At 46.5% G+C, this 144,179-nt stretch overlaps 1 protein-coding gene across 1 annotated transcript; it reads right to left on the bottom strand.

Moving 5' to 3' along the window:
- Positions 1-31,573: 31,573 nt before the first annotated feature.
- Positions 31,574-134,704, bottom strand: LOC119394137 (uncharacterized). Its single transcript, XM_037661392.2, has 2 exons — positions 128,280-134,704; positions 31,574-32,651 (listed from the first exon to the last, which is right to left on the bottom strand). Exons 1-2 carry the CDS (start codon positions 129,076-129,078, stop codon positions 32,524-32,526), a joined length of 927 nt encoding a protein of 308 aa, XP_037517320.1. The 5' UTR covers positions 129,079-134,704; the 3' UTR covers positions 31,574-32,523.
- Positions 134,705-144,179: the final 9,475 nt, after the last annotated feature.

Below are 144,179 nucleotides of genomic sequence, written 5' to 3'. Positions count from 1 at the left end.
AAACACACAAGCACCTTTTCACACACACCGTGTCGATAAACTGCCACACTAACACGTTCGCTACCGCCGCCGTCGGCCTGTAACCGATTGTCTCGGCCATCTGTACCCGACGAAAAATACGCCACTGTTGCCATGGTAACCGTCGACGACTCGTCGACTATCGCTCGTCGTGGGAGCATATATGCTGCGTCATTATAGCGCTTGGCCAGTCGTTACAATTGATAGCACGCCCAGATATTCGGGGACCGTATATTGTAGAACTTCTGTTCACCATTGGCTCCTAGGCAGAAGCCATATGAGGGACCGGCTGAAGGACGTTAAGGATGATACACTGACAAAACTGCGAGGAAAAGAAATACAGCGCCTAATACGCGAGCTTTTGGATTACAACATTAGCTCATCAAACACAACCTTTATTTTATGTGTATAATACTACTCTATGCTACTATCTAGCGTAGATTAGATCGTCCCTTGTCCATGCGTAAAGTAGCGCTGTTTTTACTTTCAAGGGCAAATGGGAACTGTCGCCAGAAGATCGGCATCAACTTCATTTAGTTTTCTCTCAATGAGGGAATAGCCATGCCTTAAAACGCGACACAGTTGCGATAGAATCTCCCTTCTTTGTCATCTATCTCAGTAATGACGGTGGCATTGGTGGTTGCTAGGTGAACTTAGAGCTTGACTTGCTTCACCAGCATTTGTTTCACCTTAGCGTCTCCAATAGCTTTAAGGCACGGCTGCGTTTACAAGCGCCCACCAACTCGATATCCAGGGGCTATTCGATCAAGCTACGTAGAAGACCGATGACATTAGCATAGTAGCTGTGACAAGGCGTTACTAGGCATGTCGTTTTTTGTGCACAAAGATTTAGGTGCTCGTTAAAGGACGTCAGGTGGTCAGAACCTGACGTGCCGTCTCCACTGTTTGCATTCCAAACAATCATATTGTGCTAGTGCTGCGTAAATCTCCTGATTTTTGTCAGATGTAGAGCTCCATGTTTTAACAATAAGGCTCCTCCGGAAGCAGATTGCCTTCAAAATTTCGCTTGTCTAAGAATTATTTTTTGTAGATCATGAAGTAACGACATTCTTTTCGCTTTCAACTGCAGGCACAACGAGTTACCCCGTCTCTTCAAACAAGCCTCATCTCGAATTTCATCCTTCACTTGACCGAGTTGAGCACAACACCGCTGCTCGACCGAAAATGACGCCGCGCTTCTCAAGAATCGCTGCAGATTATCGCTGATGTACCGTGACTTGTTCTGCCTAGAGACGGCGCTCCCATCAACTTTCTTAAGCCAAGGTGGAGCGTTGAGTGAAGGGACGTTCGCACCATAGATCGCACCATAGTGGTGCGATCTTGTACGCATTCCAAATAAACACGGAGGCGTGGCGTTACATCCAGTCGCACGCGAATGGCCCATGTGAACCGCGACAGACGTCACGGCCCTGCATTGACCAATCGCGTGCGGTCACGTGCGGCTGGATGTAATGCCACGCCTCCGTGTTTATTTTAGTACGCGTACAAGATCGCACCACTAGAATACGGCGATTGGAATGTTCCACATCCAAAGCCGCGGCTCAAGAATTATCTGGCTTAGGGCTTCAAGGTTGGGTCCAAAATGCCAAATCTTAACTGATGCAACTGCGCTGATTGGTATTCTGTTATCTACACATAAACTTCGCAAACATTATTGGTTTGGAGAAGCCCCCCCCCTCGTCCCCCCTCTTCCCCCCCTCCGTCACCTCCTTTCTCCCAGAACTGTATGTGATTATACACATGCAATTCGTCAGCAATGTTTCAACGCTGTGTTCTAAACGAATTGTGAGTTTCAGATTCGAATTTCGTACCCTTGCAATCATTTTAAAGGACACAAAACCGCATAATGCTTCGCACCGCTTATATATATATATATATATATATATATATATATATATATATATATATATATATATATATATATATATATATATATATATATATATATATATATATATATATATATATATATATTGTAGTGAAGAGAGGACGACGAAGAAACACACGAGCAAGCTAGCAAGCAAGCAAGCCGCAGTGTCAAGAGTAGCAGGGGACTCCAGCTCGCGCTTGCCCGGATTTTGGCTGCTTGACGCCCGCCGCTCTCCGACGCCCTACTCTAGACGCTTGTTGACATTCCCTGAAGACGCGTCAATAAACCACGTCACATTTGGTGGAGGTACGTAGATTCCCAGTACCAACCTGGACCTTCGCTCCCGGAAACTCCCGCCGGTTCGTGACCACATCGCCACCATGGCCGAGGAGACCCCTCTCCAGTCGGGACCTTCGGCAGTCCACGTCACCTGCGGCGCCGTGTTCGGCCAGCGAGATCCACCCATCTTTACCGGCTCAGGTGACTCGGACGTGGAAGAATGGCTCTCGAAATACGAACGTGTGAGTGCCAGCAACAAATGGGACGACCAAATGAAGCTTGGTTACGTCCAGTTCTACCTTGCGGACATCGCCCAGCTGTGGTATAACAACCACGAGAGCGACATTCCCACTTGGTCCGTCTTTAAGACTTCCATTACGGACGTTTTCGGTCGGCCATCGGCTCGCAAGCTTCGGGCAGAGCAGCGCTTGCGTCAACGCGCGCAGCAACCCGGCGAGAACTTCACGGGCTACATTGAGGATGTGCTGAACCTCTGCAACCGCGTGAACTCTACCATGACCGAAGAGGATAAGATCAAGCACATCCTGAAGGGCATCGAGGACGATGCTTTTCAGATGCTCCTCGCAAGGAATCCCACCACAGTCGCTGCACTCGTCTCCTTGTGTCAGAGCTTTGACGAGTTGCGTCGGCAGCGCTTGATCGCGCGCCAAGCCCTCACGACGACCGACACGCTATCGAGCTTGCACGTTACTGCTCGCCCTGCCGATCAGCAGCCGCTGCTATCCACCATCAAGGAGTTTATCCGCGAAGAGGTAGCGCGTCAGCTTTTACTACTACCTCTCACGAACGAGCCGGTGCAGACTTTGGCCCCTGACCTTCAACACGTCATTCGGACCCAAATTGCTGAGCACCTACCACCATCTATACCCCAACAACCACTCGTCACTTCGCTGCTCACGCAGCTGTCGCTGCTCGGCCCCCTCAGCAGCCTATGCCGTATAGCCGACCTGCGATGCCAACCCCTGCGATGCCAACTCCTGCGATGCCGACCCCTGCCTCGCCGCTGACCACGACTTCGTCGCCGCTTCACTACGCGGGGCCCTCGCCTTCGTCTTTCCGCCGTCAAGACGTGTGGCGAACGCCGGACAACAATATATATATATATATATATATATATATATATATATATATATATATATATATATATATATATATATATATATATATATATATATATATATATATATATATATATATATATATATATTATTATTTATTTATTTATTTATTTATTTATTTAAGGCGTGCCTCGATACATAGCATAACTGTAACATTTGGCTGGATTACTGACAGAGGGAGACATTACTTCTGCGAGAGATCGAATTGCCTAATTGTGCAATAACAAGAATTTACTTATTAATCGGGTAAATAATCACTTTGCGGCACACATCACTGCTCGTTAACTGTAGCCGTTGAGATGAACAGGCGTGACCACTTCGAAAAAAATTTTCCCTGAGATGCCATCCTCGACATACAAGCATCCCCAAAATAGAGAGAAATGGATGAAAAGGAAAGGCAGCGAGGTTAGCCTGATGCTAGTAGCCGGTTTGCTACACTGCACAGGGGTGGGGAAATAGGGGTCGGAAGGAGGGCAGAGAGAGGTGAAATAAAAACTAAAAAAAAAGCACTCATGCACACACACGCAGGGCGTTCCAATCAGAGCCGTTCCAATAGGCCGGTTGAACGCAGAAAGCACAGTAGCGCTGTCTCTGTGAACTCTGCAAAGCGACTGTCTCTGTGAACAGTACACACAAATGTTGTACTGTTCTGGCAAGTCACACAGAATATGTCTAATCATTTCTTCACTGCCTCTGTGGTCACAGGTAGCAGTGTAGGCCATTCCTATGCGAAGCGCGTGCGCAGAGGTAAATGCGACGCCATTCCATAACCTACACAGAAGGGCAGCGTCACCTCGGCGAAGTCTTGGAGGAATTCGAAGGCTGAGAGTTCGGTCTAGGGAACAAAGTGTACAGTGTAACATATAGGCTTTCTACTGCTTGCGCGCAAAACACATCGGCTTTATTTTAAAGACAAGGGAACCACAGTGCATTCTTGCCGCAGGTTTTATGGTGCGCATCTCAATATCGGCGCCAACGTGAGATGTCTTTACGAACGGATACATTTCACCAGCTCACAGGCAATTATTCGTCAACTGCAATATGAACCGCAAACAATTCTTTAACGCGGAAGTTTAGGGGGAGATGGCGGCTGGAAGTGGCGAGAAATCGTTGAACAGGCAAAGTTCGCTGGAGCCAATATTTCAAGTGGAAAAGTGACGAAGACAACTACACTTGTCGAAACTGTCGCTTCAGCGACATACCCAGCTCAATTATTTCTTGTCAACAAGCTAATTAAAAAGTTACGAAGTGAATTTCAGTTAATTAATCGACTATGTACTTCGAGTTCTTATGGAAGTTAACCGATCCTTTTATATAACCCAGCTCGAGTACTTCAGTAATGCTATGTGTTGCCAACGGCTTTCAAAATTTCTGAGTTTTGTAAAAAAACTTATATACTATGCAACTTCCTGTTACGAAGGGGAGGGGGAGGGGGGATCCTCTCGCTCCACTTATCTGTTTCAATGGCGCCCTTAAGCCCAGCTCTCAGGGCATCGTCGCTCTGCAGACCATAGGCAAGTCTAATTAGAGGCTAGGTTTTGTTCAGAAGGTATTGTAAACTCCTGGGACGGACCAAGCGTAAATAATACACGCATAAGGAATCAACCATGCGTAAAATTCTAAAATTTAATCGATTTTGGTTTCGATGTTCTCACCGCGGAGACCGCTTTATCAATTATTGATTCTTGATGAAGGACGCCCTCCGGCCGGAACTTCGAAATAGACTTCTCATTGCAGCGTGGATTTACCCTATTGCAGAACCCAGCGCCACTGGGTACCAGCGTCCAGTGCCATGCCTGATTATGGGCCCAGCGTCGCGCTGGATACTAGGCCGCTGGAGCGGCGTTTTACTGGGAGGCGCTGGGTATTCAAGCGCAAAACGGCTCTACAGCGTTAAAACGGCGGTGCCTACGTGCCCTACATCAATATATTAGTAAAGAAGTCATATAGAAAGCATTAATGCAATAAAAAACGAAAAAAAAACGTGTGAAAAAAAAAACTCCGCCACGAGGATTCGAACTAGCCACTTCTCAATCTCCAAGCGATTACTCTACCACTGAGCCACGCTGAACAAGTTGACATGGCTGTAAAAGGGCTAGTCAATGCAGTAAGATGGCGTTTTGTTTTATATTTTGATGTCGCGTACTCAAGGAAGACGCGATCTTCGTTTCCAAATCACGCTTGCTTCTTTATTCGACACAAACAAAGGGTGGCCGGCAACGAATGAAATGCCCAAGATGGGTATTTCAGCGCTAAGTTTATTTAAGAATTCCCGTCTTAACTCCGAAAAATATTAAATGGATCAAGGAGCAGGGTACAGTTTGACGGCTGTTACTGCCGATTTTTAATAGCTGTTTCTCGCCCTTGCTAATGATGAACATGTGCAGAAGCTTTATGATGACTCGTTCGATAAACACGCGCCTATATGAATTCATACTGAGTAGTTTTCTCGCGCGAGCGACGATATTACTGCGGGGCGGGCGTGCCTGTATTTTCACTTGCAGTTCTATCAATACGTACAACTATAAAACCGCTCAGCAAAAACAAATACAATTAGCTGAAAAAAGATGTCGGTGTGTTAGTTCACTAACGCGTACCGGTTGACAGGTATGTGTTCTGACGTATGAGTTAGTGAAGTACCGGCGAGTGCGGCCGGCTGCTTTCGGTGAGCCTGCGTTCGTTGCTGAAAGCGCGTCGCATCGATAGTCATCGCTCCTTGTGCGGACACCATACACAAGAAAAAATGGTTAATTTAGGTTAACGGATGTCCAGACTATACTTTACAGTAAATCTTACACGTTGGAATTGCGTGTGCTTAAATCAAGAAGCGCCGGTGGCATGTAGACGGACTCGGCCGGTACGCTAGGCCTAACGCTCGCTGGGAGTCGCACTGGGTAGGACCGATCTCGGCGCATATGAGTTGCGATGGTTGAAGTTTCTGCATTTTGGCCTCGGAACCTTTTTAACTGTTACCTAAGGTATAGCTGAAGTAAGTGGAAGTGCAAGAATTGCCCGAGATGCGTTTCCGGTGTGGCGATATCGAACGACGGCTGTTTTTCTGGCCTCCGTTGGGAGGGGTGGCGAAGCCAGAGCTCATTTACTTCTTGCCAACTGCACGGCGATCTAACGATTTGCTCTGTATGTTCAGACCGACGCCTCCAGATTTATAAACATTACAATATAAAGTCATTACCACAACACATCACGGATGCAAAACTGGTATATATGCGCGGACAAAAGGTGTATTCATTGCGGCTACGTGCTCCGCAAACATTAACGACGTTATTGACACTGCATGAATAAAAAAAAAAGCGTGCTAGAAAGCAAAATGATCAGTGTTGGCTGCTTTTGGTTATTAACATATTTTTCTCCACATTCGACAGGGAAACATTAACAGTGACCGTGATTTATCGTATCACGTATATTATGAAAATAGCGCGCATATCTCATCGTCTTTCTATGGCAAGCTAGAATTTGTGACACATGTTTGGGACCCGTTAGGATAGCATCTATCGGTATCATCGAATCAAACATTCGATATTCAACGATACCAAAGCATTCCTCCGCGCACGATCTGAAAGCAGCGCGCTGCACTGGCAGGAACAGTGCAGGCTCCAGTATGTGCCAGCGCACGCCAGTGAAAATTCCAGCGTCTCCAGCGCTTCCCAGTGGGCGCCAGCGTCACAGCGGCCAAGCCAGTGGCTCTACCAGTGCGACCCAGCTCTCTCCCAGTGCTTTCACCGGAGTGCCAGTGAATTCTAGCGTATACCAGTGTTCCCAGTGCGATCCAGTGCCAAAAAACGTACTGGTATCACGCTGGGGGTACTGGAACGGCGCTGGTTTTTGCAATAGGGTACTCAAATATATAGACACCCGCCGTGGTAGCTTATTGGCTGCGGAGTTGCGCAGCTGAACTGGAGCACGCGGGTTTTATTACTGGCTGTAGGACGGACACATTTTGTGAAGAGTTCAATGTAAAAACCGCCGCTTGTTTAAATTAGTTGCACATTAAAGAAAACCAGGTAGCCACAAATGAATTAAAATGAATCTGGTGTGCCCAGCTAAGGCGTTCTTCATAACCATACAGTGGTTTTCGCCCCAGAAGTAAAGTGAATGGTTACCTGACGAAGCTCTGGCTACAAGCAATAAATACATTGCTGTATTCTTCAAATATAGATTTACTCAAACGTGAATAAAGATACCGACGGCGTATATATTTCAGACATATTTGCAGCATATGCAGAGGTTAAGTGCATCCTATATTTGGCATTTGCCATGTTTGAAGCTTGACATTTTTACCTCTCCCTCTTTTTATCACTTGGCTGGCACTAGCTACTTGTAAGCGCGCCGTAGCATTCGAGCTACTTCGCGCAGAAGCGAATATGCTTTTGCGAAGGTGTGCCCATTTTGGTTCAAGTAGTTTTTCTAGTAGAGTTTTCGAAATGTAGCTTTCTGTTTGGGAGGAAAGTTCAACGTGGCTTTGAACGGAGACGCGGTTAACTGCATCACGAGAAAGAGGATCTCTGTCTATGACCACTGTGCGAAGGCATCGCTGACATGGTTTGGCAGAAACGAGCCTTTACACAAATTTCTTTGCTAACGCTTCTTTCTTTTGGATGATGTTTTTACGAAGTTTAATGAGAACAAAGAAAAAAATTTCACAATGGCAATTTTTTTAGGACGCCTTTACTATATGTCTGATTACGCAATTGCAACGTCGTATCTCCTGCAACGTTATACTGGCCTTTTACATCTGATTGTGAACGCAAGGGAGGTTGAAGTCGATAAAATCCAAGTGCAGCAAAGAGCGCGGAAAGATTAGTTCGTCCCTTACGAAATCCCTGCGGCCGCCGAGTTGCTTGGAATGCAGAGTGCCTACGCAACATTCTTTAATCACCGTCTTCGTTTTCTCTCTTCTTCTCTGTCTCTCAAGGACATGGGAACAAGACCCTGTGCCTCGAAATCAATTTCCGCTGCCGAGGAACTTACTTTCGGAAGCCTATGTTTCCCGAACTCGAGTCGATCTTGCTAATTGCGATCGCATCTGGCTTCTTTCTCATGGTCTTCGATCGCTGTCTACCGGGAGCCTCGGTCTTAATTGCAATGCACCTTTGTTACTATCCGCGCCACTTGGAAATCTCCTTGACTATTTTTTACCCAACGAGGGATTAGGGCACGCGCCTCCTTTTTTTTTTGTTCTTGAGAGGAAACACGTCCGCTTAACTATGCAAGGACGCGTAATGAGAAAACTAATGATCAAAAAAACGCGGACTTGGGTATAATATTTATCACTCATTTAGCAGCCCCGTTCGCTGGAACAACTGTTCGCTGTACCACACACGCGAAAAGTTCGCATTGCTTTGTCATTCTACAGAGGTGTAAATAAGTATGTTTGCACCAACTGTAGAAAATTTTCTTCACCATTTATGCTGCCATAGAATCCACACCACCAGCATCGCGGTCTGAGCACTCGTCGCGTTAATGAGGGAGCATCTATTTTTAGATAGAGCTTATGTATATTAAGAATGCATACCGTTCAACTCATTAGTGCTTAAAACTGTGAGTCGGCAATTTTGAAGGGAAAATATGGAAACCTAAGCTTTTTGAACACCGATGTTAGGAAACGTTGTGCAGGCAGAAATTTGTTCGTGGCTCTACTTTTTTTTTACAGAAAAAAAAAGTCACAACAATTATTCCGCAAGGCCGCAGCAGTGAATGTTATAGCAACAAACTAGAATGAAAAATTGGAATGTAAGGCATGTGTCCGTACCCTAAAAAGTGCAGCAGGAAAACTCCCTGGTGCTTTCATATGTGGGAGAGTCAAGTGACCTAAGCACATACGTCCTGTAAGACGTCACACCACCCACAAAATTTCAACGGAAGGGAAAAGATCTGCCTGACATTGCCACTGGTTGACCCGTGTGACTGGATGACCAGTAATCTACCCTGTGCCGCTTTGCTGTTGTCACTCTTTTGCCAGCACTACTACTGCCAGAACCAGAGTCGAAAGCGACGTGCCGTTCTAGGAGTGACGTCATATGCCACGTTCCTGCTCAAGTCAAGTGACTCTCCCGCATGTGACGGTGACCGAAAGTTCCGCTGCTGCGCTTTTTAAGGTATTGAAACACGCCACGAAACGATGTAGATCGATGGTTGATCGCTACCTTATTCTGGACGTCCCTGTATAGGTATGCAATCGGTGCCAAGGTCCGCAGAACTCGACAAAGTTCCTTCTTTTGCCATTGTCAAACAAACGTCTCCTCACGGAGAGGAACACTCACCGGAAAACAGCGCTTTGCTTAGCGACTTTAGCGCTTCGTCAAAACGTCAGCACCACACCGCTGTCGTTCGTCACGTCTGCAGCAGCTCATTAGGCAGCAGCAAGGGCAGGCAAACGCTAATGAGGCACTGTGGCGATGCGAGCGGCGCCGCATTTGACGCTAGCTGCATCGGGACTTTTCACTTCCTGACCATGCGGCTAATGAGCTGCGCAAGCAGAACTGTAAGCGGTATAGTGTGCGCGTTGTTTCTTTAAGTTCTTTAAAGTTACAAAATGAGGGACATAGTTTAGTTTTCATTATGATGTGAAGTTTATGTTGTATTCATTGTAGTACGCTGCAGAGTGCTGGTGACGGGCTGTTCTTGTTGCTTTCAGCGTATAAGTGCTTAAGAAATTTGAAGTGTGGGAGTTAACACCTTGTTATTTCAATGGGCGACTCATATAAGTGGACTCTAAACGAGTGAAGAGCATTTCCAAGACAGCAAAAAAGAACTCTGCGATAAAATAAAGGCAAGGAGATTTAAATAATGGGCTAGGTTAGAGCTACCGCACACTTTTAGCAGAGTCTTGGTTAGAACATACAAAATTCAATACTTGCACGTTTGGACATAAAAAGGTACGATGTTTCCTTTAGACAGCAATCGTTATATAAAGACTACGAAGATGCCGTATGTTATAAGTTAAGCTAACTATGGGTGCAAATGGGCTTGATGTGGTGGAGGCGCGCCACAATGTAAATGGAGCGCGTAAACTCTGGCTGATACTGCATCTCCCAGCGCTATAGCAGCGGTATCAAGAGCTACGTAACATGCGCGAAGAAAATCTGCGCCGCCTTTCGATATGCCTTTTCATTCTGCCTTACTGACGGCTCAGGCGAATGAGCGTTTGTGCCAGCAATCGACGCAAGGGGAACTTGTGCGCGCTTGCTGCAACTATTTATTTTCGTGTCGTTTATGGAAGCAACGTTGTTGCAGGTTGTTGCTGTGTCATGATGCGATGATGTCATGATGCGATGATATTAAAGGAAAGAAATGGACCTGAGTAGGTCACGTCATGAGGACAGATAACCGACGGTTAATTAAAGCGACAGAATGGATACCAAGGGACGGGAAACGTAGTCTAGCCAGGCAGAGGGTTACATGGGGGATGAAGTTTAAAAATCTGCCGTCATAAAATGGAACAGGACAGGACAAATTAAGGTTCGTTGGGAGAGGCGTTCATCCTGCAGTGAACATAACATAGGCCGATAAAACATAGGCTGATAATGATGAATTTATCGCACAAAATTGAAATCTATCTCACCATCACGGCAATCATCGTGTTCCCGAGGAAACAAACGTCTGACCGTGACAGGCGCCGCAAGTGTATCTAGCAAACGCTTCTGGAAAGACCTGCTAGCCGCTGATAACTAGTTGCAGCAGCCTAAGAAACCTCCCCTGTAACGTCGATAGTTGGAAGAAGCGCTCCTTCGCGAGTGCCGCCGTTGAGGCATTCGTCAGAAACATATCGCATGACCACCGCAAATTGCGTTTGCGCATGTCATGTAGTATACGCACCGTTGCCGCTAGCACACGGAGATGTTGTTACGCCACCATTGGTGTGCTCTGTTTACTTTCTGTGGCGCCTGTATGGTTTCACAGTACGATTGGTGCACGTTCACATTGTAAAGGTTTCATATGCGTTCAGTGCTAAGCGAAGCAGCTTTGATAAGACAGTCTCTACGTTCACACTAGTTATGACTGCACTGACACCGAGCCACACCAATTTCGCACTTATTGACCTTCGCTGCCCTCTCGGCGTGGAAAATGCGAGGCAGGGTCCTAACGTTTCATTACAGCATACTTGCAAGAGACGTGCATTTTCTCTTGCGCGTCCTGCTAAGTTCATGTTGAAATACAACAGGACACACACACACACACACACGCACACGCACACACACACACACACACACACACACACACACACACACACACACACACACAGACACACGGGTTCCGCCGCTGTTATTCTTAACGCCCACCGATGCTTTGGTTTTCCGGTGCACCATTATCAAAAGTTATTAATGTGAGTAGCGTTTGTGAATTGCTGAAACCGGGTCCTTTTGGGCCCGCCTCTCCCTCGTTTCCTCCCATCAACCATTCATCAGAGAAGAGAGGGCACTTGACGTTCCAGGTAAAAAAACTAACAAGGAAGGATTGTTATGCCAAGGCTCCCAACCCAAATTTCCTTGCTTCGACAAGGCATTCAAGCTGGTAAAACGTCTGACGCAACCAGCGTCAACACCCGCTGATGCAACGAGGCGGGAGTCTTAGGGCCCGCTCACGCTAGCGGCACGGCAGCTCGCCGTTTGCCGTTTGCCGTTCTCAGGCTGCCGTGCGCAAGCGATTTCGTTCGCGCACGTCAGCCGTTCTTTGCCGTCCGAAGAATAGGTCCGAGACCCATTTTCTTGCCGTTCTTCGTTTGCCGGAGAGCGACGTGGCCAATCAGCGACGGAGGAGCGGTTGTCATGGCTACGGCGCGCCGCGTCGTCTGCTTTCGGCTTTCCCGGTCGTCTGCGTCTGCCGCGGGACGCTTCGAGCTGCTTGCTTTCTGCTCCGCGTTTTTCACGCTAGAAGTGCGTATGTCGTCCGTGTCGTTGCCAAGCATGGTTCCAGCAGTCAATAAAGCGTTTTAGTCTGTCCGGCATTGAAGAAGGCGTCGCGTAAAACCAAATAAAGTGTCCCCAAGCTGGCGCCAGGTCAAGTGGCGCCAGCTATGGAGGATTAGAAACAACTAACAAACGCGTAATCCTTGTCCTCCGAGCATTCGGAAGCGCCCATCTCGACTCGCTAAGCCTACAGCATTGATTATTTGAGCACGGCTCTCAAAAACGGGGCTGAATCGGCACGAATACTTTGCTGTCGAAGCTTAAGGACATGAATCTAAAGCAAATGGAAGCATCAGTTCAGAGCTTACACGCTACAGAGCGCACGGTGGCCACTTGATAGATTCGAGGTGGAGGACAACCGATTTTAGCAGCGCGGCCATGTTCTTCGGAGGCTTGCCGGCGAAGCTTGCCGTGCAAGTTGGACAGCTCTCGCGCGCGCGGCGACGGCGGACGTTCTGCGGCGCCGTGCCGTTGCGGCGAGCTTGCCGCTAGCGTGAGCGGGCCCTTACGCAATCCCCGGTAACTCCGGCGCTGCGTCTGACGCAACCGAAGGAAATCTCTCGCAACGTGCGGCAAGCCCTCTCATCCGCGGATCCGGTTCGAGCCAGCGACCAACGGCGGTTCCTGATTGGAGGCTTCGCGCTCCTGGCTGATGCAAGCGATCGGTGGGGGGGAGTGATTCTTAAAAGGAAGAAGGAAATGAAAATGGAAATTGGGTGTGGAGTGCACGATAACTGTATCTCAAGTGAGGACACCTCAACCGATACACTCACGGGGGAAATGGGGATTAAACGGACAGTGCGCGTGAAAAGAGTATGGTAAAAGAAGAAAAAGAAAGGGCTATAAAAGAACCAAGCTGCGCGGAGAGAGAGAGACAGCGAGACAGCGAACGAAGAAATCCCGGGTCGTCGTCGCACCGCTGTGCGAGACCAATAAGCTGTCGGCCCCAGCGCCGAATATCTAAAGCATCTGTATATATGTATATAAATTTTCCTTAACTCACCGTCGCCTTGATCGCTCCGTCTATCAGCTCTGCGCAGAAGCAGTCGCAAGCTGAGACACCCGTTTCCCAACAGGATACTGCGCCATTTGACGGAAGGTGCGATTTGAAAATATATGACACCCTTAAACGCCTTTAAACGACTACGAGTTCGAGGTCGAAAGAATGATATCTTTCTCGCCTTCACTTGCCTTCCTCCCAGCGCCATCTTCTCCTTGCCGCTTACTTCTTCATAAGATGCGCGAACAATGTAGGCAGCGCGGTTTGCGCGATTCAGGACTTTGCGATTGTCGTCTACACGCTGTTATCTCACCCATAGGTAGGAAACACTGTGCACGAATTGTAATCCACTGACCGCGCGTTCGTCGACGAGCAAAGACGGACGAGAGACGGCATGGCAGAGCATTATAGCGGATAAAGCGTAACTGATGCCCCTCGTATATGATCTACTCAAAAGCGTGCATGTATGTCACGTCGCAAGAGTAATCATGTCGCCTTAACGAAAGAATTAGAAATAACGAAAGAAAGGGAAATAAGGTTGCAGGTTCGGTCCCTGCCCGCTGCAAGGTTTCTTCTCGTCTGCTTTAATTTCTTCAGGTTTTTATCATAACTACTACCAATAACGTCCCCTATACTTTCCTTAGCTTGATTGTCGGTTGGTTCTCATTAACGGTGTGTCTAACAAAGAACAAACGAGCTCTTAAAATTCCTCTTCTTTCGTTCATTCATGGCGAGGGTCTTGTGGCAGACTGGATGCCTTAAGGTTATATGCGAGGAATTCTGAGGGCGGGAGTCTGAGCCTGAGTGAATCGGGTTGAGTAATATTTTGGTGAGTCTGAGTCTCAGTGAGTCCTGTTGAGAACAAGTGCGGTGAGTCTGAGTCCAAGTGAGACTAAGCGCAAGATATATTTCTTGAGTGAGTCTGAGTGAGCTCCATATTTCGCCGAGCTAGGGTCCTATCTACTCAACTTCAGCATTATATCCTCCTTATGTTTACTCCCGTTTATGCTCACGTCTACTCACACATACTTAAACGCGTCCACGCGCTACCTCCATTAGTTATGAAGGGAGGGGAGGATGCCTTGACCTCCTATGCAAACTCTTTCACGGGAAGTTCTTCAAAAATATCTTGCGTGAGTCATCTCTTTCAATGAAAATGTTCTTACTGGATTGGAACCCCTGGAACCTCGTATATGAATGTACGAGATCGAATGGTATCAAGTAAAGCACCGATTATGCGAGATATTGATGTTAAAGAGCCGTGACACCATGGTTGAGAAGCCTAATTATACGCTAACGGACTCGTAAGTCCACTCATTAGGACTCCCTCAGACTCAGCTCGTGCTGTGAGTCTGAGTCCGAGTGAATACGAGCGATTAATGTTTTGGTGAGTTTGAGTTCCTCATTCCGGTTTAGAAAATATTTAGTTAGTCTGAGTCCGAGTGAGTCCGGTTAAGGAACATTTTGGTGACTCTGAGTCCGAGTGAGCCTGAAGGGCCAAATATATTTCGTGAGTGAGTCTGAGTGAGCTCCAGGTTTCTTGCCGACCTATGGCACCGCCTCCTCTTATAGTACGGCAATGACGCGAGGAACCAGTGATGTCTCATTTTTGTTCATTAACTCGTCGTTGCTCCCTGCAACAGCGTCACCACGTGATGCCACAAACTGCTTTTTATTATTATTATTATTACCGACTAGTCAATAATAAGACAGATTTGAATAAGACAAATACGCGCAAACTGAAACGTCGGCCAGCCTCCAGTCTGAACCGCCTTACATCCGTTCATGCGGCTATTATACCACAGTGTTTTGTCATGTCCTTGCCTTCATCTTTGCTTTGTGATGTGACTGAAAAAGAAGCCAGTTGTCAAGCCCGAGGTAGTTTTGCTATGATGTATTTTTCCTAATAGTGCACCAACCAGTAGGGGCGAACTCAGCCGCTATTCACCCTGGCGGCGAACAATGTAAACGTTCGTGCTGCTGCTTCAGCGTGCTCTCACTAGCTGCCCCTAGTTGCTTCCTTCCTCTGTGATAATGTTGGTAAGCAATATCGCTTATATTAACCTTACCAAGACGGTTTATCGAGCGTAGCGTTGTGGTGCAGAGCACGACGTCATCATTTCGATTCCCGACAGCAGTTGCTGCATTCATTACGATGAGAAATGCAAGAACCCTCCGTTCCGGCGTCCGATAAGAAAACTTAACCTTGTCAAAATTATCCCGGTTGCCTTCGCTGCGGCGCCTCCCGTAACCCATTTGAACTTACGGTACATGTCTTAAGCATGTACCCAATGTCATAGGAAATAAAGAAGAAATGTAGACAATCGTGAATGCACTTACATGTAGATTTATTTATTAGTGAGAGCTTGCTGGGTGGAGAAGAAGTATAAGAGGAAGCCGGGAACGTCAATCAGGGCTGAGCTCTATTGGCTGCCCTATACTGGGGAAGGAGAAGAGAAGTTAGGAGAGAAATGTCAATGTTGTTGCCACCGACGTAATAAGCAGAAACGCTGCTGCAAAAAGTGAAAAGGTCGGCGATTAGACGTCCAGAACCAATTGATTCCCAGCGGAAGATTGTTGTAGTGATGCCTTACATATATAAGGTTACCCACAATGTAAAAAAGTCGCTCTGAGACAGGGCGTAGATGTTGCAAGGTAAATGTAAATGGTAGCGAAGCTTCCATAGAAACCCATACCTTCAGAAAATGGCTGCTCATCAGCTGCTCATGGGGCTTAGCGCCATCTGTGTGAGGAGGGAACACTTCCGGCGGAACAAAAAATAAAGCGGATGTGACGCAATATCCGGTAAAAAAGTGACGTCATTTTGTTGGCCCTAGCGCGAAATTTGACCTCAAAATATTCTTCTTAGGCCCCTGATCGCTAAGGGGTCGTGCTACGGCGAGCCGGCAAGCCCTTGGCGAATGCGCTTGAAGTCAACGCTAGCTAAACTAATATCGACCCGTGACTAAACAGCGGTGTTTAAGTGTACCGTCATGCAATTCGCCTTGGTTTTACCAGGAAACCTTATTCTTTGAGCTTTTATTCTGCGTTCGTGTCATCTTCCGCAGCGTGAATAATGTAGGCAACAGCGTACCTCTCATGTCTGCAGCGTTGCTTATTTGCTTCGCACATGCGCAGGGGACTTAAAGAGCGCATTGCATGTGTGCTTCAGTTCCAACGAGAAGAAATGACGCCTGGTCACGCCAAAATAATGATATTTCAGTTTTATTCAATGGCCACAATAACGCAATTACACACTCTACACAATGAGCAAGGAATGTCATAATATGTACAAAAAGTGCGTAGACTACGCGCACTATGTTTTGCCTTTTGTTCCGATAAATTAACCTTACGTGTAACATATCAAGACATGCGAATTATAGTGATTGTAGCGCGACAAATAACTTAGCGATCTGCTCACCGATAACAGGAAATATAATACGCACGGCGTGTTCACGAAGGAAACCGGGCAGCAGAAATACTGATTCATGAAAGTCCAGCAAGCGCACTACTCCGAACCGTTGCCCCGGTGTCTTATCTAGAAGCGAGGGCTCGCCAGGCGTACGCGTGTTGCTATTGCATCCTTGGAATACCACATCGTTTCGTCGTTTTCGCGAGTACCGAGGAAAGCGCTCGGCGTGAAATGTTAGCCGCCTCGTGCCGTTGTCCGTTGAACACCGTAGCCAACACGTTCACCAACTTTGAAACGCACCTCGCAACTTCGCGCACACCAAAATAAAGTTCTCACCAAATAATTGACAGAACGCATGCAAGTGCGAAACACCAGAACACCTGAGGGGGCGTGTTGCCGCAGACGAACTTTACGCGCGCCTTTCCGAACACTACAAGGACTGCGTCGCAGAGCAATGGCATGTGTCATTCTTTAGAGGGCGCTAATAAGAAGATTTTTGATAATGCATATACATTTTCATGAATTCTTTGTACACTGGATCTAAATAAATGTTATTCTGAAATAAATCTCGGTCATAAAATATAAATATTATTTTGTTGTTGAATGAAATTAGGTTTTTTGTTATTAGTGTTTGTTCCCACCACACCTAGTCGCGCTTCAATCGCTACTCCCGTAACTCCCCATGCTGATGTCGCTGACAATAGGATCTGAACCGCTTTTCGCCCGAAGCTTCGCGACCTATTTGGATAGACCTTGGATGTTGTCTTTTCGGCGCCTTGCAAACTTTCTGCGCTGTGTGCACGTGTTGCTCGCGGAAACACTAGCACTCCGGTGTGTTCTATTCGGCATAAAACCAAGTACACTACCTGCGCGAAACATGTTGTGTATGCGATTCCGCTAACATGCGAAAAAGTATACATCGGCCAAACTGGCCGATGCTTGAATGAACGACTGCGCGAGCACCACAATTCGTTGAACACGTCAGACGGGGCTAATCTTCCCCGCCACTGCCAGATCTGTGGTTGTGTGCCGCTGTTTTCCAATGTTAAGATTTTAGGTAGAGGTGGGGGCAAGGAGGAGCGCGAAATCCTTGAGGCTTATCATATAAACACGCACCGCGATGATTGTGTAAGCAGTACGTCTATTTCATTACTGCAGAAGGAATGCGAGTTCCTGTCACTCTGGCGGTAGATTCTTGGCCGTTATGTAGGCCAATTTCTGCTTTTGCTTTTTCTTGTTTTGGGTTTTGACTTGATGGTTTTACGTGATTAGCGCATGCGCCGTGGTTCTTCTGGTAGGTGCTGTCAGCTAATAAAGCACAGTTGCTAGTCCAGTCCTTGTGTGTGTCACTTCTTCCCCTTGTCCGGCGTCTTTTTGACTGGTTTTTGCCTCAGCATAATAAAAGTCCCGTGCTTGACATCACTGACGGTCACTCAGTCCGCTATTCTTAAATCGTAGCAGCGCTTTCGTAGCTTTCCGCAAATGTGAGACAGATTCCCATGGTCCCAAAATTTTGCCAACTCTGAAGGCGTTTCCGTTTAGTCGATGTAGAGTTGTACTGAGGTGAAGCCTTTCATTCGCAAAAGGCAGACAGTAGCACAGAAGGTGCTCTATAGTTTTCTAGTTTGACAACGTGCAAATTAGCTACAGCAGTTATGCTGGAAGAAGGAATTTCTAAATGAAGCATTTCCGAGTCACTTGATGTCTGAATCCGTGTTATTCAGGAGCTCACATTCAGGAGCGAGGCCAGCGTTCATGCTTCCTGGCGGCCGACAACATAAACGTCCACACTATTCATTCAGCGCATTATCACCAGGCGACGCTAGTTGCCTCATGCCAGGGTTGTAACGCGCGTGGTTTCAAGCTCTATAGGAAAGCACATCGCGGCTAGCAGCGCCGTCCACGGATCTTCTTTGCAAAAATCGATACACTCCACTCACTCGACCACGCGCGCTGTTGACGTCACGGCGGCGTAAGCTCTCGACTTGAGTGTATTTTTTCTCTGAATACTCTTTCTGAATTAAGAGCTCATTTGCTCATTCTCTCTTGAGCCTCTCTTTATTCATGAAGCTCTCACCTTTCGTTCTCGCTCTTATTATACGCCCCAGTTGTGGCAAACAATCGCAGGCGATCTTCAACTCTCATTTCATGAGTGAGCCTTTAGGTGTCGCTAGCTGTGCGGTGGCGAGCAAATGCGCTTCCTAGTCACTGGATGTCTAAAGCCGTGTTCTTTAGGAGCTCCCTAAATAGCAGGAGCGAGGCGCATTCAGGCGAAGCAGGAGGCACCATCCTATCTACGAAGTGTGACGTAGATAGGAGGCCGTAGTGAAGGGAGTGACGTAGTTGGGAGCACGCGCAGTGACGTAGTTTGGAGACACCTTCCTGGCTATTTCACTACCTGCTACTCTACAAACAGAAACGACGGTGTAAACAGAGTGTTTCGAAAGTGTCGCGTAGGTGTCGAGACCTCTTTACAGAGAAATTTTTTTTTGTAATTTGGAAAACGGTGCTTTCTCAAAATTTGGAGTTGACCTAATTATGACTTTTTTTCCACACTTCCGCTCATTTTCAACTATTTGTGAACAAAAACGCTTAGAGATCACGCGTGGTATGGAGAAAAAATGTTTGATGCCGAAGACCGAACCCATGTAAAAAAATCAGGAAAAAACCACCGAACATGATTGAATAAGAAATCGGATTATCCGGAGTGCAGAAATCAAATGATCCTGAAGTCGCTAGCCGTGTTTGACTATGGCGGCACAGTTAGTCTCTAATGGGTCTATCGTATGATACTTCAGGAGTAAATGGTTGTGTCAGGGCAGTTACTCTCAAATAATAGAAACCCTCTACCTTTGTTTAGTCTTTTCTTGTCTTAGAGGAAAACGCGTGGCCAACGCAGCACTTCAGGGAATGACATTCGTTGCAATATGGAATATTTACTTACTCACAGAATACTTGCACCACTCGCAAGCATTGCGTGGGTGGAAATATATATGATGTGTGCTGTATATGCGTCCTGCCTTCCATTTATCTTGCTGCACTGACACACACCGAAGCGTAGAGTAACAAAACAGACGGCACAATAGACTATGTGCACGCTGAACTTCTGTCGCAACGTCGTTTCTGATACACTGGTCTCATAAATAATGCGCTTGCCGTCGTACTTTCTTTCCGCCTCGTGTCGCTAAAGCATCCATTCGTTTAGCTCCAAGTAGTCTTAGGGGGTACACGCGAAGTTTATTTTTTCTTATTCTGTATGACAGTCACCATGCTTTAAAACAAATCCGCTTACTGCACAGTATAATTTAAGTGCGAGCCAAGGGCATGTCTCAGGGTGGACAATCGTATCACTCAAAACAGGTAACCTACAGCGAGTCGATAATGCATTGGCATAAGAGCAAAACCTATGGATGAAAACCACACTATCGCAATGCTAGAGACGGTTATCGCTTTGTACAGTCCCGAGCAAAAGTCTGGTAGCCATAAGGCACCACCAAAAAAATTAAAATTCTTTCAACACAGCTGCGCGGCTGCGGTGGAACTTCGCACCACTATGCTTACAACCGCAAGCCAAGAGTCAGAGCTACAGGTCTATTGAATCACCTTAAAGCCGGACTGAACGGCACATTGGGACTGTGCATCGAGAATATTTCGGTATGCCTGTTCATCATTGCCATGGTAATAATAACTTTGTGTCGCCTTCACTGCCTCTTCTCCTAATTTATTTCATTCTTTCGTACCCCTTTAACCTTACCGAGCATAAGTTAGTCAATCCAAAAACTCCTCTTGTTAACCTCCACCCCCCCCCCCCACGCCCTTATACCGCAGCTCAGTTCTGCGGTATCCCGAGAGGTGGCGGGAGGGTTGTGAGAGGAAAAATGGACATTCGCCCGTTTGTAGCACAATAATCCCAGAAAATCCATACACATTCCTTAGAAAGAAAAGCTTCTTAGCTTATGAAAAACTTCACCTGTCGTTCCCTTGATCCTTTTCTCTCTCTAGATGTTGGTCCAATAAAGAGCGAGAAGCATTTTGGCACATGATCAGTTTACTAGGAGTCTTACTTGAATTGATGAATTGTTTGATGCGTTGCATTCAGGTAAGAATGTCCAACTAGTAGCGGTCCAGTGCGTGAAGAAAATAGGACACATAAAACGAAAACAAAAAGAGAGGGAAGACATACAACTCTCCTGCAGAAAGCTACCCTTCGTTCTTGGTTATGCAATCACCCAACAATTACGTTGCACATGGCAGGAAGGCCGGTAATTAAATATTTGTATCAACAAATGCGACATTCCTGACTGCCCATTAAGTCCAAGTTAAACTGCATTTCATTTAGGAGGAATGAGATATCTTTGCTGGAGCAGAGATGACACCGAAACGGTATTACCTCTGCTCCAGCAAAGTCGGCAGCTCCGTAGAAAAACACATTAAAAAAAGCTGCGCGTTTATGGACTGGTGCATCGTAATTCGTGAATAAAGTTTGCCAATGCAAAACAACTTTGCAATTTCGTGGCCAAAGCTAACGCGCTGGTCCGCCGCGGTGGTGTAGCGGTTACGGCGCTCGGTTGCTGACCCGAAGGTCGCGGATTCGATCCCAGCCGCGCGGGTCGCATTTCGATGTAGGCGAAATGCTAGAGGCCCGTGTACTGTGTCATGTCAGTGCACGTTCAAGAACACCCTATGGTCATAATTTCCGGAGCCCTATGCTACGGCGTCCCCCGTAATCATATCGTGGTTTCGCACGTAAAACCCTAGATATTATGAAAGCTAACGCGCTAGTTTAGCAAAATACGATGTTTGGCTTGCAGCGCGATACTATTAATGTTTAAACGTGACATGAAAGTGCGGGTGGCAAGAGACAGACACAATAATTAAGGGCGGTCGTTCTGTATACGACTATGCTTTCTTAGACTTAACTCTTATGCTGCAGAGATTGACAACGTAATCCCACTTGCAATATTTCAGTATTCACCAACACACCATTGCAATCTTGCCGTAATTTGTGAGTTGGAAACCGAAATAGTCATCATCATGAACCGGTACGCGCTTTCTACATCCTCTTCTTCACATTCGTCCTCTTCTGCTGCGCTGCCAGATCACGTGCATCGATTTCTCTGGCATGGAGTGTACTAACCCTGATGAGTGAGAGAACGAGCACAGAGAGAGAGAGAGAGAGAGAGAAAGAAAGAAACAGGGATATATAAAGATAAAGAAAGAGAGAGACCCTTGGCGGAAAAAATTTCCTCGCGAGGCGGGATTCAAACCCGCATACCCTCGATCCGGAAACGAGCGTCTTAAACACTCGGCTATTTTTTTTTTCTTTTTTACCGGCTTCTTAACGCGCCACAAGCATCAATAGCGGACACTTCTTACAATAACAAAGACAACTGCAGCAGTGTCATGACAGTCGACAAACCTATGAGTAGTTACATTCCCAAAATTCCTTCAAGTAAGCCAGGGGCTCAACCCTGGAAAGCCAGTGATGAACAAAGTCTTGCTGTTTGAGTACATCCTTATAGACCAGAACACAGCGAATTCCATGCGCAGCGACATATTTGCATCGCGCGTCGCGCCATCTATCGCACCGCGACGAAACAACATGCGCGGGCTTCCATGCCAGCAGACGCTACACAGAGCAAAGGTGAAACTCGCGAAACTCAGCCCGTCGGAGAGCGTGTTTCGCGTCTTTTCTAGCCCGGACACTTTCGCTGTTTTTATTGGAACATCAAGAACACCTTGCTCATGCAAGTCCACAATGTATAAACAGTACGTGCTGAGCAGGCTACGGAAGCAGCCTCGTCAGGTACAGTACGTACGCCGTTACATTTGTAAAAAAAAAAACGCCCGAAAAAGTGAAACGATGTTTGGGTGCCCCATATTACAAGTTGTGCACAAAGTTTTGTGAAAGCTCATCATTTCAACATGCATCGTGTCATAATTAGGGCACGCTTTACGGGTAGTTTCGCGGAACGTAACTTCTGCTTCACGAGCGCTCTTACAATAATGCGTCTTGCTCACAAACGCGTGCTATCAGAGAGTATCACCTGCAGTTTCGTTCATCGAACCCTTTTGGAAGCTATCTGCGCGATTTTGATCTTGTAACGATGATGCTTTACAAGCGAAACTGTGCTACTCTTAGTTAAGCCGATATTGAAATGTGCGGAATCCAGCTGCCTTTTATTAAATGTGTGCTGTGTAAATACGCTAAAATTTAGCTGCTTGAGTAGCGCTACGCCTGCGCCGTAAAGGACACTGGCGCGAGTACTATGTCTTGAGTCCAAATAAATTTGCGGACATCAAACACTGAAATGAAAGCACGAAATTCTGACCAGCAGTCGAGGAACACCGTACCATTTATAACCTTTTGAAGACGACATCTTGAAGGCGTGGATGTTATCAAAAGCACTAAAGCTTAATACTACGTTGAAAGTGGCAAAGCATGCTGATTGCTTGTGCTTGAAAGCGCTACCTTGAACTACATTTTCGTCAAAGGAAACGCTCAAAGGTATGAAGTGCACCCCCACACAAAGCTCGCACCTGCCTTCAACCCAGCTGCGTGTCACGCAAATTAGGTTCGTAAAATGAAACAGGTGGGCATCACACTGCAGAATACACGCTGTTAGTGTACTTACTCGCGCATTTTCACTCGGTTCCTTGTTTTTCTGCTTGAATCACAGTTATCCATTCGCGGCGAAGCTGAAAACACCACACCGGCACTATACCCGTGGCGCGTCGTGATCGTTGCAGACAACGCTAAGTAATATCCTCCTGTTGCACAGCTTGTTTTGGCATCCAAAGACGACGAGTAGTGTCCAGACGAGCTCTTATACGCTGAAGCGGCGCGAACGGGTACTTTTTCGGACTTTAAAGCTTCAGAACTGCAGCTTACCCTGTTTACTTTGTGCAACCCGCGCGCGCCTTGGCAGTCCGGCCAGTCCGGCGTCTGGGTGCGAGAGTATCCGCTCGGCTCGCCAGCAGCCTGGGTGCGAGACAGGCGTGCTCTGGTGTATACTGAACAATACTTTCGCGTGCAGGCCGCCTGTCAGGTTCGCGGTGGAAACGGCTAAACAGGCACGCTAGCGGAGCATAGCATGGCCCTGTATAGTATTGCCACGCCCACTTCTTGTTTTATTTTGATGTTTTTTGGGTTTGACCAGCAAGGACGGTTATCAACGCTCGAGGCTGTCCGCGAAGCAGTGTTCGAGAAACTTCTCGATTGTAGTAGATCGTTTTGTTAAGATTTCGCGCCGCACGCGAATGTTCCAGCTTTATCGAGAGATAACGCCGCCACCAGTGATATCGCTGGAAAGTTCGATAGCACCTGTATAAAAGCCGACGCACTTGACCGCTTGTCAGTTGATCGACGGTCGACGCTCTGTTCGCCGCTATCAGTATATTGCTGTAGTTTGACTTTCAGTTTCTCGGCCACAAGTTCGGCCAAATAAAGAGTATCATCTCAGACGTGCTGACTGCTGCCTTCTTCGACGTCACGACCACGTGACATCTGGTGGAGGTGCGGGGTACGTTCATGTTCCGGACGCCCCCGTCGAGCCGTGAACCCAGCCCCGCTCGTGAAGAAGACACCGACACCATCAGGGACAGTCGAGCAAGCCGGAGACTCAAAAGACTACCCCCTCAATTCGGACTCCTACCGGACAAGCCAAGAACCACGGCGACGAAGACAACGGGCACGATGGCAGCCGCAGTGTCCCCTGCAGCTGTCGTGATGCAGCAGCCCAGAGAGCCGCCTACCTTCCATGGATCGCCAAGCGATGACACCGAAACCTGGCTGGACACGTTCGAAAGGGTCTCAGCATTCAACAACTGGAACACCGAGGACAAGCTGCGCCACGTGTACCTTTACCTCGAAGACGCGGCAAGGACTTGGTTCGAGAATCGGAAATCCAATCTTCGAACCTGGGACATCTTTCGCAGCGCTTTCCTGGAAACGTTCGCAAGCGTCGTGCGAAAGGAACGGGCCGCCGCATTACTGGAAACTCGGGTGCAGCTCCCGAATGAAAAGGTGACAATCTTCGCGGAAGAGATGAACCGACTGTTCCGCCATGCTGACCTTGACATGCCCGAAGAGAAGAAGGTTCGTTTCCTCATGCGAGGAGTAAAGGAACAGCTCTTCGCTTATGAGGAATCCACCGAATCACAGTCCAGGAATTCGTCTCAGAAGCCACGACCATCGAGAAGACGCTGGAGATGCGCACCCGGCAGTACAATCGCCGCGCATTTCAATACAGCGCAGCTGTTCATGCGCTCGGATCTGACGACTTGCGCGAAACGATCCGAGCCATCGTGCGAGAGGCTCGCACCTTTTGCACAGCCCGAAGTGACATCGATTGCTGACGTTGTACGCGAGGAAATCCAACAGTCACTGGGTGTTCCTCAGCCGACACCGCAGCAGATGCAAGCAATAAGCTATGCTGCTGCAGCCCGAAGCAACGGGCTGCAGCCCGACGCAACAGTGATCATCACGCCTTATGTTGGCTAGCTAACTTGAAGGGCCCTTCAGGTCATCTCGCACGATGGAGTCTGAGGCTTCAAGAATTCGACATTACCGTCGTGTACAAGTCCGGACGAAAACACTCTGACGCCGACTGCCTGTCCCGAGCCCCCGTCGACGCGCCGCCGCAAGAGGACGACGACGAGTGCTTCCTCGGAACTATAAGTGCCGACAACTTCGCCGAAAGGCAATGAGCCGCCGCGGAACTGGGGGCCCTTATGGAGTACCTCGAGTGCAAGATCGCCGTGTTTCCGAAGGTATTCAAGCGAGCACTGCCGTCGTTTTTCTTACGGAACGGCGTTCTCATGCAGAAGAACTTTTCGCCACTTCGAACCGACTACCTTCTTGTCGTGCCCTCAGCATTGCGACCAGAGGTCCTCCAGGCCCTACACGACGACCCGACGGCTGGGCACATCGGTGTTTCCCGCACGCTCGCCAGAATACAGGAAAAATACTACTGGCCACGCCTTGCTGCCGACGTCGCCCACTACGTTAAGACTTGCCGAGATTGCCAGCGACGGAAGACACCACCGATTAGGCCCGCGGGACTTCTGCAGCCAATCGAACCGCTTCACCGGCCGTTCCAGCAAATCGGCATGGACCTACTGGGGCCGTTCCCGACGTCGACTTCCGGCAACAAGTGGATCGTCGTAGCAACTGACTACCTCACCCGCTACGCCGAGACAAAGGCCTTGCCCAAAGGCAGTGCCGCCGAGGTAGCCAAGTTCTTCGTGGAGAACATCGTCTTGCGTCATGGCGCCCCAGAGGTCCTCATTACAGACAGAGGTAGGGCCTTTACTAAGGACCTAACTCAGGCGATCTTAAAATACAGCGACACGAGCCACCGCCGCACCACCGCCTACCACCCGCAGACCAATGGCCTCACCGAGCGTCTAAATAAGGCCATCGCCGACATGCTGGCCATGTACGTCGACGTTGAGCACAAGACGGGGGACGCCGTCCTTCCGTACGTGACCTTCGCTTACAACACGGCCGTCCAAGAAACGACGCAGATGACGCCGTACAAGTTGGTCTGCGGAAGGAGCCCGGCGACGACGCTCGACGCCATGCTACCGAATGTAACCGACGAAGAAAACCTCGACGCCGCCGCTTACTTACAACGTGCCGAGGAAGCTCGACAGCTCGCCTGCCTGCGCATCAAGACCCAGCAGCACACCGACAGCCGTCGCTACAATCTTCGACGACGCTTCGTGGAATACCAGCCCGGCAACCGTGTCTGGGTCTGGACGCCGATACGCCGACGTGGGCTTAGCGAAAAACTCCTTCGGCGATACTTCGGACCATACAAGGTTCTTCGACGTCTCGGCGCTCTTGACTACAAGGTCATCCCGGACGGCATTACGAATTCTCAGCGACGCCGCGCACGACCTGAAGTCGTCTATTTCGTGCGCCTTAAGCCGTTTTTTGCACGTTAGCGAACCTGGGGACTCTACTTTTACCTTTGTTATTGTAATTTATTTATGTATGCACTTGTTTTTTTTTCTCTTTCTTTGTTCTTTCACAAGCATAGGGACGAGGCTTTTTCAGAGGGAGGCAATGCCACGCCCACTTCTTGTTTTATTTTGATGTTTTTTGGGTTTGACCAGCAAGGACGGTTATCAACGCTCGAGGCTGTCCGCGAAGCAGTGTTCGAGAAACTTCTCGATTGTAGTACAGTCGAAACCCGCGATAACGAAATCCCGAGGGAACGAAATTCTCACCGCAACGAAATATTTTCGGAACAACAGCGATCGCCCATAGGAGTCAATGCATTTCGTAACTCGCGACTACGAAAGATATTCATACCGCAGTCCCTCATTAACGAAATTTTTGAAACATGAGTGCGCAAATAATCTGCTCTCGCAACATTAACTATATTCGAAAACTGCTGAAATGCATTAATGTTACACTTAATTTCTGCAAAACTATCGCAGCAGCGTACTTGAGAAGCAGCCGCCATCATTGTTTACAAAAAATATAAAACTGCGACAATGATGATGATGATGGATTATCCAAATCCACTGTCGCGTGTGTGGAGCCATTTGTGGAGCGTCTCATTGGTCGCTTGGTGCAACGTGAGCTGTGTGTTGCGATTGCTTCGTCCGATTTCGCTGCCTGCAGAGATGCCGCCTCCAACGAAAAACCGGAAGTTCATCACGCTGGAAGATAAGGCTGCAATCACCAGTGAGGTGGAAAGTGTGTGGTAAAGGGCAGGAAAAAAATGGACATCGCCGAAGAATTCGGCGTTGCGTGCATATCGCTGTCCACGATTCTGCGTTGACCCGCGCTGATCCAGTGGAGCCGGAAGAAAATTCGCCTTTAGGCGCACTTGATGACGGTACTGGTGACAGCGCAGTGCCGCCGTCAGTGACCAGTGCATGGGGCAAACTTTGTGCCGTTGCAAACGAGATTCCCGATCGAGAGGCATGAAATTGCTGCATGGTAAGGCCCGCCAAAGCAAACTTACTGACTTTTGGAAATAATATGTGTTTTTTTTTTAAATTCCATGTCTTTTCTGCCGCATTCTCGCACCAACGAAATTCCCGCAAGAGCGAAATTTTGTACTTTCCCCGCCGATTTCGTTATTGCGGGTTTCAACTGTAGATCGTTTTGTTAAGATTTCGCGCCGCACGCGAATGTTCCAGCTTTATCGAGAGATAACGCCGCCACCAGCGATATCGCTGGAAAGTTCGATAGCACCTGTATAAAAGCCGACGCACTTGACCGCTTGTCAGTTGATCGACGGTCGACGCTCTGTTCGACGCTATCAGTGTATTGCTGTAGTTTGAGTTTCAGTTTCCCGACCACAAGTTCGGCCAAATAAAGAATTTCATCTCAGACGTGCTGACTGCTGCCTTCTTCGACGTCATGACCACGTGACAGTATCGTGTAGCAAGGGGGTGCTAAGGGAAGTAAGCGTGAGGAGGAAATATGTGATGGCAAGGAGGAGGGGACAGAGTAAAGCACAGCACAAAACGAATGAGAAAGAGAGAAATACAAAGAAATGCTGAAAGAGATACAAGAGAGAAAGAGAGAGAATCAAAGAAAGACAGAGAAAGAAATAGAGTGAGAGATAGAGAGAGAAAAGGATAGAAAGGAGGAGGAAATAAACGTGAAATAGAGAGAGAGAGGGTTGGAAGAGGAAGAAAGATAGGAAGAGCAAGAAAGAGAAATAAACAAATCAAACTAAATAGAGAAAGAAAGACAGAAAAAAGACAAAGAGAAGAAGAAAGAAATATAGTGTCACGTGGTCGTGACGTCGACGAAGACAGCAGCCGGCGTGTTCAAGATGAAAGTGTTTATTTGGCCGAACTTGTGGCCGGGAATTTAAAACTCAAGCTACAGCAATACACGCTGAACACTGATAGCGGCGAACAGGGCGTCTGGCCGTCGATAAACTGCTCATGGCTGGGACGCGCGCCGTCTTTTATACATCACGCATCGAAATTTCCAGTCTTATCACTGGCGGTCGCGCAACCTCTGGAATAATCGAGGCTGTTCGCGGCCTGCGCGCAATCTTAACAAAGTGATCTACTACAATCGCGAAGCTTCTCGAACACTGCCGCGCGGTCAGCGCCGAGCGTTGCTAACCGTCCTTGCGGGTCGAACCCGAATACATCAAAATAAAACAAGTGGGCGTGGCAATGGAAAGAAATAAATTGAAAATTTGGAAAACTTAGCAAAACAATAGAAGCCAGGACTGCATAGGTGCCCATCAGCTCCGCTGTCGCTTTAGCATTGCGCCTCCAATGCAAGCTACACAAATTTTTATTTGCCAGTACCTCAATGAAACAGTACTAGGGTCCGTTAAAAATTCAGTCCAACCATTTTGAGTGCTCATGTTTCCCAGAAATTGAGCACAGAAAATGAAGCTCTGTCGTCCGTCATTCCTTTCGGTGGCGCTCTTAGGGTCCTTCCTTTTGCTTAAGGTCGTCGGGGAAAGAGCATAGTGACAAGCAGTGTGTGCGTGTTGGCACGCACTCACAGAACAGCATGCAGTCTGAACGCGAACACACGTGGAAAACATCAGCAGCGGTTTCGGTTGGAGGTGCCTCTGCGAGCGTTTTTCCTGCTTTGCTTCGTGCGGGTACTCGACTCATGATGACTTGACCGTACAGGTAAGCAAGTTGGTTACCCTTTCGCGTGTCACTAACTGATCACGTCACGTTTTTGGACGCGGCATTCAGTCTACATCAGCCAGATCAAGCCACAGATTAACGATGCTCCCCTCGTTAGCCTTTTGTTTCGTCGGTATGCTTCTTCCTTAGCAATTCACATTACCTTTAAAACAGCGGTCGACGAGGCATCAGCGTCATAGCAGCAGCGACTGCGATCAGAGGCGCGACTATGAGAACTCTGTCTGCTTTCAACAGATTTTTCGAATGTACACGTTTGTTTATTTGCTTTGCGTGCAATAATATTACCGCAACTGCTGCTGCTTTGCGCTCAGTTTCTGCCTGCTCTGTATTCATTTATCTGTTGTTCATCATGCCTACAAAAGCTCCAGGAAGCACGTGTGCACGTCGGTGTGCTGAACGTGGAAGTTTCAAAATTTCAAGAATTTATGACAGCATGGAGTTGCTGAGTGACCTCGCTGAAAGTTAGATCTAAGCAGATCCAGTCGACTTCACCTACAATGCTAATAATAATAATAATTGGGGTTTTGCGTACCAGAACGAAGATACGATTGTGAGGGACGCCGCCGTGGAGGGCTCCGCAAATTTCGACCATCAGGGGGTTGTTTAACGTGCACTTCAATCTAAGTGCACGGGCCTCAAGCATTTTCGCCTCCATCGAGGTGCGGCCGCCGCTGCCAGGATTCGATCCCGTGACTTTCGTTTCTGCAGTCGAGCACCGTAACCACTAGACTACCATGGCGAGGTCGCCTTCACATATAAGGTCTTTATACAGAAAGTTTTGACATTCATAGCTATAGAAAACGTGCCCACTGCGACACGATAAACATCAGCAAACGTGCTTGACGAAGGACTCGGTGACGATGGTGCGTGTAATCGCCGTATGGAAATAAATATAGACAAACCTGTATTCACGATGGTTCGATTTCCTTTATTGCTTGTCAGCGTCCACAAGCCGATTTTCACGACGTAGAAAAACAGCACTGAGTAACAACAAACGTTGAGATCACATCGAGTCGTTATGCCTTAGTGAATCGAGACAATAAACTTTTCGCTGTTCCATAAATCGTGTGGTCATTACTAACTCACTAAAACATTTCAGTATCATTTCGATTACGCCAGAATTGTGTCTACACGCAAAATATTCAGGTAAATATTTCACACCAACATAAAAAAGAAAATTAGAACATGAGCACCTGTTAAAATCGGAAGCACAAACTGAATTCTAGTTTTCCACAACTCACATTGCTCAGACCTAACGAGAACAAAACCGCAACCGAAGACAAGTTACGCTAACAGAGCAAGCGTCGCAGACTTCATTAAACTCTGATAGTTTCGCAACTACAAAATACCAAGCTGCCTAACATTGTTTGCTACTTAAATACAGCTTCAGCGATAGCTTTAAGTGCGAATACAATGTGTGTTTCGTAATCTTAATAGCGCCACGATTGCATTTTACACGGCAAAACAAAGGCGCCCGGGTGTTCACTCATTTTCTGTTTGTCAATCCTCCAGATAAGACGGATGAGTCACACACAAGTGACAGTAAACCTGCGTGCAATAAAAGACGCTCGCGCGTACTGAGACAAAACATCATTAGTTTCAGACAGCAATTCGTTATTGCTTTGGCGTGCGTTTCTTGAAACAGCCCTGAAAACATGATGCCGATTACGGAAAGCACTTACTTTTCGAATACAGTTACGATGTGCGCTACGGGCAGCGTATATTCCGGCAATAACGGATACTAATCAACACTTTGCTTGTCCCTCAAATATGCCCTGTAAGGCAATGTCATTGTTTTGCCGTGAAAATGCAGATTACTGTTATAATAGATTAGAGTGAAGCAGTCAATAGATTTGAGTAAACACTTGCTTGAGCAGTTTTTTTGTTATATAATTCTCTTAAGCCCTAATTGGCAGCACATCAAACGCGTGTATTTGTGTATTATGTTCTTGCTTGGGAGGATGTTATGCCTACTATACTGGGCAACGAAAGCTAGTGCAGTAAGTACGAATCAATCCATAATACTGTACTTCACAATGCCGCCAATCATATAGCGAGTTCCACTAAAGATATCGAAACAAACAAGGACCAAATTTCAGACATCGTTTTTCAGACATCACACGAATTTACAGTGAGTCGTGCATGACATTCAGCGTTTTTTTATGTATTTATATATTCTGCTTCTTCAGCATGAAACCTAAGCCATAACTGTAACGACAAGCGAGCAGCAATCGATATCACAAATAAATATGCACAAGACTGCGGCCATTTCTTTTCCTAACAAGCATGCCTTTGCAACTCAGCCACTAACGGCTGGCTACATTGTTACTACGGCAAAGTGAAAGCCGAACGCTCAAGCGACATATTCTAGATCGTGACCTTGACAATTCACGGCTCTTGGCACCCTTATCGCTGCTGCAGGTAAAAGCGCAGCAGCCCATCTACTAAGCTGATCAATATTCGTTACTAGAAACGAGATATTGTTACATGCTCTAACTCTAAACGTGAAGAGACCGTTCTTACAACATGGTTTAAATAACAACAACAAAACACTCGTTTCATCAACACAGGCCACATTTTGTTCGCACGAAGACAACAAAGCGCGCTCTGAGGAGTATATAGCGCGCAGATAGTGCTCGCAAAGTGGCTGACAACAATGACTTTCAGTAACGCTCCGTCTCATAGGCTAAATGTGATTGCCATCGAGGACATGTGCCTCCTACGAATATCTCAGCGGTTCTTCGGAGTGCCCAGATCGTGTGGCTGGACAGCAAGAGTACGAATGCACGACATGTACGCTAAGGAATGGCAATACTGTCCCTGAAACACGTGCCACGTATCGCTAGCAGTGTCTCGACGATGTTCCCTAGCACCGCGCAAAAAAAAAAAAAAAAGAAACAAACAGACGTACAATCTTGCTGTGCTGGAACCGTGATTCTTTACTGAGCATTACCTCCTGTGATTTGCCGTAGATGAGCAGAGCAAATAGACAAGGAGGCCGTGTGGCCACAATGAAACGGCGATACTACGCCACCGCGTTCTCAGTGTGAGCAAAGCCACCTGCCGCAGCTGATGGCATTGAACGCCCATCCTGGACGGCACCAAGACATGCCCGGCTGGTGAAGCCAAGGTCCACGGCTCTCCCGAGCCTGCCAGCCCTGAAGATAAGTGAGATTCCCAGCGAGACAATGCCAGGGTTGACTTCAGCCGGCGGCCGTGAGGCTGGCCATCGTTGTGTTCTCTTGCAGCACTGTGACCACTGACCCCGTGGAAGACAGCAACCCAGGCGGTGGTGTCGGAATCCGGAACATCACCTCGTTCTCCTTGCGTACTGCAAGAATGGAGTACAAAAAAAAGCAGGGGACATGTTAAGCGCGATGTTCGCAAAGCTAGCGGTCTTTTTTATTTCATTGCCCCCAAATAATGCATACTGATAATGCATAAAGCAGCCGCTGCATAGGCAGCGAGATCAAGCGCCTGGACAATACCATCAAGTAGCGCAGTTTCTAAAAACATTACGAGCCCTTCCAGCATCGGGGAAATAGGAACAAGCATGGTGTGCGGGTGCCTGACCTACTGATTGTCTTTCTTTCTTTCTTTCTTTCTTTCTTTCTTTCTTTCTTTCTTTCTTTCTTTCTTTCTTTCTTTCTTTCTTTCTTTCTTTCTTTCTTTCTTTCTTTCTTTCTTTCTTTTTTCTCTTCTTCCTTTGTTTCTTTCTTATTATGCAATGCTTCCTCTTAACGTAAACGTTCACTTTATTAAAGGTAGCTGCCGTCCCCGGAACGCTGTTTTCGGGCTGAATCGGCGTGGCGTCTTTCATGTTCTTTCGAGAGTTCGTCGGCCTCTAGAACGGCCCACCGAAAGGGCCATCACGCGATCACGGAAACGCGTCTGAGGATTTTAATTTTCTCGAAGGCGGAAGTCTCCTGAAATTTCAAATTCCTATAAGGACCTTACGCGTTGTCCAGCAGATCGCTTTCAGTCCGCCAACACGAAATATTTCAATGAAGCGCCTGCAGAAAGTGTACTGCTTCCTAATTTTATTTTTTATATTTTTGGCATCGTCGGAAGAACGCATTCGTACGCTTCAGTTCAGTTCTCATTTGGCCCTTCTTGCATTGGGCAAGCATGGCTGCGTGGCTTAGTGGTCAACACTCGCTTTAGGACCGGGGAAACCCGCGTTCAAACACCAGAATCATTTAGCCTTATTTATTATTTCTTTGGTGTACGCCAGCTGTGGTAGAGCAGGGTTTTTCGAAACACCATCACCAGCTACACAGGTAAGTTAACACCTTGAATATATCGTAAAATGAAAACACTTGTGAAGATGCACTGAAATTTTTCATTAGGGAGTATTGTAACATTCGGTACTTTCTTTAGAGTACGAGACGAAACCAGCTCTTCCTAACGCACCTATACCGTGCAGCCCTTCTACTGCTGATGGAGCCAGCCGTATAACGACACGTCAACGTGCGTAACCTTCAAAAGCCTGCGTGGTTGCTCTGCCTCTGCTTGCTGATCTCGTCTGCATGCCTGATCGGCATTATGGACAACCTCGACGAAACAATTCAAGTACGATATTCTTTAAGATTTGCTTCCATCTCTTAAATTACCATATGTTTGAGGCCAAAAGTTACACTGAATACAGAGTTACGCATTCGGACCGGAGGTAGCCGGATTCAAACTCCAGCCACGGAAAGAAAGTTTGTTTAGTTTTATTTATTATTTATTTGTTGCGCGCCAGCTGAGGGTGAGAAGGGTTTTTTTTTTATTGATGAGGCGTTCTTTTTTTTTTTGAACACCATTCCAGCTTCACAGATCAATCAATGCAAGCTTCGCTTGAAAGTAAAAAAAAAACGAAAAAAAAAACGCGGGAAAAGGTCTAACTGCATATTTCGAATCGAATTTACTGGGTTTAACACCAGAAAGAACGACAGTAGGTGTAACAGACACGGTAAAGCAGGTGGCCAGGTGTACTTTGGCCACCTGGAATATTGCTAATGTGCACGCAAAACTTGTCACGCGAGCGGTACAATCCCCTTTCGGAGTCCGACCACGTACTTAATGGCCCATTATACGGGAATTGTTTCGCACGGTGGTGTTACGATAGCGGTATCTTGTATCTTAAAATACACAATACATTATTGAATGTATCGGAAATACAGATACAGATACCCGTTTTGCGAGACGTATCGCGATACAGATACAAGATAACCAAAGAGTATCTAAGATAGTGTCTAAGATACATGTATCTTCGATACTACCCAGCACTGCCCAGCACTGGCCACAAGCAGGGGCGTAGGCACAAAGTTTTTTCGGGGAGGGGCACCTCCTTGATTAGAAGTGGGGGCCGGGCAGGCAGATGTGGTCAAGTGTCATTTTGGGCTCTATTAATGAGAACTAACAGACATTCTTGTCTGTTAGTTCTCATTAATCTTGTGTCTAACAAAGAAAAACAAGCCCTTAAAAGTTATCTTCTTTCCTTCATTTTGGGCTCTGTATGCCATAGTAAAAAAAAATTTTCGGGGGGTGGGGGGCAGGGGCCCGGTGTGCCCCCCCCTCTGGCTACGCCACTGGCCACAAGTCATACTGAGATGGTATCTTAACATTCACCTGACCTATTAACATTCACCTGCCTTACAAAAAGACGCTATACAGGCTTCATGTTCGGAAGGAACCACACTACTCTATGTATTATAGCGTGATAGAAGAGTGAAATAACAAACAGGCGTCACACGGCGCGAATTCTGTAACCCGGCCTCACACAATGCGAATTGCTCAACGAGTAGGTTGTTGAATGCTTCTAACCCATTACAGAGGGCTCTGCCATTATTCTTCATCGTCATCAGGCACAACATCAACAAAGTGCGCATAATGCCTTATATGTTTTTAGCGGGTACCACGGCTCTCCGTTGAATGACGAAAAATGGCATAGTGGCTGCTTCCCTACTTCACAGAAATTATGATGAGTTATAGCGTAGTGGGTTCCTCGCAAGTGCACTTGTATTGGTTGCCAAGGAAGCCCATAAGCCCATGATCCATTTCCTCAGGGTCTCAATAAAGTTCTTCCCCCCCCCCCCCTCTCTCTCTCTCTCCCTTTTCCTCACGTTAACGTATGTTATATTGCATGGTGGGAGAGCGAAATAGCGACCGGGCGTCACACAATGCGAATTACGTAACTGGTGAGCCGTTTAAAGCTTCCGACCCGTTACATAGGGCTGAGCGACAATTCTTCATCGTCATCAGTCGTCACATCAGCAAAGTGCACATAATACCTTACATATGTGTAGCTGGTACCTCGTTTCTGTGCAGAATGACGAATAATGGCGTTGTAGGTGCTTCCCAACTTCACAAATGATGTGATTTATGGCGTAGTGGGTACCTTGCTAGTGTACTTGTATTAGTAGCCTCAAGAGAGTTTACAATGAGCTCTAGAAATGCCGCTCGTCCAGCTTTCGCTGTGTCTGTGCTGCGCTTTCCGCGCAGGCCTGGCGTTTTTTTTTTTTGTAAGTGCAGTAGCTGTGTGCACATCGTGGGCTTACCAGGCAAGTCGACATCACGGGAGCTTAAAGGGTAACTTATGGTCTGACGTAACGTCAGAGCTCACGTTAGAGCACAGACGTCTGTGTCATCGAAACGAAGTGCACGCTATAGGTGATGTGAATATCATACGTAACTTTCGTTAGTGTATTCCTCCGGGGTACAGCAACGCTGAGATGTAGCTTGCTCAATCATAGGAACACAAATGTAATGTTTCTTAGACTGCTATAAAAGCGCATAATAATAATAATTATTGGGGTTTAACGTCCCAAAACGCTATAAAAGCGGAGCCAACACTGGAACCACAACTGAAGTTAACGCGACATGACGCCTGTATCATACCAGTCAATATGTAGTGTTTATTGCTTTGTTATAAAACTAGATAGCCAGCACCACAACCACAATTGACGTTGAACCGACATTACGTTTGCATAGGGCGTTTTTCCAAATCAGTTTCTAGACCGGGCGTGGCTCTGTGGTAGAATACCTGACTGCCACGCAGAATGCTTGGGTTCGATTGCTGCTGGAATCCTAATTTTTATTCTTTGCATTCGTCAGCTCAACGCTGCCGATGTCGGATTTTCTTAACGCTCTCGCATTTAGGTTACCAATGTGTGTTCGCGCCTGGGTAGATATAAACTGTCAATCACTTGTGGCGCATACCTGTACACCACGGCCCGTGGTAAACGAGTATGTGCCACACGTGTCTCGAGGAAAGGGTTTGACGAGGTACGCGACAGGAGTTTCAGGTTATTCATGTCATGACCAGACGGTCATATTCGTCAAATGCTCTTATCCTCCCATGCCAATTTTGGTCTACACCAAGTTAAGGAGGCGATCACTAGAGCTCCCAGACGTATACGCGGCTAGATAGATAGATAGATAGATAGATAGATAGATAGATAGATAGATAGATAGATAGATAGATAGATAGATAGATAGATAGATAGATAGATAGATAGATAGAAACGCTGAAAGTGCCTGGGGTTCGCTAACAAATGCTTCGCATTTAACAGCGTAAACGCGCGATATAACCAAGTATAACCTCATGGGAACGGAGATTGAAAGAACCTTAAACACCCTTAGCTTTGCTTCGACGACCACTCATCGCAAATAACTCCCGTGGTTCGGTAACTTGGTCTTAATATCGGTTGTAGTTAAGTCAGGGTCATGTTAAAACCACCGCATCAATACGAGTGTGTGTGAGGTGACCTTTCATTAAGCACCCAAGCCCAGAGAGCGTCCCGCACTTTTTATTCTATCCGTAGCAACGTGGCCGAGGCAAAGGGTCACTGGAGACAAGTGGCCCCGGCTACGCCAACATTTACAAAAAAAAGTAACCAAGGAGGAGAGGAAAAATGCAGTTTCAGGAATAAGAGCGAAGTTGTTTCGGATCCCCAGGAGGAATCTTGGTTGGGCACCAGGTTGCCTCCATCTAAACGAAACGTGAGGTAAATACAGACACTAAACAAATTACTGCCGCAGCCTAGTGGGCAAAGAACCCGCTCGTTTGTTCCTTCCTCGCAGGTAACCTGATAGGGCAGCGGCTGCTTCCAGCAAAATGCCGCAGGTCGCCGTAGGTTGATTGTCACTTTAATTTTGTCAGTTCTCTCGTTGGTGTATATTTTTTAAACGTGTTCTGGGCGTCCTATCTAGAAATTTAACTCACATGGTACCATGTGCCTGCTTTTTTTTGTTCTTTAAAGAGCTCGAAGCATACCTATCCATGTGGATTATAGTAAAACGCAAACGCACCTGGAAGGAAGAAGTCGAGGTTTGTATTGTGACGCTGTTTTTCCGACTTCGGGTTCTTTCTCTTTCTTTTTTGTAAAAATACACAAAATAAGAATAAAAGAACGAAGTTTCATGTGCTAGATCACAAATGGAATACTCTGAGATTTGTTGTTCATTCTATACAGTCGACCATGTAAGATCACTAATGTTTACTTCAAATGTATACGTTTTTGTAGGCGGTGCGAATATTTCCCACATTCTCTAACGTAACGCACGTCTGGCTTGTATTGTTACTTCAGATTTCGTGGCTACTATACTTTTTCGTAATTAAATTTAGGAATGTAAATTGTTCATCAATTGCACTCATCTGCGCCGAACGAAGTCGATTTTGCAAAGCAGTTCCATTGTCCACCTTCCAATGCTGCTGACACTGCAGCTGATATTGCGCATAACATCATACTCAATGCTTCCATAACAAGTCAAGTTCGTTGAGAAAGCCGTTCCTTTTACGTTTGTAAAAAACGCGCCCAGGAAAAGACATCGGTAAATTTACTTTCCGCAACCAACACAATAGCAATTCTTCAATGTCAGGACCATGACACATAACGTTATTTGGTAACGCTGTCTTACGCACATACTTTCTTTTTCTCCTGCTGAAACGTACATTGAGTAGAAATAGATTATGAATAATGACATTTCTATCGGTTTTTTTTTTGCGCTGGAATCCTGGCTTTATATATATAAAATGTATTGTATGGCAAGTGTCTATACCTGGTAGGTGTTAGTATTTCTTATTTTCTTGGCTCGTACCAGCTAGCACTTGTTTTCCCAGAGTGGAAATTCCCTAGCGCTCCTGTCACCGGATCGATGTTGTAATATGAATAGATAACACCCCAGAGAACGGGAAAAAGGCTGACGTAAGCAAAAAAAAATTGACATGCAAACGATCACTTTAAAAGTTTTCTTGAATTTATATCGGTCTGTTCGTATTTTCAGCATGATATACAAAATAGCTGTGCTATATACTCTGAAACTCTGACACTCCGTAAACAATAAAAATGTACCAGGAATATTTCTATGTTGCGCTTAGAAACACCGCTCGCATTGCAATTTTCAGAGCAAGGCATAAAGAATCGTGATCACACTTATAGCGCGAATCTACGCGACGCGTGTACGCGCAAGGAACTCAGTTTACGAAGCTACAAAACACAGAAAAAAGCGAAACTGGAGTACATGATCAACGCGGGCAAAATATTGCTTATGAAAACGCAGATACTTATGTGGCACGAAACTCACGGCGCCGTAAAAATCTAGCAAATTCGGGAAGAAAGGGGGGGGGGGGCGTTGTTAACTGCAACAACATGTCGTTGCGATCCCAAAACAAACTGCGTGCATCTTGTTATGTGACTTTACGATCTGCCTCTTAGTCTACTCAAGTTGCAGTGTACATGAACCTCAAACATAAATAGTGATCTCTAGATGCGACGTAATGTAAGACAGGACAATAAATATTGCCTATTAGATGCGAAGTATCTTAAGGCGGAGCTCAATCCGGTGGTGGTGGTGGGGGTGCTGGTGGTGTGCGACGTGACCACCCTTACTGCGCATGCGCATACCCTCTCCACACACCTCCTCTCCACTCACCCTCTCCCCTTCCCTCTCCACTTTCCCTCTCCCCTCCCCTTTCCACTCTTCCTCTGAAACGCAGGCTAGACATGCCGAAATTCGCTCCTGCGCAACGCCGCGATGAGCTCGAGCGCATGCGCGTCCCCTCCCCTTCTCTCTCCTCTCCTACGCTGCCCCCTCTCGCCCGCCTGTCGACTGCGTTCCCCGCTCACCCTGTGAGAATTAACGGCCAGGCTAGATGGAAGATACGACGCGCGTAGCGTCCCTCTTCGCGTTCCACGACGCGAGGTCGGTAGCATGCCCAACGAACGCCAACGGAACGCGATCGTGCAAGTGCTCCGGCTTCGCATCGCCTCATGGTCCCCTTTAGCGGGAGATGGTGTAATTTTATTTGCAGCTTTTACATAACGGTATTACCGACTGAACAAATGCCTAACAATAAGCAAAAACAATGAAGACGCCACGGTGGATCAGTGGTTACGGTGATTGGCTAGGTCGCGGGTTCGATTCCGGTCGCGGCAGTCACATTTCGGCGGATGCGAAATGCTAGAGGCCCGTGTACTGTGCGACGTCAGCGCACGTTAAAGAACACCAGATGGTTGAAATTTCCGCAGCCCTCCACTACGGCGTCCCTCATAATCATATCCTGGTTTTAGGACGTTAAACGTCATATATTATTGTTAATAAAGACGTGGGAGATTTAAGGCCATGTTTTGAAACACATTCGAGCTGTGATTGCTTTACTTTTCTTTCCGTAGTTGCATTGACGTCGACATAGCGAAGTTGTTAGTGCCACGAGCGCTGATTTCCAAAAGCCGCGTTGCGACCACATTCACTCAAGTTCACAGTAACATGAGGCGACATCTTTCGTTTTTTTTTCAAAGCCTGCCCTTAGGCATAGTAACTGGTGGTGTCAAAAATACACATGCAAATTTGCTTCATGTGTAAAGTCTAATAATGATCGATGGTAAGGTCCACAGATCCAGCGGTCGAGGTCGGGTGGTCGGCCAAGCCTGAGGCCCTTTGCACGGAGGCTGCGAAGACGGTTTAGTTGTAGGCCTCTGCAAGTCCACAACAACTTGGACTGAGGGCGTGAGTGCTATGTGCCCTTGTCTAGCCTTGTGTTTATTTTCTACTTCGCGATGACAACCACTGTGCAAGAGAAAAGGAGTAGCCGGTGCCACGCATTGGCACCAACCTCTCCTTAAATACATTTAATTAAAAAAAAATTACACCATCTCCCGCTAAAGGGGACCATGAGGCGATGCGAAGCCCGAGCACTTGCACGATCGTTCGTTGGGCATGCTACCGACCTCGCGTCGTGGAACGCGAAGAGGGACGCTACGCGCGTCGTATCTTCCATCTAGCCTGGCCGTTAATTCTCACAGGGCGAGCGGGGAACGCTGTCGACAGGCGGGCGAGAGGGGGACAGCGTGGGAGAGGAGAGAGAAGCGGAGGGGACGCGCATGCGCTCGAGCTCATCGCGGCGTTGCGCAGGAGAGAATTTCGGCATGTCTAGCCCGCGTTTCAGAGGAAGAGTGGAAAGGGGGAGGGGAGAGGGGGAGTGGAGAGGGAAAGTGGAGAGGGGAAGGGGAGAGGGAAGTGGGGAGGGAAAGTGGAGAGGGGAGGGGAGAGGGTGAGTGGAGAGGAGGTGTGTGGAGAGGGTATGTGCATGCGCAGTAAGGGTGGTCACGCCGCACACCACCACCACCACCACCACCGGATTGAGCTCCGCCTTAAGATACTTCGCATCTAAAAATGTGTGGCAGTCACCTCGTGGATTGGGGCGTCACAAGATGGGCACGATGTACTATTCGGGCTGCGGTAATGTAGCGCCCAAAGTGTGGTCACAGATGGGTAAGCGCAAAGCCGACACGAAGCCTCCGCAACGTAACCTTCTCTCGGCGGGTTAAACCATCCGGGAAGTGTGACCAACACAGAGGTAATAGAGCTCGTGTGGTCTGTCGAAGGCTTTCTTCTTCCCGGAGCATCTGTCCATCTCATAACGACAAAGTATAGTTATGCAGTAGGTTCAGTAACAGAATCGGAAAAATTATCCATTTTACAAAGTAATGAAAACAAGCTTAAAATACTAACGAATCTCATTTGGGAATGAAATGGCATCCCTGTGTTCGCTGTTATAAGAAGCCTCAGATACGGCATCAAAAGAACGCAATACCAAGGCACTCAAAAGACCTGGTGAAAGGGCGAACGGTGACAAGGGTGGTGTTTTCTAAATTTCGAATAGAGTGTTTAAATTGGTCACACCACGAGAAAAAACTCAACATTCGTTAAGTTCATCGAGAAGTCCACATTCAGCGGCTCTTTAAATTTTAATTTCAGTTTTTTAAGACAGCGTAAATGTTTTATGGTAAGATACAACTCTATCCTAGTTAAACGACCAAACAATTTTCTTTCAGATTCCATGTGGTATCAAACCGGTCAAATTTTACGTTCGGACGCAGCGCCAGTGGGATACCGTAATAACGAAAATCGAATGCAGTTATTGTTCTACTTTTATTGAAATAGCCATTTGAGAGACGCTGCAAGTGTATTTCCGCCGAAATCTTGGCATTCCATACAAAGTGTGAGAACCATGAGATCTTACGGCGCCCCTTTAGTCTTACTCTGTGGATGTGAAGAAAAACAAGAAATATGTGTACCTATAAGGCGACCTATACCGTAGCAGCTAGATACGCACAGTATCTCTGTGCTCCGCAAATTTATTTTTAAATTACGATATGAGGCTACGCTCGTAATGAAATTGCTCACAAGTATAACTCGAATGTCTTACATGTTATAACTCATCTGTCATGAAGAATGTAAAGATAGAAATTATGCTGGCAGAAAGGGTAAACAGCTGCAGTTCAATTTGTACTATACGCATAAACATAGCCGCAACATCAATACAGTCTTTATATACTTGATTCCCAGGCGATATACGCGCAAGTATTTCCATGTTTCTTTATTTCATGCATTCGAGGCAAAATAAGCAGGCAGCCAAAATGCCACTTTCTCCTTTGAGGACACCAAGAAGACATTATTTTCTATCGGCAGGCACAAATACGGGAACTGACAACTTCTCGTCAGGACAAACAAAGTCTTTACCACGGCAGTGGGGTTGTTGTTTGCCAGGCGTCCCCATAATTTTGATTCAAGAGGTCATCCATCTTGGCTTCATCCTCGCGAAAGACGAACAAACAAAGCAGAACACGGAGAGCTCTGCGTAGCTCAAAAGCGACGCCGAGACACCGTCACAAACAACGACAAAAAAATATGGCCTCCGGAAATTCCAATCATAAATCTCCGCTCAAGAGGGAGGCCAACTGCTTTCCACGCCAGTGAAGGGCATACGTTGACGACCATACTTCACGACGATCTCCGCCCAAAGAGGCGCTGAATGTTTGATGCATCCAGTGCGAGAACATGTTTTCGCCGTCATCTTGAAATGTCGTCCTACCAACACTCCCATAGTCTCCCGATGCCCTTTTTTTTCAGCCTTCATTCTTTTTATTACATGCAGTACTGATCCACAAACTACCTCAAAGAAAAAGAACATAGGAAAGCAAGAGTTAGACCCGCCGGCTTTCTCAAGCCATGCTTGCGTCTATCTACAGAAAGCTCAGTCCTGTATTTTTTCGAAGACTACGTCAATTCCAGCGCACTTACCTACTATTCGCGTTTTCTCACGTTCTATCTAGCCGCGTTTATTTTTTTTTTTTTTTCGTTTCGCGCCATTCTTTCTCAGCATTGAACAGAGGTAAACGAGATGGCCGTGCGTTTTGCAATCGAGCCATACCGCACAGTATGCCTTTTCAGGCGCGTCCAGCGTTTGACAGGATATCTTCCCTTAGATGTACACGAACTCTGGACAGCTCGCTTATCGCCAGCCTTCCTGAAAATGCGTTCGCTCGTGACGTCGACAGCGAAAAGCACTCCGCTTTTGTGGCCCCTATGCGCCTGCTAAGATAATCAGAAACTCGAGCCGGCCTGACCCGGAGAAGGAACATTTTTCTTGTTTACCGCGTCGCCAGACAGCCGTCGTTCTCCGTTTATTTCCGCTGCTTCTCTCTGGTGTGGTGCAAAAGTGAAATACGAAGGTGTGCGTGGAAACGTGAAAACAATCAGTATTTTCGAGAAATATTTCCTAGTTATGCGTTGCCCTTTCCAATGTCTAGACAGCTGTTCGCGTTTTCGCCCGGCTGCGGCCTGAAATGTCAACGTACTGCTTGGCAGCGGGATTTAGGCAGACTGACAGTTCATGTCGGAATTCTACTGTGGAAGCAGCAGAGAATATAGTATAAAGGTGTTTAATGCTGAAAAATAGTCACATTCTCTCTTTTAATTTCAAAGATGGCTAGCGCACTCCACTGGTCGTGAAATCATAGGGCGTTATAAATGCACATTTTATGCGATCAGTTCCTTGCATCCATACTTGCCGCTGTATCGTAACCACAAGGCTTAAAGATGAAGACCTACTCGCCCCTTCCAAAACATTCCTGAGAGTCGTTGGTCATATGTAGCGGGTAGACGTCCTTTTGTGTTATCTCTTTTTAGTCGACGATCATCAACCGAAGGAGTAATCAAACAATCTCTATTCTTTACTAAACAACTAAGAAGCCCAAGGGTTCTTGCACGATTAAATAACGTTTCGATGAAGCATCTCGTCGACATCTCCATTAATAACACAGTGCTGAGAAGTTGATACTCAGCAAAAACCTGCCAGCGACGGTACAGCGCAGAACTATTCCGGATTCCGTTTTCCTCACTTGATCTCCATAATTGGACCATATATTCTGAGCTGTGCCCATAGCGCTTGTGAGTCGCGTGATGCAACAAAAGCCACGAGAACGCCGTATCGCATAATGACAGTTCATGAACAATTAGATGGGACGTAAGCGAGTAAATCCTTATGACGCTGCATCTTCCTCGCCAATAGCCATTCGCCATTGGGCGAAAGTTTTTGGTGATAGCTGCCTACCCACCATTTTGGCAGCGGTTGCTCGTAGCTGCTGGAAAAGGTAGATTTATTTCCGTATAATTAATATTTTAAGTGGTTTTGTAACGTCGTCGAGCAGCTTTAACACGCTCTCCTTTGATGAAGATGCGTTATTTCTTTCAACGCCTTGCTGCAAGCTGCCGCGATCGTTCCAAGCCCCCTCACGACCAGTAATGAGAAGCAGAACGGATCGGAGACCCAGGCGCTACCATCATCCCCCGCTATAGTTCTGATAACTCAGCTAAAACCCTCTCCATTTCTGCACGCTTATAGAGTCATGTCAACCGGTAGATAATAAATTGTGCCACAACAGGCAATACTATTCGTCTTCCAAGGAAGAAAAGTGATCAGAAATTGTTGAACAGGGAATGTCTCTGGAGAAAACATTTCGACAATTTGACTTATCTTCTCAAGACAGCGGCTACCTTTCTTACGTCAATGCTTACGCCTTGATCCCTCTTCCCACCTCGTAATCTGGTGTCTAGTAATCAAGTCTAGTAATCAATGTCTAGTAATCAAGTAGGTCGTTTGATAGGCTTTTCAGGAAATGCTGCTGGTTCCTACCCTTGCTTGCGTTGGCGTTGACCCATATTTGAGGTCAATGAGAACGGAGCAAAGTTTGGACGGAACAGTTGCACGTTATTCTGCCCCAGGGTAAAATACGCGCTTGGCACCATAATAATAATACTTAGGTTTCACGTCCCAAAACCACGATATGAGGGACGCCGTAGTGGAGGGCTCCGGAAATTTCGACCACCTGGGGTTCTTTAACGTGCACCTTTCTTTAAGCACACGGGGCACAAGCATTTTTGCCTCCACCGAAAATGCGGCCGCCGCGGCCTGGATTTGATCCCGCAACCTTCGCGTCTGCACTCGAGCACCATAAGCAGTACACCACCACGAAGGGGGCGCTTGGAACCAGTATGAACACACCCGCGATTGAAATAAGAGACGGTTAGAGTATTGGTGGCAGAAAATTAATGAGAAAGGACAAAAATAAATATTGGAAAAAAAAATAAGGACATTCTACCGTGAAAGGTAGAGAATTGGGCTGAGAATTTAAGTTTTTTTTTTTTTGTAGTAAGATGGATTTAATTGAAGTAGAGACACTAGGCCAACACTAAGAAAAAGAAGAGTAAAGGGATTTTTTTTTTGTCGAGCCTGGTGGCACACTTGTCACCGCCCCGTTATAAAGGGGACGCTCAGAGCATCCATCCATCCATATGTACGCTGCCATATGTTATAACGTCAGAAATATGTTTGATGAAGTATGAACGAAAATCATACAGACATCAGATTCGTTAGGAGCGAGGTCTTTCGCAATGTAAGCACCGAGGGCTTCCTCAACTATGCTGTGGATGGAAAGTTCACTGACGTAATCCGCCTTGACGTAGCACGAAAAAAAAAATACAATCGACTCAGAAGAAAAAGGAGCACAAAAAGAAGAAGATGGCTATCGCCTTCGAGTCGACTTAGGCGAATGCATAGGCAGCCATCTGGCTTTCTTATGAAACCATATTTTCCTGTCATCCTGTTAAGACTTACGAAGCAGCTCCTTATCGTTGCGAAAGCTGCGCTATTGATGCCCTGAAACCACCTATGACCTTTTATCGCCCTTATGACGCTGCTGAGACGAGCGGCAGAATACGTAAACGCTCGATATTTTTCTGCCCTGTTGCTTTTTTAGGATTGAGCTACGCTTTACGACCTTGTGCAAGGCTTTAAGTCGTTACTCGTACAATAATCAGAACGTTAGTACCCGGGGCATAAAAAATGTCAACGGATAATTTCTTCTGGCCATTGTTTCTTTTTAACTCATTTGAATAGAAGGCTCACATTGACGACGCGAGTACATGTATTCACTTGTGTGAAGTCTATTCATGGTAGAATTTATCGGCTGATATAAAACTGCTACGATGCGTGCATGTTTGAATAACAACGACGACGTTCATTCACTGGCTGATAAACATCTGATAAAAAAAATGCCTGTAGTGCCTTCCGGGTGATTAAAATGTTTTCTTGCCGACATCGTCTATAAGGAACCAGGCGCCATTCAACTTAACGATGTCACTAGCATAACAAGCACATAATGTGCAACCGTTTAAAGTATTACACCTGAAATATGAAAAATTTCTGCTCTTTAGCTGCTCTATCAGAGGTTGAGTCCTCCTACGGCAGCACGTTTTCTAGCAATCATAACCACATCAATAACGTGGTCGCATTGCTTATTTTATTCCTCGTATATTTACAGGTATACGTGTATCACAACCCTGCTTTTGTGACGTTAGAAAAAATTACGGAAAATTTTCTGACACCAATGAACATATATGTGGTGCCCTTGACCAGCTTATTATTTCCTACGGAAAAACAGAAGCAGAAGATCAAATTTTTTCACGGTATATAGTTATGGAAGATTGCGGAATGCAGTATATGTTATCATACAGCCACAATATTTTTCTAGTTAACGGGCATTGTTAGAAAGGAAAAGTGTCCTCATGCAAATGCACTCCGCAAGAAAAATAAATAAATATCCGCAGTGAGTGGCAATAAATGTGATATAGAGAACCAAAGAGGTAAAGGAGCACCGTTAACCGTTATAAAAACTGGTTTATATCCAAGAACTTAACAAAGCACTGCACCAGTATTTTTATTCCTAGCAGTGAGAAAGCTGTTCAAATTTATTCAGTACATTTAATTTCTCTTACCCATTAATTCCAATATTGATCAAATATGTTCTTTCCATATTTATGTCGTCGTTGTCGCACCTCCTCCGTTTGTAAAGCCGTTAAAACGCACCGTTGTTTTTTTATAAAGGCACAGTGCTTTCCACATATTTCGTGCCTGAGTTTCAGCGCACCTTCTTCTTTTATCCAACATCTCCTTCGCGCTATTTTTGATGACCTTGTTTGAAGGGTACAAATGCCACGTGTAAACCTTCCTGCGCACTTTTACTCCCACATTTCTGCTCGACTTCCGGGACTTGAAAGAAAAACAACTCTCGTTGCGTGCTGACGAACATTAGGGGGGCTTCCTCCTGGCGCGGTCAGCGTGTCACGTCTTCGATCCTCCGAAACGGAAAGTATACGTGCGCACGGTCAACCCGACCTGACCCGCAAAAAAATGGAGCGGTCACGCGAAATGCGATTCCGCAGCAGCTTTCGGCCAGATGCCCATAGCGTTCGGGGGCTAACAACTAGGAGGGTAGCTCGGCTCACCTCGCAGTATCGTTGACCACGCAGCCTCTTTTATCTCTCTCTTGTATCTTTCTACTTTCTCTCCCTCTATCTCGTGTCCGGAACGCGCGGCTCGCTTACGTACCGATTCCCACGGGACGCTGAGCAGTAGCCGTGGAAGCTTGCTCGTCGGCAGTTTCCTTCACGGCTGGACATCACGCTCCGATGGGCTGCCACCGTAGTGACCCCCGGTCTGCCCTAATTGGTATCGATTACCGTGGGTCGCAGCGCACCGCCGCACAGAGGCGAGCCAACGAGAGGGCGACCAGTTGTTATATCGCACGGTAACGGTGCAGCGAGCCGCTTTCTCCCGAGCAAGCTTCGTTGCTATCACCTTTCTCTGGCACAACCGAAACACGAGCTGCCCAACTTTCTCCGATTCCCTGTATTGAGTAAGGGCTCAGATGCTCGCGAGGATTCATTTTTGTTTTATTTTTCTAGCGTGATATCGTCGTTGATGGCACTTCCCAGTAGTAGTCGAAGACACGGAAAGCCAATCTGCGCATGTATACCCACAGATGTATTTTTTTTTTTGTCATTTGGGCGCAGAATGCATGCCAGATTGCAATTCTGTGTCTTCGACGGCTCCAACTGCTTCTTTCTCAGCGCTGACAAGGATGTGTGGACATGTACGTCTAGTGGCTCCCGCAAGACATTTGAAGACATTGTATTAGAGTGTCCCGTATCCCTTACGCGGCGTACATCGCGAGTGCGGGGATACGGTTTGCTCGGAATAAGGTGCGCGACCCTTCACGGTTGCCTATTTCCGAGAGTGCCGCCTTCTCAGCTCGACCAGACCCATCCTGCCCTGCTAGCTTTTCTTCATGAAAATGACCTCGCCTTCCGTATGGAGACCCTTTCTTTTCGTTTCCTTTTTTCATGCTTCTATTTTGCGTTTGCCTATGTTTCCTGTCATTGTGTTCTTTCCTGCTTACTATCTTCCTGCTTTGAAAGTGCATTTCTATTTCCTCGGCGAGAAAGAGTGTCCAGGCATTGCTCGCCGCTTGGTGAATGTTACTGGGAGCCTGCTTCGTACCATGTCTTTTGTCATGTGTATATATATTTATTTATGTCTACATATCGAAGAATAACATAAATAATTGTAATCTCTGAATAGATTCGCTACGTACCTCATTTTTTTAGTACCCACTAGTATGAATTGGCTAACGGGTGAACAAATGAATTCAAGAGCGATATATATATATATAATATATATATATATATATATATATATATATATATATATATATATATAATACGTGAACCTCCAGTAGCTTGGTTGCGTTTGCACAGTCAATAATTCCACACGCATGATTGCAATGCTGCGTGATCAAAGCAAGCAAATTTCGCTTTGCATTACAAAACATCCTGATATTTTATGAGATATTTGTTTATTTATCACACTTCTCGATACGTCACACAATAGAAGATTCGTAAGAACTACCAGGTCCCTGGCTGGGCGTGTTCCGTGGTCTATCCTGCATTGGTAGAGACACTGATGTAAATTCTTGTTCTTCGTTTCAAATTTCCTAATGATAGTGTAGCTCACTCTCGTCATTCACTCGCGTTGATTTACGTTACTAAGTTTACTTTTCGCAATTTGCGAATGCGTTTCTCCAAATTACGTTAGGCAAGTAATTTAAGCGCTAAAAATGGTTCAGAAGAGTATGGTTTTCGAATATTTCTTCTCAGCCTTAGAGTTAAACTGAATAACCATCATTTACTGGATTGCTACGCTGACAGCCTTGCAATGCGGAATATTAGCTAGGAAAGTACGTGAATACTGACGCCTTATGTGACGCCTTATGATGTCACTTATCTCCGTTGCTCTTGTTCTATTATGGTCCTTGAACTCTTTTCAATTAGGAAGTAAATAGCTCACTGTTGTACTGTGTTGTATAGAGTTCACTGTGGCAAATAATTGCGTTACGTAACATCATCTTTCCTTTAGAGTGGCCCTGCAACACTATTTCTGCATGGTCTGAAAATGTTGTCGATTGGTAGTCGAGGCTCCTGAGAACATTGGAGCCAAACATTGCAGTGCAGCACGCGGCGTGCAATTTAAAGTTAGCTCTCAAAGCCAGCTAGAAATCATTCCCTCTACTCTAAAAAAATGCCATAAACCCAAATGAGCCCGACATAAACACAAAGCCCACGACCATTGGCTGATTTGAGCATCGTGTCTGCATAGTTACCGCGGCCGCCGCGAGATGCCGCAACGTGCCCTCGCGCGCACTCGCGAACGCACTGAAATTAAGGCGCGCATTAGAAGGAAAAAAAGAAAAGGAAGTGCTCAAGGTTATGACGCGCCCAGACGAAGGGACGCGCCTTATTGCCCCCTTGTCATCTCCCTCCCTGCGTAGCTTTCAGCGCGCTGAGTAGTACGAAAGGAAAGAGAAAGCGCTTGAAGCGTGAGACAAACCACTGTGACTCCGCTCGTACTTGACAGATTCTAAAAATTTAGGGAGCAGTCGATTCGTGATGCAATAAACTCTTTTAATGAAGCCATTCGATGGTTACTTGGAAAAGTGTTGCAGGGCCCCTTTAAAGGAAATCTGCTTGATTCATTTGCACGATGACACCTCAGAAAATTGTGTTATATTGTAAGTGTCAGTCCTGCGTTGGTTTCTCATGTGATGAATCAACCTTTTATATCACCATGCCGGATTTTTACGGCGCCGCCTGGAATTTATGTCAATATGTTTTCGAGTGAACTTCGTTATAACACTTAGGACTACCTGGCGTCATACGCGAAAAAACCCGGCGCCAGCGAGCACAATGAAATGCGGCCCTCAAAGGTGCGCCGAAAAAAAAAGAAAAAGGAGAAAAATAAAAGAAAAGAATACACGAGCGGGTCATCAGGGACTAACGCAATCCGCAACCTTACACTAAACTTCAGAGAACCCCAACACACCGCCACCACTGCAACAGAGAGTTTAAACCTTTGCAAGCAACAAAGTTCTAACGCGAGAACGCGTGCTTCTGGCAAGACAGGCTTACTTCTCTGACTACAACACGCACAAAGAACAAAAAGATATTGTGTTCGCTTTATTAGGAGTGTGGTGCTTCTAAAGGATTTCATTTGCTGCAGTGATAATATTTCGACATCATTTCGTTGTTTTATTGCGTGGAACTCGTTAGTGGCATGTGTGCACGCATTTTAGAGGTGGCTGCACGCATTATATGGTTGTGTTACTCTGTCCTGGGTTCAGCCATTCGACAAGACAGCCAGGAAAGTGTGCAAGTACTCGCAAAGAAACCATATAAGAGTATGTCGTGAGAAACAACGATCTCTATTGTTGCTGCGCTAAATAATATGATGTCGTTGAAAACCTGACTGCTGGACGAAGACTTCAGAGTGCTGAGTGGAGTGCATGCAACCTTTGCGAGAATCTTGAAGCGATCCAGCACATCTTTCTCTTTCTTTGTCACGGGTCCCTTCACTTGAGGTACGTCGTGAACCCGAATGTCAAGCGAGGCGATTTTCAACGGACCCACTGCGTGGCACTCAAAAGGAAAGGAAACAATGAATGCACACCAAGTACTTTTGTACCCCATTTTCGCTGATCTCGGAGCGCTGAAGCCATACGGTTGAAATACAGGTTGGAATGCCATTGCCATCGACGCCTCTTTTCGAAATAGAAGCGGCTCGAGCGCTCAGAATGCGTACAACATTTGCTTTCCTTGTGACATTGTTTTTTATATAATCTGGAGGAATATAGTTTTTTTCGTAGACCTGAAGATTAAAGTGCGTAGTAAGGGTAAGAAGCTGGGCTAGTTGGTTTTCGCTGGCGTTGATACTAACTACAGCGCAATACCAGACTCTGGTTAAAGGTGAAAAAAACAAACGTTAGACGGTCACCTGAACAATACACGGAAAAAGGTCTTTCAACCACATCGAACGTTGTACAAAGGAGAAAACAGACCCATGTAAGCATGAGCACCATAATGTGCTCGACAGAGATGCCGTATACATTTTTCTGATAATGATATTGAGAACAGTTATATGCTTCTTCTTTTATGTTAAAAACTTTTAAAACGACTCCTATAGAATCATGCGTATACTTTGTTAACACACGTGTAACTGTGACATTTTCTCCACGCTGTGTATCATCTGCCTGGTTTACTGGCAAGACGTATGCTTCGTCTATACTCATTTGAAAACTTAGCGCATTTCCTCTTCCTAAGTAAACAGTGTCTGTTATTGCGCTATAGAACATGAAAGTCATAATATTCGCTGGTCTGTTCTCTTCTCTTAAGCAGTTTCTGACAGTTGAACCCCGATCATTGTGCCATCTAAAGGAAATCGGTAAACCAATAGCGCAAAGATAAAAGAAGCGCGAACATAAAATCTCCAGACTTCTTAGGTTACGTTCGCCACAAGAATCGCGCAGAACGAACCAGCTAGAATAACGTTTTTTTGTTCGCAGTATGAGAGCTATTTACGTACATTATATGTGTCAATCAACGAATTCGAGATAGCACGTATATTCGGACACAACTTAAGAAGTTCCAAAAGGCCTCTCCGAGATTACCGAAGCGCGGCAGCCGATCATCTCCGCGACTAAAGAAATAGTCCCGCGCATGCACTCTGCAATGTTCTCCGAATTCTGAGTCACCGGCCGTCCGGCTGTTGACATCGTTGTATAGTGCGCACTCATTGGCGCAGGCCTGTATGCGTCCGCCTTTGAGGAGAAAATGACGCATACTTTTAAAGTTGTATCCGGCTATAAGTGGTTATTATAATGAGTAACCCGCTCTTGTGTCTGGCGCAGTCAAAAACCTTCACTGCTAGCAAGATTTTAAATGCGAAGTATTTTTGGCAAACCAAAGGCACTTTGAATCTATCTATCTATCTATCTATCTATCTATCTATCTATCTATCTATCTATCTATCTATCTATCTATCTATCTATCTATCTATCTATCTATCTATCTATCTATCTATCTATCTATCTATCTATCTATCTATCTATCTATCTATCTATCTATCTATCTATCTATCTATCTATCTATCTATCTATCTATCTATCTATCTATCTATCTATCATAGTGGTATGCACCAAAATCGGCATAGGAGGACGTGAGTGTACGACGAACACGATTCTTACGCCATGACATGAATAATGTGACTTCCCTGTCGCGTACGTCATCAAATACTTTCCACCGGACAAGTGTGGGACATACCCGCATACTGCTGCATCTGGTATACGGCTATGCGCCACAGATGATTCACAGTCTACATGAACCCAGACTTTGGAAATCTTAACGCGACAGTGTGAAGTAGCCCGTGTCGCGGGAAATGTGGCGCCGGCGTCGGCGGCGTTGTCGATTGGCGAAATATCCCAATGTAATCAAGGAATACAAATCACGGCTCAAGCCGGAATCGAACCCAGGCATTCTGCCTTGCAGTCAAATGTTCCACCAAAGAACCACGCCAGTGGTTTAAACTGCTTCGGAAAAGGACCCTATACAAGCGTCATGTCAGGACAACGCCAATTTTGGTTGTAGTATTGGCTATGCGCTATCATATCAATGTAATAAACATTACGCTGTACGCCTATGACTCCGTCAGCTATAGTCGGCCGATGCGCGAGGACATCCACGACCGCACGTCATCGCACCGTAGCGTGCACTTCGTAGTGAGGAAACTGACGTCTCTGCTCTAACGTAAGTGACGTCTCTAGACGGACCATGACCTACCTACCTTTTACACGCCAGAGTATTCGGCGTGCCTGGAACGCCCCGCTATGCCCAACTATCCAATTTGTACAAAGACGTCGATCCACCTTGTAACGCTTGGCTCAAAGTAAAAAATGCGGCATAGGCTGTTACTCGCTGACTGCTTCGCATGGACTCGATTCCCGCAATGCGTGGGACCTGCCGGATGTTTGTTCCGGTGTACCGAAGAATGGCAGAACTTTCAAGACAAATGAAAGCATCGAAGCATGACGAGAGTTTATGCGCGTGATGCCCTTCAGAAATTAAGGTACTTGAAACGATACTATACAAGAGAAAACGAACCTTTGAATAGTTATCCTGAATAGAGAACGTCTTTCCGTTTAGTATGGTGAAAGTACTTGTGTTGCTGCCTGGAACAATACGACTTAATTGAAGAGAATTTATGAACAGAAGGGACAACATAAAACGTGCTGTATTATTTCTGCTTTCCTCAAGTCTATGCCATGTAGCGCTGTTCCAGCCGTTAGCTCATACCAAGTAGCCCGTTTTTCCATTTTACTTCCGTAGAAACGCTGTCCCTAGACACACGAAAATGCTGCACAATTGTGAAACGCTGCAGGAATCGCAGCCTGATTACTAACGAAACAGTTCTGTTCAGCCTTCCGCATTAAAAAGTTTAGTTGTAATCCCCTGAACCAAAAATTTCAATACGCTTCCCTCATTTGACTGAGTAAAAAGACCTGATGTGAAAATGTAAACCAACACAATAACTTTTCTACGTGCAGAATCAGCGATATGCAACGCTAATTGAACGACATAATGACTTTTTGTGTACACACTAAACTTAGCACGCAAATCAGACAATCCGCACCTCATTCACATTGAATATTGAAATCTGCACGACTCATTAGTTTTTCGAGGACGGCGAGCCGAGCTCATTAACATTAACATCAACATAGTAAAAAAACTGGGGCTGCTACGCACTAGTTGTGCAAAAACTAAGGAAGCAGCGGAGCTTGTGGCGTTGCCCTCCTCACTTCCCTTTCCCACCCCTTACTATATTATACTATACACGACCATGCTTGCCCTCCCTCTCTCTTTTCTCTCTTTTTTGTGTCTGTTTATTTCTACCTATTTCTCTTTCTATCTGCTTCATTCTCCGTTTTTTTTTATCTTTTTCTCTTTCTTCGCTTTCTTTCTTCGCTTTCTTTCTCTCCACTTCTCTCTTTCTTTCTATCTCTTTCTTTCTCTCTCTCTCTCACTGTGCTCGTTCTCATACTCATCAGAGTTATTGCATTCCACGTCGGACAAATCGGCGAACGTGTTCTGGGAGCGAAGCAGAAGCGAAAAGGACGAAGAGAGCGCGTGCCGGTTCATGATAATAATAGTCTTCTGGTTTTCCGCGCGGAATCACGAAAAGCTTAACAACTCCGCTGTAAAAACAAAGAGTATTTAGTAAACACCTAAAAAGGGTATAATTGAGTTACAAACGTCACTCGTCCGACATACAATATGCCTAATATACACCTCTCCTCTTCTCTTCCTTTATTTCACAAAATCTCAAAGCAGTGTCGCGTACACTTCTGTTAGAAACCTTGCAAATATAGTCGGTTAGCAGCCCTCTCGAAAACTTTCCTAAAATGTTGTTAATCGTTTGGAAAGGGCATATTTTGAGCAGGCATGTCATCATTCACCCAGAAAGGAACAATAAATATCCCTACGTTTTCCGCACTTACAATGAGTTCGTAATGATCTCCCAAGCCTCTCTATAAATAACAACCTTCAAACTTTATGTACGCATCTCCTATAACATAGCTCCTAATAAACTCCTGCAGCAACGTCTGATCCTCCTAATGAACGGGAAAATCTTCAGAACGTTTAATGTTATGCCCCCCCCCCCTGAAAAGAAGAATCAACAGAGAACAGTGCTTGGCAATCTTAATTTAGCACGTACGTAACCGTACTTAAAGTGTGCACGTGCATTAATCCCAACATTATCCACCCCACACTCACCCCCATTTACTCTAAACTACTTCTTCCTGGACTCCGAAAACAGGCATACACCACTTCCAAGCTTTCCAAATCCGCACTAACAGGTTCGCCCTAACATATCCAGATAATTGGTGCGACCTTTCATAACGACAAACCCAGATGACAACGAAGCAGTGTTTTCCCACACTAATAGGCACCAGCGCCTTGCGCACTAATTCTCGTACAACAAAACCGCTTTGCCGGAAGGCAGGTCATCTTTGGTTCCCGTTAAGGTCTTACGCAGTTTTTACACTGAGAGAGTTTCCTAGAAAAAATTGTTAAGGGAAATATTGGCGTTAGTCAGTGAAGCGGCAAGGGCGCTTGTTCAGCGTAATAATGATTGTTGGTATTTTCATTTGCATAAAGTGTGTCATTCTAGTTTGAAACAAATATAAGGCCCCAAATTGATTACCTTCAATTACATATTGGATTAGGAACGTCACAATACAAAATAGTCTTGTAATTCTGCAAGGTTAATTGCACTGTTACATTTAGAAGGCAATGAGTGCTCGAAAATTTATAAAGATGAAGGCTAATGAGTGGCGTTACAAATACGTCTGAAGCCGCAAGCACAAAGGCTGGCAAGTCTCTGAGCAGTCAATCTTGGAATGTCGGAACGATCGAGCTTCACGCCAAAAAGCAACGAAGGCGCTGACGAAGTTTCTGCGAGCGACCCGCCTCGTTGAACGATTGTGACACTCCGGTGTGTGTGTGTGTGCGTTTGTGCTTCCCTCCCTCCCTATCCCATCCCTCTCTTTCCCACTTTTCTGTCTCCCCTTACCCCTTCCCCAGTGCAGGGTAGCAAACCAGATATGTTTTCTGGTTAACCTCCCTGCCTTTCCGCATTACATTTCTCTCTCTCTCTCTCTCTACTAAATATCGTCGGCAGAGTTTGCTCCAGTAATATGTCAGGAGAGTCTAAGATGACCCATGCGCTTTCCTTAATGGATTTCCTTAATGGTTCAAAGGGTCCACATTAACGTCAAACCTACATAATGCTCATTGAGGTTGATCTTGTCTTACATCAGTGTAGCAGGGCTTTCGCCTCTTAATGTTATAAGAGTGTAACACCTGCCGAAACTTTTTACAGCGAAAGCTGTTATGAGATCATTTCACCGGCCGTTTTTGGCGCCGTAGTTGTCCGCCGCCGCCGCCGCCGCCGGTGTCCGTAACCAGTATCGCTTGAAATAAGAAAAAAAAACGAAATAAGAAAAAATTCCAGGATGGAACGAGGTTCTAACCTGGGTCCTCTGCGTGTGAGCCCAGTATTCAACCTCTGAGCCATGCCGGCGGTTGAAACTGCTTTGCAAAAAGGTCCTATACAAGCTTCGTGTCGGGAACGAACCACATTAGCATATGCAATATAGCGTGGTAGAAGAGTAAAATAAGCACCAAGCGTCGCACAACGCGAATTCTATAACCAGGCGTCACACAATGCGAATTGCGTAACGAGTAGGTTGTTGATTGCTTCCAACCCATTACAAAGGTCTCTGCCATAATTCTTCGTCGCCATCAGGCACAGCATCTACAAAGTGCGCATAATGCATTGCATGCGTTAGCAGATAGCACGGCTCTCCGTAGAATGACGAAAAATGGCACAGTGCCTGCTGCCCTACTTCTAAAAAATTACAATGATTTATAGCGTAGTGGGTTCCTCGCAAGTGCACTTGTATTGGTTGCCAAGGAAGCCCATAAGCGCATGATCCATTTCCTCGGGGTCTCAGTAAAGTTCTTCGCACCCCTCCCCCGTCTCTCTCCCACGTCAGCCTATGTTATACAGCATGACGGCAGAGGGAAATAGCGACCGGGCGTCACCCAGTGCAAATTACATAACTGGTGGGCCGTTTAAAGCTTCCAACCCATTACAAAGGACTGAGCCGTAATTCTTCATCGTCATCAGTCGTCGCGTCAACAAAAGTGCACATAATCCCTTACAGACGTGTAGCTGGTGCCTCGCTTCTCCGCAGAATGACGAATAATGGCTTAGTAGGCGCTTCCCAACTTCACGAAAATTTGATTTATGGCGTAGTGTGTACCTTTCTAGTGTACTTGTATTGTAGCCCCAAGAGAGCTTACAACGGGCTCTTGAAACGCCGCTCTTCCAGCTTTCGCTGTGACTGTGCAGCGGTTTCAGCGCAGGCCTGGCGTTTTTTTTTTAGTCAGACGGATATCGATAGCGTTGTGTACTTTTGTGTCATCTGCCTTATGCGCTGTATGACCCGGAAAAAATATCATTCAATAGTCAACGTCGATATTCACCGTCCAGATGACCTAATAAGAGCGGATCACAGCTAGACTACGTTTTTTCAGTACTGAGAGCACTTATAAACATTTTAATACTCACAATCTAGTTGCTCTTGCCTCCTCGTCAGGTTATTGAATAAATACTACTATACCGTCACAGTTCATGAACTCGCACTGTCGTGAAACGCTATATATAACTCATAATTTTACAGCGAAAGCTGTTATGAGATCATTTCACCGGCCGTTTTTGGCGCCGTAGTTGTCCGCCGCCGCCGGTGTCCGTAACCAGTATCGCTCGAAATAAGAAAAAAAACTTAATAAGAAAAAAATTCCAGGACGGAACGAGGTTCGAACCTGGGCCCTCTGCGTGGCAGCCCGGTATTCACCCTCTGAGCCATGCCGGTGCTTGAAGCTGCTTTGCAAAAACGTCCTATACAGGCTTCATGTCGGGAAGGAACCACATTAGCATATGCAATATAGCGTGGTAGAAGAGTAAAATAAGCACCAAGTGTCCCACAACGCGAATTCTGTAACCAGGCGTCACACAATGCGAATTGCGCAACGAGTAGGTTGTTGAATGCTTCCAACCCATTACAAAGGACTCTGCCATAATTCTTCATCGTCATCAGGCACAGCATCAACAAAGTGCGCATAATGCCTTACATGGGTTTAGCAGGTGCCAACGCTCTCCGTAGAATGACGAAAAATGGCACAGTGCCTGCTGCCCTACTTCTAAAAAATTACAATGATTTATAGCGTAGCGGGTTCCTCGCAAGTGCACTTGTATTGGTTGCCAAGGAAGCCCATAAGCGCATGATCCACTTCCTCGGGGTCTCAGTAAAATTATATTTTACAATGATTTATAGCGTAGTGGGTTCCTCGCAAGTGCACTTGTATTGGTTGTCAAGGAAGCCCATAAGCGCATGATCCATTTCCTCGGGGTCTCAGTAAAGTTCTTCGCCCCCCCCCCCCCCCCGTCTCTCTCCCACGTCAACGTATGTTATACAGAATGACGGGAGAGGGAAATAGCGACCGGGCGTCACCCAATCCAAATTACGTAACTGGTGGGCCGTTTAAAGATTCCACCCAAAAGGGCTGAGCCATAATTCTTCATCGTCATTAGTCGTCGCGTCAACAAAGTGCACATAATACCTTACAGACGTGTAGCTGGTGCCTCGCTTCTCCGCAAAATGACGAATAATGGCTTAGTAGGTGCTTCCCAACTTCACAAAAATTGTGATTTATGACGTAGTGGGTACCTTTCTAGTGTACTTGTATTGTAGCCCCAAGAGAGCTTAACGGGCTCTAGAAACGCCGCTCTTCCAGCTTTCGCTGTGACTGTGCTGCGGCTTCAGCGCAGGCCTGGCGTTTTTTTTTTATATGTTTGTTAGCTTCACAAGACAACAACGTGGCGTCTTCAATAATAAAACGGCGAATTATTCTGCACGCCTTGCCATGAAATATTTTCGTGCTGTTTGAACAGAAGAGCCCCAGTTCTTCTGCGCTTGTCCCTTCTTTTATCACTTTTTGCAACATTACTATGTCGCTCAAGTTAGCCAGCATGTATTCTGTGTAGTGTTTATGTAGAAAATGTAGACCCACTGAAGGCAGAAACCTATAAAAGAACTACCACTTCCGTGTCTGTTGCCGCCTTCACGTCTGTGTTTACATATTGTTCTCCAAAGGTTGGAAAACTTTTGTCGTAAAAACAAGGCCGAAACTCGATGCTTCCGCTAACACGGTTCGTGCAGCCATGGAGATAAAAGAAACGTGATTTTTTTAAACTCGAATTTATGTAAGCACGCATCACTACAAAGCAGCAGCGGTGTTTTGGTTTTTGTCGTGTTCACAAAGAATGCGCTCCCTTTCATTATCGCCAGCGCTGCGCGCTTTCGAGAGAGCTACATGATGTAGTGCAGAATATGTGTTTACCTCTTCATCAGTATTAGTGCCATAGCACTATGATGGCAATCATTCTTTCAAGGTCTTCTGGCCATGCTTTTTTTATATTTGTCATATTTGTGAAATGATGCAGACGACAAAAGAAAAGGAAAACACGGCCTATACGCGAGAATCTCTAAGAAAAAAAGAACGGAATAAGTTCCGCGGGCACATCCTCTGCAACTTACATGTTTTCTTCATCAAGAACCAAGTTCTTTACCCGACTAAGGAAGGAATACGGGTCCAATGTTGGCTCTCAATGCAACAGAGAACTTTTATATGTTTTGACTACCTCCCATAAGAGATAGCGCCCTAGGGCACCGTACTTTTTACTTCTAATACATTTTTATCTACTCCTCCTGCACAAGGTTTCAGCAAGGACTTCAGTGAATACGCTAGAAATAAAATCTCTCTAAAGTCTGGGAAATGCATGGCTTTTCGTGCACTTTGTTTTATTTCATTTCTCGCTTTTTTGGTATCTTTGACCTTTTATTTTTTCACGTGTGCGCCCGAACACGCCCGCGCGATTAGCTTTTGTTGTAAATTTTCCAAGCGTTATGGCTAGATTGCGATCAAACCTTTTTACAAAGACTATCACAAAACAGCTTTCTTGGTCCTCAATTGAAACAAAAATAAAAATTTTTTTAGCACTACGTTAGCAAAAAGAGAGCTCGTTTCACCTTTCATACCACAAAGCGGGTGGTGGTTGCCTGCTGATACTGACCACAAGTAGACCTACGCTTTTTATGAAACCTTCCTGGGAGGCCCTTTAAACTACAGCTTTAAAGATCGAGGTTATGTTACCACCACTTCATTTTGCCTTTCCAGATTTCGAACTGACACTTGACCTATCATTTTCATATTGAAAAGTTTCTAACTTCCTTGCGCTTGTTCACACGTGTACACGCTGAAATGTACGCCTTTGAACACTTGCCGGCGTACCTGTGACTCTGTGCTTATACGTACTGTAGACTACTACGCTTCAACTTTTCGAAAAGGCGAATTTCAGCTAATACTATTGCCCAACATAATAGTGGTGTTGATGGTAGGCCAACTGGAAAAAGCATGGACCTACGAAAATCATAGTGAACATTCCCTAATAATAAGCATATTTCCTGAAAATGGTGGCTCGCATTGAAAGTTGAGAGCTTGAGGTTGGTTACTTTGGTTGAAGTTTTCGAATAAATTACAATATTGGAAAACTGCTGCATGAATTCAGCTGCCGCAGCAGTGCTGCCTCGCACCATTATCAGTAAGGTTGGCTAAATCTGTTCTATAGTACGGTTCTCGCCAAAGAGCAGGGGCCGAATTTTACAAAGTTTTACGTTCATAAGTGTTTCTGGTCAGTAGTCAGCCGGCTTCAGTAATGTGTCAAATATCAGGATTGACTGAAATACTATATATGCGCAATTATAATGTAAGACGTCTTTTTGAATACGGGCCCATACATTTCAATACGCCGTGACGCTCCCTAGTTTTCAACGTAATTTCCATCACACCCTAATAGAGCAACCTGCGACACCCACAATCAACCGCAATTATGAGCTACACAGAGTGTCGATTCACAGCAGACAGCAATGATAAATATTAAATGTTATTTACAGAGGTGCAACATGTAGCATCAATATTAACAGAGCTCTAATTCAACAAACTAGATTCTGCTCTTTCCTACACAGAAACTTCGGGAGGTGCTATTTTTTTGTAACGCAAGAAGGCGAAGCCTTGCTGCACTCATGTAAGGCAAGCTGAGCCGCAATGACTAATACATATCATTAGCATTAAAGTGGACCCTTTCAGTGCCTTATATGAGCCCCCTCAGTGTTGTACGTGCATTTACGTCTTCCGCTCGTCGCGCCCTTCGTTGTTCCGCTTCTGACTTCCGCTGTTCGGGATACCCTTGTCTTCAGCATCGTGCTCGTATAGACTCAGAAGCACAAGTAGCAACACGCGCTTTACAGCGAAAGTTGTTATAAAATCACAACGGCAGTGGGGTAGTTGACCGCCGCCACCGCCGGTGTCCGTGACCGCTATCGCGAGCAATAGGAAAATATGAAATAAGAAAGAAATTCCAGGAACGGATGGCATTTGAACCCGGGCGCTCTGCGTGGCAGTTGAGTATTCTACCACAGAGCCACGCTGGTGCTTGAAACTGCTTCGCAAAAATACCCTATACAGGTGTCATGTCGGTCAAGGAATTGTGTTGACATAATACCTGCAGCGTCGTAGAAGAGTAAAATAACAACCAGGCGTCACACAATGCGAATTGCGCAACGAGTGGGTCGTTGCATGCATCCAACTATTTATAAAAGCCTCAGCCATAATTCTTCATCGTCATCACCAACAGCACAAAGAAGAGAGAGAGAAAGAGAGAGAGGTTTATTTATAGAAAGGCAGAGAGGTCGGCCTGAGTGATAGTATGCTCTAGCCTGCTACTCTACACCGGGGGTGGGGAAAGGGGAGAAAAAAGAGTGATGGATGACGATGGTAAGTAAGGGAGGTGAGTATGTACAGTCCCGTCTAGGTGGTGCAGTGCTATAGCCGCGCATCCAGTCCAGTGGCTTGTAGGAAGGCTGCGAGCGCTCTTATGACCACAGTTGTGCTGTTGGCGTCAGGCCAAGGACCCAGCACAACCTCACCAGTTAAAGGCCTATTATGCACTCCTTCAGTAGAGGAAATCAGTTTCTGTCGTTCGAGTGCGTATGCTGGGCAGGTACAAAATATGTGCTCAAGTGTTTCTGGCGCTTGACAGTGATCACAGTTGGGACCGGTGTCACTGCTGCCGATGATATGTGCATAACGTCTTGTGAAGGCCACACCAAGACGAATTCGGTGAATCATATTTGTGGTATGTCGTTTTAATTTACGAGGCATAGAGAACCTCATTTCGGGGTCCCATTTGTATAATCGCCGGTGTCGTCGCTCCGGTTTGGACCAGTGCTCAAGTGTGAGGTTACGCACCACGTACCGAAGCTGGGCGTTCGTGTCTGGCCGTGAAAACGCAGTGCGCACTTCAGGGCCACTGGTCAAGGCTCCTTTAGCTTCGGCGTCTGCGTCTTCGTTTCCCGTTATGCCGCAGTGGGCAGGAATCCACTGGAAGGTGACGAGGTGGCCATTTGTTGAAGCAACGTGAAGAAGCTCCATAATTTCTATGGCTAAAATATAGTATGCACCTTGTCTCATGACGCAATTAATGGTTTGCAAAGCGGGTTTTGCATCGCAGAATATCGTCCATGTACGAGGTTGCTCTCCAGAAATGAATCTGATCGCCTCCCGGATAGCAACAAGCTCTGCGGCAGTTGATGTGGTCTTGTGGTCTTACAGATGTGCAGCAGGTACTTCGCTTATCGGCAGAATGAGGAATAATGGCATAGTGGGTGATCCCCTACTTCATGAAAATTACGTTGGTTTATGGCGTAGTGGGTACCTTGCATGTGCACTTGTATTGGTTGCCCTAAGAGAGTCTACAACGGGTTCTGGAAAGGCCACTCTTCCAGCTTTCGCTGCGACTGTGCTGCGTGCTCTGCGCAGGCCTGACAATTTTTTTAGGGGCGAAGCTCCTTAAAGCGGCACCCGTTCGTCCCTCGTAGTCGTAGTGCGTAACCAGTCGTAACGCTAGTACCAGATCTTGACCTCCAAAGTGGTGCCGGTGGGAGATTTTAGGGGCGAAGCTCCTTAAGGCGGCACCCGTTCGTCCCTCGTAGTCGTAGTAGTGCGTAACCAATCGTAACGCTAGTACCAGATCTTGACCTCCAAGGTGGTGCCGGTGGGAGATTTTTCCTGTGCGTTGTTGAACAATAAAAAATTCGCAGCGTGCGCGTTAACTAAAAGCCGAATTCTTCTGTCTCTCATTCCCCATTAGCAGCCATTGGCATGTTCCAGTAGGAAACGTTAGTAGAAGTAGAAGTGTAAGTGTTAGCTAAAAGCCGACTTCTTCTGTCTCTCATTCCCATTAGCAGCCATTGTTTACCTCCAAGGTAGTGCCTGGTGAGATTTCTCCTGTGCGTGATTAAACAATAACAATTTTGTTCAAAACGCCGTTGATTGATGAAATAAACCAACGAAAGACGCCAGATGTTTTATAAAAGGAAAACGAAAGAACGCCAGATGTTTCTAAAGCAAAACGAAAAGACGCCAGCTGCTTAACGAAAGACGCCAGATGTTTTCTAAACCAATGGTTTTCTAAACAATGAAAATTCACAGCGTACATGTAAAATTAAAGTGAGCTGCAAGTCGTCATAACTCTCATCGAACCTTTAGTATAAACGCGCCCGATCTCACGTCGGTGATGATGTACTGGGCAGAATTCACGGAAGATTCACGGTTTACCGATGAACCTCCGCAGCTTCGCCCACTCATCATCATTCACTCCGTGGATATGCTGTGATTTTTTCGCAGTGGCATACTTGCGTGGCCTTTCCCGCGAGCCAAAAGCGCGTTTACCTTCTATCGCGCGTCCCCTTCGCCGCCGAGTAGCACCGCCGGCAACAGTCGACGCCGCAGCAACTGCACCTAGTTTTCCGTAAATGCGCAGCGCGCGCGCGCCGCTTTTATGTGTTACAGCACCTGTTACTCTGCAGAATAAAGCCGAGAGGAGGCGTCGGCTGCACGCGCACACGTTTGGTTCACTAGCAGACAGCTGTTTCCTCGTGCGTCCGCGAAGAGGTTTTTGTCGTCACGGCGCTTTTTGTATTAAGGTCACCGGATCTCTGAGGGGACCTCCAAAATAGACACCTGAGGCTTTCGCCTTAAAAATTGCAGAGTGATCCGTCTTCATGTCTAAAAACATCTGGGGTGCTACGCAGGATGGCCCGAGTTTGGCGAAACTCGGAATCTTTCCGAGCTCTGGCGACACCCTTTTGAATGAGCTAACAGTACAAAAAGGTCAAATCCATCCCTTGGCGCGCGCTGCGGTCCATTGGTTACGATAGAACTCAGCGTCACGTCAAGGGTGGTCGACAAAGTTGGGTGGTATCTTCAAACCAGGAGCATCTTCTTTCATTTGTTTGTCGTTCCACTGCACTCAGAAAAGTGTCAGAAACTTACTAACGATATTTCTTAAAGGTGTGGGCTGTTTAGGTTTATTTTCAAGCGTTTAATCTCTGCACTAAGTATCCTTTAGAATAATCAGCACCGTGGTGACCTCTGAGATTAGCTTCAGGCGAGCGCCCACCAACCTCCTTGGCGCCCACAACACCTCGGCCGGAAGTAATCGCCGAGGCCACGTTTATAATCGTCATGGTCGGCCTGTACATTTTAGCGCGTTGCTCGGCCGGCGCGCGCGCTCTTCATCTTCTTCATCGTCTACTCGCTCCCCGAGCACGTGCGCCAGACTGATTAGCGCATTCGCTGGGCAGTACACTAAGCTAATTAAATCAGGGCATGGTATGGCCAAGCTAATTAAGCCAGTTCATGCTAAGACCAAGCGTATTAAGCCACATCTTACTAAGACCATGCTAATGAAGCAGTGTAAAGCTAACACCGAGCTAAGTAACACAATGCGAATTAACGCGACGCTAACAAGGAGCACGCTAGTTAAGACCAAGCTAAATAGATCATTACTCACTAAGAACATGATAATTATGATCGTGCTAATTAGGATGGTGCTATATAGCTCCATACTAATTAAGACCTTGCTAAAGAGCATAGGTAATTAATGCCGTGCTAATGAAAACACTGCGAATTAGGACAAAACTATTCAATGACATTTTAATTAGCTAATTATTTTAATTTATTTTAATTTAATTATTAATTTAATTTAATTATTATTTTAATTTTAATTAGCTAATTATTAATATCGATATTGAGGCCATAATGACACAGTCATACTCCGAGTAGACCGAGCAAACTGAGTTGACAAACCACGTAAAAATGGGGAAGAAGCTTGCGCAAGTAGTGCAAGCTGGCCAAATGATTTTATATGAAAAGCAGCAGCAGCTTCTTTGCATATATTATATGCAAAGAAGCTGCTGCATGAAACGCTTGACAGTCACACCGGCGCTACGACGGTCACGAGTAGAATTGTGGCCTTTTAAGATTCAACGAGTTTGTACCCCAGTTCGCGCGTCAATCAGTTTGACTGATAGACGCCAGCGGCGAAGATCAGGTCCGCCCACCGCGTTTACCTTGCCGAGAAGCGGTGCTCACGCCGCAACGCCAGCGAGCGGCACGATTCAATATGAACTTAATCGCACAGACTATGCACACATGCACGAAAAACTGAAGGTTATATCATCCCGTGGCTGCGATGTCTCGCATTAAATTTCCCCGCGCTCACGACGTACCACTGACAGTCATGAAGCAAGCGCCCCCGGTGACATTCGCGGCGAGAAATGTCACTGTTTACTTGTTTGTCGAGACATTCTTTCTACCGATTTGTCACTGCAGAAAAATCTTCAGACGCATGATGTAAGTAGCAGTAACATGTCCATTTATTTATCTGTAATATTCGAAACAAGCGAAACGAGCTGCACGAGAGTGCCGCGTATGCGCCCTTGTTGCCTTCGAGAGTGGAAATTTCCATGCTGCAGGTGGAACGAAAGAACTTCTAAGGAACTTCCCGCAAGATGACAAAGGCCCACAAACGCGCCTGTGGGACGCGCGACGTTCAATTGGCAAAAAGATAGCGCGACAATCACGCTGACGACGCTGCACTGTTGATATGTTGACTGAGTGGCAGCGCTGACGCGTTCGCACGCGGTGTTCCTTTGAAAACCGCCGGAAATGCGGCACATGAGTTTGTGACGCCATGCTCGTTCTTGTAGCTGTTTTTATCAACGCTGCTATCGCGTGCTCCGCACTGTCTTCCTGTCATGACCGCCATAGTGCGAGCTCGGAGCAAACTCGTGTTCCCGAGAAGCTCGGGCCATCCTGCATAGCACCTCATATTGAAGGAGCCTCATGAGAGCTGCAGTTGCAGCCAGTACATGATTAGCGACAAAGAAAATTGATTAGATGATAAAGGAAGTTGAGTACCAGCACTGAGTTTATGCGTAGATATCAAACGATCCTCGACTCAACCACCAGACCACAGCACAGAAGCTTTCACTGTCACGCGCACGAGACTATTTAACGCGCAGGACTACCCACGTCTCCTAGAAAGCTGAATAAATCAGATGATGGTAACGCCCAACGTATTTAGAGCCCAATAGTCTCTAAATATGCAACATGGATAGCAGTTCTTGATTTCTGAAACTCTTTCATGACATGTTTTCATTTCAGCGTGCGGCCTGATCAAAAACCTCATTGCAGTATTTCCTTCTCATCAGCGCGACATCAATCCGCCGAAGCCCTGGCTCCCAGTATTTAGTGGTGTACTTTTTAAAGCGATACCCCGCCCAGCATCGCAACGTTTTCTGTGGTAGCCGGATTCTAAACGCCCAGTATCCAAATATGATAAACGCGCAATGTCCAAATTATTGTAAGTAGCGGTCGGGTATGCCGCTAACGTAGGGGCGGCTTCACAAAAGGCGGCTTATCCCTTTCGGGGGCCTTTGAAGGATAGCGAAGCCTGATTTGTTTGGTGATACTGTTGTCCTAACTCCTGCAGAGCGTCCTCCGTAACACCAAGTTCTCTATTCAATGGAAATGCTTTTCCATCCATTCACCGCGATTATCCTCGAAAGGACTTGAGAAGAAAGTAATGGCTTTCGCTTAAGCGACCTAAACAAAGTGTAAAGCATGAATGTAATTTTTCGTATGTTTGAACACGAAGAATTCTCGGATGCATTTTGTTGGGCTGCTTAAACCGAATAATGATATCCGAAGCTAACAACCAAGAATGCCACTTCTTCTGTAGCCCAGTCATTCTAACTACTGGAGTCGGTGCTCTCATTGGCAAATTGGCCCGGTACTCAGCTATATTTAAGTTTGCTGGTGTACGCGTATTAATGAGCACTAACAGACAATAATGCCAAGGAAAGTATAAGGGATGTTTTTAGCAATAAATGTAAGGTAAATGTGAAGAAAGAAAAGTGGACGAAAGGGTAGCTTGCCGCGGGCAGGGACCGTACGTGCGACCGTCGAATAACGCGTCCGATGCTCTATCAACTGAGCTACCGCAGCGGCCATCCCCCCGTCCACTTTATAGGGTATATTATGTACATTTAAACGCGGGAGCGTCTGTCAGCGCCGCCAGTAGCCATGACGGCGTGTGTGTGTGTGTGTGTGTGTGTGTGTGTGCCGAGCTGGCAGCTGACCAATAATGTGTACCCATGTATCATAATGGTCGGTAATCGTATTAGGTTATGCCGGCGTGTATTCTTTATAGCTTCTTACTAATAAGCGCTAAAATGCTTTCTTGAAGAGAGCGGCATTGCTGGCAGTTTTGAAGGCATTTATTTTCCAGTTTGTTAAGGGTACTTATTAACGCGAAAGCGTTAAAGAGCTCGCTTGGCAGAAATTCCGGTGTCGGCATCGGTATAGGTGTCGTTGGTTGTGAGCGAAAAATCATCATATTCTCCGTGACCGAAGATTCTAGAAAGATGCAAATAAAATAAATAATAAAAATCTGACGTTCGAGTGAGAATCGAACCCAGACCGTCTGCGTGGCAAGCCAGACCGTCTGCGTGGCCACCTGTGAGGGCTGATCTCCATGATGACTAGAGACATTATTCATTACATTTCGGATATTTTTAACATCATGATGGGGTGTTTGACGTGTGTGTGTGTGTGTGTGTGTGTGTGTGTGTGTGTGTGTGTGTGTGTGTGTGTGTGTGTGTGTGTGTGTGTGTGTGTGTGTGTGTGTGTGTGTGTGTGTGTGATTGTGCGCGCGCACGCGCGTTCCTACATCCTTCTGTTGGTGAATTTATTTGTTGTGTTGTGTGCTCGTTTCACTCAAGTGCTAAGGAATGGCCGGCACGTTATTAGTGTGCGCGAACATCTCCTTCACATCATGTCAATAAAAAAAACATAAAGTTCTCCGGCCTACTGCATACGTCTCAATATTGCTGCCAACGGCATAGCACCCCCTTTCGTCGTCATTTTCCTGCTTCAACGGAAGTTCTTGTGTCAGAGCAAGTTAAGCAATTTCTTGAATAAGAGAGTTGCGTTTGTACCGACTAGTCTCGTCAAGTCACTTACATTTTAAGTATTAGTACTGACCACTAACTGGAAAGCTCTGAAAGTAAGCTGCTCAGTAGTATGACGGAAGTCGTACGCTCCAAGAATACGCTGTTTTCATCAACAGTCTGTGCAGCCACGCGCGGTGGTGTGGTTCACCTGCAACACGAGCACATCGGTGAGCCATCGGCGCTTGCGACCATACAATGCAGGTACTGACCTGAATTACATACATACATACATACATACATACATACATACATACATACATACATACATACATACATACATACATACATACATACATACATACATACATACATACATACATACATACATACATACATACATACATACATACATACATACATACATACATACATACATACATACATACATACATACATACATACATACATACATACATACATACATACATACATACATACATAACACGCAAATTTTTCGCAAGACATTCTTGCAAATAAACATATGAAGTTTCAGATAGCGCACTACGTTTATGCGAGCTTGTTTCCTAGCTGTTGAAAGGTTCACCACAGAGAAATAAAACTGGTAAAACCACTTCTTATTGTGTTCGAAGAATTAATACGTGCATCTTGCGTAAGCTTTTTTTTTCAATCATTGAGACGTCATTTCGCAGTTGGACTGAAATAAAAAACATTGAGAACTGTCCATAATTATTTATTCGGTTGCATTTAGAACTTTAACATTCATCTATTGTCTATCTCTTTAATTCCCTTTTGAATGTTCCCTTATGGCATATCTAGAGAAATTAGGAGAAAAAAAGGAGTAATTGCCGCCGTCTAACAAGCAGTACAACACTGTAAAGTGCAGTTAATAAAAGAGTATACAATCAGCCCTGCAGTAATATTATAGACCAAGCTGGATCCACGGAGCGCAAATGGCGCTTGCAACGGTAGGGCTTTTGAAAGGATTGTGCTAGTTGCAGAGTACTTCAAAGTGCAGTGCGGTTCGTAGTCAGCACTGAATGTGAGCCCGTGTGGCTGGCTTTATGGGTGTTGTAAAAACGGCCTGATAACATAACATGACGCGAAAGTAAGAAATAGCACTCGCGCCGGCACTTTCATCATGCAAAAGACGCAAGAGATTCTCAACCCTACTGGAGCAAAGCTTTCTAAATCTTGAAACACCACTGCCAGATGCTGCACTTTTATTAAGTTACTTGAAACAGACACAAGACGGGAACCTCGAACTGCCATGCCACTTCAAGTAAATTTGATACAAATAAATACACACGAAATAAACAGCACCACTACACTAATAAAAAAAAAGTTATAAGGATATCACGTAATGGTAGTTTCATACCGTATACTCTAGGTGGACGTTAAATAGTGTCCATGTTTCAATATGCGGCTACCAAAAATTGATGACTTGCAGGTCATACTGTGGCACTGTTAAGCAAAAGGGCGCGGGTTCGATTCCTGGCCACGCTAGTCTCATTTTGGTGTGAGGACGGAATGCATAAACACCCGTGCGATTAGATTTACGTGCACGCTAAGTAACCCCAAGTGGTCAAAATGAATTTGGAGTCACCCACTGCCATGTGCCTCGTCATCCCATATCGTGGTTTATGGCAGGAAAAATCCCGGAGTGTAATTTTCATTATACCGGTAAAATTTTCCTCAGGTAGAAGTCATGCTACAAAGAAGTAAGATTAACCGGTTAATGGATTCTGAAGTTCACAATGTTCTTAACTTGTCAACGCCGCCGGTCTATGAGCCATAACCATGAGTAATGCGGGAAATTTTATCGCGGCGCAAGGCTTAATTAAACGTACTGCTCTTTTTACTCTGCTCCTGTAAAGCGTGCACCGCCGCACAATGACCCTTTCTGTGGCTAAGCCTACATACGTGGCACCAAGAAACGTGGAACGTTCTTGGGAGCAAACACACAGTGCAACAAGTTGAGGCCGACGTTTCCTGCTGTTCTCAGTGTTCTCAGTAGCCTCGATAGCAGGAACAAGACTGTCATGACCCTCGTTGGCCATCACATACCATGCTCTTATGATGATTTAATAGACACTAAAGTGTCCATAGTGTCAATCTGAATATCAATCGCAACGTACTTTTCGTATCACAAAGCGCACCTGACAGTATTTCGATAAATGTGTATGTATAAAAACACTTTCTACGTTGAGTATTTGCAGCAAGCACTGGCATACAGTTACTGACGCATTCTTTAAAGGTCGCTCCTCCAGCCCACGCTGTGACTGAGCTGCGTGTAGCGTGCAGGCCTGGAGTTTTTTGTTTTCATCTTTTTTCATATTGGCGACGCGTTTCACTAGAGCGTATATGGTTACATGCAGTGCATTTAAATACACAAACAGTTGTAACTAAGGAAGTAGAGCCGTGCTACAATATTTCAAACCGTTATTTTAATGTCAATACGATACACGTGCTGCACAGGCCAGCCGTTCGAGGGAGGCGACGATGTGTCTCTGGTCTGGTCGAGTGAGCTATTTCCCACTTCGTATCTTACGGTGCAGCTCTTCTGAATATTCTTTAAATAGATTATTTCTCTGTGGTCATCACAATTAGGAATTGGAAGCCATGACAAAATTTAGGACTATCTACAAAAAGTCGTATTAAATGTATTGTTCTCCACCGATTCAATTCATTTCTAGTGGTTCGACCCGAGGTGACATCTATAACGTTGTGAGCGTGACGCTGCCTCGCGCCCTTTGCTTACGAAGGACAAAGAAAAAAAAATGTTAAAGAAAGCCATAACAAAATAACGCGCCAGTATATGCGATAAAGTGCATTGCAGGTTACTCATATATAAAAGAGAACCAAGGGAATCACTGCTAATTCAAACAATGAATCACAGTTTCACGCATCCGTAAAATTGCGAGACGCACCAGCGCCCACCTATATGCATCGCTGCGCACAAAGGAAAGTAATGTAGCGCTGCTTCTAGCATCCACGTCCTAAACAACAGCGCGATGTTGCATATCGTAACGCATGGCTGCGCCAGACAATGTAGCGAAGTGTTTTGTTATGTTCGGGGAATTTAGCAGCGGCACTAAACTCACCTAAAAATGACATTGTCCGCGCTTCGCTTGCCGAAAAAAGGGGTGTTGGCGTGTTGGCAAGCAACCGCGAACTTACCGCCATTCACGAATCAGAAAAATGAACGCGCAGTTTTGCTGATGACTGTATGCAACCATTACACAACCGTCTATCCAGTTGACCTTAATTAACTACAAGAATGCTCTACCATAGGCGTGATCGTGTGGTAGGGGGCATAATATAAAAAAATGTCCCTTCTTGCAAAACCTCATTGCACCGAACGTGCGTAACTTATCTCCTCATCTGGTACTCTGCTAGTATTACCTGCTGCCGCGTTTATTTATTTATTTATTTATTTATTTATTTATTTATTTATTTATTTATTTATTTATTTATTTATTTATTTATTAATTATCGTCTATGTGACTTCCACGAGTACCGTTTTTCTTCTCGAGCACAATAAGCGATGCTTTGCAGGATGTCAGCTTTCGTTGCTCACACACCTAACGTGCGCCAGCTGTACTTACGAAACAAGTACACGAAAAAAATGTTATCATCGATTGATATAGTTTGCGCGATGATAAACAGCACTCAATGTTGCCGAAATCAATACCACCTTCACCCAACGCCGCCACCACGCTTTGTTTTCGCTTGTTTGTTTACTTCCCCTAATGAAAGGTGCTCCCGTGTACCCAACACACTATTTTCTTTATCCTTTCTCCGTTGATGCAGCTAATCTGCCTGTCGAGAGGAGAGGATGACGGAAGAGGTGAGAAGAATGCCAGGAGGAGCAGCAGCGCGAAAGTATGGAAAGCCCAACACCGCACGGCTCATGAAGCCACTTACTCGGCTTCATCGGCTGTTTGCGCTCGCCATGTTCTAGCTGTTAATTACACTGTGGGCGTTGTGCTGTGCCGGCCGTCGGCGGTTTTTCCGTTCCTACTCTCCACTACGTTCGCTCATCTCTCCGTACCAACAAAAATTTACCCAGTGTTCCAAGCACTGTTACTTTTTTTTGGCGCACTCATTGCCTTTTTTTTTATTTCATCATCGCCAAAGATTTCCCTCGAGATGTGGAGCGTAAATTAGAATGCGGAGCCCGCTGCATATGTGCACGTCGACTTTGCAAAGTACGCATGTGTGCGAGGCTACACAGCTGACGCTTAATTACGAAACTAGGCCACGAGTGCCGTAGCTGAAATGTTTGCTTCTATTTTAATGAACCAGTAAATGTTTGCGATGTCGACTAGCTCAATTTCGAACATGGTTCTCTCCGTGGACATAAACAAACGGCCGAGTCTCACACACACGCGCATACACGCACACAAATACACACACAAACATACGTATATGCACACACAGACACACACACAAAGCTTTTATGTTTGCCTTGATTGCACGCAGCTCTGCAACACTTTTATAGTAGCGCTAATATTTTGTATTGTATTGTTTTGTTTTGTATTTGTTCATGAATGAGCAGGCTCGCGTGACGAGAGTCACTGCCTACAGCAGCTCGCTGAACACGCACAGTTGTTTCAGGGAACGCGTACGTGAGTTAGCACATTAGCTTGCCACTTGCCGCGCTGCGTTCTGTGTTCTTTAACACCCATGGTAACTCACAGGTGTTTACGCAGCGTCTAGTTTAATGCAATCTTTACCTAGTAAACGGCCATAATTTAAGCTCGCGTAAGCTGTGTACCAACAGTACGAAATCGCGGAAGACGTCTAAAACGTCTGACGGCAGCACTAACCGCTTATAGAGCCACCAAAAAAGACATTAAATGCAAGTTATGCGTGATATTTTCTTCAAAATAGAAATACCAATGTTCGTTGTTGCTGTAGGCCATATCAAAAGATTCCATTTGTTCCTTTTAGGAGCTATGACTTGGCTTGAAACAGTTCCACGTGTATTTTAATCATTTAAAATGCCACTCTTAATACGCTTAAAAACATATTCTTAACTTTCTATGAAGCTGTTTTTTTACATTGGTATCATAAATATTTAAAGATCTTAAATTACTAATTCATTTGATTCAATGGCGGGTGAGTGAGTGAGTGAGTGAGTGAGTGAGTGAGTGAGTGAGTGAGTGAGTGAGTGAGTGAGTGAGTGAGTGAGTGAGTGAGTGAGTGAGTGAGTGAGTGAGTGAGTGAGTGAGTGAGTGAGTGAGTGAGTGAGTGAGTGAGTGAGTGAGTGAGTGAGTGAGTGAGTGAGTGAGTGAGTGAGTGAGTGAGTGAGTGAGTGAGTGAGTGAGTGAGTGAGTGAGTGAGTGAGTGAGTGAGTGAGTGAGTGAGTGAGTGAGTGAGTGAGTGAGTGAGTGAGTGATTTCAATGGCATAAAGATGCTGTGGTTGGCCGGGGTATAGTGTCTTGGACTCACTCACTCACTCACTCACTCACTGGCCATCGAATCAAACTACTCAAGGCTGAGGAATAGGCGCGGGGCTTTGTCAGTTATGTATACAGGTGCTGTGAAAATACATCGCTCCGCAAGTTCAGTTAAAAAGGAGCCTCAAACAACCTGATTACATAAAATGTGCAGTATTTGCGCATTCCCATTCTTACTTCTCGGCCATAAGCGCCAGATTTCAGCAGCCTAAATATATTAATGGAACACCTTTATATTCTCACGTGCAAGCCATCGCGTTGAGACGCCCCGGGCGTTTTTCAAAACAAGGTGGCCGCAATTCAACGGGGCGAAATGCGAAACACGAAAAAAAGAAAACAGGAAACGACAGAAAGGAGAAAACACGCGGTGTACTTAGGTTTTCGTGCCCGTTAAGTAACTCCAAGTGATCAAAATCCATCCGAAGTCCCAACTACGACGTGTCTCACAGCCATATCGTGGTTTTGACTTCTACAAACTCAGAAATGAGATTAAGCATATCTCACGATGGTGGTGGGTTTGCCGTCGATCTCATGTTGTGCCTGATCAGCACGACAACAACACTGTCGTCGCTCTCCCTCGACACTGGGGCAAGGAACAACAACGTCAGAGTTGTGAGGTGTTTTGTAGCCACCCAGGGCGCTGTTTCTTCTACCCAGCAGGAGCTTTCTCGCGTTCTGCATCACGCCAACCTGTCAGACCCACGTATGCTTTGAATACTCGCCGAGGAGTCACACTACACTAAGCATTACTATAGCGGTCCATGTCTCGATCGTGGTGCCAAACTGCCAGATTTTTGTTGTAGTTTCATTCCAGAACACAATAACACAAAGCTTGCGCGACATGTCTGATCACGAATGCTCGCCGCACTTTACTTAATAAGGCACCGAATATATATATATATATATATATATATATATATATATATATATATATATATATATATATATATATATATATATTTTCGTATGTCGTAACAAGTATACGACGGCAATAACAAAAAAAACGACGACTAGCGTGGAACAAACTAAAACGCAGGAACTTCAAATGCATAGGAGGTAACCATGCGGAATAGAGGGAATCAAACACCTACACACTACGCACACGGAGCGCTCGCTTCGAAACAACAGCCATTAATCTTCACCTCAGGTACCTTCCTTTCCCAACCACACTTTTCCTTTAGTTCTTTCCCAGCTGAAGAAGGCTGCTGTGTGTTATGCTAGAATGAGCGTGTGCGCGAACGAGTCTGTTTGGTGGGTTCTCTTGACCGCGTATGATTTACGATGAAAAGCTTAATCTTCAACCCTGGGTCGCGTATTTCAATACTTTTGGAGGCCGTGACGCCACAACTGCGCCACAGTCTTCCCCGCATGACTGCCTTCTTGCCTTCCATTCTTCCTTTTACATAAAGTCTTCTCCCAAATGCTGGGACTTTCCAACGCCGCATCCAAGAACCGTACAATTTTCATTGTTGTTTTCAATGTGCGACGTGAACTCTGCCACTTCTATGGGCCATCGTTTTAACATCGCTTCCTGCGGCTTGAGCTTTCGCGTCGAGCCACCGCACAGCGTGCCCTATGTTTTGTTGCCGTCTGCTGACGCAGACGTACGTGCACGCGGCGCTATCGGTGCGTTGCACGCACAGGCGGAGCCCCTTTTCATTTGCCGGAATGAATGTCGTGTCAAACGTGGCGGGCAACTGAGCGCGGCCTCCCACCTTGCCGGCGACTTCCATTCAAATCTAATTTCGTAAATGCGCGGGAACATCAAAATGCACTCCGCGTTGCACGCTGTGACCACCGTTCGCGCGATGTATCACCAATCATGCGCATGCAACACTGTTTCGCCGTTGTGAAGGCCACGTCGACGTCAAAGATGAATGAGAGGGAATTTCGAGAGCAGGAGCTCCTGTTGTAGACAATAAGGCAAAACGTAATATCGATATTTGTGTTGCTCGCATATTAAAGGTTTGGGCGTCCACACGCTAAACAAAAACAAAATTGCATTAGCTTTACGCCGTGATGCTTTCCGATGTTACGAAAATGTTAGCGAAAAAAATGACTTTTCTTTATAAACTACACGTGAAGAAATGAGCTGTACATACATACATGCATACATACATACATACATACATACATACATACATACATACATACATACATACATACATACATACATACATACATACATACATACATACATACATACATACATACATACATACATACATACATACATACATACATACATACATACATACATACATACATACATACATACATACATACATACATACATACATACATACATACATACATACATACACATTTCGAATAAGCAACGGGAATTCATAGCTAGTTCAAGCTTTATATGACAATGTGCTTCCGTAGACAGAGAAATCCATCGCCGCAGTCATTGAACCTCGAATTCCGCCTACTTCAGCGCTAAACGCAACATACATAAACCATTCAGATAGCAAAGCACGTCAATATTAAAACGATGCAAATAACTTGCAACTTTAAAACTGCGTTTAATGACTGCATATAAAATTGATGTGTAAAATTTATATAAATTTAAATGAACGTATATGTAAAAACTGCGCATAAAATTTCAATGAAGCGCACTTCATTGTGGCCAATAAACGGGATAATTAAGGAGAAGACATTTAAATGCAGAAGCAGTGTCACTGTACAAGGTAAAAGCCATCAACCTGAAATTTAAATATCTTAATAAAGTGGTGAATTTTTTTTAAAGTGCTCTTATATCTCTCGCGGTTTGAAGACGCAAATTTGCTTGATGACGCAAGTCACTAATTGTGAACACGGCTCTCGCCGCTTGTAGTTCCCAACTAGCTCGTCTTTACTGCCTGTCCATCCGTGAAAAATTACGTGAAAATGCGTTGTCGGTGTAAACCAGTGTCGCCCTTCGTATTGTCGCGGTACCTTTGTGACCGCTAAGGCTTCATTAGCGACATTTTTTTTTTTTAGCTCGCCCTAGTAACGAACAGTCTTAGAGGTTTCGGCAAGAAGCAAAACCATTCGAACGCACGTCTTCAGACACTCCGTACTTATCAAAACTGATTAGTGCAGAGCGCCTCTCGAGACTCTATGTGCTCTTCACTAAATTGCCCCAGTTAAAAAAAACTTATCTTTAACCAGGGCCTAAAAAAAAGAGAACGTAAAATACAGAGTATGGAGAGTCCGACAGCACAGAGTCCAAAAAGCCGCACCTTAGTCGTACGCCGCACTGATAAAAAAGAAGACTTACAAGAAATCTTTCGCCCGGTTACGTGGGACGGCAGCTCAAGCGAGATTCGATAACGCAAAAGAGAAGATGACAGCGAAGAAAGAAAGCAAAAAAAGGCAATAATGGCTCCGAAGACGCAAGAAAGAAAGCACAGAGGTAAAGCCCGGGCGCACCGAGGCACTCGCGAAAGCCCTTCATAGGTGCGTCCGACTGATACAGGCGTTGCTGCTTATGCATGACAGCGCAGGCCAGAAAAGAAGGCTCCCCAAGGGCTGACCCAAAGAGGGCAAAAATAAGGAAACCGTGTAATAAGCGAGGCTGGGGTGACCGGGAGGAGAACGAGTGGGATAAGAACCGGAAAGAGGGAGATCGAGGCAATGAAGAAAAAAAAAAGAAGAGAAAAAAGAAGAAGAGGCTCTCTCTTAATATGAAAATCGATAAACGGCGTGTGCGCTCGCGCACGCGCTGGCCGCGTGCGAGACGCTCTCCTTGAGGGCAGGCAGCAGTGCGTTGCACCGCCGCGGCGGCGAGTGGCTAGTGGCGTCACGAACTGCCGTTACAACTGGCCATTTGTTTCGTCGCAGCTGCGTTCGTAGCGTCAGGCCCTTTCTTTTCTATCTCGCCACGGTGGCGTGTTTCGCCGTGCCCCTCAACATCGGGACGTGACTGCTGACCACATCGCTGCATCTTTCCATCGACGAGAGATGGAAGGAAAAGAAACAAAAAATGTGTGACCGCATAGCTCGCTTTCCGGAAGAAACTTTCGTTGTTCTGTTCATTCGTTTTCTTTTTTCTTGTTGCGCGAGTGCGCTACCCGGCCGGCACTTAGCTGCGCCTTTGTTGCGGGGCCTCGCTTACAGCCGAGAACGATCGTGCCCGGCGAGCTGCAGCGATTGAGCGGAGTGCCCCAAAATATTGGCGCCTTTTCCCTTTATTTAGCGATTTCTGTTTCGATTTTCGATTTTCGAAGCGCACGCGCTGCGTGGCGCCGCTTTTAGAAACGTAACGCTCTATGCTATTGCCTCGTGCTCTTGGTCTAACACGGTAACGCGGATATCACTTTGGTTCTTTGTTTGTGGTGTTATCCGGCGATTGTTGGGAAGATACTGCTGCAAATAGTTCCTGTTTCTTCTTATGCTCTCGTTGTTACTTCCCCTGTAACGCACCCTCTCGCGTATGCAATTGCATGTGCACTCCAAGTAATACGCTGCGACTCGGAATGCAAGCGTTGGCGCCCAATCCACAGCCTCCCTTTTAGGCATGCCTTCTTCTAAAATTTTGAGCTACGGCGATGGTTATTCTTATGTTCATCATTTTCGCAGCAAGCAAAGCAGAAAGAAAACGCACGGGTGCTTTCAGACGAACCGTTTTTACTAAACCGCACTTATCAAAAATTATGCCCCATCCAACACCATGGCCATGGCTGGCGCATGTAAACTCTCCCAGGGCCGTATATCCTATGAAGAAGAGAAAAAAATAGTAGAGAATCAAAGGTAGGCGGGTTAACCAGCTTAGAACAACCGGTTTGCTACCTTACACATGGAAACAGGGTGGGGGAGATTGAAAGATGGAGAGGAAAAAAAGAGACAAAGACAGCCCGTAACACAGCAAACCCACACAGTCAGTCACAGTCAGTCACCTTTCGTCACACTTGCGTAGTACGCGACATCGCTGTCGCAGCCACTTGTCCAAGTCCGTTTCCTTTAAAAACCGCAGTAGTGCCTTCGTCGCCTTCAGCTGCGATGTCTTCTGTCGACGACATGTAAGAGTGGCTTCAGCAGACATTGGTCCATTGTCAAGGTACACTAGAGCGGACGCCAGGGACAGTCTGTGAATATTATATCGCGGAGAGTCGCACAGGATGTGCTGTAGAGTCTCCTTGCAGCGACAGGCATCGTAAAGAGCGCTGTCGGCCATTCCAATGAGGAATGAATAAGATTTCGTGAATGCCACCCCTAGCCATAAGCGACAGAGCAGAGTTGCCTCTCCTCGGCGGAGTCCAGTTGGCATACAGAGATGTATCAAAGAGGGCAGGTGGTGCTGACGATTGGTCCGGATGGTCTGGCTGCTTGGTGAGCACCATAGAGAGTGTGTGATCTCCTGTGCAAGCACTCGAAGTCTCTTGGCTGCGTCGGACCTTGAAAGTGGCATGGTGGACCACACCAAGGATGAAGATGTTAGGAATCGGGGCACCTGAACTGTTAGACGAATGTACGCGTAATTTTGGGGGTGCGAGTTCACCTCCCACCAGCGGCAAGTAGTTTTTTTCGACGACTTTTATTTCCTTTATAAATAATTTACCCACTTCAAGTAAAACAACAAATACATTTCCCAATGTGTTCCTAACTTCCATTATCTGTCCACATCATATGGTAGTGGCTATCAAAATAATGAACCATTCAGGTTTCGCTCTCAATAAATGTCAACGGTGTATCTCACTATTGCACATTCTATGAACGAAAAAAGTTGAAAAGCGTGATATTATATCCGGTCTTACCAGATGTCTGACATAAATCTTCCATTTAAACCCAACTGAATTAATACCTCCTCGTGTATCCAGGCCTGTCAGAGTAAGCTAACGAACAAGAAGAAAGGAAAGCTCAAAATATTAAGGATGGCCTACTATTCAAGCACCGCCGGCGAATATCAAGAGGATAACGTACGTCTCAATGTCTAGACTGTCCGAGAAGAAGTTACATGGTGAGTGTCACAGTTACTTTATGACCACGCTAAACCTTCGAAGCATGTCATGGTCGCTGAGCTGTGTGTGTGTGTGTGTGTGTGTGTGTGTGTGTGTGTGTGTGTGTGTGTGTGTGTGTGTGTGTGCGTGCGTGCGTGCGTGTGTGCGTGTGCGTGCGTGCGTGTGTGTGTGTGTGTGTGTGCGTGTGTGCGTGCGCGCGCGCGCGCGCGTGTGTGTGTGTGTGTGTGTGTGTGTGTGTGTGTGTGCGTGTGCGTGTGTGTGTGTGTGTGTGTGTACGTGCGGGCGTGCGTGCGTGCGTGTTTGTTTGTTTCGCTCCTAGAGAGATGAAAACCTCAAGAAAAGCGATATCTACAGCGTACTGGTCCACGCGAAATATTCATCGAGAAAATGACATTGAAGTACGCAAAAACTCTAAATTTGCGTTCAATAACGCTAGAAATAACTTTGGTCATCACTAAATATTGCACCGGTATAATGAAGGACATTGCTCTTCGTTCGAGATTTGCCCTGCCTTGTTCCTGTTTTCTCTATTTTCTAGAGCGCAGCTCTTAGGCGCCTGTTCCTGCGTTGAGCGGCGTCGCCGTCGGTGGCGTGACCGATAGGCATGAAAAAGCAACCGATAGACATGAAAAAATAAAATGAGAAAAAAATACCCAGGATCGAATGAGATTTGAACACTGGCCCTATGGCAGTATCGTAATCGTCGGTGAATTTTTTTGTGGAGAACGTCGTGAAGAATGTGAAGTGCACTGCTCTAAGATAGTAGTTATAAATTATGGGCTTCACACTAATGAACGCATCGTTAATGAAAGCAGGGAGGAGTTGCCGTAGTACAAGTGTGAGCCACCGCAGTACGCTAGCTTAAAGCTCTATGAAGCGCCCGGCTCCGTCAAAACACATTCAAAAGGCGAAGCAGTCAGAGAAAAAGACAAGGCCCCGAGATTGAAACTTTATCGAGAAACCATTGCTATCTATATCGTATTTATTCAATAGCCTATAATGATCTTCGAGTGAGGAAAGAGGAAAGAAATGATTAAGGAGCTAAAGAGTGAGCGTCATTTATGAACTAGCTCAACCAAACAAAAATAAGCAAGCACTAGCTAACCACAGGAGCGGCATGAATATCTAGAGCGAATTCACGTGCGAACTAAACTCTGTTGATCACACTGAACACACATAACTTGTAGCCACGCAAACTTCAAAAGAGGAATGCCGGAAGTTTAAGTGCGAAACTTTCTCAAATGTCACGACGATTTAAAAAGGAAACAAAAGGAAAAGAACACAGACAGGATTTCTCCTGCTTGCTATTGCAAACAAAATGCACTGGTTGGCTCTCTTCTCATTCCAGGAGGCATCGCCTGGTGATTCATTAATGGTTGTTAGTGCAGTTTTGATAAAATATTTAATTTTGCTTCAGTGTGTCAAGAACTTACGATCACCGAAGTCTTCAATGACGTATTCTGTCAATATTTCATTGTTTTTGTAAAATTTGTGGCTTTTACTCACGTTTCTTTGGCATATGCTGATATTAACGGCGAAGCTCTTAGCAAATCGTTCCTTGCATCTCGTATCACGAAATGTCATCATCATAAAAGGGCATGTGCCACAGAAATCGGGTGAATCCCACTACTCACTAGTCCACTAAAATAGAAGGCAACAGTCAGCCCAACACTAAGGAAAGGGAAAGGCAACGGCGGCTGCGAGAAGGCCCCGAAGTGATAGAAGGCCTATGCCAACGACGACCTACCAGTAGATCTATGAGAGGTGCGAACGCTTGCTTTCAGCGCGAGTCGCTGTCTCTGGAGTTTGGACGTCTGTGTCGTGTCTGTAACTGTCTGTGGTTTAACTCGAACCTCTCTGAGCTTAGATTCAACGTAGAAACAACCTAGCATCACCTAGCTAAAGCCTAAAAACGACCTAGAAGCAACCAGATTAGTTTTCAGAATCGTCCAGTTTTGCTGTGTCAAGCCTTGGGCGGCTTGGTGCAAGCTTCGCCAATTTTGTTTTCTTTCTACTTGACTTTTGCGTACCGAAAAACAATCCATCTCCATCATTTGCTATAATCAGTTATTCAAAAATTCAAGGGTTACAACATCTCTTAAACGCGTGTCCAAATTGCTCCTTGCATGCGTCAAATCATTCAAATATCGATCTCCTTGCCATGTAATGGGAAACGCGCACTTCGTCAGGCTTTTTTTGCATTTCGTCTGCGACTTCCTCGGTGCGCTGTGCTACTGAAACTTGCAGCTTCAACTCTTAACTGGCTCTTAGTTGAATTTTCGCACAATTGCGCGCAAGGCAGAGAACATCTGCAAGGCCGTTGCAGATGAAATCGGGAGCGAAGACAGGAACCTTATTTGTATGTGTTGGCTGAATCCGGAATAAAATACAAAAGCTCGTGTAATATTCATTGTACGCGTTCACCAGACTATTTCGCTGAAATTGTTCACGACTTACTTATGGAGAATGCAGTCATATATTTACTATATAATTACTGGTAGTGTCAGCACATCCACACTAGAGATAGCTCGGACGAACGAAAATAAAACAAGGTTAGATTCATACGAATAGAAACGCAATCATCGCTGCTCAGTTTTGCAGGTCATTAACAAGTGGGATGTCATGTGTTGCGACATGCTTCCTATTTTTTCCTATTTTTTGTTAGCCTCTTATCTTTCCTTTTAATTGCGTAATCATTTATACGCCGACTCAGCTAGAAAACTGTCCGTCTGTCCCACTGTCAAGCAGGACGATAAGCGCTATAAATACATACATGTATAAAGTGAAATAAATTTTCTTGGCGCTATATATGGACTGAATCCAGGGCCCCAAGCTCAAAAGGGAAGTGTGTTACACACTGCGCTAGATACCTTTTTTTTTCTTCATTACCGGTATCCGGGCGTGGTACAAACATCAATAACGGAAACTTGTTACAATAATTGAAAGCGCTACAGCAGCGTCAAAACATTCAACAAACACACGGTTGGCTTGCATTGTTAAAGTTTCTTAAAGTAAGCCAGTGATTCAAGCCTGGTTAGCCTGTAAGCCAGTTGTTCTAGCCACCCATGCTTGCAGAAATTTAATACATCTGAAATGCGTAAATGCGTTGTACCGGCGGGGCAAAACAAATATAAGAGAACACTTGCAATGAGGGCTCCATTAAATTCTGAGGCTGCGGAATAAAATCCATTACTAGGACAACTAGTTACCCGTGTTAACCTGCGAAGTCAAGGCACCACAAGTTTGTGGTGCATTTACTTTTTGACATGAAAGTGTTTTATGCCGGGGTCCACCAAGACTTTCATGACGTATTTCCGTCACGGAAGTACGTCAGCAAAATGAACGCCATCAGATGGCAAAGAAAAAAACCATAAGAAAAAGTTCCGTTCACAGGAGTCGAACCCATGACCGCGACGATGGCTGGCGGGCGTTTAGCCCACTGATCTACCGCCAAACACACTACGGAGGCTGCATAAACGCGCCTTTTATCTTTCACACTTTCCTCTGACAGTGCTCTTGGATGGATGGATGGATGGATGGATGGATGGATGGATGGATGGATGGATGGATGGATGGATGGATGGATGGATGGATGGATGGATGGATGGATGCTACGAGCGTCCATTTATAACGGGGCGGTTACATGAGTACCACCAGGCACGAAAAAAAAAAGAAAATGCGCCGTTGCTGCGGCCGTCCCATTCGGCGCGTTTCTAATACAAGTTTAATTTCGTCAACGCTTTAACACACCGTGAGGTGGCGGCTTTAGCTCAAGCCTCGCTCATAGCATCCATCCATATCGAAAAATAGCTCTCCGACGCTCGCCTGTCTGTCGCACCGCGTTCCCCGCTCGCCCTGTCAGAAGTAACGGCCAGGCTAGAGGGAAGACACGACGCGCGTAGCGTTTCTCTTCGCATTTCACGACGCTTTGAAGGAGTGAATATCGAGTATCAGTGTTTATTATATGCTTGTTGATTCCATCTTTGCGCGGGATTCACTATATGCGGTGTCCATATGTGTTAACAACGTGAGCTAACCGCAAGGGTTAAATCATGATCGTGGGCGTTAGTCGTCGGTACGGAGATCTGCCACTTGCCGTCAACGTAGTGCGATGCGTCCACATCAAGCGGTGCTATATCTGCGAAACAACAGTAGACATTGTACAAGCTCTCGTATACCAACGCACTATAAACAATAAACTACTTCTGTGACGACAGGTTTCACTTTCATGTTATACCGATTCCTATTACGGAGGGATCAGTCATCTTTCTTTCCGTATTTGCACGCCCAGTCTTTCAACATGAATACGTACAAGCTATCTTAGCCCTCTCTTACCCTAACCTCTCTGCAGTTGCAGAAAGGACCGACACGGTATTCACATAGTTACATAAGATGAGTCTAATTACATATCGCGTAATTACTGAGTAGGAATTTAAAGGGGCCTTCCAACGCTTTTTTTGAAGCGCCTACATCGGTGCCGACCGTATCAACGCGTAGTGGCACTCGCCAGAACTATTGCGGGCGGAAATGACAACCAGAGCGCAGGCCTGTGATTGGATAAATGTAACGTTAGAAGTGGTTCTGGTGTTGCATCAAAAAAACATTACACCGTCTCCAACTAAAGGGCACCATGTGAGGATGCGAAGCAGCGCATGGGCCGACTTAAAGTTCCGTTCATCACGGGCACCTTGCCCGATGTTAACGCGTCCTTGCAAGTGGAGCAAACCATGAATTCAATCTAGTTGCTGTTGCTGTTACTCGTCCCGAACTCTTGTTGGAGCACGCCACGCGGGTTCATCGCGTGTCTGCACAATCTCATTCCCCGACGTCATGACATGATCGCTGAGAGAGTGTAAGGGGGTGTAAAGTGCTCTGCACGTATCATCGTCAAGGCGGTCGAAGAACAAGAGGAAGAAGACTTCTCCTTGGGGCTAGCGAGCGCGCGCTCAGATCGCTATGCTAGGTGGTAGAAAGCGGACGGTCGCCAATGGAACTACAGACACAACCCCGAGCGAAAGCTGCTTCGCATCTAAAAAGGATTATTAAAGACGATAGTCTTTCTTCGGGAACTTAAACGCAGAAATTTTGGTCTGTCCTTCTGTCTGTCTTTCTGTTTGTCGGCACGTCCCTCGATTCAGCCACTCGGCCAAAGTTGAACCACTTGCCCAAGGGCCAGCCATCGTGAACGGCTGACTAGGTTCATACTTGTGTACATTGTTGATCAAAAAGCAAACATTACGCATATCTGAGGCGCAACATCACTAGGTAAGTATTAGGCGGTGTGTTCCTTTAACAGAAAATACATAGATACGCAATTTTAAAGACCTTGATGGTATGCGTTTAACGTTGAGACAGTAACGCGTTTATTAAAGGATTGCCACAGCTGAAGTGATCAGCGGTCCAAGCCGAGCAAGCGCGAGCGCCAACAACAACCGTCTTCATCTTCTTCTTTCGCAGGCGTTCTTGTACAAATCACTCCCCCGCGGAAAAGGAGCCATCCTGGCGACCTAAGGAACAGGTACAACCTGGTGGGTCATAATGCGGCTTCAGTCGATCGACGTGAACAGTCTCGCGGCCGCGACGACGGCGGTCCGTAGATGATTGAACAGGCTCAATCATATAGTTAACTGGGGATGCTTGACGTAGGACGCGGTAGGGGCCTTCGTACTTAGGCAGTAGCTTTGTGGAAAGGCCAGGAGCGGAGGAGGGAACGCGAAGCCACACCAACGTTCCAGGCGAATACGGCTGAGGAGGCAGGTTTTCGTCGTGACGGTCCTTCTGGCCCTACTCGCCCTACAATGTTACAACCCTAGTTTCTTAAGGTGCGCTGAAAATGCGACTGCGCTGAAACTTGTCTTCCTCCGTGCCCTCTCCACAAGCTCATGTTGTGTTTCGGTTTCGGTTCAGTATTGTACGAATGACAGGGGGCGCCGCTCTGGCATTCCTGTTTTACCCAGGCGACGTGGAAGTAAGAGAGTTTGTGGAGAGTACTCGTTGAGTGCGGACGTTTCTTCTCCTTCGGCGCATCGCGCCAAACAGCGTGTTCGGGCTGGCCGGTGTCCCCACCGGTCGCGTTGGTCACCGCCGGTCTTCGCCGGCCGCTGCGCCGGGACTACCAGCCCGCAACACAGCACTCGTGTTTCCCGACGTATTGCTAGATGGCGTCCATATCTCACGCAGCGCCTCTTCTATCGTCTTTAGACGACATTTGCAGCGAAGCACGCAGATACGCGGCCAATTTTTATTGGGTTTCGTTTTTCTTTAGCATGTTTGTTCACTGAACACCGAATGGACTAACGCTCTTCGATTTTTTTCAGCTTCAAAACTGCAGCACTGGGCAAAGAGTGCACCGAACGCCACGGCGCTGGAGGAAACGCGCGGGGGACGCTCCACGCGCCGTTGTCTGAAGAAACGTAAGGGGAAAAAATTGGCCGCGTATCTGCGTGCTTCGCTGCAAATGTCGTGTAAAGACGATAGGAGAGGCGCTGCGTGAGATATGGACGCCATCTGGCAATACGTCGGGAAACATGTGTGCTATGTTGCGGGCTGTTAGTCCCGGCGCGGCAGCAGGCGAAGACCGGCGGTGACCAACGCGACCGGCGGGGACGCCAGCCAGGCCGAACACGCGGTTTGGCGCGAAGCACCGAAGCAGAAGAAACTTCCGCACTCAATGACTACTCTCCACACACTCTTTTATTTACACGTCGCCTGGGTAAAACAGGAATGCCAGAGCGTCGCCCCATGGCTTTCGTACAGTGCAATACTGAACCGAAACCGAAACACAACAATGAGCTCGTGCAGAGGGCACGGATGAAGGCAAGTTTCCGCGCAGTCGCATTTTCAGCGCAGCTTAAGAAACTAGGGTCTCTAGAATTACGTATCTATGTGTTTTCTATTAAAGGAACACACCACCTAATACTTACCTAGTGATGTTGTGCCTCAGATATGCGTAATGTTTGCTTCTTGATCAACAATGTACTCAAGTATGAACCCAGTCAGCCGTTCAAGATGGCTCCCTTGAGCAAGTGGTTCAACTTTGGCCGGGTGGCTGAATCGAGTGACGTGCCGAAAAACAGAAAGACAAACCAAAATTTCTGCGTTTAACTTCACCAAGAAAGACTATCGTCTTTAAAAATCTAACAGCGTTGATATGGACACCGTTGTAACAAGAAAGATCACTACAACTACAAAACATGATAGAAGCGTTCGCGAGCTGCCTCGTTTCGCACGTGCGGTTCACTCTTCAAGCATCACATTGTTTGTTACTATCGCAACGGCGTCATCAATACGTTGAAAATAACGGGCAAAATGGCATGCAAGCTTCCCGTACGTAGGAGCTTTCAGTTCATTTCACTGGGGCGCTATCAAGCGTCACAGGGCGAGTGAAACGTGGTCAGGTGACCCCGCGAAGATCAAGTTGAGGGTACGCGCTCCTTTTATTGTATTTTGAGTGTTCTAGGCTGAATAACTTCGGACTGCGTGCCCCTATCGCTGCCGTTCTTGCTGCACTAATCTCTTCAGCCTTCAGTTTACGCAACGCGCAAGTAAAAAATTTAAACAATGAGGTATTAGAAAGTGTTGGAGGGCTCCTTTAAAGCAGTTACCAACCACCATAACAGTTTCACTCTTCGCTAGTCAACCAAGGAGGTTTTTAGGTCAACCACCTTCACAGAGTGAAATAGCCGATGAATTTCTCTTCTTTGTTCATCTACGGCATCTTGTCTCTCTCCTCTCACCAGAGCGCCCGCGCCTGTGGTCTACAGTTTTATCATGAAATAGTAAGAAGCATTCATACGTCACATTCTTGGCCATATATATGCTTTAAAGTTCGTGTTCAGAGGACTTAGCTAAAAGGATGTAAAGTAACCATAAAAAATATTACGGTTCGATTTTTATGCTATGGTTGCCCTACACGCTTATGATATGTACAGGTACATGCGGATGTTTAACTTGATCAAGCACTGAGGTTCTTTAGTGTAACGTATGAGAGCGTTTCAAAAGCACTCTGCTTTGTTCAAAAAATTCGGTTCCGTGCTAGGTCACACTCTCCATAGCAGAATACTCGTATCCTGTGTCATTCGTCTTTGTTCCAAACAGTATAGTGTTTAGGGACAGTGGCATACAAATCTTTCATAGAAGAATTCATATATCGTATGCTAAATCGGAATAAAGCATGCAGTATCTTTCTTGTCAGTTGTCCAAGTGATGCGCAGAGAGAGAAGCGAAAAGAAAAGATAGGGATGTAAACCAAGCACTTGTGTGGTTGGCTACCCTACACGTGGCGAGCCCATTTCCCCTATCGGTAAAATGGAGGGAAAGCGAAGATTGGCGTGCGCTAGTCTGGCCTGCTACTTTTTAACAGCGGAGCAGCTAGCTTAAGCGACCGCCCCATCGTCGTCTCATGTCGCGCGTGGGCGTCACGCAGGTCCCAGGTTTTATACACATAAGCCGAGCTGGCTGCAGGTTTGGAACGCCAGCGCTTGCTTGCCGGTGAACGCCAGCGTCGCCAACTGGCTACTTCGTCTGTCCGAGCCAGCGACGCCACAGTGAACCGCTAGCGTCGGGAGTTAGACACAAATCTACGAAAGAGAGAAGCGGAGGAGAAACGCCAGCGCTGGCAGTGAGACGCACCGCGTTCGGAGAAGCAAACAGTAGAACAGTAGAAAGCACACCATAGAACACAAAATAGATACTGGCAAAAGAAATAAGATAATCACAATAAAAGAACGTAAAAGAATAGAAAATACCGCATAATCTCATGAAGAGAACAGAAAAGAGCACAAGGCAGCAGATAAACACAAGAAAAGAGCAGAAATGAACGGATAAACTCAACATATACACAAGGGAAACAAAGCCTCCGTAGTTCGTGGGTATCATACCTTCACTTGGGTTAAAACTGGCTCATATTTCCTTCCTTCCTTCCTTCCTTCCTTCCTTCCTTTCTTTCTTTCTTTCTTTCTTTCTTTCTTTCGTTCTTTCTTTCTTTCTTTCTTTCTTTCTTTCTTCCGTTCTTTCTTTCTTTCTTTCTTTCTTTCTTTCTTTCTTTCTTTCTTTCTTTCTTCCAATGGCATCGCACAATGCATTCTCCTAACTTTTTCCTTCCTCCATGCCGGTTATTGGACCTTCCTCCGCGTGCTCAGCAGTGCAATACTTCCTTTTCTACAGGCAACAACGACGTCCATGTGTCCACATTTGTCCACAGGAAACATGTGTCCACAGGCAACAATGAAATGCGGCAGCGTGAAATGACAAGTGACCTCGATAAAAGATCAGATTGCCACATCTGAAACGGCTGATCGCCGAGAAGCCCATGATAAAGAGAGCATCAATTATTGGAAAACGGCGCAAACAAATACGCATATCGCTGGCTCATTTTCAAGGGCCGCATTTCAGTACGCGCGCCGGCGCCTGGCTTTCCGTGGGTGACGCTGTCACCAAAATCTGGGATTTATAAAAGCTTCGCTCAGGAACAGATGAGCATTTAGCGTGGACACGCAGAACCCGAACACACGCTTGTAGTTCTTGTAGTTCACAAACGTAAGAGATGCGTAGAGTTTTATTGTAAATTGCGACCTTCCGTACAACACTGTTTTCGGGGACATCGGCATGGTGCCTTCTTCTTTCCAGCGTTCCCCAGCATCTGGAACGGCCTCTAGAAGGTGCATCCCACGAGAACCAAAACGCGAGTTAGGCACACTTTCGCGAAGTGTAAATTTTCCTGATGTACACAATCCTCTATGTCGGCTTTACATGTTGTCCTAAGAAGGCTTCTACAGCGCAGCTGTTAAAACCTCGCTATTTGCTCCACCGCGTCGTGCGTAGCTTCGCCGTACTGGGGGAGAGCGGATTGGAGGTGGAGAGGAGGAGTGCGGCAGATGGTACACTCGGCGACAACTTATCTTGGCAGTGGAGCGAAGGTTACAAAGGGCGGGGCACCCGCACATCTGTGTTACTGCGCAAGTAGTCCGGCAGTTTGCAGCCCATTTTAGTTCCAGTTGCGGTTTTTACTCCGCGACGAAGATATTCGACGAAGCCTTCGTTGAAAGTGTTATTTGCATTTTGCTTTGCACTGGCGTTACAGCGCATTCATATGCCACAGATATATTCAGTTTCTGTCAATGTGCCACACACTCACGCTTGCAGAAGAAAACTACCCACCCGTCCATCTCTGCCTCTGCCACGTTAGACAAATATCATTATAAAGAAATAAAATAAATTACAAAGAAAATAGTTTTTCTTGGTGATGCTGGGTTTGAAACCAAGCACTGGGCTACAGAATCACGCTTTCAAAATTTGAATATATCTGAACCATATGAACGCGTTGTACCGGTGGTGAAGAAGGAAATGTACTAGAACACCATCTACGAAGTCTTCGTCGAAGTTCGTGGTAGTGCAATAAGAGCCCTCTACAGGACGACATATAAAGCCGACATCGATAATTGTACAACGCAGAAAAATTCCGACTTCGCGGAAAGTTACTGCCGAATACGCGATTCGATGATCGCGGAATGGCCCTTTGGTTAGGTCCATCCAGACGCTGACGAACGTTAGTTAGATGAAAGACTATGCGGATGCTACCCGTAAACAACGTTCCAGGGACCGCCGCCACTATTCACTTTCCTACGGTAAAAGCCTATACGCTTATGCGTCTCATAGAGAACTCGCAAAGGAGATTCTGCTTACAATTTTGAAAGTTGAAGTCTGTGCTTTCTGTAGTGCCAAATCAACAATGTGATTATTGGACTTACAAAAGTGAGAGATTCTATAAGTATATTAACCATCTGGGGTTCTTTAAAGGGCGCCTAAACCACTCCAAGTTCAAAGACCGAGAAAGCGGTTTCTCTCTCGCCTTCACTACCCTTCCTACAGGCGCTGTCTCCTCCTCGCCACTTATTTCTTCATAAAACACGTGGGCAATATCAGTGGTAAGCGTTGAGCCTACCAGGATTTCGCGTTTTTCGGCTCCACGCTGTTATCTCCGCTAGCACAGTTCAAAATGCACAAAACGAAGTGAGATCAGTTCATCACGTGCGATATTCATGCGAGACAAGGCAGAACTGGCGTGCTACTGCATGGCAAAGCAGGGTAGGAGAGAATTCACAACTGATATATCTCGTATATGGACCAATCGAGAGCTTATTTCCTCACGACGTCACGTAAACAGAGTACTGGCGTCGCGAATTGTGTCATAAATACGGGAAAAGCCAGGAGAGAATAACACGCTCGTTCTTTGTATTTTCAGAGGTGGTTTAGGTGCTGCGTTAAAATCTAGGCACTCGGGTGTTTTCCCATTTCCTCGCCGTCGAAATGCGGACGTCGTAGCCGCGAATTGCAGCCGCAACGCCGAGCTTAACAGCGCGACAACTTAGCCACTAAGCTATCATGGTGGGCAACAAAGAAGATTGTTGCCATGTATAAGTTACAGTGAGACCGCTCTCTCTAAAGGAAAAAAAAAAGTTTTCTAAGAACCGCGAATAATAATGTCGCATAAAAAAGGAACTCGCAAATGAGTGGGTGGTTCACACGGAAGCAATTCGAGTTACCTTTTACTGGTGAAGAAGTCGTTTCCAGATGGTGTAGGCGTTATAATTGTAAGTACTAATACGGTCACAAGAACATCATAAGCTGCTTGCGCCAAATGTAAACAGGTTTCGCGTTATTTCAAGCGGCAGCTCTGCCAGACGTTTCCGAGTCGTTTGCCGTAGTGCCCGGACCACCACACTCACCAGTAACGGGCGCGTAGCCTTAATGCATTCCGTGATCTCTAAACGTGGTCTCGCTTTTTTTTATTTGTTGATGCTCTTATGTGCTCGAGCACTGTTTTTTGGAAATGAAATTAAAGCATAATAAATCCTCACCATAAAGCCTGACCTGCAGCCTATTTCAAGAAGCCGACAACTCCAAGATTTCCCCCGAGTACAAAAGAATTATGTCTACACCAACAGTCGCATATCATACTATATTCTTCCCACGGCTTTTACCTCCTCAAAAAATAGAACCCGTCGTTTCACAAGGCTCATGGTCGAGAAAAATGTTATGGAAGGGGCTCGCAATAGTGTACATAACTGGTGCTTGTAACGTTGGAAAAAATAATAATATATTACGTGACATATATGAACGCTCAAATTATTTGGAAATCCCGCAGTTTGTGTCATGTATGTTGAACATAAACTGCGGTACATCTCAGCTCATCAAATACAATAAATGATTTCATGGCTCCCTACGAAGAAGGCAGTTTCTTAAACACCTCAGCTCTGCACCCGCTGTGCAGTCAAAACCACACCTGGCAAATTCTCGCAAGAACAATAAGGAACGAAATACGCTTATTTTCTCTCCATACCTACTGCTAAAATCTCTCAGACGATGAGCGGAACAGATAAAGAAAGTGTTGCTGGCCTCAGGAACCACCCACTGCACCTAAAATCGGTCAATTTCACTCATTGAGAAAAACAAGACGATTTCTTAAAGACTACGCCTACGGTTCCGAAATTTATCAGCATAGAAAGATACGATGCTCAAACGTCAGTACAAGCTTATCCTTCCGGACCATAATGTAAGAAGCATTTTTGTTGACTCACATTCTTCTTGGTAGGTGAGGTATGGATGACGGAGTAGTGCGCCAACACTTCTTTTTACAATATTCATCATATTCGATTGTTGTTACTTCAAAGATCTCGCAATCCAAACAGGTCTCGATACGTTATCCTTCCAGGCTGCATAAAGAGAGTTCATTTTCAACACCCTGTTTTCTCTTTGAATGTTTAGCGTGTTAAAACGCAAAAATTTCTAGGAGTATGGTTTGAGGAAAACATCTCATGGAATTCACATGTATCAAAACTTGTTTCTGAATTGGCAAAACTGTAGGCTGCATGTATAAGCTATCAGACCTTGTACCATTGTGGCTTAAAAAGGCTATATACTACGGCCCATTTCTATTCTCGGTTATCCTACTGCGCACTAGTATGGGCAAAAACGTCAGCTCAGAACCTCAACAAACTAGAGATATTGCAGAAAAAAGTTCTTAGAATATTTGAAAATTTTTATGGGCTTCCTAGTGAACTACGTACTCATCAGCTCTTTATAAATCACGATCTTACTAGAGCAAGTGACCTCTACACATATAAACTAATACTTTATACTCAGAAATACAAACTTTATCAGCATTCAGTTGACAGCTCCTGCCGATACACTCTTCGAAATCAACTAAGACCAGTTCCCTTTTCTCGCACACGTTACGGAGAGTGCCTTCTACACTCCCAGATACCAACAATATTGAACAAGTATTTAACTAGTATCGACTTCGATCTGCCTGAACGTAAATTCAAGAAAAATGTGCGAAGTATGTTGTTACACATATAGCAACTGCTCTAACAGCACTATTTTTTGTTATCATGTTTTACACACTTTTTCTTTTGTATAAAAATTGTTCTTTTTGCGCATGTGCATACAAGATTTATGTGACCCTTATACATTTGTGTGCTTCTTTTGTTCACTACGAGGAAAAGATATAAGCTCTTGTTTCTGGACTATGCGTGCACAGTGAATTACGCGATATTTTTGTAAAATGCCTGCTGCACTTGAACGGGTTCTTGGGCTCTCTCAAGATGTCTCCGACATCTTTTCGTCTAAGGACCTCCGACTTGATGTTGTTGAAAATAAACTTGACTTGAAAATATACACGATGGCCCTATCTTATATTGGCTCTCGATTTTTCGAGCGATGCTTGTTATGAGTTACAGGTTTGGGTAGTGGCGTTGTACGCGAATAAATCCGGCGCCGGCGAACGTGCAGAAATGAGGCTATAAAAGGTGCGCCAGTCCCATGCGTATTTGTATGCGCCATTTTCCAATAATTGATGATCTCTCGATCGTGGGTTTGCCGGTTATCAGCCGTTTCTGATACGGCAATCTGACCGCTTATCGAGGTGACATGTCATTTCACGTTGCTACATTTCATTGTTGCCTAGATATGAACGCATGACGGTCATTGTTGCCTGTTGCAAGTGAAGTTCTGCGCTGCTAAGCACGTGGGTGAAGGTCTAATTCTCGGCATAGAGGAAGGATAAAGTTGGGAGGGAGCATTGCGCAACGTCATAAAAAAAAGAAAGAACAGCAGCAGTCGGGAACGCACACGCCAAGCTTCGCCGGCCCCCATTTTCCCGAAAGGGCAGGGGCTGCTGAATATTTTTGCATTTTTCCATTTTCCTAAAAGCTAGCGCATTTACACCTCTGCGTCCATTGTTCACTTTTGGAGCTTCACTTCACAAATTCGTACTCCCATCTCGGTGCAAGCCCTTCATTTTTAGGAAGTTACTCCGGGAAAGAATCTAAGGAGTCGGAACTGAAACTAGCTCAATCGTCGACGCGAGAGCCGTTCAGCATTCCAATGACGCTTTGAAACTCACGCGAGCCACCGCTTGAAAACTCTTTCACGTCGGGACGCCACACCAGCTGGCGACATGCTTTCTATCGCTTTAGTCATATTCGACAGTAAGAGCGTTTTGGGCAGTCCTGTTTGAAAACTTGCCCCTTTGTGTTGGAAACGAAGTTCGAGAAACGTGATCCGGGAAGAATACCCCCGTCACATGGCGACCAAGAAAGCGATTATTTTCCGGCCACATTAACATATCCCAATATGCCCACTGTTTCTTGGACTAAACCGTCGACCTCTGCAACTTTTAAATACAGTTTTAACGCAGTCAATTTCCCTACTTTCTTACGATATAAGAACATTTCTTGCATTGAGTTTCCCGGTCGCGGCGGCCGAATTTTCGATGGAGGCGAAAATGCTTGAGACCCGTGTGCTTAGATTTAAGTGAACGTTAAAGAACTCCAGGTGGTCGAAATTTCCGGAGCCCTCCACTACGGCGTCTCTCATAATCATATCATGGTTTTGGGACGTTAAACCCCAACAACTGAGTATTGAGTTTCGAGGAACCACCGATTACCTTTATACTTTTTTTTTCATACTCAGTTCTTCATTATGTTGCACTAATTTATTACATTTTTTTAACAAGACACGGAACTCATACCGAATACGATAACATGCAAGCTACGCTAACTCGTGTAGGTACTTATCAAATGCAGCGGGACCATCAAACTGTAGTTCGTAAAAGTAGCAAAGAAGATTTAGACAGGTACTTCTTTTTAGGGGCGAAGCTCCTTAAGGCGGCACCCGTTCGTCCCTCGTAGTGCGTAACCAGTCTTACGCTTTGACCTCCAAGGTGGTGCCGGTGGGAGATTTTTCCTGTGCGTTGTTGAACAATAAAAAATTCGCAGCGTTAGCTAAAAGCCGACTTCTTCTGTCTCTCATTCCCACTAGCAGCCATTCTTTACCTCCAAGGTAGTGCCTGGTGAGATTTCTCCTGTGCGTGATTAAACAATAAAAATTTTGTTCAAAACGCCGTTTATTGATGAAATAAACCAACGAAAGACGCTAGATGTTTTGTAAAAGCAAAACGAAAGAACGCCAGATGTTTCTAAAGCGAAACGAAAAGACGCCAGCTGCTTAACGAAAGACGCCAGATGTTTTCTAAAGCAATGGTTTTCTAAACAATGAAAATTCACAGCGTACATGTAAAATTAAAGTGAGCTGCAAGTCGTCATAACTCATCGAACCTTTAGTATAAACGCGCCCGATCTCACGTCGGTGATGATGTACTGGGCAGAATTCACGGAAGATTCACGGTTTACCGATGAACCTCCGCAGCTTCGCCCACTCATCATCATTCACTCCGTGGACATGCTGTGATTTTTTTTCTTATCGGATTGATATAACAAGAAGTTGGCGCTTCAAGTGGCACCGTCTACTCTATGTCGTTAAGGTGCCTAATGCGAATTCTGAGCTAAGCTTCGTGTTAGGGCAACGCCAACTGTGTTTGAAGTATTGGCTATCCGCAGTTGTAGCAATGTAACATTCGTTACGTATTACCACAGCAACTAGCTCTCGAGTGCTACGCACACCACTCTGTGCATTGCACGCGTCGCGAACCAAGCGAAACACCGACAGCCCTTTTACGACAAGCGAAGCCAGCCGCTTGTGTTCGTCCTGTACTAGCGCTTGTGCTCGTCCTGTGCTCTTCTTTGTCTTCGTTTATTTCCGCGCCATGCTACAAGACAGCCGCAGTGCACGTGCCAGCCCTGCATGCGCACGAGCTTCGAACGAGGGGCCAGCGCGCGTGACGGAGGAAGAAAGCAGGTTAGAGGGCAGTGGCGCGTGATATCGACAGACGCTCTCTTTCGTCCTCGTTCGCTCTATCTGTTACTCCACCGACGGCGACGCCGCTCAACGCAGGAACAAGTGCCTAAGAGCTGCGCCCTAATTCTGCATGTGTTTGTTGTTCTGCTGTATTTTATGCACTCGTTCATGCCCGAAAAAATGTTACTTTCTTGGCGTTCCTCTCCTCGCAGCTCTGTTCATGTGAATCTCACGCTGGCGCTGCAAGCCACGGTATACAAACTGCGATTACCTGCGCTTCGACATTTTTTGACAAAACAAACTATGGTGAGCTCACATTTTCAGAAGCACGCTTCTTACTCAGCTTTCTCACGTCTTTGGAAGCGCGCGTTTCCTCTTTCCTCCACATTTATTTATTTGCGCCAGACGTACTGAATTTGTGATATTTTGTCTTATAAGACAGGAAATGTAAACCTGTTCGCTACATGAAACGGGCCTGGTTTGGAACAGGTTGAGGAACAAAAACAAACCGTCTTCCTTGTTTCGAAAACCGCGTTTGAAAAAAATGAAGAAAAATTATGTCGTCTGGAGGTCGGTAAGGTGGGCAAGATATAACAGTTGAGCAATGCCTATAATGTTAAGCAATAGCAAACACGACAAACGAAACAAGTGGACTGTCGCAATCGTCTCGAAAACCGGGCGCCAGAAACAATATTTCAATACTAAGCATGGCGACGCTTTCCTGTCGAACATTCATTTTAAAATACCTAAAACGTTGCCGTCCGTTCGTGCCCGTTTAGAAACAGTAATTACTATTCGTGCAAGGTCACAAACATGCCCGTCAGCTCGGGCTTGTTTTATTAAAAACGAAGCAACTGACAGTTAATTCAGGGAGTGGAGCGACGCATTGTATGGGCTTTAACGCAGTCATAAATGTTAAGCTGGGACCACTACAGTGTGTTTTCCCACAAAGAGCATCAACATATCCTATTACATTTCATAGCAAAGATACGTACTCATGCTATTGATTTTCAGACCAAACTCGTATTCCTGTTTCTTGAATTAACCGACGCGTCTTGCTTACAAAAAAGTTCATAACTATGACATAAAGGACTTTATTATTAAATAGACTTGTCTGTAGTCTCTAGTGGCATTATAAGTAACGCCCTTTGATGTTTAAAAGGTGCAACATTAGAAATAAACGCATTATTTACAAAAGCTTTTCAAAACTTATGGGAAACGGATGACTTGGGCAAACGGGTTAACAACAGAAATGATCTACGCCAGAAATTCATACTTTAAGTATTTAGTAAAGCTCCAGAATTGCTCTATGTCAGTTACGCTAACAAAGCTGACACTAAACTGTTGAATTGGAGAGAGGGAAATATCGTGTGTAAATACTCGTCCGTCTCTCAATACGTAGCGCATACAATTGCTTCAGAAATGACAACAGAACACAGATATAGACCTTTGAGTAAAGATATCGAAGCTTTTTCGGTCAAAATGCCGTACATATACTAGTTATTCTAATGCTAGTTTTTGATGAATGAACGCGGTAGAAATACAAAAAATTATGGCAGCTTGGCACTAGTGGTGCCAAGCCTGAAGGAAGAGCGCAGCCGGATGACCTTCCTTGTTTCTCTTTATTTTTTTCTGTCTTTTATTCGTGCCTCTTTCTTTATCATTCTCTTTCTCTATATCTCTTTCTAACTTTCTTTCTATCTCTTTCTCTCTCTCTGCTTCTTTCTCTCTTTTTCTCTCTAGTTCTCCTTTTCTTTCTCTTTTTGTCTTGCTCTCTGTTTTTTTTCTACCTCTTTTTCGTGTCAGTTTCTTTCTAATTTTTTTTTTGTCTTTCTATGTCTTTCGCTGTATTTCTATCTTTTTATGTCTATTCCCGTTATTTCTTTCTATTTATCTCTTTCCCTTTCTTTCTATCGTTTTCTTTCTGTATCTCTCTTTTTCTTCTCTTTCTTTCTATTTCTTTCTCTCTCTCTTTCACGTGTTTGACGTGCTCCACTTCGCCGAAGAGAGTTTTCGTTTAACGCTCGCACCAGCTGTACTCGGTAGTGGGGCTTGCCCAATTCCTGTGGCGCATACACACCTGTGGTTTTTAGCAACACCGCACAAACTACGGCGAGCTACAACAGCATCGCCGTTAAAAACTATAGAAGCACCAAAGCAATTGTAACGATGCGTAAATATGACAAGATTATTTGTCGTTGAGTGTCGTACGTGAAGCGCGTTGCATTCTTGACAATTCGCGAAAGGCAAAGAGAGCGACTGCGGAGCGCGCACGGCGAGCTCCAGCGCCAAGGCGACCGACCATGAAGCACAATTTTAAGCTGCGATGTTTCGGCGGAGCAAGCGCGCGATGCCGAAGCTTCGTTTCGCGCTAAAGCCACGCCGACTCCCAATATGCAAGCAGATCCCTTCGCGATGAGAACAAAGCCAGACTCGTATAAACTTAACCAGCTTAAGCCAGACTCTTCATTCATCGCCGCTTCAGCGAAACGCCGTACAGGGGGAACAAATAAATACCAGTGCGCAAGCGCACAGCCGAAACTTCGAGGGTATTCAAGTTTGTTCATTCCAACCGTGGAAGTAAGTCCTCATCCCAAGCTGCGCCGTATGAGTTCCCGAGAGAGTAAACTACCGATGCTGGCGCCGTCGCAAACAGCTTAAAGCTCTTCCCAGCCTGCTGATTCTTCGCTCCGTTAATGCGTGCAAAAGTAGCGGAATAAACGCGCGCCCTCACGTACACAAGACGCTAGTCACAGCGGCGCTTGCCTGAACAAACAGCGACCGATGGCAACGCGCGCAACAACACCTGCGGCGGAAAACGGGGCTTTCAACACGGGCTCTATAGCGTCGAAAAGGAGCGCGCTGCTCGACTATTGTTCGTTCCTCTAGCCTCCCTTTCGTCACCTCTCCCGTTTAAAGGCTCCCACGCGTCTAGGAATGCCAGAGCCTAAACATACAACACGAAGGGAGCACAGCGGAGTGGTGGTTGCCGCAGAACTTCGTTATGCTCCAGCGCATTTTCTCGCCCCAGAGTCCTTCCCCAAGCGGCATGATACGCCCGCCCTGCTTTGGAAAGCGCCCTTCTTCAACAGGTTGCTAGGAGGATGCCTTTTGTAATTAAATGCGTGGAAGGCAGCTCGCCCGCGGAGTTGGTGCTGCTACTTGCCCCCGAGCGTTCGGAGCCTGGCAAAATGCGGTTAAGCGAACCGTGGTCTAAATAGAAGCGGGAGACTGCGATACCGTAACAGCGCAGGCCCACGCGACAGAAGAAAAGAGTGGAGAAAAACCACGCTGAATAACCATCCGTATATAGAATGGCGGAACGGTTGCAGAAGCACATTTCACATTTAAAGGTTAGCTGAGGTAAAACTATCATTAAGAATCTTGTGCACGAATAAACATGGCACTTCGAATCTTTACACGATTATTGGGAGTTCGTGACTTCGTCTCAGTTTCTTTTCTTTTTTTTTTTTATTCAAGCCGCTATTTTCTTACCGCCGGCATATGGTGTCAAACCGGACGCTTATCTGGCTGATCTCGCTATTTTCCTCCTTCTTTCTCTATCGCTGTCTTTTTATTTCTTTCGTTCTCCATCTTTATATCTCTCTTTTTTTTCTCGTGATACGGCATGGCACAATATAGAATGCCTTACAAATATTCGACTAAGACGACTCGAAGGCCAAAGCCATGGTCTTCTCATTGCTTCTCTTTTCAGTAGATTGTACAGACCTCCCGTCGCCACTATGTGACAAGTGGTCTAGTTTAACTTGACGGAACTCTGTTTCTTTATGACTGCACGGAAAATTTTAAAAATTTCGGTGTTCTAAGATGACAATAGATGCTAATAACGTCAAGTTATTGAAAGTGAATAGCGTCAAGATGAATTTGCTGTTGCGACTGAAAAGCTGGTTGATTGGCTGACCCTCGCATTTATTAACAAGGTGGCAGTCAGTGTCGACAACGTTGTTGCTGCCTTTATATATATATAAAAAAACACGGCGTACAAGAACTGCGATGTGAAGCAGATGTTGGAAGTTGTAAACTTTGCTTTTACCTCTCTACGTACTCGCACAGCTGAATAAATTACTAATTCAGCTAATATTCTCGTCTGGGGATGTCGTTGCCTCCGGCGGTACGTTCCAGCGTTCAATGCATAATTCACCAACCTGATGGAACCTTCTCGTTTTTCAAATCTTCCTTCCAGGCTCTTGCATAAGTTTACGCACACGCTTGTCTGTAAGCAGCGAGACGCCATGTATGGCAGAATGCTTGAAAGTATAATGAGCAGTAAGAAGCAAGCGCAAAAGCTTTGTTAATGGTCATATTTCGTACGGCTCTCACCGTGAGACACGAGAGCATTAAGTGACTTCGAAAACGCGGACTAAATTACTTGTTTTAGATGCATGCGGGTGAATTTGAATTTCAATCCGCTGGTTCCTTTTTGTGTATTTGGAGTGTTAAAACGCTTTCATCCTCTCCCTGTTCTGTCTCCCTTCTCATCTATCTATCTATCTATCTATCTATCTATCTATCTATCTATCTATCTATCTATCTATCTATCTATCTATCTATCTATCTATCTATCTATCTATCTATCTATCTATCTATCTATCTATCTATCTATCTATCTATCTATCTATCTATCTATCTATCTATCTATCTATCTATCTATCTATCTATCTATCTATCTATCTATTGAACGTTGTTCATTAAAATGAGAGCTGGACGAGTTCGTTCTCAAAAGCTATTAAATAAAAACCTGTACAAAGACCATATGGTGGTCGAGGCGCACTTACGAACCGCTTTATTTTTTTTCGCAATAGCCGGGCTGTTACTCGCGAAGAGCTGCAAGTGCAGCTAGAAGTGTAAGCGTCAGCCGCGCTCGAGCGACCAGATTTCGCTTGAGGAAATTGTTCTTACGACTAACGGCTGAAAAGAAGCTGCCGAAACTTTACTTTCCGAGACATTAAGGAACCTGAAAGAGTCGTGCGTTCTCCATGAAGAAGAATGAGAAAGGGCCCTGTCGACCACGTGCGCTTCGCGTTCCGCATTAATGAACGAACCTTTTGAATAAATGAGGCAGTGCGGGGGAAGCAGTACACTCGGGGCTTTTCGGAACCTTTGGACCATGACCTTTATGAGCGGCGAAATAACGTGAAGAAAAGGATTACGCGAAAAATGGCGACCGACATCTTCTAAGGCGCGTGAAAATAAACAGAAACAAACCGCGTTTGTGGGTAGCGGTTGATAGCGGCGAGGCAAGGCAAACAAACGTACCCAGCGACGCGTGATTGTGCGACATTTAGAGCAGACGGTCACGTGACAAAGAACAAACTCATTAAAAAGAGAAATGCTAAGGCAGTTCTGTCATGTGGCCGGTCTTTATCATCTTGTTCCTCTATACCTGCGGGCAAGTAGTTTTTTGATTACTATCAGACTGACTTATTTCGCTCTCATTTGCTTCTTATCGTACTTTTGCCGCCGTGCTTTTTTCCTCATATTGGCCTGGAGGAGTTACGGAGTCGCCCTCTATCGGACGCGCCTCGATTGCGTGCTAGGCAGGATACCGCCGGCGCGCTCCCCATAGGTTTTGCTGTCGGCGCTCTACAAAAACACCTCGCGGAAGCCCTCCAGGGCATTTCTGCAAGTACTTTCGAAATGAACTGTGTTCTTTACTGTCAAAATAATCATTTTCGACGAACTGAAAGCACAAGATGGTCTACAGTCGCTGTCTCTTTGCAGAAAACCGAGCACCCGCTTCACGCTGTCACCGCGTTGAAGACCCCTGAACCGGCTTCTTGGGGGGGGGGGGGGGGGGGGGGGGGGAGGGCGTGAAAGGTAGTCACTCGCTGAGTGCAAACTATGTGAAATATCCCGTTAGAGTAGACTGCCTGTATAACCAAACGGAGCATAACAGAAAGAAGCCTCAAGCCAGTGATCGCACGGGTTCGCGACGACTGACGGTGCCTCTGCATGCATGTATGATCGTCTGCATGCATGTTCGTACTGATGGTTTCGCTCTTGCTACGAGCGCGTTTTGGCACCGCGCTGTGAACTTTAGGCCGCAAAATATGAGAATTTGGGAGTGAACAAACAACTACTGCTGCGCGGACGCTATCAGAGCAGTTGAAAAACAATTTCCTTACAACTGCTACTTCGTTGCGCAAATTTGTGATCTGCCGTCCTGACGATTCAGTGTTTTTTTTTTTCCTTTTTCGGTCTAAATTCGGGTACGTTTCAATGTCATTTGACAAGTTGTCTCGCACTGTGTATTGATCGGTCTTCTCAGCGGGCAAATGCCGCTGCTTCTGTTTCTTTATTCAGCGCATTCGTTTCGTTTGGTGCTTACACAAAACGTGAGCAAATGCGACGCCTTTTTTTTAATGCTCCTTAATTATCGTTCCGTTTGCATTCCAGTGAACTTGCCGCTCTCTGTCATCAACAAATTCATAGACCAAAGCTTCACCACTTCGAGATCGCTGGCGGCATGTAGTAGCATGCGACGCCAAGGAAAAGAAAGAAAATACAGTAACGTTTGCCGGACTTGTTCTGCAAACGTCCGCTGTGAACTAGCACCCTCATGAACTTGAAATAGCGGTGAATAAAATAGAAGGTATTGCAGCAACCAGCAGCCGCAAAACAGGATAGTAATTATTTGGCGTGTACCCCAGCAATTTTGGCAGCAGTGTCGTGTCTAACTCTAACAGGGTGGCATCTTTCCCACGTAAATAAATGAGGTTCCAAGAAAATACATGGGGTTGGCCGGTGGGCCGATCATCGGGGGGCCGATCACGGAGGTAATGCAAAATTTATGTAGCTTATGAAGCAATGCATGCCTCATCAAATGGGAAGGTTGCCCGTCGGCGTCCCGCGTCGGTGGCGTCAACACTAGTGATGCAAAAAATAATCGTCACGTGATGGTGTCACCATATGACGTCATCATGACGTCACAGATCGCCAAAATATGTAGCATCATTATGACGTCACATGATGACGTATTCACACGTCATGGTCGCTTTGCATTGCCTCCGTGATCGGTCACGGAGGCCGTGCAAAACCGCGTTAGGTGCAGAACGCTTTTGGAGGGGGGCGCGGGAGAATCAGTACATCGACTGACAAGAAGAAGATGGCCTTCGCCTTCCTTCTAGTCATATTTAACGAATGCATAAGGGACCCTGTGCGTTTTTTAATTCAACGTATCTAAACAATGACTTGCGCATCTGCAGCCGCTTTTGTGGACGCTGAGCACGGGGCCGACGATCAAGAGGTCGCATTGGAGAGTTCTGAGATGGCATCGCACGCAGTAAAAGGTAGCGCTTTTACCATCCTGTGGCAGATAAGCATCATTTGCCGGCGGGAAGCGCGCGCGAGCCATCGTCTCAGTGCGCGCTGTCTGCTACTCACCGAACGTGGCAGGCCCCCGACGCATTAACAAAAGTCTTCGTCGCGGAAGTGCTTGTTGCACACAGGACTCGTAGAGGATGGCTACTTGCCGGTTCTTAGCTTTACAACCCATGCTTCACGCTGTTTCTTGTCCTGCGGTTACCGGTGCAGGCTGACACTGGGCTCCTTTGCGTAAGCGCGGCACTGTGTGTGTGTGTGTGTGAAAAACTTTTATTCAATAAAATGAGAGTTTGCAGGCCCAAAAGGACCCTTTACATAGGGGGAGTCCTTATTCCGGGACTCCGCTGGACAACGCCGCTACTCGCGCCCGTTGGACTAGAGCCCGTTGAGACTCCAGGCCTGAGCAATTGAGTAGGGCTGCCTCCCATGCCTCTCTAGTAGGGGAAGGGTTAGCGGGAATGGAAGGATTCAACTGCGGCACCGAGCGGTAGAGCCCCATGTTCGTCGCCTTCGGAGGCAGCCACTATATTACAATGGTTTCAATTTAGTAGAAAATGAAAGAAAACTTCCGAATTTGAACAGACCGCAGCGCATGTGGGACTTGAAACTCGTTTTCAAAGCACGCGGCAGTGCGCCACAAGCAGCCGACGCGGCCGCTGCGACCACGTGATCCTGCCAAGCACGTCACGCCGACGGTGGCGCCGGCGTTTCCAGTGGTGGGCCTCGAGGCCAATATGGAAACTTACCGCAGAACACCGCCTCGAGCAGAGTTTCTGCTGCAGTCATCAAAATCAAAATGAAGTAATTTCCATGCCAGCCGTTCCAACGAAAATTTTACTTTGTTTCCAGGTTCATCCCTATTGTTACGCTGTTCAAGCGTGAACCATCACGCAGAAAATTTTGGTCTTTACGCGTGGGTACTGCGTATACGTGTGCAGTAGGTGACTTGATATTTACTGCTATTTTCAAGTGTTTAGGCATGATTGGCCATGCGTGGCTGATAATTACCTTGTGGAGCGGATTAATTATTTCGCGAAACAAGGTATTCCTCAGCTTCTTTATGCGTTTAATCTACATGTGTGATTACTTCAACGCGGTAACTTCTACAGTAGCGTTTTAATCAACTTCTTTTTTTTGCGTTTTGTAGCACTCAAATTGTTTGATAACTTCAAGGCATTTCCCGTTCTATTCTGCGCCCAACCCTTTTCACTCGCTCATTCATTCATTCAGTCGTACCGTAACCGCTAGTTAGAGTTTCAACAGGAGTGGAACGCATATGTACACCCAAAAACACTGCAGTTGTGACGCACGAAATGAATATATTCAACATTTCCATGATGTGGCGGGATAAATTATGGTCATCTTTTATTGTGCGTTTTGCCAGAATGGCTTAACTTTCAAGCACTATTTGTATGGTTACACCCTCGCACCACACTTGTCCACCTGTTTCGCAACTTACTACATTATTCCAGAATTTTTTCTAGCCCGCTAACAGCGTACGAGAAGCAGAATGTACACTCCCCTCGTAAAAATCGGACTGGTCAATGTAGAGGCAACAGAAAGAATACTTATTAAGTAATCAATGTGGGCTTCATGTTTGCTGTACTCGACGACCCCACATAATTGTTAGGAGATTTACGATCTGGCAGACGATCTGTTAGAGTTAGACATATGAAAGGAAAGCGCACAGGCTTCAAGTGATTCTGTCACCTTTAACAGATAATAGACTTGCCTGTTGTTGAGACAACGGCATGCCCAGACTTGGAAGCTCAAGCTCGGAAGCTCAACCACGCTTACCTGTAACTTCCTATAGCTTCAATGCGATCTCTTAAAAAATGGAAACCTTATAGAAAAGCCTTGAGTCACAATTTTTATTTCTTCATGCTATTACATAGAGAATATTTTCCGAAACTATGTAAACATTTTCTATGGAGCTTAAAGGCATATATCTTACCATCTTTGCAAAGGGGCTAAAATTCCGTAGAGCATTCGCTTAGCTTGCAAGAGCTCACGTAACTTAAACTAGCACCAGTTTTGGCCTACTTACTAACTCGGTTTCTCGTTAGGTTATTCAAGCGCCGCACTGAATGAGGATGAGCTCGAAAACGTAAGTGCTTTATAGAAGTATAGAAGAGCCAAGAGACGGTGCGGTGTTTACAATACCCTTGAGCTACGCGTGCTCAATGCCCCGGAGCACGCTTTAATAACTGGGTCTGTGTTTGTTTACCCTGCAGGAGTAATCCTACGGGCGATTACCATATCCCAAACTAAATTTTCTACCACCTGAGTCACACGTATCCCAGATACAAATATTAAAGCACTAAAAGCTTATGTACTCTAGTTTTTCTAGGCTAGGCACACTTAATAAGCAATAGTGTGTTATGCTCGAATACTGTCGCTTTGTGTAAGCGTGATATGGGGATAAATGAGATGTTAGTGCACCGAGATGGCACTTCTTCGTGTGTTTTGATAGAGTACCGAGCACTCCTATGCGTACATAAATTACGCACTCAGACACGTATTGCTTTCCGAGAAAAGGCTGGATGCTAAAATAAACGCACAAAATGCTACTTGAAAGGGCCTAATAAGAAAAGCAATTCAATGGAGCAGCGTAAACAGGAACTCCCGTGATGCTTGAGGAAAACACTTGTTTATCCGCGTGTGTACATATCAATTTAAAATTTGTGTGCTCTGGCTAACAGACCCCGATACTCCCACCTTTCATGGAAACTCCTAGGCAAAGAAAAATACTTTTTCTGTCTTTTGAATTTCCTACCAAAACACTTCCAGTGTAGAACCACAACTTTTTGATGAGCTCATCATCTCGTTATATCATTGAAGGAAGTGTTTCAATGTGTCCTCATGCACGATCACACCGTCGAATTTTACGACGCCAAATTTTGTAGTGACAGAGACTCACGAAACATGCATACTAAGTAAACGTAGAGGAAATATTTTTTCTCCTACTTAAGATAACGTTACCGAAAATTGACCTAGCATGGTTATAAACGTACAAAAAAGCTACACATCAGTGGTCAAGAAGAATACTGATACGGGGTTGTATGAGTATATAAAATATGTATTTACAGAGAGGAATCAGTAAAAGAGTCAAGATGGCTGACCGCCACACTCGCGCGCCAGTCAGGCTCTTCAGCCCTTCGTCTTCCTTCACTTCCTCTCCGTAACAGGACCCCCGGGCGTTGTAGCGCCGTCTCGGCGCAGGTCCGGCGATGAATTGCGAGAGAAGTAGGGCTTCATCCGCGAAACATGCACAATGTCAACAGGTGGCGTACTTGACGAATCGAAGTGCAACGGCGCAATCTCGTAATTCACGTCGCTAACTTGACGCAAGACTTGGTAGGGTCCTGTGTAGCGGGACAGGAGTTTCTCGGAGAGCCCTACACGGCGACATGGTGACCAAAGGAGCACCCAATCACCTGCGGCAAACTTCATATTACGATGCCGGTGGTCATAGCGGGCTTTCTGCATCTCCTGCGACGTGGCGAGACGAGATCGGGCGACTTGACGAGCCATGTGAGCCCGGTCAATAGCGTCGTGAGCGTACATGGTAACAGATGGCGCGGAAGGTAAGACGGTGTCAAACGGCAATATGAGGTGGCGACCATACAAAAGATAAAAAGGTGAAAATCCCGTGGTGTCATGTCTAGAGGAATTATATGCAAAAGTCACATAGGCCAACGTGGCGTCCCAGTCGCGATGATATTGAGAGACGTACATGGAAAGCATCTCTGTGAGTGTGCGGTTAAGACGTTCAGTAAGTCCATTAGTCTGTGGATGGTAGGCGGTAGACAGCTTGTGCTCTGTGGCACAAGATCTAAGTAGGTCGTCGACAACTCTGGACAAGAAAGAGCGGCCGCGGTCCGTCAGCAGCTGTCGGGGTGCACCGTGGAGGAGGATGACGTCGTGAAGAAGAAAATCCGCGACGTCAGTGGCGCAACTAGTTGGCATGGCCTTCGTGATGGCGTAACGTGTCGCATAATCTGCAGCGACCGCGATCCACTTATTTCCCAAAGTCGTCGTCGGAAAAGGGCCAAGCAGGTCAAGGCCGACGCGATGGAATGGTTCCGAGGGAACTTCAATTGGTTGTAGAAATCCAGCAGGCGGCAGAGGAGGCCTTTTCCGGCGTTGGCATAGGTCGCAAGCAGCAACATAACGACGCACGGAGCGGTATAGCCCAGGCCAGAAGAACCGACGTCGCACGCGGTCGTATGTGCGCGAAACTCCGAGATGTCCCGCCGTCGGTGCGTCGTGAAGTTGTTCAAGTATGACGGGCCGTAGATGGCGAGGAACGACAAGCAGGAGCTCAGGGCCTTCAATGATGACGTTGCGGCGGTAGAGGATGCCGTTATGCAACACGAACATACGGAATGCGGCGTCGGTGCTGCCAGACTGGATGGCATCGATGATGGTGCGCAATGACTCATCCCGACGTTGTTCGGTGCGCATGTCGCTCACGTCAGTAAAAGCCATTACGCAGCTGTCCGGATCATGCGCAGCGGGGTCAGGAGGATCCACCGGATGACGAGAAAGACAGTCTGCATCCTTGTGCAAACGTCCAGACTTGTAGGTGACTGTGAACGAAAATTCCTGGAGCCGCAAAGCCCAGCGACCAAGACGTCCGGTCGGGTCCTTCAGAGAAGTGAGCCAGCAGAGAGCGTGGTGGTCTGTAACGACGGAGAACATGCGGCCAAATAGGTATGGCCGGAACTTAGCGACAGCCCAGACTAAAGCCAAGCACTCTCTTTCGGTGATGGAATAATTTCTCTCGGGGGAAGAGAGCAGGCGACTGGCGTAAGCTATCACGCACTGTTGACTGTGCTGCCGTTGAGCGAGAACTGCGCCGATACCGTGCCCGCTGGCGTCGGTGCGAACTTCTGTTGGAGCAGATGGATCAAAGTGGGCAAGTACGGGGGGAGTAGTCAGGAAGCCAATGAGAGCGGTGAACGCTTGAGCCTGCTCAGGGCCCCATGAGAATGTGGTGTCTTTCTTCAGCAGATCTGTTAGTGGCCTAGCAATGTCGGCGAAGTTCTTCACAAAACGACGAAAGTAAGAGCATAGGCCGATGAAGCTCCGCACGTCAGAAGTAGAGCGGGGCACAGGAAAGCTGCGAACAGCGCGGATCTTTTCAGGATCTGGTTGGACGCCGTCAGCGTTTACAAGATGACCCAGCACGGTAATCTCCCGGCGGCCAAACTGGCATTTCTTGGAATTCAGTTGAAGTCCGGCTGTTCTGAAGACTGCGAGAATTGCAGCGAGACGCGTCAGGTGGCTGTCGAAGGTGGAAGAAAAGACAATCACATCGTCAAGGTAACAAAGACAAGTAGACCACTTGTAACCTCGCAACAGAGAGTCCATCATCCGTTCGAATGTCGCAGGAGCATTGCATAGGCCAAAGGGCATGACCTTGAACTGGTATAAGCCACCAGGTGTTACGAAGGCAGTCTTCTCGCGGTCCATTGCATCGACAGAAATCTGCCAGTAGCCGGACCGAAGATCAATAGACGAGAAGTATGTAGCTCCGTGCAGAGAGTCCAACGCGTCATCGATGCGTGGTAGCGGGTATACGTCTTTGCGGGTGATCTTGTTTAAGTGGCGATAGTCAACGCAGAAGCGCCAGCTACCATCTTTTTTTTTTACAAGGACGACAGGGGAGGCCCAAGGACTGTCTGACGGTTCGATGACACCTTTGCTAAGCATTTTCTCGACTTCCGTTTGGATCACTCTGCGCTCAGTGTGGGAGACACGATAGGGGCGCCGACGAATAGGACTTGCGTCACCGGTGTTTATACGGTGCTGAACGACGGACGTTTGCCCTAAAGGTCTGTCGTCAAGATCAAAAATGTCACTGTACGACGCGAGGAGGCGACGGATGTCATTGGCCTGTGCAGGGTTGAGGTCCGGGGCAATCATCTTCGAGAAATCAGCCGGCAAGGAAGATGAGCTGTGAGTCGCAGTAGGCGCAAGTAAATCAGTCTCGGCGCTGAGAGCTGCAATTTCAAATTCGTCAGCATCAGATATGTTGGCCAAGAACATGCCACGAGGAAGTACTTGAGGGCACAAGCTGAAATTTAGAAGTGGTAGCGAGGTACGGTTGTCGGTGACAGTGACGAGTGTATGCGGAACGGCAACGTTCCGGCTCAAAAGAATGTCAACGAGGGGAGAGAGGACATATTCACCGTCGGGAACCTGCGGCTCTGCTGTCAGAACGACGTAGGTGGCTGCCTGAGGTGAGAGACGCACGTCTTGAAGAGAGCACAGTCGCGGTGGGGTAGTGTTGGAAGCAGCGACGAGCTGAGGCAGTTCTAGCTGAAGGACGCCGGTAGCGCAATCGATGAGAGCAGAGTGATTTGACAAAAAGTCCAGTCCAAGGATAACGTCGTAAGGGCAGCGGTCAATCACGGCGAAGAGGACTGAAGTAGGTTGGTCGACTATACTTAAGCGGGCAGTACACATACCAAGAACGATTGGCGTGCCGCCATCGGCCACACGGAGCACTTGTGTAGCTGCTGGTGTGAGGACTTTCTTTAAACGTGTGCGTAGCCGTGAACTCATTACAGATAGGTTCGCTCCCGTGTCGACAAGTGCTTGAACAGGTACGCCGTCTACTTTAACGTCGATGACACTTCGTCTGGTGGGTACAGAGAGAGGATTTGCTGCCGTAGTCGTCAATGCAGCACCACCTCCGGGGGCTGCATTTCTTAGTTTTCCGAAATGGTGCGGCCGAAAGCCACGGGGGACGATAGGCGTCGTGGCTGTGGCGAACGGGACGATGGGCGACGTGTTTGCGGCGAACGAGATTGGTGTCCACGTGGCGAAGGCGAGTGGCTGTACCAAGTGTTCCTAGCGGCATTGTCAGCGGCGTTGGACTCGGGAGCGGGTGAAAAATGGTGGGCATTACTGTCAAAACGGGTCATATTGGTCGTTGCACGAGGGGTCGAGGACCATGTGCTGCGGCAGTAGCGGGCAATATGTCCAGCGCGGTGGCAGGTGAAACATATTGGGCGGTCATCTGCAGTTCGCCACTCAGCCGGGTTGCGAGAACGTGGAGAGAATCGTCGGTTTGAGGAGGACGTGGCAGAAAGGCGTTCGCTGATTCTGGGCGTGGCGACAGAACACACAGAATGCACTCCGATATTTTCCAGCTCCTGACGAACGATGGCTTGAACGAGAGGAACGGTAACAGGGGTGGCATCGGTGCTGCGCGAATAGAATGCTGAGGGCGCCATCGCTTCCAGTTCACGACGAACAATTCGTGTCAGGTCTTCCGGCGGCGAAGGATGTTGCGGTGTTGACTGCTCTTCACACGTCGACGTGGCAGCGGCGTTTGGAAGTCTGGCGAACGGTTGCAGAATGCGGCGGCTTTTTGCTTGCTCGAACTGACGACACTCCTTGATGATCGCATCCACGGTCGAGCAGCCCTTGCACATCAGGAGGTTGAATGCATCGTCGGCGATCCCCTTCAGCACATGCCCGACCTTTTCACTTTCCGTCATGTCACTGTCGGCCTTTCGGCAGAGAGCGAGCACGTCCTGAATATAGGAGAGGTACGATTCCGTGGAGGATTGAGCACGGCAGGCCAGTTCCTTTTTGGCGGCGATCTTACGGCCGGCGGGTTTGCCAAATACCTCTCGCAACTTTTCTTTGCATTGGTCCCAGCTAGTGAGTTCTTCTTCGTTGTTTTCGTACCACACCTTCGCAGTGCCCCTCAAGTAAAATAACACGTTGGCCAGCTGAAGTGTGGGATCCCATCTGTTCGGTACACTCACGCGTTCAAACATGGCCAACCAGTCTTCAACGTCGACGCCATCGGTCCCACAGAACGTACCGGGATCTTTAGGTGGTACAAAAACAAGTGGTGGTGATGGCGACGTTGGTGGAGACAGCGACGTTGATGCAGGAGGCTCAACGTTAGCCATGGTTGGGAGGGCGATGCGACGTCCGCTGCGGAGCTCCGTTGCCTGCTGAAGTACCCAGCACCTCCACCAATATGATACGGGGTTGTATGAGTATATAAAATATGTATTTACAGAGAGGAATCAGTAAAAGAGTCAAGATGGCTGACCGCCACACTCGCGCGCCAGTCAGGCTCTTCAGCCCTTCGTCTTCCTTCACTTCCTCTCCGTAACAATACATTTGCTGAAACGACAATGTTTTATAATAAATCATTTAGTCGTTACATTGAACATCAATGACCCGTTTTGCCCAATGCCATGATATAATATTTTTTTCATTATCCGGCAGCCTAGCATTTTATTGCCGCAGCTATATTCAAACTTGCACACGTTACAGAAAATAGGTAACCGATTACAATTATAATTGCTCCTTTTAAAATTTAATTGATTACAGCGGACAATTAGCACCCCATAAAAGTAACTGAACAACTGCAGAAATGTAATCGATCACTTTTGCATTGCTTTTCTTCAAAATTTTATTGCCGTACAGAAAAAACGACAGGCCTGCGCTGAAACCGCAGCACAGTCACAGCGAAAGCTGGAAGAGCGGCGTTTCTAGAGCCCGTTAAGCTCTCTTGGGGCTACAATACAAGTACATTAGAAAGGTACCCACTACGCCATAAATCACAATTTTTGTGAAGTTGGGAAGCACCTACTAAGCCATTATTCGTCATTCTGCGGAGAAGCGAGGCACCAGCTACACGTCTGTAAGGCATTATGTGCACTTTGTTGACGCGACGACTGATGACGATGAAGAATCATGGCTCAGTCCTTTGTAATGGGTTGGAATCTTGAAACGGCCCACCAGTTATGTAATTTGCATTGGGTGACGCCCGGTCGCTATTTCCCTCTCCCGTCATGCTGTAAACATACGTTGATGTGGGAAAGAGACGGGGGGGGGGCGAAGAACTTTATACTGAGACCCCGAGGAAATGGATCATGCGCTTATGGGATTCCTTGGCAACCAATACAAGTGCACTTGCGAGGAACCCACTACGCTATAAATCATTGTAATTTTTGAGAAGTAGGGCAGCAGGCACTGTGCCATTTTTCGTCATTCTACGGAGAGCGTTGGTACCTGCTAAACGCATGTAAGGCATAATGCGCACTTTGTTGATGCTGTGCCTGATTATGTTGGCGAATTATGGCAGAGCCCTTTGTAATGGGTTGGAAGCATTCAACAACCTACTCGTTGCGCAATTCGCATTGTGTGACGTCTTGTTACAGAATTCGCGTTGTGCGACGCTTGGTGCTTATTTTACTCTTCTACCACGCTGTATTGCATATTCTAATGTGGTTCCTTCCCGACATGAAGCCTGTATAGGACCTTTATGCAAAGCCGTTTCAAGCACCGGCATGGCTCAGAGGTTGAATCCTGGGCTCCTGCGCAGAGGGCCCAGGTTCGAACCTCGTTCCATCCTGGAATTTTTTTCTTATTTCGTTTTTTTTTCTTATTTCGAGCGATACTGGTTACGGACACCGGCGGCGGCGGACAACTACGGCGCCAAAAACGGCCGGTGAAATGATCTCATAACAGCTTTCGCTGTAATAAAACAAGATCACTCAAACTACAATGAACTACTGCGGCTTGCATGTTAGAGAGAAGACTGAAGGCTTACGTGAAGGCTTGGATGCTTACTGTGGCTGTTGTGATATAGTGTTACACGTTGTCAACTTTTAACAGCAGTTGTTTTTCAAAGTTGTCGTCGCTGATTCTTCCACATTTCCTCATTCAGCGGTCAGCTGCTACTCAGAACACTCTCTCAATACATGCGCTGAAGGGAACAGCGGTATTATGACGTAGGGGCACCTTGCTCACCAGCTCGTGGTTTCGTAGTGCTTCGATGCTAGTGTCCATGTCCTCTATGAAGCGTCGGGCTTCCCTGTTCCTGGCGCTCGGGTAAGGCGTTGCAATTAAGGCCAACGAAAATGTGAAAAAATGGGCTCTGTAGGGACCTCCCGTCTGATAAAACATGGCGTCCCTGCAGAGCGGTACTACATTTTTCGGCACGATCGAGAGCAGCTGTAGAAAACTGGTTACAACTTGATTTGGGAGTAAAAGTAATGGTAAAAAGTAAAAGTAATTACCGGTAAACAATTGCAAGAAAATGTAATTGAATTACTCAGAACGTTACAGTTTCTAAAAAGTAATCGCTTGTGTTACAAAGTTATAAGAAAATGTAATTGATTACAAGTAATCGATTACTTGTAAGGCGTTACGTTCAACTCTGGCTATATTGCGCACTTGGCTTGTCATACTTTAATCTTGGGCCACAAGCTATTCAGCGGAGTTCGACCTGACGTCTGTATTTGCAGAAAGACAAGAACAGCGTACGTGAACGGTGTTTGGCTAGTGACACTTCTTCCCCTCCGGGAACAGGTCTCGATGAGTTACGTCTTCAGAAAACGCTCAAGACGAAGCACTCCGATAACCATAACAAAACCAAACTGAAGGCATGAGTTATAAATGTCGCTGCCATCAATGGCCATGCGCCGTCGTGATTTGCTCGTGACGGGGACAGTCAGGCCTGGGGAAAATGAGAGAAGCCGTTTGAGCTATAGCTCTTGCCACAACAGGCAACCCTGATACTACGCTCACCCCCATCCCTTCCCATCGCCAAAGCGATGCGGTACTACGGCGTTTCTCATACAATGACGACGGCGATCGTTTAGGTACGATTTCATGGGCCATTTCAGCCGAGGCCCGAGCACCCAAACTCGGGGAATCGTCGCGCGTCATCAGAGAGCAAAGCTAGTGAGGAAGGTGGAGGCGGAAGGGAGAGGAGGGCGAAACACAGAAAGCAGCCGCGATTGTGACGGTTGCGATTCTCGATTGCGAATATGAACGATCCCGCAAGGGAGCCAGTGCCTGCTACCGCCTGTTGAAGCGAGCTGCTTGCTCTCTGCGAGGACGACCGTTGACGCGAGGCGGCGGAGGAGCGACGTGCGTTATTTATGTGGTGGTCCGAGCGCGCGACCCAAGAACAATTTCTGTCGCGACGACGACGACTGTGGAGCAGAATCGATTTTGAACGGTACGAGAGGACGGGGAAGGGGGGGAAGGGGGGAGGGGGGAGGGGAGCGTGCAAGCGGAAGGAGGCCTTCCGACTGCTCCGCCACTTCGGTGCTTGTGGTTACACTGAGCGCGAGCGGGAAGCTGTATAGCGAGCACTTCTCGGTCGCCTCCGCTCCCAACTTCTCGCTCGCATTTTTTTCCTGCGGGCAATGTTCCAGCAAAGTGCGCGTGGTGCGGAACTGGTAGAACGGCGTGCGGTGGATCGCCGGCAATACAGGTGCTTGAGACCGCGGACGGATTAAAAGAGAAGAACCGTTTCTTCCGCGCTCGTTTCCTCGCGCTATCGTTGCATTCTGATGAGCACTAAATGCACCTTCTTCGTCTAGCGAGAGTGGTCATTACAACTTTCCGTGGCATGCGCAGTGTGCGTACAGTGCTGCGGTCGGAATTATTTACGATATCCCTCGGCGGAAAACAGCAATACCGTGCGATAATCGGGTGGTCATTTTGTAGGTTCACTCGGAACTTGTGCTTAGAACAACACGATATCTTGCTTTGTGCAGTGCAAAAGACTTATAATCGAAGATCTTTTTGTTTAATAAGTCCGTGGAACTCTACACAAGCCTGATCAATGTTCACAGCTATGCAGACTGCGTTCACTGAACACGCCTCTATTACGCGAGTTGCTGTCTCACGTAAAAGACCGGTATATGAGAATGCCGCATTTTTAAAACCTTTTATTCGTATCTGCGCAGTACTACAGGGCCAACAACATTGTTTATAATAGAACCATTTAAAAAGTTGAATTCGAATTGAATTTTGTACTTTTCTCAAGAATGACGCTATTTTTTTTTTCATTTCAAAACCGCAGATGTTAGTGAACAGTAGTGAAATGTGAGAGCCGAGCGCAGAAACTGCTCTAATACAATGCGAATGTTAAGCGGAAAAAGTGTACAGCTGAAGCTTCGCTTAGCCGAACCTCATTACGAGCTGTGGGCGTGGTTTTTATCGTAAGCCTGAGGCATCAAGTTTCTTGACGACACTTCCAAGATCCTTTCCTGGACAATAGTTCAGCAGCCCAATATTATCCATAAGCAGCGTGACCTAGCAGGGCCCATTAATCTAAACAGTTACCCTGTTTTGAGACGAATACAACTCTAACAAGCCAAGATCCAGGCAGTGGTTCTCACCTACCAATTAGAAGAAAACGGCGAGTTCTTAACAGTAGTAATGATATCACCGGTGATATCGACACACACTTCCAAACTTTTCGGCGTTGCAGCACAATGCGAAGTGCTCAAGGATCTCTCCACGCTATTTAGTTTGTTTGCCAACGCAGATACCGCGGGTTTCACTCTTTTCGGAAAAACTACTCGTTCCCACGGTTGCAAAGTCATTAAACATCGGCGACACGACGCCAGCTCCTGCTTTGAAAAATCAGCGTTGCCTATGGCGTCGACGAGACGTGTGCAGATTCGGCACCATTTCGCAGTAAAATACAAAGCGTCAGCGAAGGTAGTGTTCAGAACGTTCCGCGTACAGATAAAAACAATAAAGACATAAACTTCGTAAATCGCAGAGAAATACCCGACACGAACTGAATTCAAATGCGAGAAACAGACTGTTCACCTGTCAAGAGCAGGTGGGACAAAAGGCACCTCTTAAACTACTTCATTATATCTTGCAATTTTTTTTATTGTCCATTCATCCTACTTTCAAAAGGTTCACTCCTTTAAAAATTCAAGAAAGCGCTTTCACTTTGCATTGCTGATGAAGTCGAAACTGCTTTGTAAGAGCTCGTCTCTCGTTACAATTGCAAATTAAATTACGTTATTATTCAAGACGGCGCAGATAGCTCACATAAACCGTGGCCAAACACTTGCATTTTCTAAGCGAAACCTGCCACTTATCATGGCAAATATTGATTGGACAAGTATCACCTTCTCGTCTCCGCGCAGCAGTTTCGTCCCATTATTTGAAAGGCTGAGCACTTTGATGAATAGGGGCGTTATCTCGCCGAAACCCTTCGTATGCAAATTTTATCGGCAATGGTATCCAGATTGCGGATCATTTCTTTAGTGTGATATTTATGAGCGCTTCAAACGCTTGAGTAATCTATCACGTTCCGCGTGCACTCGGTGCATCGATCTCCAAGAAATGAAGGAACGTAAAGTTTGTCTACAGTGAACTTCTGAAAGGAAATCCGGAAGCTTACTTTTTCGCTGGAATCCCTGCATACTTTCACATTTGTATGAAGATATGTGACAACATATATAGAAGTTCTTTTGTATAAAATGTATTACAATAGACCAGACTTTCGACATTCTTTCTGTGCGCGAATGGACGCGAGAATCTCAATACGCTAAATATGTACAATGTAGTGCAGTGGGCGCGAGTACGTGTAGCAGATGAGTAATGTTGTAACAGGTTCTTACACTGGCGCACCACAATTCTCAACATCTGTTTTACGAGTAGTGGGCGCGTTGAGTACACTATCCAAGGACCGCAAAAGATCGTAAAAGCCTTCCCAAATAGCAGGCTTGCGTAAACATTGGTCGTCCTATTCAGTGAAAAGGAAGACTAACTGGTCCTGAAAACTTGTTACCCATATTCTAGAGCATTCCTTCATTCTAATATTCACCTTTACTCAATGGGTTATATGAGTATGGCACGTGCGATATATTATATGTGTGAACGAAGATGTATTTTATTCAATGTTGTAACCCCCTGGCTGTACCGCCTTTCGGCGCTGCGGGGTAACTGGTCAATAAATAAAAAAGAAATAAATTGGGCTCGCAACGCCACCCCTCACTATATTCCGTCATCAGAGAAACGTTCCTTGCGAGCTGGTAGTTCAGCGTTCATCGCAAAAGAGCGTTTCTCTAGTAAACGCGTGCCGTTCGCTCTCTCCCACCACACGGCGAACGCTGAGACGGTGGCGCCCTCAACGCGCGCAGATCGCTCTCTCTCGCCACAAGGCGAGAGCTGAGGCGGTGGCGCTCTCTCTTGCGCTCGAGAAACTGGACCGTCCTTACAGGACACGACAAGCACGCCGTGACCCTAAGGTACTTCGCCCCTAAAGAAGCCATTTTTGCAGTCCTATTTTGATGCACGGCTCGCCCCTTTGCCTGCCCTGCGCTCGGCGAGTATCTACACCCTCCTCAATTACCGACCCACCTGCCTGACTGACTGTAAAGCGTGCACTGTCCTCAATAATACCCTTTGAGTGGTGAAGCCGACTTCAAGAAAACTGCTGTTGAGCGAGCATTTTAGGGTGGGCGTCGCGAAGTATGCAGAAATGGCAGCTCACTGCGGGAACACTAAGGGATACCATGGTTATGGGAAGCGTCCTTGCATGGGCAGATATCGTACTGCAGCTGCACTTAAGAAACTTCACGAAAATGGATGGGGTGTTGAAATAAGTACAGTAAAATCTCGTTATCTCGGATTTCACGGTACCAAAAGAAATTACTGACATAACCGAATGCCGAATTATCGAAACTATCAAGAAAAACAATAAACAAATGTCAATCACACCACGGCGTTTTCATTTTCTTGGTGGATATGTAAATCCAAACTTATTTTGCATAAGAGCAGTCTATAAGCCGCGATTTCGTTCACACTGTGACGGCGGCTCAAGACCACCATGTCTAAAGCCGAAACGGGCTTTGAACTCATCCTTTGTAACGTATTATGGATCGTTCGTCCACTGCGTTTTAGCAGCCGAGTTTTATGCCAGCATGCGGACCGCGTCTGAAGCTGTTCATCTTCAAGAGCTTCTACCATCTTTGAGTTTTGTGACACTGTGCACGCATTGCCCGAAGTGGAAACGAAGCTACTCAGTGCCGGATCTACTGTGGACGAAACTGTGGTCGCTAAAGAGACGAGCATAGTTCCCACACAGTTCTAAAGGCGCGCGCGCGCGCGCGCGCCTTTAGAACTGTGTGGGAACTATGGGAACTATGATAGTGTGTGTGTGTGTGTGTGTGTGCGTGTGTGTGTGTGTGTGTGTGTGTGTGTGTGTGTGTGTGTGTGTGCGTGTGCGTGTGCGTGCGTGTGTGTGTGTGTGTGTGTGTGTGTGTGTGTGTGTGTGTGTGTGTGTGTGTGTGTGTGTGTGTGTGTGTGTGTGTGTGTGGTGTGTGTGTGTGTGTGTGTGTGTGTGTGTGTGTGTGTGTGGTGTGTGTGGTGTGGTGCGTGCGTGCGTGCGTGCGTGCGTGCGCGCGCGCGCGGCATGGCTCCTCATTTTTTTCTTACAAAAACGTATCTGACAAGAAACAGACTCATGTAAATTTACCAAAATGACAATGACAGAGACTGATGATGGAACCGTGTTTATAAAGCTTCCAGCAGAAACATCGGCCAAAGATGCTTTATTTCAAGCAACAAACAGAGCAGCGACGCCTTCTCCACTTCGTAATTTACCGAATATGGATGTGTTTCCTTCCGTTCGCCGTTGAGTTTCGCTATGTCTCGTGCTCGCGTAATCCGTACGCATTTGTCACCGCCATTCTCCACCATTATTTTACTTGTTGCGAAAGCATCAGCCGTTCTCGGAAACCGTGGTGTCGTAGTTTCGCCCCGCTTTCATGCAAAGCGAGGACACGGGGCGACATTTCGCAACTGTCTGCATTTCGCGACCTTCGTTCAGCTCGTCGCCTCCATTTTCTTGCGTAAACGACGAGTAAACGGCAAGAGTAATGTAATGCTGGGCTTCGACTCTGTGAGTGCCCGCGCTGCACACGTTCAGGAACGCGAAAGTGACGGCAAGAGCATCTCTCACCGCCTCCTGATTTATTCCTGCACTCTATGAAATTGCGACCCGTACGAGGCATCTTCGAGACCGCGGCAGGAAACGCGCTTCCCTAGTAGTGAGTGCATGAATTCCCTAAGGAAACGCGCACAACCTGAATATGCAGGTGGACGTGGCCCGTAATGCGCGAGCTGAGAATGCCGATACGCATAATCACGGACGTCGACGTTGTAAACATCGCAGACGAAGAATTCAAGATCCAGTCTTCATGCCGTTTCCATGTATTGCTCCTACAAAAAGCTGCGGGTGCCTTTTTCACTCGTTTTCTTTTCTGGCATACGTAAGCTAGCCTTTAGAACTCCCCGATCCCGAAGATAAGCGCGGACTGGTGAGGTTCAAGGTTTTATTACTAGTTACGGCCTAAACATACACGGAGCCAAATGTTAAGAACGCATGAAGATTTTTTTCTTTCATTTCGTAGTAGTGTGGAAACAATCAGAAGAGTACAGAAAAGGAAGATAATATCTGGGGTTTATATGTGTCAAAACCACAATACGATTAAGAGACACGCCGTATTGGAGGGCTGCGGAAATTGCGACCATCTGGCGTTCTTTAACGTAACCTGACGTCGCACGGTACACGGGTCTCTAGCATTCTGCCTCCATCGAAATGCGACCGCCGCGGCCGGAATAGAACCCGCGACCATCCAGTCAGCAGTCGAGCACTTTAACCACTGTACCACCGAGGCGGACGAAAAATAACAAACGTTCAGTTGCCTCAGGTGGAAGCCAAACGCACGTCAGTTGGTTTCCAAAGGCACAAAGGACGTACCAGCAGTCTAACTGGTGCTCTAAGTGATCGAAACAACGGAAAAGCGGCTAAAGAAATTCGGTCTCGCTTGCTGTTCTTTAAAGCATCATGTGTGACCGGGCTACTAGGTAATTTATCGCGAGAAAACTGTGCAAAAGCAGAGTCCGTCGTCCGCTGTTCTGCTGTTCTTGCAGAAGGTTCTTTAGAGCCAGTGCACGCAACACCAACGCGTGAAGAAAAACCCTTTCTATTGATGTTTTTAATTTTATTTCAGCAACAAAGTAAATTACTGGATCCTGAAAAACGATACTACAATTCGAAATCTACTAGAACTCGATTTATAAACAGTAATTACAACTCCCTGTGCCCAGCCTGTGCGTGAGTCGTATGTTCTATCGAGAGGGCTTATTAAATATCCACGTCAACTATCAAACGCTTGGCGGTGGTTCATAATTAGTGGCATTTTAATTTTGAAGGGCACAGTTGAAAATAACGACTGAACGAACGTACGCTTTATACGCTAGATATGTGGATGACTTACGTCAGAAATTATATTTGGACCTCAGAACGTTTTCTTGTCGGGAATACTAGCGCCAACAAAGAGAACTTTCAGAAGGGCAGTTTGTTGGGCGAGTTTGTGTTGCATCTTAAAGAAAGCAGCGCCAAATAACACAGACGATGGTAAAAACACACACACAGAGAATCAGCGCAATTCTAGCCTTCTCTCACATTTACCTTCGTGTCAACAAAGCCACAATCATTTACGAAAAGCATATAAATCATCGACACAAAGAAATGTTTTCTCCGCGGCATATGCCAAGGCGGTTTCTAAGCCACAGCCGACCGCACTCAATAAACTTGAAGGACGGTTGCGCTTCGCTTTCAAGAGTAGAACGCGATAATAAGGTGGCATGAAGAACGCGATAGCGTATACGGGCTCCGTGGGCATCGCCTTCTCAATTGCTAGCCTTGCTTTGGTTTTTTATTATTAAGTATGTATAAGGAGAGGTTGGAGGCTGTACATGGCTCCGGCTACTTCTCTTCCCATACTTATTAATTTGCATCACGAACTTATAAATAAAAGTAGAGTATTGTAAAACTCACTCGCGACAGGTTCCCGGTGAATACTTAAAACCATGCCGCAAGAAAACGAAAGTCTGTGCCCGTAACATTGACCGTTTCAAACTATCCTAGAACGCCTACTTCAGCTACAGTTGCGAAGTGCCAGTACGCCATAACTATTCCTTTAGCGAATCAGCGAAGGGCCCCCTAGGCGTCCGTAAGCTGCCACGCGCGCCTGCGCTGCTGCACATTTTGGTGATGATATTGCTGACAATTACGATTAAATATGTCTGAGCGCTTGTAATGGGTGGGTCTTTAAAACACCCACTCTTTGCGCAACTCACATGTTTTGACGCTTGGTGTGATTCAACGCTTCTACTACGCAACATTGCATGCGTTAAGGAGACACCTCCCACATGCATGACATTCATATAATTATTTTTTTCCGAAGCAGTTTCAAGTAATGGCGTTGCTTTGTGGGAGAACACCTGCTTGCCACGCAGAAGGCCTGGGTTCGATTCTCAGTCGAACCAATGTTTTTTTATTAATTATTTATATCCATCTTCTTCAATTTTTTGCTCACGGACAACGCTGATTTTTCGCACAACAAACGACGACGACCCCGACGCCGCAATTGTTACGAAGCGAGCTTTTTAGCGGTATCGCCCCGACCCCACGGGGTACAGACATCCCTTTCTGCCAATAATTCTTGACGCTATATACTCGAATACCAGCTCCAAGGAAGGCACTTGCCGGAACCCTGCACCTGTTCTGAAAACTCGGTTGCACGAAATATGCCTTCCTTAAATGCTTCAGCTATGCGCCAAATGCGCAGGCGGGTCTATGTCTTACATATTCGAGCAAGATCTGCAAGAACGCAAAGACATGTGTTTCCTTGCAGAACTTCAACTAAAATTTGTGGCACAATGAGCGGAATAGCCTTTACCGCGCTTTACACTGCTCCAACGCAATAAAAAAAATTGTTCGCCTCAGACATGACCTGCGGCAACTCAAGATTCATAGAATTCATACGCGGAGAAAAACACGACGATTTCTTCATAAGTACTACCCCTGTGGCTCCGAAATTTATCGGCAAAGAAACGCAACGTGTTGAAACGTCAGCGCAAGCCTTTCTCCTTTTTTTTTTTTTGGACCATGACAATCCAAGAGTTTTTGTTCAACTTGAATCGCTCGTCGGCCCACAAGGCAGTTAAAGCACTTCTGTGCTTTTTAAGGGCTACGGGCCTGTGTGAAGGCTTGTGAACGCTTGTGGCTGTTGTACAGTGCCACCGCCACATACGTGTCAATGCATTTATTGATCATTTCCTTTTTTTTCGCTCCCCTCTCTCTATCTGTTTCTCCCATCTCTCCACTCATTTCCCCTCCTCCCGGTGTAGGGTAGCCAACCGGGCTGCTGTCTGGTTAACCTCCCTGCCTTCTCCCTTTTGTGTTCCTTCCTTCCTTGAATTCTTCCTTGCCCGCCGGGAATGGACGATGGTATAGAGGGCTGACACTTCTTTACACCGCTCAGAATGGTCGATTCTTGTTCGTTTGAACTTCTCGCTGGCTGAACAGTTCACTAAAGATTAGTCTTCAGGCCACGTCAAGACAGATCATTGCGATGGTTTTCTCTTCTGCTTGCATATCGACGCTGGCTTGATGCTATATTTGCCCTCGAGTCTTAAAATCCTTACTTTTTCCCAAAAACTAACGGATTCCTCTGTTTGTGTAAGCTCGTCTCTTTGGCAACTTCGCAAACCCGTACTCCTTTCTCGGTGCAGGCATGTCATTTCTCGAAAGTTGTGCCGGAAAAGAATCTAGCCAGCAAGAACTGAAACCAGCTCAAGCGCCAAAGCGAGAGCTCTTAAGCATTCCGATCACGCCTCTGAAGCTCACGCGAGTTAGTGCTTGAAAACTTATTCACGTAGAGACACCACGCCAGCTGACGACATGCTTTCTATCGCTTTTGCCGTATTCGACACTAAACGTTTTTTTGGAAAGCTTTGTTTGTAAAATTGCGCCTCAATGGTGGAAACTGACTTCGTTAGATGTGACTCTGAAACAAAATCCGAGGGACGCGGCGGCCAAGAAAACGACATTTTCCGGTGACGTTAACCCGTCCCAAACGCCAGCTGTAATATGAAGTAAACGGTCGACGTCTGCAACTTCTAAACTCAAGTTTAACGCGAATGGTGAACTTGCCTACTTGCCTAGGTTGTAAGAACTAGCGTTCTTTGTGTTGTGTTTCGATGCGCTTTATAAATCTTGAGTTTCCGAAAAAAAAACTTTTTTGCCCGGCATGCATCTGTGTGCGACAAATTATTCCGATGGCATACGATATATTCGTTGTGTTTTTTGTTTTTTTTTAGACAACAGTCCATACAAGATACATGCCTGGAGCATGCGTTGATTTAAACCAACATGTGCACTGCGCGCCAAAGCTTCGGAGCAAACAATGAACATAAAAGATTTGCACATGTCAATGACCGCACTGTCAGTGCGGATCTTTAAATCTAAATGATCAGTCGTGCTTTCAGTGCTTCAAATTGGATTTTTTTTAGATTCAGTGTGCGTCATATTTGAAGCTTGTCAGAAAATGTAGACACGTAGAGTGGATCTGTTAAACCTACACGTACGACATCAACGCTCCTACAGATAACTCATACTTGTGACCAAAACGATATATTCCAGCCATGTTGCACGAATTTCCAAGTTGTCCCTCTGTATAGCTGAAACATGCTAGCCTGCGCAATATTACCATTGGGGAGACAAGCTGGTGAGAGCAGCTACATCTTATTTTGTATCAGCGTTTGTCGACGTTATCGTATGCCGGTCACAACATATGAGCATAAGTCGGCAAAGAAATTGGAGCTTACTCAGACTCAGTCAAGAAATATATGTTGCTCTGAGTGCTCACTCGGATTCAAATTCACCAGCACATTACTCAGCCGGACTCACTCAGACTCAGACTCACGGCTTCACCTGAGTCTGAGCGAGCCTGAGTGAGTCGACGCATGAGTCCGTTAGCGTAAAATTTGCTTGTTCGATCTTGGTGTCAATTCCCTTCAACGCATATATCTCACATAATCGGCGCTCTACGATACGTCATTTGATCTTGTGCCGTTTTATACGAGTTTATCAGTGATTTCAATCCAGTAAGGACATCTTTATGAAATACGCGACTTACACGAGATATATATGATGAACTTAACGTAGAAGAGTGTGAGGGGGAAGTCATGGCACCCCCCCTCCCCCAAATCACATCTCTGATCAATAAATACTGAGATGGCGCATGAACGCTAGTGCATTGAGGTATATGTGAATAGACTTGAGTATAAGCCTAAGCCTGTATAAGGCTGATAGTAAAGCTGAACATGAGTAGGTAGGACCATAGGTCGGCAATAACAAGTGGAGCTCACTAAGACTCACTCAAGGAACATATTTCGCGCTTAGGGCTCACTCAGACTCAGACTCACCAATATTTTCCTCAACCGCACTCACTCGGACTCAGACTCACTAAAATTTTCCTGAGCCGGACTGACTCGGACTAAGACTCACCAAAATATCACTCACCCGGACTCACTCAGACTCAGACTCACGGCCCGATCTGAGTCTGAGTGAGTCTGAGTGAGTCGACTTATGAGTGAGTTTGCCGACCTATGCATATGAGGCATAATTAATATAAACAACTTTGACAGAGATCTGTCTCGCTGATGAAAGAATTCTAAATACCGAACTTAGATCAGCCACAGTTTTTAGATGTAGACTCGACGTTTCGATACCCGTCCGGTCCTCGGGGGTTGGCTGCGTCGGTCGCAGAAGCGGTGCCGTTTTTCAACCTCTCACCCAAGTTCCTCCTTTCTATCGCTTCGCGAAGGCCTTATATACTATTTTACGGAGGAGTTTCGGTGCCGCCATATTGAGCTTTTAACTTTTTCGCTTTGTATCTTCAACAACGAAACCAACAGTGATACGGTAGACACATACGCATGAAATTGTTGGCTTGGCGCATCCGATATTTCATGACCATGTTATATTCAGGTCACGACATTAAAAAAAAACATTCGCTAAACAGCCCAAGATGGCGGCGCCCATGTGTGTAACGTAAAGTCGTCTATACGGTGGAAAAGGTTCCCTTGGGGTGGTTAATATTTGCGGGGGAGGAGGAGGAATAAACTTTATTAAGGGAAACCAGCAGGTTTAAGTGGCCGGGCCTAGGCCTCCCATGAGGGGACGTCAAGGGCTTGCCTCAACGCCGCCTCACGGGCGTGCTGGGTCGCCCAGGTTTGTTCGTCAAGAGCGGAGCTCCGCAGAGCCTCGCGCAGCCTCGACGAAAGGGTCGTGGTGTTAGTGTGTGTGTACTGTGCCGGGCACTCCCACAGCATATGCGAAAGCGTCGCTGGGTGAGTGCTACAGCACCGGCAGTTGGGTGTAGTGTACACGTCCGGGAATATGAGGTGGAGGCGGGCAGGGGAGGGATACGTGTTTGTTTGTAGTAGACGCAAAGTGGTGGCCTGTGCCCGGCTGAGCTTGGGGTGAGATGGGGGAAAGACTCGGCGTCTGAGGTAAAAGGTCTTAACGAGGTCATTGAAGGTATTCAGGTTGTCCCTGGTGTCCATCTCGTCTCCAGTAGCTCTGGCGCGGTTGACAAGGCCTCGCGCAATGGAGTGGGTGACCTCGTTGAGGTTGGGGAGGCGTGGATGGACAGGGCCCGCATGGGCGGGTATCCATGTCAGGGAGATTATGCTGCCTTTGGAGTGTGGTGCCTGGCAGAGGATGCGAAGCGCTTGAGGAGAGATGCGGCCTTTGCTGTAGTTAATGACGGCTGAGCGAGAGTCGCACACAATGGTGCCACAGGTGGGATCTAGAGTGGCCAGGGCGATGGCCACTTCTTCAGCCGTCTCGGAAGAGGAAGTAGTGACGCTGGTTGCATGGTGTAGGACTCCATCGCGTGTGGTGACAGCTACAAAACGTGTGCCTTGAAGATATTGAGCTGCGTCAACAAATGTGGCGCCAGGTACGTGGGCAAGGGCTTTTATGATGGCTCTAGCCCTAGCTTTGCGCCGGGCTCTGTTGTACTCGGGGTGCATATTTCTGGGGATGGGATCCGCGTGGATGGTGTTCCGAATATTCGAATACTCAAGAAGAAGCGTACTTGCCAGATTTATCTTATTGTCTATCATCGACAACTCGAAATGTAATACAATGTTAAGCTAGCGATTCCTGGTCGGCTAGTGCTCTTTTATTGCTTTTCTGCGTTGTATACGAAAACAAAAAGCACGCGCGACAGGCCGGCCAGCACGCGAGCCAGTACACGAGCCGCCGTTCAGCGATATGCCAGCCCATCTCTTTCGGGCAATGTACATTACGGTGACGCTAGTTTCTCACATTTCTCAAGCGTTCAGTACAAGTGCTTATCGCTTTGTTGCTAACGCACGCTGATGGTCTCCTGCGGCTCCTACATTAGAATGCTGGAGGCGCTAAACTCGTTGTTTGTAGACGCCGGCAGGCGGACCGATCTACGTCGTGCGACGCCCCGTCATCCGTTCATCCAGCCGCACTCGGAAGTTATTGGGTTCTGACACTCCGTAAATATTTATTCCCAGAACCGTCGATACCTCTTCAAATGGCTCCTCGAACGGAAAACATGTCTAGCGTCGCACTCTAGGCGCGCTCTTCTGGCGGAGTATTCTTGACGCGCGCCGCGTAAAAGCGATCAAGTACGTAAGAAGAAAGCGATTTCGAATTAAATCGTGCTTTCAAAGAAAAACCGCCGCGTTCGTTGGCTGTTTTTCTTTGAAAGTGAGTAATTGTGTACGCGTGTATTGACACATGGTCGACATAGAACAGGTGAAATCGGTTCGCTGCTGATGCGAAGCACTCTAATAGTCCTGTTTCTTGGGCGAGTTGGAAATTCATTCTCAAAAGGGTAGCGCTGGCAAACTCGTACTAAAGGAAGGTGCACGGACTTCTCTCTGTGTGTCCGTGTGCCTTCCTTTAGCCCGAGTTCACCAGCGCCATCCTTTTTAGACACTCTAATAGGACCACCGCACCTCCATCCAATTTAGGCAGACAGGTCATACGTGTTTATAGCCTCAAACAATAAAAAATAACAGTTTACACTCGTTGGGCATAGGTAACAGGAAGTTGTGTCTGTGCGAAGCGTTCCTTGTGGTCCTAACAAATTTTCTTCAATTTGTTATTACAGAAAGGCCACCGTTTTACTTATTTTTTTCGCACATTTATGTATGTACGTCAGAACTATGCAGACCAGAGTTGGCGCGTCGCATGCTATTGCAATAGGTTTAAACGTGCCCGCATATGTATCCACTCAGGCTTACAAACACATTGCATGCTCACCGAACGAACTAAGTAAACACTGCGTAATAAGAATATTATGAATGGCACACCGATACTAAGCGTACAAGTTTTTCAAGCATACTTATTTTGAAGTGAAAAAAATACTGATAAGTTGGATTTGCACAACTTCATTTCAACATAGGGTCTCTGGCCATACCCCTTGACATTAATAAATAAAAAAAGCATTAATATAGACATAGCTATGCAAAACGTATCTTTCTGTCTTTAAGAAACATCATACCGACGTATGAAGTACAGCAGCAACAGTGCTTGATCTTTTTCCTAGGCCTTCGGACAAAAGAGGTGTTCTGTGAAAACCTTACTTGAAGGGACACCTTTGCAACATATATCATTGCGCTCTCAAGAGCTCTTAATGAAAGGCTCCGGCTAATTTGTAAACAGAGAGGTCAGCAACGCAGGCACTTTTTTTTCTTGTTTTTTTTTTCAGGGAGACTTAGCGCTTATGCTGTTTATCCGTAACTTACACAGAACCGTAGTTAAAATTCCCAACTGAGAGTCGTCTTTACGATTTTTTGCGTTTTGTTATTTAATTTCATGTTTTTTTCTGAGTTACTACGTGGGGTCCATAGATATATATGCGCTAACACTGGCACAGTTCCAAGTCTACACAAGATGTAGGACGGCATACTTCGAAAATGATAGCGCTAAGTAGTCCACTCGATGAAGCGTACACAAAGGGCAGACACTAAGTTTAGCAATGCAAGTATACAGCTACAGTGCACCTCGTCCACAAGACGTTAGAGGAAGAAAGCCATGCTATTTGCCTGAAAGAGTCCTGTTCTGTTTTGCCATATAAAACAGCGTTTACAAATCGCACAATGCTTTTCTTTTTTATAAACTTACGGATTGCGTTCAACAAAAATAACGTGGCCGCTGATCGCGTCACTCTAGCGTCACATGCGAGCGTCTTTATGGCTCGTGCTACAAATAAATGTCACCGTACACGTCGCTTCACTCACCCATCTCGTCGATCTTAGGCGTCAGCGCCAGTGTGATGCCGATGAGCAGCAGGGCGATGGTGAGTATGACCGCACTCACGGTCACCACGATCATCTCGGCTTTCTTGTCACGCTTGCCGCCTCCATCCTGACTGTCCTCGTCCTCGTCGTCTTCCTCGCCGGGCTTTCGCTTCAGCTTCCGTTTTCTCTTGTTCTTGCGCTTTCGCTCGTCCCTGTCGGGCGGTGCCAAGCCGGACCAGGCGCCCTCGGAGCGCCCCGTGGCCACGGTGTCGCACTCGGACGCGAAGTCGTCGTCGACCTCGACCACGAGCCTGCTGCTCTGGCAGCGACTCGCCGCTGGCTCGTCCGACCGGGAGGACCGGCTGTGGGTCGACGAGTGACGGTGGTGGTGGTGCTTGCGCTGGCGCCGCTTGTGGCGGTGCTTGTGATGACGGCGCGGTTGGCTGTCGCTGCGCGAGAGCTCGCCTTCTTCCAGGGCGGACGACGCCGCGGACGCGTCCTGTCCTAACCACGCCGCGACGCGGCTGTCCCTGTCGGTGGCGTCGTCGGCACCGTCGCAGTCGGTGATCACGATACGGCACTCGTCTCCTTTGGGCATCTTCGGTTTGGCGTGGCCCTCGCTGGGCGTTCGGACGTCGACGACCTTCGGGCAGTCTTCGGCAGCTTTGACGGCGACAGCCGGGGAGCTCATCGCTCCCCGGTGCAACTGGACGCCGCTTTCCCGCTGGGGAAACTTCTGTTCGGCTTCTCCTCGGAGAGCGCTTTGTCGGTCGACGTGGTCGTTCGGCGGCAATGTCATAAAACTTGGGTCTCGGTCGTCGTCGTCGTGGTCTCTGCTAAGTGGTGGCGACACTCGTTGTTCGGTAACTGTGCGATCGGAGGATGCAGGTCACGTCCCGGCGCAATGCCCAAAGACGGCAGCACTGAAGCACGCTTTCCAAGCCGCATGTTCCAACCATACCACCATCGGAGTCTCTTCGCGCCGCTTTTCTTTCAATCGATGATCATTAAAACCGCCCCCGCGCGGCACCTCCGGTGGCTCTTGAGCGTCGATTAGGCTGATTGACTCAAAGTTCTTACCGTGAAGATTAACAGCAGCAGCTCTGTTATCCGCCTGTCTAACAGATAGCGCCACCCTTGGGGGAAACCTAATTGTCGTTTCTGGCGGTGGCGACACTTCGGGGGAACGATCGCACTCTTGCGAGTCACGTTATTTCCCAAGCGCGCAGTGCGTTACCCCTGATGACCTGTTTTCTTCCTGGCGCTTTCGTTGGATCGCTCGCTATCTCTCGCGTCTTTTGTTTGAACGAGGGATGACCGAAAATGAGGTCGTTACTGGGAAATTATGTGTCATTTTCATCAGAAAACATACTTGAAGCAGACTTTAGGCGAACCGTTCATGCGTATTGTTTTTTTTTCTGTTACCTCGTCATCCTCACTGCCCCCTTATATATTGCTCGGCCTCCTCCGGCTACGTTGCGAACGTAATCGCAAAATCAATATTGCCTCCCTAATCTACTCGTTGATTTGAGGCGCCATTTCCATCGTGAGCGCAAAGTATTACCTATAACTGATAAGCGGCCCGTCTTTTTTTTCCGTGACAGGCACCGTTTATCGGCTTTCTAGCTGCTTTGGCTCACTAATATGCTTTATCCTTAAAGGCTACCTGATTCTGCTACCAAGTGCAAAGCACTGATAAATTTCCTTTGTCTACTTCCCTTGTATAATCTCGCGCCTGTTTTCCTTAAGGGCGTAAAAAATGGGCTTGCTTAGCGCACTTTCCTGCGCGTTTATCTTGATAATATGAAGCAGAATAAAAAAAAATATCGGAAGCAAGCTCAACAAAGAGAAACCAGTCCCGCTGGGTTTCCTTTTTCCTGTTTCCGCTTCCTGTCGTGAAGGGTTCGCGGCAGTTATTCGTCTTGATTACGGCGACCTGTCCGTTGCACTTCGAACACTTCTTTTTTCAGATCTGTTTGTTTATTTACTGTACCTCCCCACTACTGTATCCCTTAAATCAGTATATCTTAATTCCCGTACCCTGCCTGGCTTCTTCAAGAACAGTGACTTGATTCCAGTACAAATGTATTTCGCATAGAATTCTTTATTTTACGTTGCAACAACGAAAACGATTTACAGCATCGGATACCTTTAGCGAGCAGTGGCCACTCTATGTGTTCACCCTAGCTTTCTTATTTAAGAAATATCTAGAGAAAGTACAATCTGTTTCTCAGGGCTCTCCTGACGCTTTTCGCTTACATTCACAATCAAATCAGCTATGATTCAGAGTTGGATAAACGTTTCGTAAAGGAACTTCCACGAGTAGCCGCCTACACAGCCAGCGAGTACGTACCTTTTACTTACATCTACGAAAACAACAACGAATAGAAACTAAATGTAATAAATACGTTACTGATTCCTTTGCGTTCTTCAATCTGTGTTTTCAGCTTCTACAATGATACTTGCATTATACTGTTATTCCACAATGTGGACACGCTTGCTTTATAGGTGAGGATATCCAAGCAACAACAACGAAGGCAATGAAAAGGGAAACCTGTAACACAGACAGCAACACGTTTAGTGAAGCCTTGAAACGCTAAAAGGGGGGGGGGGCAAAGAAACGAATCGCTTGGACTTCAGCTCTTATCGATTTCAGCAGGTCGCTGGACCGTTTGCGCTCGCTCGCTCACTCTCTCTCTCTCTATATTTTTATCGAAGTAGATTTTACGGGCGTCCGTGTTGGTTCTCCTGCCAACCTGACTTTCCTCTGTTCACGTGCGCCCCTTATTCTCCTCACTGACAAGAGCGGAGTCGGGCGCCTGCCTCGGTTCCTGATCGTAAAGCGCCGAGACAACAGCGGTTGCTGACGTCGGCTTGGCTAGCTACGACTTCGAATCACCCTCTCCACACGCTGTTCTTAACCCTTCTTCCCGGATTTTGTTTCGCTCTATTGTGAAAGAACGCATACGACTCCTGGCTGTGTTTCTTTTTATGCGCAATATACAAGTAAAAAACGATAAAACGAATAGCTTTTCTACCGTATGTTATATAGAGATGTTGATGACGTTTATTCCAATGCGTTCGGTACTGAATCAGCGCCTACCGTAGTTTCAAGCAATCTTCAAGAGTCACTCCTCATTTGGCCTGTTGCCAGCTTTCAAGAAATAAATCCGTCCTTATTTTGCACTGGCTGAACAAAGTACGTAATTGAGACGGATAACACGTCACCCTTCTCGACAAAAGCTTGGAGAAACGTTGGCCGATATTCAAAGCGTGGGTTAGAGTACGAGGAGAAAACTGTTGCAGGGAATAAATATATTCGCCTTGCAACTAAACGATCTTGCCAAATCGCGGCGATTGACAAACTCCAGTGATCGCTCTCGGATCGTTCGCTCGTTCAGTCAAGCTGTGCTTTTGCAGTTTGGAGGCATCTATCTCTATATTCCTCTCAGAAATGTCTCGTCTCAAGCGGATAGAGCTGCGCGCGATATTCCCAAGACAGCAATGTCTCACTACACCTAACAACTCCCTCACTTCGTGAGCTAGATGAACGATCGCTACATTTCGAAGTTGACGCCACGCCAGATATACACTAACACACTCGAAAAGCTGAATGAAGAGTTCACATTCGTCTTGCGAGGCCTCTCTTCTTGTTTTTTAAATCAGTTTCTTCCCTAACTCCAAGAGTTCGCTGAAATGCGGAAGTCGGTACAGGAGGAGCGATCGCTGGGAATATCTGTGCCTTGTCTCCCTCTTTTTTGCACAACAAAGGACGCTGCGCGCCTATGGCGCTTGGGACTCGCAGAATTGGAGTTCCCGTGGCCCCCCCTCTTATAACTGCTGTGAACGGTAGGGAGGCCGACCAGGCTTGAAAAGCTTTGTAGGCCGACCCGTCTCGTCCTCTGGGGCTGCCCGGGTGGAGCGATAAAACGTGTCGTCTCCCTCGAAGCACTTTCGGGCACGTGGTAGCTTCACGCACGGATGCACTAGCACAGAGTCGCGCACTGCACACGGCACGTACGGAGCAACGCACTCACGAGCAGCAACAACCGAGCGAAAGCAAAAAAAAAACACAACCTCGACGCGCGCACACCTCAGTTCACCGGTGAAGGGTTCTATATTTCTTCTTCTTGCTTTCCGGCAATCTCTCCCCGCTTTCAAACTGGTCTCGTTGATGTAACGTCGGTGATCGCCGACAGTGATGCCGGCGTAATGATCGCGTTTCGATCTCCTGGCTTCTCTTCCAAAACGACACGGTGTATTTCCTTCTCGCTCGTAAAGATCGTTTTCTCTTTCTCAAAAACGAAACGAGTCAGGCGTTGGTCGGCGTTCGTTGATCGGGCATGGTTAGTTTAGGTCACTGGCCGTTAGCTACTCCCCGAAGCACTCGTAATACTTAACTTTTTGTGTGTGTCCACCTTCCTTAGGAGACCGCAGTTGGAGAAACGCTTACGTGCGCTACGTGACTACACAGATAAACGTCTGACATCGCTAAGTAACGCTGTGTGGCCGCGAGCGCATCGGAATATTGCGTGCTTCAGAAACGTGTTGCACAACTTCGTTCGGCACAGCGAATGATCGATGTTCTTTTTCCCAAAAGAAGCGGCATACCTGGCCCCCATTTCGAAAGCAAATATTTCGCTGATAGCGAAGGGACCATTACAGAAGCGTCCGAATGAATTCGCATTTATGATTCACATAACCCTTGTGTTTTATCTGACTGTGTAAAGTAAAGAGCGGAGCAAAGGGAGTACAGGGCTTCGATTGCAATAAAATGTTTTAGCGAGGTGTAACACTCCTGTATACAAGATTAAGCGCAAGGGCCCATACAACTCTTTCACTACTCTGCCTGGACAGCGGTGATTGCGACAAATTACCTGATTCTCTGGACAAATACAAATTTGAGCTGACACGCCACTCCCGTTACTTAATCACATTCTGGTAGAAGCTGCCGACGTTCAATAGCAAGCGCAGTGCAGCTGTCACTAATGGCTTCTCGGCAAAAGGTTGGTCGTTAAAATTATTATTCAGCCTTTTGCAGCGCAAAGAGAGCAGGTAAAAAGCCACAGCTTTTTTTTGTTTTTTACTGTACGTACTGTTCACAACTTTTAAACCTAAGTGTCACCAGTTCTGCGCGTTTCAAACTTTCGAGAAGAGAAGCCAACTGGACTATAAGCTATTCATGTAAGGTGCTTCTCCACGCCTTTTGGGATGCAAGCCAGCACCAACCAGGTCAAAGGCCAAACCTTTCGCAGCTATTACGCGAATCGCTACGGTGAAACAAGGTTGCAGAAAGTCATTATGAGGCCCTATCGATTACACTGCACAGGTTTCACGCAGTTTCAGAGAGAAGCCGTTGGCCGAAACGTGCCCCCGCAAGTGAGCTCTGAGCACGTTCCCTCGAGGCTGGTTTGATTAAGCACACTGGGGACACGAGTGTGCTCTTTTCAGCGTTTGCGAGAAACCAGAGCCGATGTGACAAAATGACCCCGGAATGCAGTCACTATACCTTTACAAATCGCTACCATTGAGTCGTCCTCTTTTGACGGCTTCCTCTCAACGGCCACAGGTTAGCCTGAGAGTAAATTAGGATTTGGTATTCTTTCTTCAGCGTGGCTCCGGGTTCACAGTGTAGCAAGGAATGCGCAAGATGCTCATCGCGAAGGTATCGTGGGTTCTGTTCCAGCAAAGCCGGCTTGCGGCGTCGCAGACGCTTCGTCGGTTTCAAACACAAGCTACTGCGCGCACAACACACACTGATGCGTCGACCCGCTGTCGGTTTACTCCACGAACCGTCGTCGCACACTTGGTCGAACTTTCCGGGATGCCAGATCCTCTTCGAAAAGTCTTAAAATGTGCTGGTTGGAACGCTACTGTCACTTCCAGGTGTTCCTGAAGGCGGAGACTAATATTTAGCACACAAAAATGCGCGGAACAGGGAGAAGCGTGCAATTACGGGCAGCGGAGCTCGTTGCGTAGGCTCCAGCTGCCGTTTAATACACGGTTCGCCTGTCGCGTGCAGGAGATGTCGTTCAGGAAAAAAATGGCTGCCCCGAAATAGAAGCGGTGCGACTGATACCTCAGCGCAGCTTCCTTGAAGAGCTTTTCTGGTGCACAACGCCGCAGAAGTTTCTCGGATGCTTGACTTAACAAAACTTTGCTCAGTCGTGCGCTGTCTTTCTTCCGAGTAGGAATGCAGGAGCTCTCCTGAATGTCGCAGTCTCTTGAGCATGCGAGGGTCCAACGCCTGAAGAGATGCCGTCAGGATCTCAGCTTCGGTTGCTGTTTCAGGTTCGGAAGCAGTCAGGCGCACTCGATTTGGCTTTCGCGGTGATGCGGGAGGCGGCTGCAGTTTTCTGGGTTTCCGGGTTGTCTGGGAGGAGCTTGCACCACGAGGTGAGGTCGGGGAACCGCGTTACGACGTTCGTAAGACCCGTTGTTAGAAACCTTGTCTCCTGCAGTCAATGCAATTCAAACTACAGCCCGAACTGCCGAGACACCCGTGGCTACGTTATACGATGTCACGCCACGACATGCACTTGAGAGCTGCGTTTTCTCTGCCTCCGTTCTTCCGCACGGTCAAACCGACCGTAGAGGCGAATGGAAGTCACATCTTAAAATCTTCATCAGGAACTTCCTGGTATCCAAGGCGAAGGGAGATGCTTGGAGATGCGGTCAGAAGGCGCATTCCCCACTCCTCGTTTCCAGCGGTGGGGACGGGGAGCGGGCCTCGCGCGCACTCCGACAGGCAGGTAAGCGCGCCGATCCGCGAGTGGCAGCGCAGCGTCCGCGCGCGCTGTGCGTGCGTCAAGACCCGAGCGGGGTTCGTTCGGCAAGTGCGCGGGCCCGGGGCCCGAGCGCGCGCGCGTTCGAATCGATCCCGCCGGGAAGAGGAGCGGGCGAGCGCCGCCGCAGCCTCAGCCGTTGGCTGATGCTGCTGCTGCTGCTGCTGCGCCGGAGGCCGCTGTTGCGCTCTCCCCGAGCCCGGTGGTCCCGTATGACGCAAGAGAAGCAGCAGCCGCACAGGTGCGCGGTCTCTCCACAGCTCTGCCCAGACACGGCCAGTTTTTCTGAGATTCCAAATATAGTCTCGGAAGTGCAGTGCACGGACTGCGCCGTGGGATGCACCCATTTGTGCGGCTTGAACCAGCGTGTAATTTAACCCCAGTTTTATTGCTATATAGATGTGCAAATGTATTTAAAATCAACTACAAAATGAACATTCAATGATATATGGCTTATTCGTGTTTTTTTCGATTATTCATCGTTCCGAATCGTTTATATTAATTTGATTCTGCATAAAATATACAAAAGCACTTCCTAGAGCTTTGGCGGGGACTGCTCGGAGCTTGTGGAAACTGTTCCCAATAAATTTTGCTCTAACAAACCCAAGGCTGTTGCGAGAGAACGATTTTTATTGAGCAAGCACATTCGAAAGATAACTACTTCCATTCGTTTGATAAGGGTGCACGCTTTGAAGACGCCTACGAATGCATTTTCTCGATTTCGGCAAAACAATGGGCTATTTGCGCAAGTTTAGCACTGAAATAAATGATGCGCCGTAGCGCAGTTGTACGCATAGCTCCTTCGAAAAACGTATTATTTTATGTATATTTGTTGACACGCTGCTTGCATGCACTACCGTTGTGTTCGTGAGGAACCGGATAATGAAACCAGCCTTGGAAATGACCTAGTTGCGAACCGATATAAATGCACGTATGAAGAAAAAAAAGATAAAATGTTACCTCTGCAAATAAAATCCACATGAGGTGACGGCTACTACTCTTCACTGCAGCAGCCACATTCCTACGGGGAAAAAAATTGAATGTAAAAAATCGTAGGTGGTAAAAATCTGTGAAGTCCTTTCCACTACCCGAACCCTAACCAACGAGCGCAACTCTCCCTTTTGTTGCTTTCCACTACGTCATTTTTAACAACGCACATATTAAGGACGTTAAGCCTCTTAATTTAAAAGCGGTTCTTTTAAAATATAAATGTAACTACAATGAAGTCATGTTCATGCAATCTTCACGTAAACTGACGACTAAAACCTGTCGTCTAAAACTTGTATCATCCAAAGCAAGCCCTTAAGAGTGTAAAAATAAGCGTACTCGCTGACGAACTCAATAGCAAAAGGTTATTGTGTCGTCGAGGGTTGTTGCTCCGAATGACGAGCAATCCGCAACATTGAAATAGCTCTACTATGATAGTAGCGCAGGCTAAAGACAGAGATGACAGAAAAGGCACACTCGACGCAACACTTTCCTGCGCTACTATCAAGGAAAAGGCAATAACAGCAAGCCCACTTTGCCCATCGTCACTGAAGTAGCTCGTCACCTTGTTGTGAAGTTCCTACTGCAGAATCTGCATGGCGAGCGTCGTTGGAGTGCAATTAAGCTAGTATGTACACTGGAAAATAAGTGTGTGATTTTCAGAAATACCAACACAAAAGTTAAAACACGATCACATTAACCATATAGAGGAATACTATAAGGAAAGGCTGGGAATTTAGCCGCACCTTAGACCGGCTGGCCACCCTGCGCTGGAGAAAGGGTGAAATGGGAATCAACGAGAATAGAAAAGAGGCGCTACAAACAATACAATAAAAGAATCGAAAGGAGAATACGACACTGCTTTAAAGCCTGCCTTTAAGCCCGGATTTCCGTATGAAATGTTTCAACGCCTTCTGAGCTGTAGACGGTCTCGGTCAGTGTTCCAAAACCGTGTTGCAGGAGCTAATCGCGGAGGCGATGGCCATGGTGCATTACTTCACTTTACCGCTCCCAGACGGCGACACCACCCCACCGACCATGAGGACTGTGAGAGGAAACTGACAGATACAAAAGGCCCGTTTGCAAAGCCTCCAAAGTGCGTTTTTCTCGCGCATGTATATGCACATGTAAATTTCTCGCACATGTATATTCATGGTATAAATGTCATTGTGTGAAACGCAGAACCAGCGACCATTATTCGGCTACATATAAATCCATTTACCACAGTATGTTTGCAGAAAAAAAGAACTGCAAGGAAACATTTTTGCGAACTGAACATCTTTACACATATTAGAGAAAATCACAGTGCCTTAAAAATAAATAAAAGTAGCGTTAACAGTCTCATCTACTCCTTGCACACTATACGTTCCGTCATAGAACGCTAATTCGCGATTTTACCCGGCGAACATTTCTTTTGTTTTTATTATTACTAAAGGATCCTTGCGTTGAACAACAGTGAGCTGAAGCCTATATAATTATTTCGAGCCACCTTGGCTGACCAGCTATGGGCCGTCCAGCAGGCCCGCGGAGCGGCCGGCAGGCTTGGTCTGACGGTCCCGACGTGGGAGTCGCCCGCTTCGCGCTGACGCGCGCCTTGCAGGACCCAAATAAAGTTTTTCAACCAACCAACCAACCACTAGCAAAACATGTCGTCATCTTGACCATTCTCTAAGTATAGGTGCTGAAGAATTGGTAATTGTAATAGTAGTTAATGAAGTTAATCCGCACCCTGGCAATTCTATTCAGCCATAGAGTGAAAAAGCCGAAGCAACCTGTAACTGTTCACTAAAATAAAGTCGTCGTTTTCGCGTCTATCATAAACAATAAGCGGGCTTGAATAATTATCTGTGAACTAATGAGCAATAATTTTCTAACACATATTCGTTCGACATATAAAACGACCTAATACACTAAGTACCAGTACAGTGGGGCGCTCTTTCGATCGTTCCGTCCCTGTGATTATGTAGATCCTTGTAAAACGTTTACTGCGTCCGTTCTCCTGCTATAAGGTAAGGACAGTTAAAATCCAAAGGGCAGTGTATTTATTGCCATACCACTTTTGTCGTTTACTTTACCGGATTTCTTTAAAGCCGGTACTGTGTACTATCGGCGTCCAATGAAACCCGAACAGCGGCAAGCATTCGCACTGGTATAGTGCTCGCCGTCCAGTCGTCACCATGAACATGCGCGCGCATCCCGTTTGGCAGCACTGCGCATATGCTCGCCTGTCCATGGTGATACCTGGACGGCGCGCACTGTACCACTGTGAAGGCTTGCCGCTGTTCGGGTATTATTTGACGCCGATAGTACATGGACCGTGCACCACGTCATGCTCACACATTACTTGCCACTGACGCTTATAGAAAATTTGGAGTGGTTGAAGGAATGTAAGAATGGGCTTGTTGGTGGTGATGTACCGCGAAAGTTGCAGCTCACTAAGAATGACTCTGACGAAGAAAGTGAAGACAGGACATGGAGCGCCCTGTCTTCACTTTCTTCGCCGTGTCCTTTCTTGTGCGCTGCAAGTTTCACCGTGTATTGGACAGCTTCTCCGGTGATTTGCCGGCAGCTCCAGACTAAGAAGAGATTAGAAAACGCGAACGACAGATTAATAATTATGAACGAGCACACTTGCACTGAATGTTTTTTAAAGATGTCCTATTGAGTGCGGTTTGCCCAACAGATTCCAAAAATTCATTCACTTAAAGGGACACTAAAGGCGAATAATAAGTCGGCGCTGATTGTTGAAATAGCGGTCCAGAAACCTCGTTTTGTGCCTAGGAAGTGCTTATTTTGAAATAAATTCACGTTTAATGGTCCGCATCTCGTTAGCACGCTTCAAATCACCCGCCTGAAAGCGGCCTTTCTGACGTCACTGTTGCCGTGCCCAAGGTTTCCCGCCTTTACTGCGCGGCGGCGTGCACTGGCGGCGTGCACCATTCGGGCATCCGGCAACATGACATGTATGCGGCATTTTGTCTAACTTCTTGTCAAAGCGACTTTCATGAGCGTGCAAAACACGCGCGGTAGTACGCGATACCGAAACTATCACTGAGACGCGAGCGCGCGAACAAATCCGGGCGTCGGGTGAAAGGCAGTTCGGCGAAAACGGAATCTTTGAACCACGCGCGCCATCCCCCATGGCAACGCCAACAAGGTTTTTTAAAGACGATAGTCTTTCTTGGGGAACTTAAACGCAGAAATTTTGGTCTGTCTTTCTGTTTGTCGGCACGTCCCTCGATTCAACCACTCGGCCAAAGTTGAACCACTTGCCCAAGGGCCAGCCATCGTGAACGGCTGACTAGGTTCATACTTGTGTACATTGTTGATCAAAAAGCAAACATTACGCACATCTGAGGCGCAACATCACTAGGTAAGCATTAGGCGGTGTGTTCCTTTAACAGAAAATACATAGATACGCAATTTTAAAGACCTTGATGGTATGCGTTTAACGTTGAGACAGTAACGCGTTTATTAAAAGATTGCCACAGCTGAAGCGATCAGCGCTCCAAGCCGAGCAAGCGCGAGCGCCAACAGCCACCGTCTTCGTCTTCTTCTTTCGCAGGCGTTCTTGTCTGCGCCGTACCATGTTACAAATCACTCCCCCGCGGAAAAGGAGCCATCCTGGCGACCTAAGGAACAGGTACAGCTGGTGGGTCATAATGCGGCTTCAGTCGATCGACGTGAACAGTCTCGCGGCCGCGACGACGGCGGCCCGTAGATGATTGAACAGGCTCAATCATATAGTTAACTGGGGATGCTTGACGTAGGACGCGGTAGGGGCCTTCGTACTTAAGCAGTAGCTTTGTGGAAAGGCCAGGAGTGGAGGAGGGAACGCGAAGCCACACCAACGTTCCAGGCGAATACGACTGAGGAGGCAGGTTTTCGTCGTGACGGTCCTTCTGGCCCTACTCGCCCTACAATGTTACAACCCTAGTTTCTTAAGCTGCGCTGAAAATGCGACTGCGCTGAAACTTGTCTTCCTCCGTGCCCTCTGCACAAGCTCATGTTGTGTTTCGGTTTCGGTTCAGTATTGCATTGTACGAATGACAGGGGGCGCCGCTCTGGCATTGCTGTTTTATCCAGGCGACGTGTAAATAAAAGAGTGTGTGGAGAGTACTCGTTGAGTGCGGACGTTTCTTCTCCTTCGGCGCATCGCGCCAAACAGCGTGTTCGGGCTGGCCGGCGTCCCCACCGGTCGCGTTGGTCACCGCCGGTCTTCGCCTGCCGCTGCGCCGGGAGTACCAGCCCGCTACACAGCACTCGTGTTTCCCGACGTATTGCCAGATGGCGTCCATATCTCACGCAGCGCCTTTTCTATCGTCTTTAGACGACATTTGCAGCGAAGCACGCAGATACGCGGCCAATTTTTTCTTCATGAATCAAACAGCAACAAACGAGCAGCATTTTATTACGTCTCTTGATGCACGGAAGGTTCGTTTTTATTACAGCTAGTATGATTACTAGTGATTAATTGTAGTCAGACGCTCTCACGTCATCGGGATCATTTCCAAAATGTGCCGCTCGTGGCGCTCATCGTGTGATACATTTAGCTTAATTTCTCGGTAAGTAGGGCACTGCTGTTGATAATATTGCCGTTTCATACGTTGTCATACATTGAGCTTTCACTCCGACATAAATTGTTATTTGCCTTTAGTGTCCCTTTAACAGACTGTGTGTTCGAGGCGGCTCCATAGGGCAACAGGTTTTGAAATGGTTTGGACTTCAACTACAAAAAAAAAAAAACATGAACAAGACGTAAAGTTCCTCATATTCTGGGTAACTTATCTGCTAGGTTACCTTTGTCACGTGTGTTCTATACTGAAGGAAATACCAACCTAACCCAGATCCCCTCTAACAACGTAAGCCCCATGGAAGCAAATGCCAACGAAACGCTGATATTCGCTCTTCACTTCTTTCTTATCGGTGCACCGTTCTTGCTGCGAACTACAGAAACGGGCTCAGAATCACTGACGCAGCGATCCAATTGAATCCAGAGTTTGCGATAGCTTCGAGGCAAGACGATACGGTCTTAACTCACGGTGGGGGTCTTACGTACTTCTTTTATTCGTAGTGCTTCACTTCGAAATTGGCGTACTTTTTTTTTTCATGCAGTGTTGTTTTCGTCCCGTTGGCCTGCTGACCGATGCGTATCTATACAACGACCAACGAAAGAGAAACGTTCGGTGCGGCGATACTTTTCTGTGTGCGTTCACACTCCCAAAAGCATACACTTCCCGGTACCTTTGTGTCTCTGTTTGGGTCGAATACCTTGGGACAAAACTGATGATACAGAATCGGCTTTAAAGCTTGAAATTACAGTCCATCGCCGAGCGAAACGATCCTTTGCTGAGTTGTCAAAGCATCGCCAAGGGTTATTTTTCTCCGCCTGGTCTTGTTAGGAGACCCCTAAAACGTCGAGAAAGCACTTATAAACCCTTTCATTATTTTTTCATTGCCCTTTGCTTTCTTCGGGCAACGTGACGGATGTCCTTCGAAAATAGAGCGCACCGCCCTAACTCCTCGGTATTTTCCTCACTTGCTGCCCCAATCACACGAGATACTGTTGCGGGTAACACACTACACAACGCATCCATCTTACCTCTCTTCATGTGCTGGCAACAAAATAAAGATTTTTTATTTTTGTACTTTAGAAAGAGAAGGTGTCGAACAAGTGGCACAGAACTTTCGGCGAGTTTGTAGGGGGTCTTCTTTTCTTCCCAAAGATCTACCGGTTTTATTTGATTATCCCTCGAAAGTTTCGATGATTCGGAGCGAGTTCCGCTTTGCACATGAAAGCCGAGAAATTGATTCAACGTCTATTGATCCCGGCTACTGAGAATAATGAATATTTTGATGGCGCCTTTATGTGCTTGAGAGACGCCGGGAGCGAAAAAATTCTATGCGGTACTGCATAAATCCCACATATCTTCAGATCTTCTGACAAAAAGAAAAATAGACTGGTGAGGTTGCTTATCTGTAGTTCTTTTCTCTTCTTCGCTGTTTTTTTCTTTTTTTTTATCACTTGAAGTGTACTAGGTAACAGGCAATTCCTCCAAGCCAAACTTTTTATACTACTCCCTTCTTTTTCCCTAAAAAATTCCGCCCGCCTTTAGACGGGCGCATCTGTGGTTACAATCATACGCATCCAGCTGCAAATTCTCAGAATGTTATCGTTGTTATGGCCAGCGTTTGGCGCATTTTATGAAGGAAACTGTCCATTTTAAATTGGCTGTGCGAGCCTCAATAACGAAAGCGATGGGCAGACAAACAACGGCTTTAACTATTTAGAAATTTCCAGCAAAAAAGAAGTGGGCACGACTCACAACTCTTTTTGTTTTCTTTTATAAGCACTGCTTAACGTTATGGGGTCGCATTCGTTAATAATATGTCAAGTATCAAGCATATATGGTTTTCATAATCACGATTCAGCATGCCACTGGAGCGATATCGTTTTAGGATTGCGTTTATTACGTACGTATATATGGCGTTTCACTACGTAACTTTGCATTTCTTTACATACTGCACAGTCTGTTAGCGCGTGTTTGCTTTCTAAAGTTTCGCAACTATAGGTGAGATGCAGTCGTTGCGTGAGAAGCACGACTTCTCACACACCAGCGTAGCTTTTCACTAAGTTTCTTTATTGTTATCTGTTCTTGAATTGCGCGTTAATATAATTGGCTAAACCGCACCCAAAGCGGATAGTTCTAATTTGAGAATAGCTCGCCTTTAGACAGCTACACTCGAGGCACTCGCATTACCAACAGTAACCATTTCAGTGGTATTCTGCGAACAGCTGAAACGAAGAACGATAGCGCAGTGTATTCGTTCTTTGTTTCCTTGCCATAGAAAGTTGGCGTGTTAATATCTGGAAAATGCTATACAGCCTACACGAACGCATATTCCTAAAAAGGACGCGCTTGCCGGCATCTCTTGCAAGGGCCGATGCACCTGCATCCAACATCCTTTTCCTCCTCCTTTGTATCTGTATCGTAAATACTTCATGCGGCCCAGGGTTGCCAACGGTGGCTACTTTTCGCCAAATTGGCGAATTTGAGAGGCCCGTGGCGACCTAAAATTATGAGTGGCGACATGGCGAATTTTTGGCGATTTTCGGCATAGGTCTCCACTAAGTTATGCATCCTAAGCTCAGTGTCTTCCCAACAAATTAGCGGCAACATTCTCTGTATTCTTCTTGGTTTTAGACCCACGAGTAGAATGTGCACATTACGCGTCATTCGGTATGTCCGTCCTGTAACTCGTGTGTATCTCCTCAATTCATCTAGATACAGGAGGTACTGCAGCGGCCCCTAGCGACATTCTAGCAACATGTAAGTCAGCAGACTGCCTTGCATACCGCGCCTTGCATACCTTTAAGCGGACTGCCTTGTATACCTTTAAGCTTCGCTAAAGTTTCGCTTCTGAAGGGGCTAGACGACGGGTTGGCCGCGTCTTCCGACCATTTGTTCAGCCAGAGCTCCAATTGTTCTGAATAGCTTGGCGATTTATTCACTGTTTCAGTACTCCCAATTCAGCTCGTAAAGACAGTTTTGGAATAGCGAAGAGAGGCAGATGCGCGGCTATTTGTGCAATAAAAAATATTTATTGAAGCATTTTCTACTGTTCTCGGTGATCGTGTGCAATGAAAATAATTGCTATATAACATTTTACCTTATCTACCTGTTCAATAATAACGCATCGGATTGACGCGTGTAGATATAAGGGACTATAAGAAAGGGTCGATGGCGTCCGGTATTATATTAGTTCACACTGAAAAGGTGTAAGACTCACTAATGATCGGTTCCTGTAAGAATTCTGTCGTGTTACCTTCAATAAACCTTTTAATCCTTCTATAATTCATATAAGGGTACGTAAAGCTGTCTACAAACAACGCTTTCACAGTTTTCGCCCAAGGTTTATACCCCACTTTTAGCTTTGAAACGAGAGGACAGGGATGGAACGATATCATGAGCATTCATTCACCCTTCCGCCACCACGCACACCTTGCGGCTAGTCGGAGAATAACCCCATGCACTCCCATAGTGAAGCGGGCGATACGACTGGCATTGAGAAACTTCAATATAATTTAAGGGTCTAGGATGGCACTGTATTCTACGGGTCTATACAT

Source organism: Rhipicephalus sanguineus, chromosome 5, assembly GCF_013339695.2.
Source record: "Rhipicephalus sanguineus isolate Rsan-2018 chromosome 5, BIME_Rsan_1.4, whole genome shotgun sequence".
Lineage (NCBI taxonomy): Eukaryota > Metazoa > Arthropoda > Arachnida > Ixodida > Ixodidae > Rhipicephalus > Rhipicephalus sanguineus.
Note: the sequence above shows the minus strand (reverse complement) of the source record. Positions and strands in the feature narration are given on the sequence as shown.

Excerpts from the sequence above, each read along its gene's own strand:
- LOC119394137 (XM_037661392.2), bottom strand. The coding sequence starts at position 129,078 with ATGACATTGCCGCCGAACGACCACGTCGACCGACAAAGCGCTCTCCGA. Across the intron at positions 32,652-128,279 it reads GCCTAAGATCGACGAGATGG|TACGCAAGGAGAACGAGGTG; the intron begins GTGAGTGAAGCG and ends CCATTCTTGCAG.